We start from the raw sequence: 144,179 nt of genomic DNA, 5'->3' as shown, positions 1-144,179 counted from the left end.
TTATACATACATTATTTATTTAGGTATAAAAATTAACTCCCCCAGCCCCACCGGACCAAGGAAGAAGACTGTGGCAGAAACTGAGGCCCTGACAGCTGAATCTTCATTTGGCAAAGGAAAACAGCAATATTCATTCTGGATTTGAAGAATGACCTCTAATGAATGTTATGCTTGCTAATGATTGACACTTTGGAGGCCTTCAAGAATCAGGGATTACTTTGCTATCCAAAACAAATAATCATAAACCAGATTTTTTAAGATAATGCTAATAATAAAGAGAAGGGAGTAATTTATCAAGTGCTGCATACGTGGATGGTTTCTTCCTCCAGTTCAGAGGAAAGCTGAAATTCAGAACTTGAAGTTTACTTTCTTCTTGTTGCAAATCTGTCTACATTTGTGTCATAGCTCTCATTGGAAACCAAACCTTTACACAATTGGCTATCTGTGCATTGTACCATTGTTCATTGTATTTCATGTAATTTAGGCAATGGTTATTTTAGACTGATTTACACTATGATATTATCATCTATTCTCCTTCATAACTCAGGAGTCTAAAAGCCAAATTGCACAAAAGGAAAGAAATCTCAAAACAGTTCCATTCCTACAATCTTTGTGTGAAAGACAGGCATGCCCCCACACTGGTGTCACTTGTCCCACTGCCACCAGATAACCACAGGGAGCAGCCTGTGCTTGATATTGCTGTGTCAGGTAACATAAATAGGTATTTGACTGTGGGGTTTAGAGCAATGGATGAGATTTATCTTTTTTACAGTCTGTTGTATAGCAGGCCATGTCCCCACCCTGTGAATTCCCTTTGACCACTTGCTGTCTCCTTTAAAATTCCCATTGCTGTTCGTTGGACCTCAGCTTTTTTCACAAGATAGGAGAGCAACTCTGTGAAAACACAAGAGGAGTTGAATGGGATCTGCCTGGCTCCCTGGCAGTCCAGAGCTCAGCTGAGGGGCAGGCATGATACCTTCACAGCTGGATTTGATTTCTTCCAAATCTGTAAGGACACAGCTGGTCCTCACTGCTTATCTCCTTCATTTTGAAAAATAGCTCGGTCAGGTTTAGTCTCCTTATAAAATACGAAATACAAAAAAAAAGGTCCAGTCATATTCTAGCTTTTCATGTCTCAAATGGCACTTCTGTATTTAGGGACCTTTGGAAGAAGGTTCACGTCCATTAAACAGGAACAGGCTGCCTGAGACACTGAGGTGCTACTGTTGCATCCTACAATCACTGGAGCTTTTTGAGATTGTGGTTATTAGTTGCTTGAGACAGAATAAACTGCCAAACACAGTAGTGAAAATAATTATATTTCCTATTGATCTTGATGCATATTCACTTTTCATCACGAATCTAAAATAATTTTGTATTTCTGGACCAGTATGTCACACATCTCTATTAGTAGGGCTCAGTAGGAAAACTGCATTACTAAAGTCAGGAGTGCAGGCCTTGTTTCAGGCCGTGTAACACCACTGCCTCCAGCAAAAAACACTTCATGACTGGGATGCAGAGGTGAAAGGCAAAGATGCATTTCAAGCTTTATTCCTGTAGCTATTACTTACAGAACCATGCCTGTCTGGACCAATAATACACCAAATTTCTTTGGTAGACTTTGTCTTTATGCTTCATTAGGAAACTTAAAATAGCTGGAGAGAGACTAGAAATTCAAAGATTCAGGTCATGAAGAATCTAACTATATATAATATGCTAAAAGCACTTCCTATACACAGGGAAAGCTGAATCCAGCCCCAAACTACTTTTGTTTAAAATACAGTGCAGCTTATATCCTAATAAACAATTTACAGTGCAGTTACCACGATTTGAGTTTTGGATATATGAAACATCTTTTTTCAGATGGAGCTGGATCATGTTCTGCATTGCCTGTTAATACTTTAAAGTATCTCAGCCTTTTTTAAATACCTAATTGTCTGAATTCATATCAGCTTCTCTTAGAGATTTAGTTAATATGATTTGCACCACGTACTTATTATTATCAGTGTGTAAACTGAAAATGCAGAGCAAGACAATGATGATAATGAATCTCAGGCAAGTTTTTGTGTTTGCTGTTTCTCCTCCCCAGCTGGCTCACCCAGCTCAAAACCTTACAAATACATAATACCATTCCTTAGAGTAAATATACTGTAACTCGATTTTCTTCCCCCAAGCAAGCAACCAGATGAATGGCCTTGGTGGATTATTCTATAACAGAAACACTCATACGGGCTCTGTGATAAGCAAGTGAATGGAAATGGAGAAGTGCCCTGTTTAAAATCATCTAAACATTTTCTCTTAACATGAAACATTTGAAAATGTGTAGCTCAGTGTTTGATGAAACACAGGACCCTGTTGTCTGTAACTCAGTTCTAGTCCCTTCTTTAAATGTAATCTTTTATCCAAGTCACATGTGTTTTCAATAACTTCACATGTGGATGCAGTTACACCAGAAAACTGATTCACAAGTACTTTAGAGGCTCCTCTATCTTTCAGACCCACCTAAAGTTTCTTTCCATTTTAAAAAATGTTTTTTTAGAAAGCATATGAAGGGAAATAATCAGTTTTGCTTGCTTACAACACAACTGCCCTGGTCTGAATCATAAGTACAGCATTGTTCAAAGGAACAGCTGGTACCAACTCCAGAAGTTTAGGCACTCCCCTCTAAACAAAAAACTCTTGGGTCTGTTAGTCATCATCTCCCACAGGTATTGATTCAAGGCTACAGTTCTGCCTATTCCTGCCATGGCTAAAAAGATTTGTTACAAGGTTTTTGGAAAGGAACATTTTCATGCACAAGCAAACATACAACTATTTCTTTCTTGTCTGCTAATCTCCACGGTTATTGTACCTTCTTGAAACATTTTTAACCACATAAAGGGAAATCACACTTTATTGGTAACAATAGAGCACTAAAAAGTTGTTTCCACAGAAAAGCACATACAAAGATAGTTTTGCTCTCAGGCACTGCAACTATATAAACAGACAACTTTACTATAAATCTGAATCAATTCTGCCAGCATTTTCTATCAGGAAACAAAATTTTAGGGATAGGATCTGTTTGAAATATATTCTCAGGAACTGGACTCCTATTGCACCTTATTATCAAAGCAAGCTTAACACAGGTCACCTCCTGTTTTCCAGGAGTGCGTTTTGCTGCTCCTTCTGAGCTGTGCCAGAGGTGGGAGCTTCAAAAAGCAGTTTAACTACTTTGGGAACTGTACTTACATTGTGCTCTCAAGAAACTTCTGCTAACAAGCAAATGGTAAACTTTGAACTTCCTTGGCAGTTTTCTAGGATATCTCCTTGACAGTTTTCAAAGGGTTTTTATTCAGTTATGGCACTTATTGCCTTCATTCATATCAGGCCCATTTTGTCGTGGAATAAACAGATATTCAAAAACAGAAGTTTGCATATAAATCCCTTCATAGCCTGTGGACTGGTGGTTTTAGCCTAGATGCCAAAGTAATGTAACTCCTTCAGTTTAGCACAAGAACCTCTAACACCATAGAGGAATCAAGCAGGACATGAGGATTTAGATGTCATGCTTACATGGCCTGGGTTTGGTGCAACCAGAATATTCCATCTGCAACTGAGAATCAGAAGCTGTAAGGGAGGGGAAGCTTTAGGAACAGATTTTAAGTTCCAGCCACCTTACTACAATCAGGGATATTTCCTAGTGCAAGTGGAAGGAGTCACTGTTGGTAGGTACAGAAAAGTTGAGGTTGCCCAAATCTTTTCAGTTGTATTTGTAGATTATGTCTGGACTTGAAATAAATGTATTCTTAGATCTTTGGCCTTTCTACCATAAAAGAACAAGCAAATAAATACCAAGGTGTTTCAAATATGTGTTTATCTCATGTCAGTCTCAGGATCATCCAGACCTTTTCTCCTCAGTAAGAACACTCCATTCCCAAGAGATACAATGCCAAGTGAAGGGCTGTCTCTCACACTGTGGGTTGAGATTTCCTGCCTGGCTGTACCCTGGGAATGGCAGCAGGACACCACATCATTCGACACAACATCAGGGCACAGATGGGTGAATTTCAGCCCTGACCACTGCATTTTTCTGACTCTTCTGCAGCTGTGTAAAGCCCATGTGTGGTCTCAAAAATGATCAGCGTGGTGCAGGTGGAGGGGTGAAGTGGGTCTGTCCTTTCAGGGGACTGTTTCCAAAGTCCACATCATCCTTTCTGACCTCTCCTGAGTGACTCATGCCAGGGGCTGAGGTTCATCACAGCTAAAGTTGTATCAACAATATGCATGGTCATTCATTAATGATAGAACATGGGTTCAGATTTTCTAAGTCTGAGCACTGTGGGCAGAATCCAGGAAAATGGTTAAATGCATGCATACATTTTATTCATGTAGACTCTATAGGACAAAAAATGTTGTGCAGGTTAAATGTTGTGCATGCACCTTGTCAAGGGCAGGGTGTTTGTGCTTTGGAGGATCAGGCTTTACACAGCACAGCCTTGCTCCCGAAGCTACAGACATACCTCAGAGTAAAAAATACAAAGCATGATGGCAGGGTGAAGGTCAAAACCCAGGCACAAAGTCTCCAGAATAAGACCAAGGGACACAGAAACCATGCTCCTCACAGAGGGCTGGCATCAAAGAGGGCTGTCAGCCCATCATCTTTAGCAGAAATCATTTGTGGTGTCTTAGACTGTTAGTTAGAGTGTTTATCATGTTGTCCAAGGCTTTTTCACATTGTTGAGAAACTTATAAACTTTTAAAAGATAGGTGTTACCTTAAAATATGCCTGTCTGAATTAGTCTAACTTAACCTTTTGCTAAGTGCATTTATGTGAAGAATTAATGGGGCAAACTCTTATAAAATTACAAAGTTAATCAGAAGTGAACTGCAGTTTTCTCTAATACAGTTTTGTTGGGCATTCCATACAGATTCAAATATTTGGTCAGATAATTTTATCTTTTGAGGAATGACAGTGGTAGGAAATATCTGAATGCCCTTGTCTTTCATTGCATGCAACCTATGGTTTCTTTTAGTCAAAGGTCCCACTCTGTTAAAATGTAAAGTTTCTATACAATTGCATTTATGACATAAAATTCAGAAGAGACAAATTAAGTCTGCCTATTACGGTCAAGGAAAAATGAGCAAAATCTACATAATAGTAACCCTGAGGTCTATTAGAGAACAGCTCCCAGAATTTGTGCCTTAAAATATCAGCATCAGACTATAAATTCATTTAATCTTAGTTTTGAAAGATTTATAAGCACTGTGGTTATTTGGTGGAGTAAATCTACACAATAAATTTCTTTACAGTCATATTCAACTTCAAGTGAATCACAGATTTCATAGATGTGGATGGAGAGGTAAAATGTTAAGGTTTCAGTGCAAGTGCTGTGGTTTAAACTGCAATAACAAAACAGGATCTGGTCTGGAGAGCACAAGTCCCATGGAAATCTTTACAGCACATTCAGAAGGAGTATAGGTTACATGTCAAGTATAGGTTGATCAGAAATTGTATAAATGCTGAAGTAGTAAGTAGTAAGTAGGATCTTGAGTTAATTTATCCCCCAGTGACTGCAAAAAAAGCAGGTACTGTACATGTTGAGAAACACAAAGTAGAAACTAAAATGAGAAATTAAGATAAAGTAATCCAGTCTGCTCTCTTGGTTGAAATTCCTCTTACTCTTCAGAGATGAGGAGATATTGACTTCATCGCAGAGACTGAGCCTTTTCTCATCCCATGCTGTTCAGCTGCCATGGTGGGATGAAAAGGGAAACTGCTGCCTTACACAGCAAAAACAGCTTCACTGTCTCTGTGTCCTTTTACTCTCCACACACGAGAAGCAATCAGATGGTAGAACTTTCTGGCAAGGGACTCCAGCTGCAAGAACAACTCATCCTCTGGGGAGAAAAATAAAAGAATTTTATGTAAACCGTTATCAAGGGAAATACTTCCAAAAACAGGGGAGACTGTCAAAATGTGAGCATATCTATTTGTAAAGGGAGGTCAGAAGAACAGAAAATGAGAAAAATTTCATATGGTCTCACCAGTAATTTAGTTCTTATAGGGAAAGTTAGCTGTACTCTTCCTCTTCCCTTCTCAGCCTCAGCCATGTCTGGTTCTCTGGTTTAAAATTCAGTTCAGTACCTCCCAGACAGGGAATATGATTTCCTCCCTTCTTCATAGATTTCTCTGGTTTACATTACCATTAAATAAATGTATTACAAAATGTTATTTGCCTCTGTCTGCAGCTTTTGAGTAGTTGTAGTGATCTAAAAGATATCACAAATTAAATTACTGGATCCCACCCCAAACTCATCAGGGCACATTGGGGAAGAGAAAAATCAGGCAACCTCATTGCATCTGGAGCTCAGTGTTTGTGCATTTCAGCAACACACATTCCATTGTGCCAATACCCTCCTGGAAAAAAAGCTTGCATGGAGCAGTGCTGCTCCCCAGCCAGCCTGGCACTCAACACTGCGCTTGGGGGATTTTCATGTACACAGATGTGGTTTTGATTTGGTGGCCTCCATTTTTAGCAGGAACTTCTTCTGAAGTTGGTCCATGTAAATGACCAGAATCTGGAATGAAATCTAAGAACTGTATGCATTACTTGTGTCCAAGATTCATAGTGAATTCAAACAAGGGTAGCTGTAGGAAAGGGATAGTCTCATATAGGAATGTATTTTTAAGGCTAAACATATTCTGCAGAAACAAATGAAGAAAATCAATTCAGTATTTTCAACAAATACTTAAGAGCAGCATTAACTTCACAAAGACTGTGCAGCTGCTGAGCCAATTCTACTGAGACACTTTGGGCATCAAATCACCCCCTAAATGACACTCTCACCAAAAAAAAAAAAAAAAAAACCAAAAAAAAAACAAACAAACAAACAAAAAAAAAAAACAACAAAAAAAAAAAAACCACATGTTCACTGTAGCAGCATCCCTTGCTGCATTTGTGTTTCCATCACAGGGCAGATACTTTAGGGCCAGGACCATGTGAGCTGTTCCTGGAATGTTCCTGACTGGGATGATGGTGGGTCTGAAAGCAGCCTAAGCACTTCAGAGGTGAAACTTCCCAAGCAAGTGGTCAAAACTGCTAAAAATAAATGAATATTAAAGTAGGATCAGAAGCAAATCCACTGTTACAACCATCTGGGCCTCTTCAGGAGAGCTTAGGTGTCCATTTGGAGCCAGTTGTTTCACCCAGCTTTTCCATGATCTATCCCAAAGCTGGGATGGGAACTTGAAACATGAAAATAGTTATTGGAGAGTGGTCTGAAATATTTCAAAACTAAGATTTTTTTATTGAATGGGATTTCTTGTGAGATCGATGCTGGCCCACTCACTGACTTTACCAAAGAGTCACTCAGGATGAGCAGTAAAAATACAAACTGCAGAAGTTAAAAGGAGGCCAGTAGTATTCTGTTACATTTGTTTATTTCTGTGAGTCCATTTAAAACAATAGGCATTTGTCTTGTTCACCCTATTGTTCTAGTACAAATCTGTGTGTGTATTCCTTTTTCCCTCATCAAGCACAAGCTTTGTCTCCTTGCTTTGAAGGTCCTCCAGAGCGCTGTCCTGTCCTATGAGCCAAGTTCATTACCACAAAATCAGCTAAAATCCAGGCTTTGCCCATTGCAACAGCCCCATCCCATTTTCTCCAGGAAGCCCTTGAGTGCACAAGTACACTGAGATGCTCAGAACCACTACCCCTAATGGTGCTATTTCTGTGCAGGGCATTAAAATAACTCTGTGGCCACTTGGGCCATAAACTCCTTGTCTTGAATATTCTCCCACCCTGCCATTAACAAGCAGGGAAAGTTTGCAATAAAAACGTGCAATGTAACCCCCAAGCATCCCTCCAAGATGCACCCAGCAGCCTTTAGCCAGGCAAGCAGGTGAGCAGAGCTGTGGAACAGAACTCCTATTAAAGCAGAACTCCTATTAAAGCCTCCTCTCACACTTACCTAATGATTTGTGTCCCAAATCCCAGGCCAGATAATCTGCTTGATCCAGCTATTGCAAGTAATCTTTTATCTGGGAAAACCTCTGTGGAGAGCATTTTACAACACCAGCACAAATAAACTTGCTTAACTGAAACCTTAATGCACCATCAAAGTAGATAGAATCTCAGACTTCTAGGAGAATTCATGTTGGAAGGCACTTTAGCAGGTTTCTAGCCCAAATTTCTGCTCAAAGGAGACACTCATGAGACCAGACCAGGTTGCTCGGTGTTTTATCCAGTTTGGAGATGGCACAACCTCTCTGGGAAGCCTGCTCCCTCCCATGTCCAAAGGTCTTCATGCTGAAAATATTTTTGTCTTATTCCTGTCAGAACCTCAGTGTTTCAACGTCAGAGTTCATTTATTCAAAATATATATAATTGCTATTTTTACGTGTTAATATTACATAATGATGCAGGGCTTTTCACTCAGCTTTGCCCTCAAAATGTAAGGGGTGGATAAATCTGTTAGCTCATTTAAAAGTACACCAGCTGTTGCTTGTTAATGTCTTAGGGAGCCACTCATATACATTCAGAGCTATTCCATAACCAGATATGATATCTACTCTATAACCAGATATGATATCTTGCATTTAAATGTTCCTTACAGCAGAATAGATCCCCCATACACTTATATATCAAATAACCCTGCACTAACCAGTGGCTGTTTCTTTGGTGAAGCCTGGCAGCTGTTTAAGTACAAGCAGAAAATAAGGGAAAAGTAGTTCAGGATAAGACATGGGAAGCACTGCAGGAATGTGGCTTTTCTTCTGCACTGATATTTCACTAGGAAGAGTCGTCGTCTGCCAGAAAAGTTGCCTGGAAAGGAACTCCTAATTCATTCCAGTACACCTAAATAGCACAGCTCAGCAACTTCAAGTGGTGCTACTAGAAACTCTTGGTTTCTCAATGTGATTGGGAAGCAGAGAAAATGCTTTTAGTTGATGAAATCTGTATTTAGAGACCTCATAGAAAGTTCCTGTAATTAAAAAAATGTCTTTATTCTATTTAAAGTTCTGAGCTGACACATCACTAAACTAAACAGGGGCTACATGACAAATCAAAATACAGTGAAGCACAGCCTGCTTATTGAATTGGGGTCTGACACGATGTCCCTTGCAATATGCCTCAGGATATCTTCATTGGCCAGGAGTGGTGAAGAACACAGCCCTGCACCTCTTCAAAAGCAGTCACTCTCCTTGGACATGGTCAGAGCTAAAATGTTTTAACCTGCTAATGACCCATCAGCAGCAAGAGCTGTTCTCTACTCCAGAGGGTGTTCAAATTCTTGTCCTGCAAACATGACTTTCCAGTGCTTGCTAAGTCATCTCAGCCTCTCCTAAAGGAAAAGAACCTGTACAGCAAATGGTAAACAAACCTCAAGCTCTGTTTCACATTCACATTGTCTGGAGAAGTTACAACAACAAAGAAGATATTTTTTCCCCCCTAGGACTTTAATTCCACAGATTAGAGCTCATATTTTCTAGCAAGGTATTCAGCTGCTGTTAAGCACTTAGACAAGAAACAATGTTCTACAACTCATCAGTATCTTTCTCTACCATCCCTAGACAGTGTGCTGGAAAAGGAAATCAGTGTAACAGATTTGGATGGGTTTATTTGATTTTTATGGACAATTTATCACAATGAGGCAGAGCAAGAAATCGAAACAATGAACATACATAAATAGCACAGAGAAGATGGTGACAGGATGAGCAGAGAGGCTTCAGTGATTGCGCTTTGACATTTCAGGTTAATTTCTCCCCAAGGGTGGAAGAGACAATTTTGTCTTCAGAGCAATTTGCAGCACTCACTAAATAATGCAGTAATGTCAGCACAATTGCCAATATCTTTCAGGAGTTAGCCCATTTTCCCCACCAAACTCACACCACATTGACTGTGAGAGAGAATCTCCATGGTCCATGGCCAGAGGTATGCTCTGGCAAACCCTCAGAAGGCTGGGCCATTGATGAAAGCAACAGAGTGATGCAAAAGTGAGGTCCCACCAAAACTCTTGTGCCTGGGAGAGGAGACCTACCCATGCTTATTCAAGATGCTTTGGCCCTCCTGCCATGACTGAAGTGGTGTGAAATGTTCACAAAAATCTTTGCCAAAATTATCCACATTCCTAAAGATCAAAGATCCATGTGGTATCTGCCAGAAACTCCACCTCACTCTCATAAATAGCAGCCATTTGGGTTTTTCCCCCTCCTTGAAAAAAGCAAAACTGCAAATACAGACTTTTGTGCCCAGATGCAAATAGTAATTATAATAATAATATTAGTAAATGGATACACTATACTGAGCGCAGAAGGGAAAGTGTTTCTTGCTGATAAGACTAATGCACTGATCCAGCAGTGATCTCCACACAAGGATTTCAGGGAAGCTCCCTGCTGCACAGCATCCCAGACTTGTGATCCTGAAAACAACCTGCAAAGAGCTGAACCCAGTGGCAAGGAGACTATAAAAGGTCAGTAGCCTTTATAAAGACATTTAGGGGTGATTCCAAATACTCATTGCAGTGCATTTAAATAGCAGATTTGCATCTTCAGTTTAAAAGTTTACAGTTCTTCCCTATCTCCTATAAGTGATTTTTTTTTTCTTATCTGCTTGATACAGATTAGTGTTTCACAAATAAAAGAGTTCTTTATTACCAAAGTTAAATCATATAAAATCAGGAACACAGAAAAGATTTCAGTAGGAGAAAAGTTAATTCTGCTAATGCCCCATGAATGAAATGTTATCTGTCAATTAAGGAAGAAATACTTCCTCTTCTTTTTAATGCCAGAGAGCAGAATTAATGCCACAGCCCAATTTCTATCATACAATGTAATAACACAATTATGAAGCTGAGAAAATCCTAAAACTTATTGTGCTTGGCTTCCAGCCTGACAATTTTCAGACCTGTATGCAATGCATGGATTTGTTTCCCATTAAAAAATTATTTGTAAAGCTCCATTCATTCAAGATGCAGGAAGAGACAACTCAATGGCTTCTCAATTTAATCTGAACATCACTTGACTTTTCTGCTTGGCCTGCACTCACATTACAGTCTCCCTAAGTAGTTTCAAGAGCCCATATTGAAACAGAGTTTTGTACCAGATGACGATGAATTACAGGCTTGCCAAGTCACTCGTGCCAAGCATGGTACTCCCACACCCTCCCCTCCACAGCTGGGCTGTTCCCTTGGACATCCCTGTGCAGCATCACCCCAAGGTGATCCAGTCTGTGCCCTGCAAATCCACTTCATCAAGCACAAAGGAGGAGATTCAGCTCCAGAGTGGAGCACCTAAAGATAAATGTCCCCATGTGGCTACATGTACACTAGGCATCTCCAGTCAGGAGTGATCTAGGGCTGACTTTGGTGCCATCAGAAATACCCTAGGAGATCCCACACGACCTTCAGGCACCACTGCACAACAGCCTGAGTCTCTCCTAGGACTGTGTTTTGCAGATCCATATCCAAACACCTGAGTATTTGAGATCCATCCAAACACCAAGTATCTCAGGTGTTATGAAACCAAGCCTTGCCCTTCACCTTGACTTAATCCCATGCAGAAGCACATAGGATCAGAGCTTTTCAGCAAGAGAATGAGTCCAAACTGCACCTGGCAATGCCCATTTTCCTTGCAGCACAGTGCTGGATTCATTAAACCTCACAGGACTGTGCTCATATACATGCACACACTAGAGAGAGAGAAAGGGAGAGAGAAGGAAGGAGCTTATGCTGTAAACTGGTCACATTCAGAGCTGGCTCAACATTTGGAACTCTTCAAGACTGAAGTCTGTATGGCTCTGGAATGCTGCCTCACTCCATTGAAAGATGGGGTCTTTTGGAAAACCAGAACTTAGATGTAGATTCATAATACAGCTAAAATTGTGGGAATGTTGGGATACAAGGATTGGGCCAGGCCTGTTTCCCAGTATTATAAAAATATTAAAGACACAATTCATAAACAGAAAAATCTGTTCAATGAAGTGCATAGAAAATGAGTAATAATAAATCAGCTGCTGTCTCTGCTCAAATGTTTTTCCAGAGTTGCTCAGTTTATCTCCATTTTGGCTGCTGTGCTGCCCCATTGAGTGTGATTTGTGATTAAAGCTGTTTGTGGTACTTGTCTGCAGGCCAACACTTCTGGTGTGGCCATTTCCAGTACAGCTTATTTTCATTGACACAGGGACCCCAACACTGACTTAAACCAAACAGCAAAGACTGACTGGGGGAGAAGGGTGGGTCCAGGCCATGCTGGGATTTCAGGGCACAGTCTGGGATGAGGACAGAAGCCGGACCAGTGAGGCAAACCAGGGTTTCACAGGTGTCACCATCATATTTTCTGAAAAATCTCTTTGCCCAGTATTTTCTCCTGGGAAGCTGAGAAGCCTCAGAGAAAAAGGAAAACAATAATTATCTGATTTGCTTCTCCTATGTTTTACTGCTTTGGAATGTGTTTAGACATTGTTTACCAACAGGTGATTGTTTCATTGGTTTCATGTGAATTGTTTTTACTTAATGGCCAATCAGGGCCAAGCTTGTTGGGGCTCTGGAAAGAGTCACAAGTTTTCATTTGTATCTTCTAGCCTTCTATAAGTATCTTTTCTGTATTCTTTAGTCTAGTTTAGTATAGTATTCTTTTATATAATATAGTATCTTAAAAAAATAAATTAGCCTTCTGAGAACATGGAGTCGAGTTCATCATTCCTTCCTTTGTCTGGGAACCCCACAAATCCAACAGTGTGGGAATGGGGTCCATGGCTGGGCAGGGAAGGGCAGGGCTGTTGCAGAGGGGCAGATCAGCATCCTCCAGCACTGAGGAAGGACCAGCCCCTCTCTGGACCTCAGATCAGCTGCCTACACCCAGGGATCTTGGATAAGGGAGCTGCCATGGAACACATGAGACATCTGCAAACTGCTAGTGGATGTGATAGAGGACCAAGAGGGAAAAGGAAGGTGAAGACCAGGAGCGATTCCCTGTAGTACCAGGTGCCTCTCAGGAGCTGTGAATGGGCTCCTGAAGGGAGATCCTGACAGCCTACTCAGTTGAGTGACTCAGTTGAACAGAGTGCCTAATTTAAAGTTTACAGAATCATTGGTTCTTGGAGAAGGAATGATCCCTGGGAGACAGAATGTAGTGACACCTGAGCACAGCTGAACAAGCAGGGTCAGAGAAGAAAAGTGTTTAGCAAAAGAAAATGCATGGTCATTCTGTTTAGGGAGGCCTGATGTACAACAGACATGGGTGGACGTCAGAAGAGAGGCAGCATGAGAAAGAAGCAGGACATGGTAAAAGCAGTAGGTGCAACACCCATGATGCTGAGAGGAGGGGGAAGGAACATCAGGAGATATCCAAAGAATTTTACCAGTGGCAACCAAAAATCTCCTGGAGCTGATATTAAGGCATAAAAGTTCTGGCAGCAGAAACTTAAGTTGTTGTTTCTTTTTCCCTTTCTCCAAGGCTCCCATGGATTTTCCTCAGTAAATCAGAGTCAGGGCTTGCTGAGTGCTCAGTACACATCCAAAGTCATTAGTGGTGTCTTGGTATCTTTCCTTAACTCTTTTGCAACATAAATGCTCTCCAAATGTAGTATCAAACCACTGACTGGTAGATGATCCTTACTAGCACTTCTTTCTTGTTTCCCTTCTGGTTTGCCTTTATTTGGCCTAATTAGTATTCAATCTGAGGACTTCACTTTCCACTTACTCAGAAAAAATGAAGCAGAAATCAGAGAAAAGAGGGGTTTCCTTATTAATTCAGTGATGGATCTTCAAATGTGCAAGTCCTGCTATCTCAGGTGAGAGATTGCTCATCTATCAGTAGTTAATAGAGGGGGTAAAGTACCAACACTTCTGGGTCCATTGCAAGATGTTGTATGGACACAGACCAAAAAACATTTTTTTTTTTTAATTAAGGATTGACTGTCCAAGCATAAGCACAGAAGAATCTGGGAACCTGGCTTATCTTCCCAGCTCTGATGCACCATGGTGGGATTGAGCTGCTGTTCATAAATTTTCCTGCAAATCAACTCACCTCATCTTCACTTACACGTGTTCATAGGCAAAAATGCCTAGAAAAATTTGGCCAGATTTGGGCATCAGGAAACATTAGCACTATCTAAACACTGCTCTGGATGTTTTAGTCCTTGCCTGATGCAGGGCCACCAGCATGGATGCTCTCTGGACCCATGGCACTGATCCAAGCAGGCTTGGACACTGCCCTGACACTTTGGATAACAGCAGAAAGTAGCCCCAGTGCTCCCTTCTTCCCTCCTGCATCCCAGTCCTGGCTCAGGGAAGCAGAGTTTCAGTGTTCCCAAGCAGCAGGAAGGCCTGATCCCAGGATCCCAGCCCCTGGCAGACAGTGGGCTCCAGCAGCAGGGCCCATCCCTCCCCTGCAGAGGGCTCAGTGCTGGGCAAGGGCCCAAATCCTCAGGGTGGGATTTGAGTGCATTGAACACTTTCTCCTCTGAAATCCCCTTATTTTCTCCCTCCACACCTTCCAAATTTTGCAGCTAATGAGGCTGGGACCCTACACACAATAGTCTTAGTCCCTCACTATTTCAATTAATATTTTTCAACCTACACACTGCATAGACCAAGGACTCTGTGAAAGAAATTATTTACAACAGGGTATAATCTTTTCCTGCACACTATCCCTATCCCAAGATGGATTAGTTCTCCTTTATTATTGGTCCTTTGTCAGCCAGCCCAGCAAATGATTGATGTATTATTGTGAGTTTAAATAACTATGTATGTCTATCCTAATAAGGGAAAATATGATTTCTATTTTGTGACAGATGATCTTGTGGACTTCAAGCCTGCTATGTCACTGCAGTTGGCCATAATTCTCAAGCTGACTAGTCTTATTATAAATCTAAATTACTAAAATCTCACTAAGTTCTGAGCTTTCACTGTGCTACATGCATTTTACAGATCTTATTTGCCTGTTAGTCACATTTCTACGGGCTAATCATGACAATATCCTCCTGATCACAGCACATGCTGTTGTTCCAGGTAACAAAGCATTTCAATGCCAAATAAAATTCTATCAGTCCAAACATCCTTCCTAGGAGAATGCCTCCTGCATCATCCAAAGGCTGGCAATATTTGCACTGAGCTGCTACTTCCTACACACTTAAGAGGCTAAAAGAAGAGATTAGACTGTTCTTACTCTACTAAAATGTGGGAAATGCCTCTGGCAATGTCTGAGTTGGAAGATTAGTACTTTTAAAATTATTTAATGACCATGGTTTAATCTGTGGAAATCCCTCGACAAACATGCAATATACGTATAATACTTAATTGATCTAAGCACACAGACCTAAACATTTGGGCTGAGCCAACTTCTTTTAGCCTCACCATTTTCAGGGGAAAAGTAATAGATGAGTGAATATGAAAAGTTCTGGGATACTTTCAGAACTTTGGAGATACTTATGAGCTGAGTAAAGTCCTGAACTATTGTTGTTGAATCTCATTTCTTTTTGGTACCTTGTAATTGAGTGATTGCAAAGGTTTACAGTAACCAACATATTCTAGCACAATACAAGATTATAAAACTGCTTTATTTTCCTGACAATTATGTGGTGAGAAGTATATGGTTGACATGTCTTGCCACATAGAGGGAAAATAATTTCCCAATTATCTTTGTATATTTTTGGCTAAGAAGTTTTCTCATGAGTCACAAATCATTTTCTCATGGCACCAGTAGCCTTATTACATATGCAACTAATTTCATTCTGTAATCTAAAGCAGCAACAAAATGAACATTTTTGATATCTCTCCTGGCATTCAGTTATGAGAAGCTGCAATGATTTTTCCTTGTCTATGAATAGCAGTAGGTAAAAAGGATCTCAAAACCAGGAATACTATTGTGCTTTCAGTTGGCAATAAGGAATATAATGGACAGCATATACAATGGTTCTGGCCTCAGCACATCAGTCACCATTGACTATTTTCTGTCAGAGCTTCAAAACAATGCCAGCTCAAAATCCATTTTCAAAGAACGCTTCTTTTACTTATTTATCACATGGAATTAATATTGGCCTCACCCTATTCTCAGTAAGATCAAGAGAAAGCTCTAAATTGATTACAGCAAAGGAGAAATTAAAGATTCCTTTCTCATTTGCTGACCCTTGAAAAGGAGACAATCCTAGTAACCACATTAAATGAAAGCCAACATAACTACTTGGCAATCAATAACATGATAAATATGTTTCATTTTGATGAACATCAGAAAATCTAAACAGAATGATTCTTGCTTGCTTCCTTCCTTTGTGTTTGTCTCCCCCCAAGAAGTGATCTTGCTGTTCTCTGTGAGATATCATCCATTCTGAGAGTGATGTTTATCACTGGATATACAGTTTTAGAAATAAAACCACTTGACAACAGAGCTTGTGTTACTAACTGGCTGTTTTAATGTTGAAGTCTTTGTCATGAGAGTCTCTTGAGTTGCTGCTCTTTCCACGGTCTGATTGTTTTGAACCTTTCCTGACAAGATGTCCGATGCAGGCTAATATTTTTTCAAAAAAAAGCCAGCCAAACCCCTGGCCATGACAAAAGCACTTCATAGTGATAAACCAGTCACAGATATGTTGAAGTTTCTGTATAAAACCTTCAAAGATCTAGAGTTTTGAGACAAAGGCAAACTACCCTAAAATCTTGGAAAACCTCACACTGCAGCCCTGCAAATGAAAAAGCAGCATGACTATTCCACCATGCAAATTGCTCCAAAGATTTAACTCATGACATGAACCTAAGTAGGAATAACTCATCTCAAGCCTTCCAAGTCTTTAAACATCACAATACATTCTTTCAGCAGAAACCTTTGAATGGATCAGTGATGAATATTTTCAGCTCCGTTTCTGAGATGCAACAGAAGATTAGGAATTTAGTTCCTCAGACATTATGTCCAGGGTGGAGGATAGGCCCCAGGAAAGTGAGAGAGAGCCTTGCCTTGTCAAATTACACTGCATTGCTCAGAAGGCCACAAGCTCAGCTCAGCCACACACTTCCATGTGTAAGAGCTGACCCACAGGGCACACCAAGAGAGTTTTTCACATTGTCTTTCTTGCATGTCTGTCAGCTGTTTTAGCAAGGATCTGTGATGGATGATCAATTATTTAAGTGCAGACTCTTTCCACAACCCCCCTTGAGTTTCTGCTGACCCAGCAAGGGCAGAGATGCACAGAGATGTACATGAACACATGTTCATCTACCTGAAACCAAGGCTTCAGCATGTCCATGGCTCTTGAGAAGACCCTGATTTTAACAATCTTTGTTCTTTTAAAATGGATAATTTTTAACCCTTCCATTTTAGAGACTAAACCCCCTTATATTTTAGCATCTAAAAGGACTCCACAGACAGAGACAGTCACTAGCAGTTCACTCTCTCCTGCCCAGGTCACCAAAGTCAGCGCCAGGGACCTACAGAACTGAGACAGTCCAACTGCAAGGGAAGTGTTTTGCTGTAAAATCAGGCAAGACCAGCCCTAGCACAGGAACTAGGACTGTGTCAGTACCAACCTGTACCAATGCCAAGAGGATCTGCAGATCTGGGGGGTTGTTAAAATTACAAGCCCCATCCCAAAACCACTAATGACTTGCTTGTTTTTACTGGTGAAGAATCAGTCTGTCCGTACATCTGTGACTGCTAAGTCCAAATTCTTCTGCAAACCGGCACATTTCCAGGAAAGGAAAGGGAAAGGGAAAGGGAAAGGGAAAGGGAAAGGGAAAGGGAAAGGGAAAGGGAAAGGGAAAGGGGCCAAAAAATCCCCCAAAAAACAAAACTGAACAGACAGGAACCAGTTTTAAGGCAGGCATGCCTCCAAAGAAGAGTTCATTCTTGTTGCCTGAAAGTCTTCCAGCTCTGCCAGTTTTTTGCAAAGTACTGGCTGCTAAAGATTCTCCAAGCTCACCTGGCCTCCAGACACTGGTGAATTTCAAGCAAGAATGCTGCAAATCAGGGAGTTTTCTTATCAAGCATCCACCCAAATCCACCTCACAGCACTTACAGTTACTAATGGCTCAGTCCCAAGCAGTGACAGGGCTCAGGGCCTGTTTCATCTTAACCAACTCACACTGACTGGCTTTAACTACCTCGTAAGGATTGACCTCACAGCTCTCCAACTGCACTTCTTCTGCCAAGTTTGTTCGTTTCAGTGTTTTCCTTTCAAGGGTCTCAAGAGCACAGTTCATACAACTCCACATAAATCTCAAAATTTACAGCATGTCTAAGTTATACACAAGATGGTCAGGAAATTATGTCTAATAGAAAACTGTCAGCAGCAGATTATGAGAGAAGTGTGTGGGACAGGTAATGATAAGGCAGAAGAGAAATACAAAGACCTGCAGGAAAACAAAAGAAGAAGCAGTGAGTCTGGGTACTAGGGCCTGGCATTTTTGCCAGCTTAATCACATAACTGGATATCACACTTTTACAACACTTTTCTTTTGGCAAAAGCAATCTTACCGGCATCAAAATATATATTTATTTGCTCCAGAAACTTAGAAAAACTGGACAAACCTTAAATGCCTGTTTTGTTGATTGAATCTGTCTCTAAATCCAGAGTGTACTGAATCAGCCACCCCACCAGTCCTTCCCTGCTGCAGGGATGGGGTCTGAATGCCAGCAGGGAGAAGAGCAGGACCTGGGTGAAGACACTGCCCAAAGTCTTCCCTCAGAACCCTCCAGCATGCTCAGCCTGGGTCTGTCTGTGGCTGAGGGCATGGCAGGTGAGAAGGGCTGTGGTGAATCTGTGCCTGAGCACAGGGTGGATGTGCTGGAGCCTCCCTCCCTCTGTCCCTTCACAGCCCCTGTGCCACTGCCCAGAGCATCCTCCTCTTCTGCGGTTGTGGTTCCCAGCTGAGATAATTTCTCTGACTTGACAGGATGGACAGAAAGGAGGTTTGGTTTCAATAACATGGCAGACAGGAAGGACACTGCCCAGAGGATGTATTTCTGGCGAGCAGGAGGAGTAAGTGGCTGTGCAGAGAAGCCTTTGCTGGAGGAGTGCAGGAGGAAACTTCCAGTGACAGAAGAGTGAGAAAGGGACAGATTTGAGCCTGGCAATTCAGAAAAGCACATCAAGAGGGACACAACAAACACCAGCACAAAGAGCTGCTGCTTTAAAGCCCAGCTGCCTGCTCCCCTCCCACCCTGCTTGCTCAGGTGGCCGCTCATTAAACCCAGAGGGTTTTGTTCAGAGCCTCCTTCATGAAACTGTTTCCAAACACGATCATGTGCTAAGGGAAAGCCCTGAGCAGTCCTGCAGGACCAGGACAAATGGTCATAGCTTTCTGCAGCCCAACTGGTTGTGCAGCCCAGGCAGTGATAAAACTTTGTTCCTCTACTAAATACATGTGTAGTTAGAAGATGTTCAAGGCTGGGTATTTGTAAAGCCAGCGGTGCATAAAGTTAAACCACACTCATGTGCTTAGCTTTTTTAATTTTTTTCCCAAGTTAGGGAGGGAAAAAAAAGAGAAACTCAGCTTTTTAATATAGGTTTTGTCTCATCCTTCCTTAGTATGTAGTTCCTCAGGAAGAAAATTTATTCAGTTGACTTGAAGCTAATCAGCAGTGTTTTGAAGTTAAAGCAGCTTTTTGTTAGTCAGTCTTGTTTGGGGGGGAAGGAAGAGTTAATCCTATGCTTTTTTCATTATGAGACCAAAAAACACCAGATACTGTCTTTTCCCTTCAGCTTTTTTTCCCCTTTGCCTTTTTTTTCAAAGGTCTGGGATAGAATATCCACATCCCCATCCCTCGGAGCATTTTTCTAATAGGTTGCAAACACTCAGTGAAGAGCAGTGATTTTTTTATTCCCATTCCCTCAGTCAGCTGAATCAGAAACCATGTTCTCCTGTCATCTGGCAGAAAGGAGCAGTGTCAGGGAGCCATAGCAGAGAGGTCACTGATAATGCACCTGGAAAATGAAATATGCACTGCCCAGAAAAGGACACACTCTGAGCAATGGCCAAGGTTTTTCTTTGGCCTGCAGCTACTTTAGCTATTATTTTTGAGATATTCAAGCCTAAAAAACCAGTTCTGGAATGGGATCCCAGGTGTTAGCTGGAATTCTCTGTGAGAATGAATGAATGGTTACTCAATTCCTTAATACCATGAATGGTTACTCAAGTCCTTAATACAAACACTAGCAAGGAGAAAACACCGCTTTTCATTAAACGCTGGTATACTTGACCCCAGACGCTTTTCCCCAGCTGATAAATTGTAGCTTTTATTTGCATTTGGGTCCCTCTAGTGGAAAAAGGAAGAAGCCCGGGGACGGATGCAGATCTTGGACGGGACGTGCTGCATTACAGAACTTCACAGTGCTGCATTACAGAGCCTCCCCATCTGCAACCAGCAGGGATTCTGCACCTTTGCTTCCGCATTTAACACAAGACCACACCGAGCCTTCGTGCACATGAAGCTGTTGTGGTGGCAGAAGCCAAATATCAGCCCTCCATGCTCGGGGGGGCGTTTCTCCTCCCAGACTCCAGGAGATGCCAGGATATTTATTCCACTTCTCCTACAGCATTCAGGTGTGCTGGCTTGGGGCAGCCCCACACAGCTGTGCAGACCGGGGCACAGCTGGCTCGGGAGCAGCTCTGGAGGAAAGGACACAGGAGCAGGTGAACACCGAGTGACCCTCAGTCAGCAGGGCACCCTCCCAGCTTCGTCCAGAGCTGCTGCAAGGCTGGAGCCTACAGGCTGAGGGAGATCCTTCCCCTCTCTCCAGCACTGCTGTAGCCACAGTGGCCAGCTTTGGGCTTCCAAACACGATGCAGATGAAGTTGACAGACCAGGTGAAGTCCCACAGTGGTCACCAAGATGGTTGGGGACTGAGGCACGCTGCCCCTCCTCACAGGAGGAGCTGAGTGACACAGCCCTGCTCAGCCAGAGGCAGCAGCTCAGGGAAGGTGTTACTGCTGCCCACAGCTGTCTGAGGGACAGAAGGTGAAGTCCATCTCTCCACAGAGGTAGACAGTGAAAAGACACAAGGCAAGAGACACAAGGCTCGAGCCAGAACAAGAGAAATTCTAAAGAGACACAAGGGAAAAATATTTCACTCTGAGCACAGTTCAGCAGTGGAGAAAGTATCTGGAGAGGATAGGGAATCTCCAGCACTGGGGATATTGAAGACTTGGTTGGACAAGACCCTTAGCAAAATGCTCTGATTTCAAATTCAACTCTGCTTGGAAGAAGAGATTGGGCCAGATGAAGTCTACAGGTTTCTCCCAATCCAAATTATTCTGGTTTGCATTTCTCCCACTGAATAACTCATCTGGACCCAGGCTTTGGTGGAGATTATTTTGAAAAAGAGTGGTGACTATAAGAGAAAATAGTCAAAAAGAGTAACCCAACACATGAGACTGTGAAACAGAAAGGGTATCTGAAAAACAGGTGTCAGTCTGCATCCATCCTGCCTAGCTTCAGATACCTGCATTACGAGTATGGTCATCCTCTCTCAACCCATTCTGGATCAACCTTCTGTGTCTCCATCACTGAAGAAAGAAGCTGAAGCACAGAAGAGTTCAGTGACACATTTTCATCAGCAATTCAGCAGCTCTGCAAAACAATTCTTATGTGCTTCAAATCAAAGCATGTCACTCTTCAGACACATAGAATGGATTGGGTATGAAGAAACCTTAAAAATCATCTAATTTCTGTCTTAAGCTAATTTTGTACACTGAAAACTTGTCATGTGGCTCTGATTCTTTCAGCTTCATGGTAAGGGGTGGAAGGCAGCATATGGACCTTGCTGGTTTTTGGTTCCAATGTGGTTATTGGCTTCAAACATCGTTGTGAGCCTCAGTTAAAGAGAGAAGCACAATTAGATGATGTCCGTCCCTGATTTCTCAGCAGCTGTTTGCCCTTGTGATAGTTCCCCACAGCTGGGTCCTCTCGGGTTTGTTGTTGTTGGAATGGCTCCCGAGGTATTAAAAGTCTTTTTTCCCAGCCCCGCACTTGAAGAAGAAGTTGAGATTGGTTCTGCTTTTCAAGATTGTTTATTTTCTCTTATCTATAACATCCTTTCTCTGACCTGTTGAGATCTGTCTGGCAGGTCAGGTTGAGGCACACTGACCACCCTAAGGGCAGTGTTATCTTTTTATACTAAAAACTACGTGTACTTTATTTACAATAATTTTCCAATACCTATCACCTATGTTAGACAGTCTGTCTCTACTCTAAACCAATCCAAAAGTGCCACCATCACAGCAGAAGATGTGATGGTGAAAAAGAAGGAGAAGAAGGAGAAAGATAGGACATGCCCAGATTCCTCCATCTTGCCTCTTGAACCCCCATGCTAAAAACCCCAAAATTCTACTTTTTCACCCTGTGATAAATTCACTGTCATTCTACTCAAACCCTTGTGGCTTGTACATCTTCACGCAAAGTTGGTAATTGTTTCCATGGGTTAAATTTGAAGGCACAGGTGTCTTTGACTCTGTGCCAAGGTCTCTGAGTCCCCTGCCTGGGTCTCAGAATATCCTGGGTTCCCATGGGGTCCCAGCACACCCACTCCACAGTGCTGTCTCCTTGCTCACCTCCTGCCCACAGCTGAACCATGAATCAGGCTCACAGTGGTTGGGACTGTGAACTTTGCAATCTCATCCTGGGTACCTTCCTTGGCAGGATTGCCCAGCCCAAGGCTTTGCTGTCTGGCAGAAACCAGTCCATCCCTCACCTCTGCCACTGCCCATCCCTGTGGGATCTCCATGGTGGCTCTGCTTTTTCCTGTGGTGGTGAGTGATCCAGAAAGGCTCAGCAGCCTCTGCTCCTTTGAGGGAATTACTTACCCACTCTTCCCAGGGTACAAGAGCCTGGCTGGGAGTGTCCCTGGCAGAAAACTCCTGGGCAAAGGAGACAGCTGGCATGCTGGAGCTGTGCAGCGAGTCCTTGTGGCCCAGGGATGGTGTCTGATATGACAAAGTATAAAGGATATTCACGTTTATCAGTGCCAAATTCTGATAAACATGAAGGAAGGAAGTCTTAGGCCAGGGTGCTGATGCTGTGCCAAGCACCTTGACCTGCTCTCAGCCACCCCTTACTGACCAAAACACCCCCTCCCAGCCAGCAAAAACCAAAATGCCACACTGGGGAGCTGTAGAAAATGCCTTAGCTTGGCTGGGACTTCAACCACATTAGCAGGAAACTGTTCCATGCAGAGCTGTCTGCTACAGTGAGTTTTGGAAATAATTACCAACAGTAAGGGTTTCAGGACTGTCTTACACCAGGTTCTACAAGGGGTGCCCACAAAGTTATAAAATATATATCCCTCATTACTACAGGTCTGTTTTTAGTAAAACCTGAAAGGCTGGGCTACATAACAACCTCAGAGGGCTGGGAAAGCAATAAATAATTAAATTAAGAAAAAAATTACCATTTCACCCAATTTGGCTATAATTTCTGAGAACAAATTAGGTAAATCATTATCCTAAAATCACTTTGTTGTGCTTTTGGGTGTTTGTTCCCAATGTTAGAAGTAGCCCAGTTTCAGAAAACAATTTTATAAAAACTTTGATGAGAATAAAGCAATATTTAACCCCCAAATTTAGACTGAAACTGAATGAAATTTCCTTCCAAAAATCACAGTCCATAGAAACAGGAGAATTGATGAATTTCAGCCAAAGGGTTTTAAGTTTCAAGGAGTTTCAGTAAGAAAAGCAGGCCCTAGGGTGGAAAACTCTTTGGCAATACAGGCATACAACTGCTACCAGCTTCACCTATAACACGTTCAAATTAGTGTGTACTGCAGAGTCCCTAGTAAAAAGCAGATTAGAGACTTTCCACTATTATTTGCATTGATACTTACCATGAGAATAGCAATGTTTCATCTGGGAATAAAAACATCAAGTCTAAGCCTTTCTGGCACCACATACAACACTTGCATTTTCTCCCACATGTTAACATGGAGATCCACAGGCAACATGCCAAGAAGACTGAAGAAGCTAAATTCACTGTATAAATAATTCAGGATCAAAACCACTGGTGGTAAATCTGGAAAGTCACCATCTGACCTACCATATGTGGTTACTATGGAAATCACTTTCTCCTTTAACTTAATATACTCAGTAGTGGGAACCATTTCCTCACGATTCACATGAATCTCGGGCATGTGCTCCACTCTAAGCACCAGTGAGAAGATGCTTCTTGCAGTGATGTTTTAATACCTTGACAGCACCACAGGACTGGAAACTGCCACAAACTGGGCCTGAGCTAACCAGAGGGAAGCTGAATATGTGCTGTAAAAGCAAATCAGAATGGCACTCAGTATTGCCATGTGGTCATGTCAAATGCCAGTAATATCAGTCCCAAGTCAGTAATAAAACTGTGGCTCACAATGAATAGGCACAGTGAATAGGCACAGCTTCTTTCCAACACAGAGATGAGGTCCATGGCCACCTGTTTATAAAATTTGTTCTTGTTTGGATTGAAAGAATGGATTTGTCATATGAAGGATTAAGCACAGTGTAAAAATTCAAGAACTCAGGATATCTTACTTGCCCCTGTTAATTCTACATTGTCTACAGAAGTAATTTTACTTGTCTATGTCTGAAAATTTGAAATACTTAACTAAGTCCCCTTGAATCCATCAAGATGTTTTAGCAGATGGGATATCCTGGTCATGGCAGCATCAGCCAGGAAGAAAAGCAGTTTCCAGGCTTCAGAAGAGAGGCCTTACCTCGCCCAGATGTGCAGTGCACATTTCTGCTCCTTCCAGCAGCTGGCTGTAGAAATCTGTGTTTTGCACATTGCAAAGGGCTAGGAGGATTCACCCTAATATGAGCTGTGAATCTCCAGATGAGGTGGTGTGGGGGGACTGTAACTTTCAAGAACCATACTGCTCTTGAATGGCAGCAGCTGTGATTCTTATTATCTTTTAATATAGTTTAATAGTTATTATCTTTTAATAACTGCTGTTCATTATTATTTTATTTATTCAGATACCTCCGTTATAGCCAACATGGGGAGCAGTAGTGCCTTTTACAGTTACTGGGAGGTTTCAGCACTGTTCAATGGTCAAGATCATCCATGTCTAGGTATTATGAAGTGTAACACACTTTTTTCTATAATTCAAAATCTTTTTCCCCCAACAGCCAGCCAGTTGTGTGTTGATAGACATTAAGAAGCTATAAAATGGGTCACTAGCTCTTTCCAGAGCCTGACCAGCTCTGCATACAGGGACCATCACCATCCAAGATTTATTTTACCCCCCACAACCTGCAGTGCCAGTGTGCACTTTTCAAATCCAGCCAGATGGGGGTGGATCACACCTGTTAAACCACTGTCAGCAACATGCATCAAGAAATAGCAAAAACCTCTTCACTGTGGATAACAATGACAAAAAAGGTTCTGATTTGGTTTCATCTTAGCATTGCCCTTTCCCAAAGTGTAACACTCAGCACACTTTGTTTTGGACTCAGCGTGCAGATTCCCTGTATCTATTCTCAAAACATTTACTAAGTGATAGAAAGGACACTGATTGCCACCAAAATTTAAAGGATACAAGCCTGATTGTAAGGGGCAATGCAGAGCTCACACTGTCAAGCAGGAGAGCTCAAAACAGAGGACCCTGGAAAGGCACTTTGACCAAAACCTCAACTCCTGGAGTAGGCTGGCTGCTCTGCATGCCCAGAGCACACAGGTGAAGTCTGGTCCCAAAGTTCTGGAAGTCTCCTAAGAGGAAATGTGGCCCTTGCACCTTCAAACATGGGACAGCCGTACTGGGGACACAGCTAAGAGCTTCACCTCAGCAAGTCTGGCCAGATGTGTCAAATGGCTCCATTGCTTCATCAGTCATTACAAGGCTGTATAATTAATCAGGAGAAGAACAAACATCTGAAACAGAAGCTTCAACCTCTCAGCTATACATGTGTTGAGGTATAATAGTCATAGAAATAAAATTTTTATTCTTCCAGGGAGGCTGAGTCACAGGCTCTGCCCCAAGGGTGTGGAGTGAGCTCAGCCTTGCACTGACCCCTCAGTGTGAGCAGAGGGGTACCCAAAGAGTGAGGTGCACCTCTGCAAGCTGAGGTAGCCTGGCTGTCCCTGCCCCTCAGCCCCACAGTGGTGCTGTGAGCCTGCCTCTGCTGCTGCCTCCTGCTCTGGATGCACTGGAATGCACGCAGGGAGAGCCACAGCACGCTCCCAGGGCTCAGGAGCTCCATCTCCTCCAGGGGCATGCACAGCTAAACCCCTGCCCAGACTGGCTCAAACCTGCCAAGCCCAGCCCCAGGCACACACAGCCCTGCTCCTTGCATCAGTGAGCTCCATCAGTCCAGCATTCCCATGGCAATGGCACTGCACTCCCAGCACGCTGCTGGCCATCCATCTCAGCACTCTGCATGCAGACATTCCTTCCCAGGCAGGCAGATAAACCTCTGGTAATGAAGTGAGCCCCAGCACCTTTCATTATCTTGCAATCACCTTTCATTATCTTGCAATCACTATTAAGCTGAGTCTCCTTCCCTTGCTTAACTTCCATGTGAGAACTGCTGGGATGCTTCATTCTGAAAATGATGGATGATCTCTAAATGGGCAAAAAATCTCAATTTCCTCCCATACAATTAATATTGCCTGGCTTAGGCAGACCAGAGATACCCAAGAGCTCTGCACATAAAATTCTCCTTTACTTCAGCCCACTGACATTCAAAAGCCATCTTAACATGTCCGAAATGAAAAAGAAACAGCTGAGAGGTTTTGCACCACATTTTATGGTCTTCATGGCATCCAAGTCACATCTTGCAGTAAAGTAAAGGAATTTGTCTGATTAGCAATAAATGATGTCAGGCAAACACTGAACTCAAAACTGTTGCTAGGTTGTTTGCATGACCATGTCCACCCATTTCTGTAGAGAATGCATAAGAATTTGCATTATCAGGAAATCCAAATATTTGTACTCTCAAAAATAGTCCAGAGAAAGATTTTTTTGTTGTTGTTGTTTTACACAATAAGATCCAGGTTTCATCCACTGAAGCAAGAAATCTTTGGCTCTCAACCCAATTCACAGACAAAAGCATCCAGGCCTACAGTTATCATAAACCAAAGAAAAATAATTATTTGGCCTTTACATGGTTTTGTTTGTTTATTTGTTTGACTAAAACCAGAAATTTTTCTCCTCATTTTTTATTTTGAAAATGAAGTGATTTCTTTTCAAGCAGTATTTCCAAAGGAATATTCCAGCTGGCTTCAGCAACTCACATATTTGTCCAATAAAGAAAAGGAGAAATGTCACTGCAAGACACAAAAGCTCCAGAGTCAGACAAAGAGGACTGCTCATGAAGAGTGCATTTTGCTTCACTTTTTCCAAAACTCTTTTCCTCAGTAAATAATTCTGAGTTCTTGTTCATCTACAGATCTCAAATACCATTTCTGAGAGAAGCCTTTACACTTAAAATAAAAATTCACTCTTTTCACATGCTTTTCAGAAAAGGGTTGTACATACACTTCACATGCAAAATTATTTCTAGCCACCCACACTAGCTTCAGTAACCACATATTCCAATTTCCATAACCCATTTTCTTCCCCTCTCTTCTCCCTGAACTGTCAAATCCTTCATTGCACTGTAATCTCCTTTTCTATACAATTTCTTTTCAAGAACTTAATTTATTTTCAGGTGCTACAAAATAAATAATCATTTTCAGAATTGATTACCAAAGCTAAAATCTGGGCTTGCTGCTGCTGACATTCTACTTGTAGTCCACAAACATACACATGCACAAACATTAAGAAAAGTAGGAAAAGTTTGACACTAAGAAACAAAACCCATGGGATTTCAGAATTAAATACTGTTGAATTTTACATACTCCTAAGGCTATGTTCATACTTGCAGCAGAGATCCAGTCTGTTCACAAAAAGAAGCAGTCAAGTAGCAGTTTCCATCCCACAACTTCAGCCTACCCAAAGGAGCAGATAGGACAGAGTCCTGACCATGTTTATCCAGCTGATTTAAACCCCATTTTCCTGTCTCAGACTCAAAATGGCTTCTCTCAGGCAGGCTGAGGTACCTGTACTAAAATCCCTGTAAGAAGTTACAGAGTTTATCATGTATCACATGCAACACCACAATAACACACAGCATGCTGCACTAGAAATGGAATTACTCATTCTCTTGCTTAAATTTTCCATCTCTGTTCTTCAATAAAAATGAAATTGTTATAGAATCCCTGCTCTACTGCAGCCATTTAAGTTGGTTCAGGAAGTTACAAGAGGGAAATGGAGAATGACAGTCCCAAAAAAATTTGAAAAGGAGGATCCAGCCTTCATAGCTTTAAACTCTCCTTTAAAACAGTAAACAGGGTTTTTTCCCAAAGTGTCCCACTCTGATATAACTCTGCTGCTGTTTTCTTGCTTTGACTTCAGGATTAGGCTCTACAGGTGCATTTGGCCACCACATTCCAGAAGGTCTGTCAGGATATTCAGCCCCAGGTACACTGACAGTACTAGCTGGTTAATAAGATCTCAACGAAGAATTTTTGGGGCCAAAAATCAGGGTTTGTCATAATTTATGCATTTTCCAAAATCTGTTTATTCTGATAGCATTTGCCCTAGAAAGAAATTGAACACATTGTGAAGTTCATGTATTCTATTTGGTCCTTTTGGAATGGCAGTTTTCATTTTCTTTCCCCTGAAATGGACTTTTGAACAAAAATCAGTTACAAAAGTTAAAAAATACTTAAATTCAGACCAATCACTTTTTCTCATTTATCTGCTTTCCTGGAATTTCACTTGGGAAGGGTAGTTTTTCCTTTCCAGTTCAGAAAGGAAAATCAGAGTTTCTTTGCAACACAAGACCTAATCTCCACCCATACTATTTGCCATCAAATATGCTTATAAATGCTGGGAAAGGACTTTCAAATTATAAAAACCAACTTTAAATGCTCAGAAGTTCACTTGCATTACGCAGAGGAAACAATGTTGTAGTCACTGTGATGGGCAGAGTCCCACAGAGGAGCACATGGATCCCAGTGCCAGCTCTCTCCTGGTGCCTTGCCCCATTGGAAGACCCCAAAATTAACCAACATGTCAGAAAATAACACCCAACTTGCACAGAGTTAGGCATGGAAAGGTTGATCACACTCAGCAGTGGCAGAACAGGGTAGCAGCTTCTGTTATGTGATGAAACAAACCTGTCTCAGAAGGACACACTTCTGAAAGTCACTTTTACCATAGTCCTGGAAGTATATTTACTAGGGATATCACTTCTAAAGCTAAATAGGATAGAAGGTTGAATTGTTGCACACATAAGCCAATGAACTCACTGACACTGATAGCCTTCACATCACACAGTGCTAAAACCCCGTGGTCTCAGCCTTCCCTAATAGTTGCCCTACTAAATGACAGAACTGGAATTTTTTTTTCCATCTCCAAATAATTACAAAGAAGATGGAAATTCTCCACTGTGAGAAAATTAATTAGTGTGTAGTATACTGAGAGGAATGCTACCACATCCAAAACAAATGAATCACAGAACAACACTTTGAAGAATGTCACATTTTATGACATGAGATTCCACATCCTTCTGGAGTTTTTTTAGGACAACAAAAAGGTACCTGTGATGTCAGCAAACTTGTTGGGTATTTCCAATCTGGGCTTGGGCTGCCAAGTATTCCTGGAGTGGTGATTTAATTTTGGCAGTGTCACTCCTGCTATGTCAGCTGTACTGCTGTGAATGCAGCTCTCATGTGTTCCCCGCTGAGCTGTTGCTGTCCTTCAAAATCCTTGTCATGTGTGACACTACAAATGGACAAGTCAGCAAGGTAGTAGTTGCAATAATAAATTCTAACTGCATGCATGGGGAAGATCAATAATGCATTACTGCAAACAGCCAAGGCTGGGCCTAACAAAGGTGAACAGCAGCCTGGATAAAAGGATCTTTTTGCAGACTTTTGCTAACGAGGTGTGTAAATGTCTGCCTGCTCCCAACCCTGTTAGAGTGGCTCAGTGAGGAAAGGCCTTTGGTGGATTCTTTGCCTGGGAGAGTGGGGCTTCTATCCAGCTGGGGATCCTCCTAAACCAGAGGGAAGCTTATTTCTACTCAATCGATTAAAAATACAGACCAAGCAGAACCACTTGTGACTTGATGTACATAGAAATACTGAAGTGTGCCAGCTTTTCACTGAAGCAGGAGCACAGTAATTCTCCCTTGGTAGCTCCAGTGACATGGAGCAGTTTCTATTCCCACAAGGACTTGAGGGGTCTCTGCAGCAACCATTCCCTTGTCTTGGGACTGTTTCTCCTCCAGAGCTTTACAAGCACACTGTCCTTCAGGCCTCCAACTGCATTTTGAAAGAAAAATGAGGAAGAAAAAGACAGTGTTCATTCTGAAAGAACAATATATATTGAGTCAAGCATAAAAAGAATGGAGGAGTAGAACTAGCACTGAAGAATAAGCAGTTTGCCAACAAAACCAGAGAGAAGCAATGTGGATGGATACACAGACATCCCATGAAAGAGTCTCCTTTCATCTACTTAATAGCTCTTTCCCTGCAGGGACCTGTGAAAACTTAACCACTGGCCATGCAGTAAGCTGACAGTCATTTTTCAGCTCACACAAATCATCTGACATCCTTCAGCTCCCTGGTGGGTGAAATGGAGCTGGGTTGGGAATCCCTCAGAGACAAGACCTCAAGACCCCATCCCACAGCTCCTGTTGCAGCCTGTCATTGGCAGAGGGGTTTGGGCCACCCAGACCATGCAGGCTGGCACTAAGCCAGGACCTGCTGTGCCACTGCCGTGCCATGATGCAGACACAGCCTCCTGAGGTCCTCTGGGGACAGATCTTCCCCTTCCCCAGACTCCAGAGTCTGTCCCATCTGATGGCAGGCTGCGTGCTGCCATGCCCAGCTGAGCTGTTCTGTTTCCATGCACAGCCCAGGTAATGCTGCACACTGTTCAAATCTGCTTTGCCCTCATTAATCTTTTCCAGCAGCAGACAAACTACCAAGCAGCAGAAAACTGCCACATCAAAGTTCTCTTCCAGTTTCTCTGGACACCATCACTCAAAATGGGTCCAGAAAGAAGGAAGCAGAAGCAGCAGCCTCCAGCTCTCTCTTTTCCTGCAGTTCATGGGGACAGGAGGCAACACAAGACAGAAACCACCACATGGTAAGTCCAGAGCAAGAAAATCAGTCATGCTATGCTGATGAGGAAAAGGTGGAAGATCTCTCTAGGATCTATCTATGCTATCACTGACTGCTGGATCCTCCCTCTGCAGTTGGTGATTTGTCTTATCAGACTGGAGGGACAGTGACTTTCTCTCTGGATAATTTCAAGAATAATTTTCCTATTCCAGAATTTTAATGGATTAAAATTAATGTGCCTGGGAAGACCTGCAAAAGGTCTCTGGAACTACATGATGCCAAATCCCCTCACTACTGCAGTCTGCTTTTGAGCTAATCCTGGATAGTGGGACCTTCCTCTTGCTCATTGCAAGGGCTCAAGGAAGCTCTTTCACAAGCACAAATCAGGACAACACAATAATTTCAGTTCCTGAGGAGAATTAGCTAGATCACCATTTTTAATCTGTCAAAGATTTCAGGGCAAAGAAAATTGTTTCAAATGAGTCAGAGCAAAATCCATCATCCCTTCAGCACTGTGAATATTTCTCTCTACTCTGTAATTTGGACTTTGGAAATTCCAGCAATATCAATCAGAGCAAAATGAGAGACCCAAGCAATAATAAAATAAAACAAAATATTCAGTTTTACATCCAGCACAAATTAGGAATTATGTAAAAAATTAATTGGAACCTCAACCCTGAGAAACTTTTGCATTTTGTAGTATCAGCAAAGCAGGAATAACCATCCTTCCATCCACAGAAATTCACGAAGAGCTATAAACACCTACAATAAATCTAAGAATTGTGACCACCTCTTAAACTGAATGTGTTGAAGGGGTTTTGTTGCAAATTCCAAGATATTATCAGTATTATTATATTTTATTATACTACTTATACAAGCTTTAGAATTTATAAGCTGTAATAGGCCTGTTAGGTATATTAACTTCCATAAGAGTTGTAATCCAGTAAAGAATTTACAAAAGGAAAAATTTAATAAATTTTTATATTGTTCTATATTTCAATAAAACAGCCAATACTGATTATTTTAACTTTGGTATTATGTGTTAGATGAAAAGTCTGTGGAAACAATTTAGTGATCTTCTAGGAGTTGTAAGAAAAAAAGCTAGACTCTTCTATATGACAGGATAGCTGAAATGATAGCCACTGCCAGCCCAATAAAAGCACATGCCATCACCCAAAAGAGAAGCACATACAAAAGGCAAAAGAGTTTTACTTGCCATTCTTCTGTAAACTTGCATATTTAAGCAACAAAAAGAGAGATCAAAGGAAACAGAAATGCAATGGATGCAACTTGAAAAAACATCATCAGCATGACAAGGTAAAAGAGAAAGCAGAAGTGCCAGGGAAAGAGTACACAGCTTGTAGAAAAAGTGACAATCTCTTGTCATTGAATCACAGAATCATAAAATGAATCAGAATGAACCATAGAATGGCTTGGAAGGAACCTTAAAGGTCATCTAGCTGCAACCCCCTTGCCATAAGCACAGCAAGCTCAGACAAAATGGGATTTTGCATGTTACTTAGAAGTAGCCCAGTCTGAGAAGAGAATTACACTCCTTCCTCAGTTCCTCCTCTCCATGAGAGCCCACTGCCACTGCCCAACACTTGCCTGGAGATCTCAGTGTCCAGGCAGGTCCCCTGAATCCAGTGTGACCCAAGGCTGTAGAATCCTTAGAAGAAGCTCAGACCATGGGGTCAAAGTGTTTTCAGGCTCAGCATTAGACTCCTGACAACTTCCAAGGTATTTAATGTGAAGGAGCCCTGCTGAAATCCATTGCACTGCTTACATTTGTACTTTGCTCACAGCTCCCCTGCATGTTGCATGCTCATATCCTAATCTGACTAATCAAAACCAATATCATCAGTGTGGTATTATGATTACAGAAGTATAATATGGAGAAAGTGGTGTAAGAAAGGAGAACTGAAGTATACTGAAAGTATACAAGCATAAGAACTAAAGTACACTGGAGTATACAAGCAATTACTGGAAAAAATGATGAAAACAGCATGCTACAGTAAATCTTCAAGTCTAATGGCAGTAAAATGAAAGAAAATTTAATGTTTATCTCAATTATTATTCCTTACATATCAAGACTGTGATGGACTTTAAAACCAACTGTGTTGGCCTTCACTGGGTTATCGGTCTGGTGGCTCCAGCACCACTGAATACCTCAATTCAAAGAAATACCACAGCTCAAAAACTCTTGCAGACTGCAGAGAGTGACTTTCCCAGAGAGGCCTCAGGAACCCAGGAGACTCAACACTGAAGCAGAAGCAATCCTGCATAAGAAGCCTTCCAGCTCATCTTTCTCTGACCTATTTGTGAAATTCCCCAAAGAAGGAAGCTCCCCAGGCAGACAGTTTCACTGTTCATGCAGGGGTGTTTCATCCAAACCAACTGATACTGCAGCTTTGCAGCACCCCACACCAGTTGCAGTGTGTCATGACTTGGTTAAACATGAAAAACTTACCAGGTGAAACTGTGTCATTATTCCAATTGCATTAGCTTTGTTTTCCACATCCTTTTATTTAAGAAGTCATTGCTTATTTGTCTATTAATACTGGTACCTGTTAATTTGGAAGTTTTGTCTGGAGACAAACATTTATCAATTTATCAGAATTATTTATCAATTTATCAGAATTAATTTATTAGCTTGCTTTCTTATTTCTATGTCTGCAGTGTTTGTTTCATTGGAGTCTCTCTACTAAACCACACCTTTCTTCCAGGGTTCCAAACCACTGTTAGAGCCAGGCAATCTGCTGTGGATCAAATGCAGATTATATTGGTCTTTTCTGTCAGCTGTGTGCAAGCCAAAATGACAAACAGACTACAGGGCCACACACAAATCACATTTTTATATTAAGCTATAATTGTATATACAAAGGATCTCAGTGAGCTGGTCAGAAATTGTCCTAGGGCTGCTATCCTGGCTCAGAGCAGTGGTCCTTTAGCTCACTGTGACATCCCACTTTTAAGCATGCAAGATTCATAGATGCTCATATGTGGTCAAAAGGAGCAACAAAACTCAGAGGATCCACATAAGTTTGCAAAGTTCCATTATTGGATTTACACACTTGGCATGGATATGTTAGTCTGTGATCTATCTAAGCAGACAGCAGTAGGTTTTGGAAAATGGGGTAGGGTGAAAGGGAAGAGAGAGAGAGAGAGAAAGGGATTAAAAAGGGGGAGAGATAAAGAAAAGAAAGAGGGAAAAGAGACCACCAGTTGTGGCTCCAGCTCGATCCAGCTGGGGTGTCCAGTGTCCTGGGGCACACACATGGAGCAAGTGCACTGGGGTTTCTGGGAGTACCCTTGTAGACACAAGTTTTCCCCACCCTGGAAACAAGATTTTCAATTTCTATGCAAAATAGTTCCCATGTGCAGTCTGTTTTTCCAGACCTTTCTGGAAGTGGGTTGGCAGGCTTTGGGTGTTCTCCATCCCCTGCTACAGTCCATGCCTTCTTCTCAACATCATTCTGCACTTGTGCTGTACTGTGTTATGCTTATCTCCAGGAGCCAGATCAAGGACTTTGGTCCCAGAAAAGTGCTGCCCTATCTCCGGCCACATCCTGCTCTTTCTCACAGTGTGGTGTTACCTACACCCCCTGTTTGTTAATTCCAGCAGCCCTTGGCTGGGCCCACAGCCATTCAGCTATCAGTGTGTGAGACATGCACATTAGCTCCCTTATCTTTAGGCTTCTACACTCACTGTCCTGGCTTTTTTAGCACAGCAAGTCCCATGCACTTCAGAAGAAACCTTTTTAAATATCACACAATAGTCAGACATGGATTGCACTAAGCTCTGTGCTAAATCTCAGTTTTAAACCTAATTTTAATGACTGGATTATCCCAAAAGAGCAAGATTTAGTAATAAACTGCTAAAATCTGAGAGAGAAAAAAATGTAAAAACAGCTTTAATGTAGAAACTAATTTAGTAGTGATGGATAAAAACAGTATTAGCAAGAGATAGGTAGGCTCCAGCCGTCATCTTTTCTGATTTCAGATCCAGATCCAAAGAAGCATTTGCATTACTAACTGCTCTGTAGAGATGGAAGACTCAGTGAAATCAGCAGGATCTCAGCACCCAAGTGGAAGCCAGCACAGTCTTGCTCCTGCTGTACCAGTTCATGGAAGCCTTATGTTCTTCCACTTGGGCTTTTATGAATCCTGATTCAGAGACTATTCATGTGGGTACCCAGTTTTAAACCTCAGCTGTACTGGCCCCACTGCAGGCTGGCAGAGTCCAGTTCTGTTTAACAACTGCATCCCAGAGTCACAGGACAGCTGAGGTTGGAAGGGTCATCAGTCCAACACTCCTGCTCAACCAGGGCTACAAATAGTCCTTCTGTCTTCACTGGGAGCCCTTCCCAGGTATGAAGCTGACTAGTCAGACATACCTTTCCATGTAAGAGCCTCCAGCAGATCCTAAGGGAGGATTTCTGCTCTTACTGTAAGATGTTTAATTTAGAACGGACAAATAGTCTCGACTGTGGGAGTTTTTCAGTGAGTCACCACCCAAGAATGACTGCAGGCATCTCTCCAGTGGAATGGATATGTCAGCACTGCTGCATTGCACTGAGCTCTACCAGCAGACAGACACCTTCTGAAGCAAGACCAGTGTGAGGAGGTCAATCCTACCTGACTCTAAATAATAACCATTGGTGACAAAGATTGGAAATTAGAGGTACCTGACTTTTGGAGTGGAATTCACCTCCAGATTCATTGGCAGAAATTTAGCTCTCCACGTGTGCACTAGTACTGCACTCACCTAGCAGTCTGCTCCAGGAGTTGATTTTATTGAGCAAATGTAACTGTGCCATGTTTGATGTGCTCCAGGACACCCAGGAGATCTGCACAGGGCTGGATGACATGGCACTGCACCCATGAGATGTCCCTCCAGGAGCAGTGTCAGAGGTCAAGCATGATCTCCAAGGCTGATATCCCAGAGCACCATGGACTGCACTGATGGATGCAGGCTGTGCTGACCCAGTCCCCTCACACAGGTGCCACCTAAAGTGCCCGTGTCCAGCTGCAGTTCCAGAAGTCTGCAGCTTTCCTTTGGATCCTACACCATATCTGCCACCCCCTGCAGGTGTTGTCAAATGCAGCACAATGTCTCAGATGGCACTTGGTGCAGGTCTGGGGACAAATGACATGCCTTTATGTCACTGGAGAGAAGATAACAGCTCACACCAGCTACTTTAGACAGGTTCTTTGTGATGACAAGAATTGCATCACAGACATGTCTGTTGCTATCTGTTGGGTATGATGGGTCTGATGAGCTCAGATACAGATATTACTGCAATGCACATCTTCACCTGATCAGATGAGAAACACTGCAAGTGTTCTGCAACAGTTCCTCATATTGCAGGGGTTTCCTGGGAGATTTTGTTCTTACTCTATAAAACAAAAAATGGTTATTTTTGCGTGGCTGGTTCAAACTTTAATATTCTCAATCATAAAAAAGTTGTGAATACCTTTCAATCTGCAGAATGTTTTCTTACCAGTAAAAATAGAGCAGCTCATTTCAGGAGTGAAGGTCTTCAATTTTTTCACAAAATGCAGCATAAAAATTTACTAAATTAAGCTAGAACCATGGGTGAAAGAGAACTGAAATTATTAGATCCCTTAAAAGGCAAAAATAGTTTAAGGGATGAACATAAATAGAATTATGGGCCTCCTCTTAGCGTCTGCCAATGAGCATTCTATCCAATCAAAGTGAATCCAAGCTTGATAGGATCAAGCAAAAATGTTATGGCAGGGAGGGATAATTATTGAATGGAAGGTTGGCAGTGGATCAACTAATGACATCTCATTACTAAGTCATTAAAATGGGCATCTCAATGTTGAACTGAAATCTGTAAAGAAAAAATTTAAGACACTTTAACAAATCCTACATTCCAGGAAGTGAATTCAACATAAATACTTAACACCTAATGGAAAACCCACTTTTAATGTTTTTGCAAGTGGGAGGCATTTTAAGAGGAAAAGTCTTGTGGTCATTAAGGGGATCACAAAAGCAGTTCATACTATGTTTCTCTTACTTGCCTTGTAAATTTGGCAAGGGCCTTTATACACTGCAAATATGTATTTGAATGTACTACTAGGGGTCATGACATAATTACCAACAAGAATGACAAGTTACCAGTGTTTAAATGTCATTAATAACATTGACATTAATGAGCAGAATAGCAACAAAACATAGAGAGAGGGATTCTTTATAAACTTCTAAACCAGAAAGATGAAGACTTATCATGGTAAAGAAAACTCCAGGAAGAGATGAGCTTGTTCAGTTTGATCAAAAGGAGTCTAAGGGATGATATAACAGAGGTCAGCAGCTACATGACTGGGGAGTTACCAGGGGACAGCTATGGGAGGCTCAGGCTGGACTGTGGGGGCAGAGTGGAGAATACTGCCCAGAAAGGTTTTCTACTTGGATGTTTCAATACTCAGACAGGCAAAATCACAGCAGACCTGGACTAAATTGTCCTGCTTTGAGCAGGAGCTTGGGCTTCAGACTTCCAGAACTTCATGTCTTAACATTTGCTGGGATGCCCTGCTTCAATGGCTGCACAGCCAGACCATTTTTCCAGTCTGATCTGCCCAGCTCACAGGCTGACTGGGGCCCACCGGGATGGGAGCAGGGCTAGTAGAGTATCTGAAAGAAAAATCTCCATTGATAGATCCAGGTTTCCCTCATTACTGGAAAAGATGGTAGCAACTTTTATATCAACAGCCTCCCTAAACTAGCATACACAGAGGTAAAAGCAATACCACTCCTCTTAAGGCATTTGTCTGAACAGTTGCAAGTAATATGAGCTTGTAATGTTTGTGTTTCTCTGGAAGAAAAGGCAGGGGGATGACTGGCAATCAGAGGAACAGCTGCTCTGGAATTGGTGGGAAGGCACCACATAGCTTCAGTCTTTCCACCAAATTGACCTTTCTAGGAAAGAGTACCTAGTGGCAGCTTGAAATCATGTCTTTGAAAGGGAAAAGTAACTGCAAGTATGTGGCATGAGAGCAATTAAACACTGCTCTTGCCTCATTCACACCTGCAAAGTGCTCAGTGAAATACACTTCACTTTGTCCTTCCCTATGTGAAATGTCTCCAGATGCACATTAAAGCACAACATTCTCATGTGTCTGCTGCAAGATGTGAAGCAGAGAGCAAAGGGAGTTTCCAGCCTTCAGAAAATCTTACATTTTGGTATTTGGTCCTTTTGAGTCAGTGCTCCCTTTGTCGATGCTCACAAGTCATTAGGAAGGGAGACACACTGTATATGCAGAGTACCATTCAAAACTGTTCACAGTCTGCCCTGGTTATTTTGGAGATGCACAGATTTAAGATGATGATAAAAATCATCTGATCTGACTTGCAGCACTGCAGAAAACCAGGAATCTCCCTGCCATTCTTACAGCCTCCAGGCTAATCCACAGTGGAGCTCTGAGGTAGCCCCTGCTTCTTTTGTAGTGTAGAAAGGGAAGGCATCAGCCATGCACAAATGCTGGAGAGTAGTAAGTGCTCTGTTCTTAATCTCCCTCACATGTATGAGAAAGTAAATGAAAGCCAAGTAAAGAAAATGGGACACAGAGGACCATATTTTCATAGTGCAGCTCTTAAGCTGTCACCTATTACAAGCCCCATGCTCATTAGACCCATTTATGTCACATTTGCACTTGCAGATTGAAGGCCTCTGGTGCAATAACCATTCATTCTATACCAGCAGAGCCTTGACGCCTGAGGCCAGCACAGCCAGGCAAGGAGCAGAGACAGCTCTGTGAAAGCCAGGTTTGCTCTCACAAGAATTAAACCAGAGCCCCCCGTTTATCAGACAGGATCCCTCTGTTCTATATGAGATGTTTGCCCACTCATCAGGAAAGTGATCCCTGCAGCTCTGGTGGGCCAGGGCTCTCTGTGCCAGTCAGCTTTCTCCCTCCTGCAGCTATGGCATGTGCAGGCAGCTGCACTGGGGAGGTGGGGAAGAAGCAGGACCACCTCTCCTGCTGGCAAACCACAGCCCAAACGTCAGACTCCAGCAGCTGCTTCACAAGCTGTTGAGCATGAATTACCATCGTTTGCAACACAGGGTACTGGGGTAAAATGGCTTCAGTTTCAGGAATCTTTAGTATATCTGGCTATAATTCATGGCAGTTCAGCTGCTGCTGCACGGATGGCCGAGCCATCTCTGCAAAAAGTGTTGGGAGTCTTTCCAACTGTTTGAAAATAAGCTGGACACCAGAAAAGTTAATATTGCCCTATTCCAAAAAGCCAAGATAGTACATCTCCCTGCACAAGGTGACACAGAAGGTGATTGGGGGAGGAAAAATCAGAGATTTATATTGGGAAACAAAGGAAAATATGCAACAACCATGATCAGAGTTACCAGGTCTGTACATGTCCCAGATGGCAGAAGCCAAAGCCTATCTGTGTTAAAGGAAAATGAGCTTGGATTACAGATATTTTTAGTTGAAAACTTAGACTATGGAAAGAATAATCTTGGCCACATTTTGCCCATTAAGCTCAGTGAAGTGCTCTGGGATAAGGAAATGAGTGAGAGAATCCCTGGCCAGATTCCACCTTGGCTTCTATTTACTGCAACCAACTTTGCAGCTAATTCTTGTGCACCTCTTGCTCCATCAGAGCATTTACTAAATAACTTTAAGTACATCCCACTCCCATTTAGGCATTAAACTAACACTCACGTTATGCTGGCTCAGAGCCCATAGTAAGTAAGAATACTGATGGATACAGCAGTAGTTGAAAGAACAGCACCTAATTCTTTGCAGCAGGGCCTCCAGCATGAAGGGCTCTTCAGAGTGAGATGAGGGGCAGAGTTTGCTCAGATCCCACCAAGCTCCCAGGCACAGTGCTGGGATTCAGTTCACCCAGTGGCAGATAGTTCCAACACAGGTGTTGACATCACCTCATCACCTCCAACTCCTTTTATAGGAAGTGGAGAGAAATAATGTGTTCTTGTTCTTCATCTGATCACTGTAGGATCTCTCCAGGGGATTCATCATGCACCTGTTGAGTAGCATTTATGAAAGGGCCAGCTTCAGACAGATAAGTTCTCTTTAGAGAGTGAATCCTTCCACCTATCTGCAAAAAGGCAGGGACTGTCCATCCCCCAGGTCCTTCAGAGGAGCTGAGGCCCAGCCCAGTTGTGAAGTTCAATGAGGAAACCTGGCCGGGCCCAGTAAAACTGGAGCTGCCACACCATTGTCTGGGGAGCAACCTAAGTGAAAATCTCTATCTCTCAAAAAAAGCCACTCTGAAACTCGTAAGAAGCCAGTGAGCCCTGTTCCAAACAGGAGCTAATGCTGACCCTGGATGAGCGAGGCAGCTGCTCCACAAGAGGGCCCCAGGCACCAGCAGAGCCAGGGAAACACCTCTGCCCCTGCACTGCCCACCCAGAGCCAAGCTGGGAGCCCCCTCCTGCTCCCTTCCCCTGCCCTGGGCCCCGCGGCAGTCCCAGACACTGTCCCCGCTTGTCCCATCTGACAGACACTGATTAAATGATGTCACCATGTGGCACAGAGCTGCATTTTGAGGTTCACGTACTGAGAAGGGGCTTGGCTGGCTTTGTATAACCAACTTCACATTCAGGAGACAGAGAATGGACATCACAAGAGCATTGAGCACAATTTTAATGATGAAATTAGTGATTTACTCCCAAGGAGTCCCACACCTAAAACCAACCCCTGAGAGAGGTCAATGAACCCACTCCTTTCCTGCCAGCCCCATTCATTAGAGGTGAATGCAATGAATGCCCTGAGAGAGGATGCAAAAAACAGCCAGGAAATGAAGAGTTAAGCCATGGTCTTCCTACATCACAAGGATTGCTTCTGTGATTGCCAGGGCTCCAGGCTGGAGACAAGTGAGCCAGATGTGCCTATTCACTGCTTGGGTGGCAGCTTGACCAATGGAGACACCCCAATAGGAATTGTTTGACACACATATCTGTAATGCTGGCAATGCTGTGGGTTTAGTCCTTCCAACCTCTTCCTGAGTTCCTGCTTTCAGGTGAATTTATTCTATTCTAACTCTTGTGTTTTACCCTTCTGTATTGAAGTTGGTTTTTTCTAAGATGATTTAACTTGCTTGTAGCTTCTGTTCCCAGAGTAAGTCTTGAATCTCCTCAAGTACAGTAACATGCCCATTGCAAAAGTCAAAGTGCAAACAGCTAAGGCAGAGGGCACTATGCCTCTCTCCTCTTACAGCTGGAGACCCAGGGCCTGAAGAGAACACTTAGCCAGTGCCACACGTGAAGTCTGTACCAGCAGGCACAACATATTCCCCCTGACCTGTGTCCTCTTAACCAGAGCAAGTATTGCCACTCACTTGGCTTCTGCTTGGCTTGCAAGGTTTTGTGCTTCCTGGGGGAAAGAATGGGATCTCCTGGTTGGAGCTGTGTTGCCTGCTTGGACTACATTGGAGTCTTGATGGTGTTTTAACCAGATGTGCATGTGCCTGTGCTGTGCCCACCAGAACTTGGTTTCTAGAGGGTCCATGCCTGGTTATGGGGTCCTTTGTCAAGTCATGCTGAACACCCTCAGTGTAAATTATTTAACAGCTGCTGGGGTTAGATGTAATCTAGCTCAGAGGCTATGGAGATGTGAGAGAAGTTCATGAAGCTTGTGAAGAGAAGCAGATATGTGTTTTACTCAGGTCAGCACAGAATTCACTCCTCATCCAAAGCAGCTGCAAACAGAGTTGGTGAAAGGCTTCTGGAGAGCAAGGGCTCCAGTGACAATTTCCAGCTATCTCCCCAGTGAGCAGGGAGGCCAGTATCAAGCATCAGTGGCACATGTGAATAGCTGTAATGGGAGGAAAATGCTCAAGTTATGACGTTTGTTTTCAATTCCTTCCTCAAACTCAGCTCCATATGTTGTTACATTTTTCCAGCCTCTGCACAGTGATTCATGTGGCATGTTGCCTAACACTGCACTGTATGCCCAACGAGGTCTCACAAGTGCTCAGGGAGAGCTCTGCACAAGGCAGGTCCCACCTCACCAAGGACAGACCCACAGCACTGCCTGTAGTGTTTCTCCCCTTCTTCAGCTAAATACTGGATAGGAGCTCCTGCATCTCCCAGCCCACAGTGCCTCAGAGAAAACTGTGTTTGAAGTTCCTGTCCCTCCCACAGCTACAGTCCTGCTGTTCCATCCAGTTGAGAGAAGATGATGTAACTGGCAGCAAACTCTGTCCTCTTGGCCACAGGAGTCCTGCAAATAACCCTCTGGTGTCTCTGACCCAGCACCATGCCTGATGCTCCCACATAGATCTCTCTGTCCAATATTTACACAGCAACATGTAAACAGCATCTTCTCTCTGCAAACGCAATTGGAAACTCTCAATTGATTTTGTGCCAAAAAGATATACCATAAAACTCAAAAGGGCTAATAATGAGAAGGATATTAGCAATAAAAACCCATATAAGTCTGCACATAAACATGAGTGAGCATTATGAGAGCAGGAGACCGACATGCAAACCCTGCATCCTGTTTTCCTGAGGTGATTTTGCTAACATTTGGAGCTCTGCTGTGATAACCTTTCACATAAATATTGCAAGACTCCACTACGTAATTATTCCATCTTGAATGTCATCATCTGTATTTCTCCAGAATACAAGTGGTATGGATAATTGTAGGGAATGTCTCAGAGTCAGTTGCTCAGTACCAGGTTCAACTACTTTTACAGCAGCATGAGGAGATGTTGGAGGGATGTCAGCTCCAGGGGAGGCAAGGAGATGGAACCACATCCTGGAGGGTGGAGGCAGTGTGCAAAGCTGATTGAATTCAGGTACAAGCCAAACCATGCCTAAGCTAGTAGAGATCTGCTTTCTGTGATGAGGCAATCAGCAGGAGAAAAAGGAGAAGGAGAAGGAGAAGGAGAAGGAGAAGGAGAAGGAGAAGGAGAAGGAGAAGGAGAAGGAGAAGGAGAAGGAGAAGGAGGAGAAGGCAGTGTTGTTGCACTCCTGAACTTTTGACAGTCTCCCATTGTGTCTTCACCATCAGAGTGTGGAATGTGGGTTGGATAAGAGAACAATGAGGTGGGTGGAAAATGGGCTGTGCCACCAGGCTGAGGGGGGTGTAAGCAGCACTGCAAAGTCCAGCTGGCAGCCAGGAGCTGGACACATCCCTCAGACCAGTGGTGGGACCAGTATTGCTTCCCGTCTCCCCTGATGAGTTGAGTGGTGGGACTGGGGGCATTCTCTGCAAGGATGCAGTCACCAAACCAGCATAGTGATACACTGGAGGGCAGGCTGCTGTTCAGAAGGGCCTGGAGAGGCTGGAAATTGGGCTGAAATTTGGGATTTACAGGTCAGGGGCCTTTCCCCAATTTGCAAGTTTGCATTTGATCCCAAAGATCCTGCCCAAGTGTTTAAACACCTCTCACCCGAAGTTCTAACTGTTTTGTGTGCCAAAGCCCTTCCCTCCTAAGCACTGATAGGAAGGTGGCACTGATAGGAAGGTGGCACTGATAAGAAGCCATCCTTCACCTTGGGCACTGGGAACCCAAACAACTTTGAGGGTCTCGAGCTGAGATGCTTGGCCTGAGGCCCTTTGTTTCTAACTGAACCACAGGAGGCATGAGTGTTAGACCTGGGATAGCCTCTCTGGGGAAGCTGGAAGGATTTGGATCTAATTCAATAGTGACAGAAAGAAAGGAGAGGAAAAAACCACCGTGAAGAAGGAAATCAAGAGGTCGTTCTGCACCTACAAGAAACTGAGCCTGACTGGTTTTTCCTCACCTTGGAAAGTCATTTTAGATATAGATTTGCAGGAAATGAGAGCTTCTAACCTACTTTTTCTAACAGCAGCATCTAACATCCAGGTATTCCTGGCACTTATATTTTGCCTCAACTGTAACACTCAGCCCTTTAATAGTCCCAAAATGGGGATGTAGCTCCATAGGGGATTTTCAGACCAGAAGTTGTCCACACTTTTTGTATTTTCAAGGTGTGTTTCAGCAAGAGACAAAACACCCATGTGCAAGAAGATGGAGGGCTTGGGAACATCCAGCTTCAGCAAGAAAACCAAGGCTGCTCTGAAGACCCAAGGATTGGTGCCTGCCTTGGAGATGTGCTTGGGCAGACAAGAATAAACAGGGACCACAGCCTTTGTGCCTTCAAAGAGCACTTTATGCATGTCAGAAAAAAGAGCTGAGCCTTTCCCCACTCACAGCTAGGAACCACTAGAAGAAAGAGGCTTCACACAAGAACATGACACCTGGGCATTTCCCTCTGCGTGGGGAATCATCTGCTGATTAAAATGTCAGCAAATTATTGTGCTGGTTAAAATGTCCACAAATCCCAGCCTTAGGCTTCCACTCCCACTGTGAATTCCCAAGAGAGGTCTGAGTTCACAGGACAGCAGGTCACCTAAACACAAGGCTCACAGGTACACAGTGATGCAGCACTTGAGCCATGGCATTGAAGTTTAAGGTTTCTGTCTTGATGCATCCATCTGCAAAGTGAGGCTAAGGTATTCACACCCCACCATAAAGCTCCTGAGAGAGCATGGGGCTTGAGACCAGGGAAAGCTGCCCACATCATCCCCACATTTGAGGCAGCAGGTACTGCTAGGGGGTGTTTTGGAGTTTTAGGGGCTGAATCAAGATTAGGATGAAGAAAAGCACAGTCTTCCTCTTTGCCCTTTCCATATCACACCATTTGGGTTTTTAAATTGTTTTTTCAGTGATGAATTCTCATAGAAACTACTTGTTTAAGGCAAGAAGCTGAGGCATTTAATTACAGTGATGCCATTCACAATATGACAGTTAAGCATCTGTTGGATTTTTTATAGTATAATCTTTATGCTAGACCCAAAAAAAAAAAAAACCTGTCTGGGCTAATCTGGATGAAGAGCCCTGGCCCCAGGCCCTAGAAACAGCTAATCCCTTTCTCCAGTAACTCAGATTTGTCTTCTCTGCTACACATACAGTTTCCTTTGAAATTCTGTGGGGTAAGTCAAACACTGAGGAAGCAATCACAACATATCACTTGAAATTCCTCACAGCCAGTGATTTAGGCCATATCCTTGTGATGGCCTAATCAAAGTTGCTCAGACTTTCTGTACTACTGGACATCCAAGTGGGCTTCACTCAATCATATCCACTGCTTGCATCACCATGTGCTTTCCAATCTCAGCTTGTCTCAGCCTTTCAATGAGAAATGGCTAAAAGTGATGTGGTTCTGCTGGATCCCTTATTCTGGGATTCACATTCTCTGAACCTGAGAGAAGCAATGAAAAGAATTATCAAAACCATTCTTATCCCATTTGCTGCTCCTCTGTTGTGCCAAAGTAGAATGCAATATGGAGATTGTTTACCCAAAGTGGTGGTGTTTTGTCTCCTTGGCCTATAAGGGCCAAGCACGTGTCCAAAATCGTGGTCAGCAGACAGTCACGAGATTCTGGGCAGCTGAGTTGAGTTGGGTGCTTGTGCAGATTCAGTTTAGATGGAATGTAATATAGTGTAATATAATAGAGTGTAATATAATAAAGTCATTAATTAGCCTTCTGATATCCATGGAGGCAGATGCATCATTCCTCCTGGACGTTGGGCACAAACATCACCAACACCTTACCATGGTCATGCAGAGATCCAGACACAGTTTAGGGACATTAAATGGGTGTCAAGACCAAATCCTACAGACAACCACAGCTCTCAAATGTCACTGCTTTTCCACCATGCTCTTCTGCCCTTGTTGAATGCTTTCAGAGAGAAGTTCTGAGAGAATAATCATTGCAAGAGTCATCCAACACATTGCATTGTGACACTGCACTGTTAATGTTTTAATGAAGCATCAAAACCTGCTGAAATCAGCTGCTTCACTGTGCAGGTAAGATAAGTTGCAAAACAAGAGAGTTAGCAGAGACCTTGTCAGATACAGGACATAGCCCTGCCCACCAGATAAGGAGCTCAGCCTTAGGAACTGCCTGAGGGATGTTCAGAACCTCTCCCTCCTCCTGACAGGGAGCACCCAGGGCAGGGTGGCACAGCAGTTCCAGTGGCAGCAGGATGGCACAGACCTCTCCAACTCCTGCCTGCAGTCCTCACTGCACACACAAGGTTCTCATGTAGCAAGAGATTATGAGTGACTTACCAAAACCAGTATGGAGTAGGGTTATTATTTTCAGAGTCCAATTCTCCAAGGTTCAACACTTTACCTGAAGTGTTAGACTGCAAAACAAGCAAAAAAGCCACTAACCCTTCACCACATCCATGCCTGCCCCCACCACTGTGATACATCTGTAAAAGGAGTATTATCCTTTCATAAGCAGTTTTTCCTTGACTAGCTAAAAATACCTATTTGTAAAATGCATCTTCATTTATTTGAAATATTTTTACATGTTTTTTGAAGAGATGTGCTCAAGGTATAGTGTGATCTGGAAGTTTATAGAGGTGTAAACAAACAAAAAAAAAATCTGCTCCTCAAGATCTAGCAGCAAAAGCCAGCTTGGGCTGGCCACTGTTTCCTGGGACTGTGCAAGGCTCACAGGGGCCAGATTTTCACTCTCAGCAGCAGAACAGCTTAGTGAACACAAACTATGGGAAACATGGACTGAAAAGTGCAAGTCAAAGTTCAGTTATTTTGGAATTGTTAATGTGAAAAATAATACTTTATTATAGGAAAAATCCTCAGAGACTTCCTCACACACATTCATCCCTCAGAGCAGCTACAAGGAGGTTACTCAAACTTTCCATGCTCACATTAATCGCAGCAGCACCTTGCAGTGAGCTCCTGCAAGAAGGAAAGCCAGACTGCAATGGGCACTTTGCATGGACACAATTAAGGAGACAGTCTGTTCTCTGGGACTTTACAATAAAGTAGATAACAGAAATAAATAGATAAGCATTGAAAGAGCAAGCAGCATAGAAAGCATCGGGTTAAAATGATAACACTTTGAGTAAGCTGTGTATACATGGAAATTGCTTTCTAAGTGACATTTTTCTGAGCCATACTACTTGCCTTCAAGTGGACAGAGCAGTGTTGCAAAAACCTTCAGTACATTCAGCTCAAGCTTGACAGCTACCAATTAATCCATCATTAACTGAACAGCTGAGGAAAGAATAAAGGGGCCAGAGCATCATGATCTTCAGTGTTTTTGTGCTGATTAAAATGTCAGCAAATTACAGCTATGTCACCTGTAGCAGTCTTCTTGCCTAGTGTTTGAACTTTCTTTGTTGTTTTTAGGTTCTAGGAGAATAATCTTCTAATGATATAAGAGTTCTAAGAAAAAAAATCTTCCTCCTGTAGGCACAGGAGGCTTTTCAGCTCACACATAACAGCAAAACAAAACCACTTTTTGGGGAAGAGATAACTTCTTTTATGTCAATTTCTCTACTGTGACGAGGCTGAAGTTTACATTTGACATCTGAGGCCAGTGAGACTTCTCAGGAGGGTCTCACTGCACACAGCTTTATAAAGAAATGGTGTCTTCAGTCTTGAAAAATCAGTGTGTGCTGACCCTGGATTCATTTGGACATGCTGACTTCTAGATCCACATGCACTGGATCCATGCAAAGCTTGGAGTGCAAGTTCTCCAGCTCATGAAGAGCAGTTCTAAGGACTGTGTTTGACTTTCAGTGGGAGGACATATCATAAGAAAGAAGGTAGAAAAGATGAAGGAAGAATTTACATTCCTCTATTTTATTCTGTAGAACTACTGACAACAAAGGAAGAGAAGAAACTTGAAAGGACAAAGATCAGTTTCAGAAGGAAAGGATATTTCTCAGAGAAAGAGTAGAGGTACTCAGAATGGCAGAAGGGAGTGGGAAGCAAACATGCAGCACAGAGGACCAGGGTACATCTCCTTGGAGAAATAACCATCTCACAATAGGTCTGCAAGGTGGCCCAAAATGCACTGTAGATCATGTCCTGGGTGTTCCCCATGGGAACTGACAGCTCTAAGGGCTTTCCAAAAAACACAGTATAGGATTTTAATTTGCTTTTCCTGATTCAGAGCATGTGAAAATCTCATCATTTCATGCATGGGGAAGAGAGTGCAACTTTTTCAATGTTTTGGCAGAAAAACAGAAAATTAGGTTAAAATATATGAATTAAGATTTTATTAGAAAGTCTTCAGTACAAAAACCCCCAGAACTGTATCATTTTAGAGATGTTGGTCACAAAGAAAGGGCATTGTTTTCTTTCTTTTTTTAAGCACATTTAAAATGGATGAAAATAAGCACAGAGCCCTCCAGCAGCTCCCAGCCTGCCCATCCTCTGGGGTTCAGCTGGAAAACTGTGCTTGGAAAACATCTACAAAAATGTTGGCAAATGTATATCAGCTTTTTCCCAAAAGACCTAACAGGCTTTTATTATCCAAACATATCAGATGGCTTGGAAAATCCACATCTGTACTGAGCTGCCGAATGGGAAATGAGATCAAAATGTGAAACGAAGAACTTCCGATACCTTCTTCGTAAATGACATTAAAACCAGAGGAGAAGGAGGTTTAGCTTCTCCATTCCCCCTCATTCCATCAGCTCCTGAAGCCCCAGCAGAAGGAGGGTGTCAGTGAGGAGCTCCCTGTGCAGCCAAGGAGTCCCTTTCCAGCTAAAGACAGAGGAGAGAAATGAAGAGCTGTTATTGCAAGGGACCAGCCCTGGTGATGGTCTCAGTACCAGCATTTTACTGGAACAGATAAATCAATCCTTGCAACCCAGAGAAAAAAGAAAAATATTAACAAAGAACCTTCTGCTGGTGTTTCTTAAGCCAGAGAAAATAATTTCAATATTATTTTAATACTTTTAATATCAGGTCTGTTTTTAACAATTAACTTTTTAAATACAACATCAGTCCTTACTAGAAGGAATGTTAAGATTAAACTCAGCACACAAGTTTTGTGCTCATGGTTTTTCCCTCTCTGGACATTACAAAAAAAAAGTTGCACACTTCCTGGCAGTGACTGCTGTAGTTATTATTTTCCTCCCTCTCTGCTGCTGATGCCAGTTGACCATGGAAAGACACACAAATGGAGAAAAGTCACAGGAGAAAATTGACAGGAGAAAAGGCTTTTGGACTGAAAGTTGCCTTACATCATTTAAAGTTGTTAGGATTAGCTCATTTGAACTCCTATGGAGTTGGGAGATGTGGTGTTTGGAGATAAATCCAGCTTTTCTTCAGTGATATATTTCATCCACTATAATAAGCAACCACCAGGATGAATTTGAGTTTAGCTTTAGGCTTCCTAGCTCCTGTTGTTGTATGCCAGCACAGAGTGCTGCTCTGTGTTTCCTGAGCACTCAAGAAGGCAGGGCAGCACTCAAGCTGAATCCTCCCAAAATGCTGGAGAGAGCATTTCTGGGATACAGGAAAAATTAGACACACGCAGCCTAGGGCAATAAAAAATAATATGAAGTGGGAGTTTTTCTGTGCAAACAACTGACTATTGAGATGGAAAAGCCTCATTAAAGGAATGTGAAACTTACAACCAATTGGATCCACATAATTATTCAAATCTGAAAAAGTCAAGACAGTCCTGAGATAAGTTTTCTCTATAGTTTCCTTCTGATGTGGAGCTGTGATAAAGCACTTGGAGTGAATCATCACCTTATTCCCAGAGCCAGATAATGGGATATACACAAGTATCTATCTTCACCCAGCTGTCAGCTGCCAAGCCAATAAATGCTTGATGCATTCCTCATCCCCTCTCCTGGAGTCTGGGTCTTTCAGGGATTGAGCAGGCTTGCAGGCTATAGAAACAGCACAAATGTCACACTTGAACCTCACCTCAGTGCTGGCAGATCAGGGGTGGCAAAGAGGAAACATCTTGTAGGTGTAAAACTTGTCTACTAAAACCCATGCAAACACATCTGATCTGTGCTGTAGAGACAGAGGACAGCAGTTAATCAGGCTGGACTTGAACTTGTCTCTGGGTTGAGGCTCCCAAGCCTTACTCTTCCTATCAGCGATCTAAAGATTAGCTGAGTCAGCCTATAGATTGTTCTTTATACCAAAAATGAGGATTTCCTGTGACCTCAGTGTGTCTTGATATGACTTGTGAATGTGTAGGTTGAGTTTAGCCAGTGAAAAGGGCAAGTGTGTCACTGTGGCTGAGAAATAGCACCTGTCCCACTGGAGCCAATGGGATATTTGCCATTCTGCCTCACTGGGACCAAGATTTTAGGCAAAGTGCTTAAGAAAGCAGCCAGTAAGCTGGAAGAGAAGGAAAGGTGTGATCTGGACAGCCCAGGCCTTACCTGTCTATTGGCAAAAAAGGAAAGCTGTAGCTCCTGTGTTACAGCTGCAGCTAAAACTGTTAAGCTCTGTGGGCTGTGCTGTCCTTTATCTCATGAAACCCCAGGGTCTTTCCCTTTCTCCCAACATCTGTGCAGGTCCTGCAGATTCATATGGTGAAAGAAGTCCATGCTACACTTTGATGCTGTGGTCACCAGATGTGCCACATTTGCAGTGGTCCTCAGATGAAAATATCACTACAGATTCTGATAAGACTCAGGTCAGCTGTCACTGAAGTGGTGACACTCCACACCCATCCATGTGTGCTTCCAGCACCCAGCACACTCAGATCCACTTCCCCCAAACCCCCAGGGTGAACACCTGTAAGCAAGTCAGAACCAGGCAGGAGTACTGCCAGGGGCCTCCTCAAACACCTCACACACATCCACATCCAGAAAAAATTTCTTCTAACCATGGCACACATCACCAGCTAAGCCAACAGGAAATTCCCTCCTGACCATCCTGTTGTTTCTTACTTTCAGCATCTACTCCATTATCTTCTCCCATTAACTTCCTTCCAGCAATTAATTCAGAAAAATACATTTTGGCACCAGCTTTGATGTTTTAATTGTCCAAAGTTCAGATGAAATTCAGGAGCACCTTCTCAGCCCGCAAGATCCCCTGCGGTGCTCCTGGCATTTTCCCTGTCCATATTGTGTCAGATGAAACAAAACAAGGGTCTCAGCACTTGCCTGCATTTCTCATCAGTTTGTTCAATTTTTTTCCTATAGACTGAGCTTTTCATCATGGTTTGCCACCTCAAGTGCAGCCTTACACTCACATGCTCACAGAGTTTTCCAGTTGAACCCAGGCCTGGCCAGCTTGGTGCCCAGGCAGTGAAATCCTGTATCCATCCACAGCCTGCTGAGTGAGCACTGCTGCATCCCAAAGAAGCCCCTCACCAAACTCAACTCTGATGTCAACTGAGGCCTCTGGGCCTTCTCATTAGACAAATATTTTCCCATGTAAGATCTGCTGAACCACAGATGAAGGTGGACTGCATTAGGCATCTGTTTTCCATTGAAACCAAGCTGTTTTGAAATCACTAACATTTTTTGCAGAAGCATTAGCGTGTTACCATCAGCTTCAATGGGACTTTCTATGCCAGAGTAGCAGATGAGGCAGTCCACCACTCTGCCCCTCCCTTTTTTATTTTTTTTTTAATTTTACAGTACACACAAATATTAACATATCATCCTGATAAAGCTTTGTTTACTGGCATGGGGCCAGCCCCTCTGCAGTGCCTCCTGCTTGGCAGCCTAATCTCCTGAAGTTGGAGGGATGCAGTCCAAATCTCTTAGCAACACTAAATCTCATTCAATTAACTTTGTTGGGGGACAAAATCATTTTGTTACCACTGTTTGCCAGTCTGCCATGTGCAATATGCCATCCAGCAGTTAGCCCATGCAGCCTTTAGACACAGCAAGGAGGCACAGCACACTCCAGCACAGCAGCTCTGGCTGCACTGGCCATCCTGAGCTGCAAAGCAACCCATCAGCCAAAAACTCCAGGTCCTCAGAAAGGCCCACAGGGGCAACAGATCCAAGCCACAGCTTGGGTTTTAATGGCTCCTTTTGATGCCACTTGTGGTCTGCCTCCAGCAGAGAGTCCTCTCCAAGCATCACTGCTCCTCTTGGGATTCACATGCCACCCCTGGCTTGGGAGGTGCTGGGGCAGCAGCCACCAAAGAGGAGTCCCAGCCCAGCCTGGCCCTGCACTGGCTCCAGCAAGGGCCACACACCGAGTGTATGGATGTACATCTCCTCCTGGCACTGCTCTGTGAGTAACAGCCCAAGACTTGGCCGCCAAGGGATGTTCTCTTGTACCTGCAAAAAATCAGGGAAATGCATGGGGATGTCTTGCAAGTCCACAGAGAAGAAGAAAATGAAGTTACTACTAATTTCAGCTAGAAGATGCTGGGTGCTGTATCCTCTGGGGAATGGGGGTTAACATCATAGGCCTCTCCTATGTGTGATTTTACACACTATTTATGCTTCACTGCTACATGTGAATCTTTAATTACAAATCCAAGACATTAAAGGGAAATTAGCTTAGTTCAAATTAATTTTCTTTCCAGAACTAGTCAAAAACAACCAAAAAAAAAAGTAATTTGATTCCACCACACAGCAGGTGGCATTATATCCTTCATTAAATCATACAGATATGACTAATATTAATCTTCATTTGTACCACTATGCATCAAATTTGGTATCCATCACACCCTCCTTAGCATACTAATTATTTTTAAATGTATTTCATTAATGTGTTAAGACAAAAGTAAAAGCAGTGAATAGGACCTGGACAGGAATTAATCCCTCTCCCACCTCCCCTCCAGACAATAGATCCCAGCATTTCTCTGAAAACAATATTAGAGCATTAAGGAAAACATATAGAAAATCTACATTTATTTTTCCTTCTATTACTGAATTCCAAAAACTCTTGCAAATAAATTCACTGTATTGGGACAAAGAGTTCCCTTATCTTCCCTTATCTTCGTCCCCTAATATTGGAAATATTCTTTCTGAAATCAGACCATAATTTACAGTTCATAGGCAGCAAAATGCATGAACATGCCTTCATAAAGGTATACACCTTTATCCCTTACTCTATTAGTGTGTCCCCCCCACCTTTTCCAAGCTTCCCCCTAAAATGCCACCCATTCATTGATAAGCTAAATCCTGTCCTGTCTGCTCAGTCCTGGATAAAACACAGTTGTTGGCAGCATCATGTTAATTTAATTTGTGTCTTTTAATGTAAATGCACCCAGAGACTGAAGCAATAGGCACATTGTTTTTATAAATCAGGTTTTACATACAGTATCTTTTTTCCTCCAGACACTCTCAAAGAGCAGGAAAACCAGTATTTTACAGGGAGCACATGAGTTAACCATCTCTGTTGAAAAATGTCACCATAAATTTGTCACTGGTCTAGGGTGACATTTAAGGTGGATACATTGACAAAATATTTTTCCCTGATAAAGCTGCCTTTTTGGGATTTTCAAGATCAGAAAAAAACATTTCCCTTTAGTTGCAGTAAATGCACATAGCCCAACCTGCAATTTACCATGTTATCCAGGAGCTAGCTTTGCAAATCCAGCTTTCCTAAACTTTGAGAAGCTTTTACTAGCATGGCCTTGCAGCAAAACAAAATCCTGGAGCTAACCCAGCATGCAGGGAAAATCGGTGTGCTGAGGACCTAAGGGCAGGTGTCTCACTAAGAAAATGATACAAACTCTTGGCTGAGCCCCAGCAGGATAAAGACTCCAAATTGTTTCTGTAGCACTGTGATACTGCTTTTATATTTCTGAGAGTGGTATAGACGCACTTTTTTGTGGAAGCAGGAAAATTCCTGCTGCCACTGCTGAGATCCAGGTCAATCTCATAAATATTTACCTCAGCCTGCAGCAGTCCAGCCAAGCCTTCCTCCTGGTGTCAGCCACGGGGTGAACAATGTGCAGCACAGCCAAGCCATTGGCTTTCGCCTCCAGGGATCTGGCTGTGCCATGAGTCCCTTGCATGGGCTTGCCAAAAGTCCCAGGAGCCCCAGTGCTGGCTCCTGGTTTTTATAAATGCTTGGCCATAGCCAAAGCTGCTGGAGACCTTGTCTCCAGTTTTCTCAAGCTCTGCTTTCCCACCAATAAATTGAGATAACCATAGGGGTTGATACTATGAGTGTGCTGTGAAGCTTATGAAGTTAATATTATAAGTACCTTAAGGTTCTGGTTTACACAGAGTTACAGAAGGATTGTTATTTTTGAGCCTGCACAGCCAAAGACCTGATGGCATTCACCTTCAGAAAATAGATTTTTATCTTTTCACATTAAACCTGACCAGGGTAAAACTTGCCCCTGTCCTCCTGCTGTTGAAATATGTTGCCATAAGTGTTTAGTGTAACATCTGACCTGTTTCTCCTGAATCTTCCTAGATTACGGTCAAGTCATTTGCACTTCAATAGTTCAGGGGTTGTGCCACAATTTCTGGGGCTGGAAAGTAGCTCAGCTGTAAAAACTTGCTGGAGGCTGTAAAATGGCATAAAGAGGCTAAACCAGGGAATATTTTTAAAGACAGTTTTGGAGGGAGACAACTATTGGAAGGACACTTGAGTCCTTCCCCCTCTGTTCCCCTTTTGGTTATGAGCCTAAAAATTATGGAGATCTTCAAGGCTGTGTTTCCAAAATGGCTTTAAGACAAAACTACAGCAACCATTTGTCAGCTCTCTGACTCAACAGGTGAAGCAGAGTCACCAGTGCAAAGTTAAATGGCCTGATCAATAATGCACTGAGGCTACATTGATTGCATATGTTCAGAAAGGGACAGGGGAGGAACAGATGTGTGAGGACTGCAAGCTTTATGTACCAGCTCTGCCCTAAGGGACAGGAGTCCTACAGCAACTAAGGGCTGTGTGCTCTTCCATCACCCCACAGACCTTGGCATGCAGACCCACTGGGGTCCCCTAACTAATACCATCAGATAAATTGACCACAAAATCTTAGCACTTGAAAGTCTAATACTGTGAAATACTTCTGTGCAGAGTGTGCCACTTGGAACTACATCCTTTTCCCCAGAGTCCCTCCCTCCCTTCCCTCAGCTAATACATGTAATTTAATAGCCATGTATTGTTTAAATCCTCATAAACAGCATGAAATAAAATAGAGAAACTAGGCTGCCTGCAAAGCATCCAGGTCTCCAGAGAGGTGGCAAATTGTATCACCAGTCCCTCTAGAATTACCAAAGAGCCCCATCAATTCTGTTTGCACCATCGGTCTAAAGATGCTGTAGTCTATATAATGGACAGATAAAGACACATTGTGAAACACATTCTACAGTAGAGATAAATATACAAGCTGTCTTGGTGAATTAGTTACATGTGTAAATAGCTTCCTGAAGAGCAGGCTCAGTTTGACAGTTAAAATCTGATCCAAAATCAGCAGGAGTCACACAAGAAAAAAAAATTTAAATAATCCCCTACTTTGAACCAGGGGCTCTGAACCAGGTCTTTGGTTAATTGGAAATGGATAACACTGGATATGACACCTGCTGGGCAGTCTTTGGTCACTAATCCACTCCAGTTGTCCACAAAGGCTTGCAGCCTTGTCACCCTTCATGCCAGGCTCAGCAGGGAGGTGAGAGATGAATGCCTCAGAAAGTCAAACTACTCACCCCATCCCTGTTATCTTCTGGATGGGGTCGGGACAAAGCCACGGGGGAGCACAGGTGAAGTATGCATTGCCACTGGCCATGGCAGCACCTGCCTCCAAATAGGAAAAAGAGAGTTCAGTCTCCAACACTATGGATAAACAGCGAGGAAAAAAAATACAAAAAAGTCTTAAGAATTCAAAGAATTTCTACTGAAATAGTGCCATAAACTGGTGGGAAAGACTTCTCAAAGAAAGTAACTTTCTCTATGGAAACAAATAGATGATTTCTCAAGTGGATGCCCCTGCCAAGCCCTAGCACTGAAGTCCTGTAAAAAGCTCCAGAAAGGGATTTAGCCTGGCTTTTAGTCCAGGACAAATCTCACCAGCTCTAGCTGAGATACCACTTTTGTTAATACAGAAGTTGGTTTTTATTCCTTCTGCCAAAGCAACCTGGCCTGCCTGGTCCCGCAGTGAGGTCATAGCTCAGGGCTGATCACATCACAGCACGTTGCCATGGCAATGCTTGAACTGTCACAAAGGATGTGCGCTGTGATTTCACAGCAGATGGGCTGTGAGGGAGGAAGCCCTCATTTAAATTTTAAAAATTGCTTTAGTAATTAGCAAGAGCAATAGAAAAAAATTAAAAAACATTGAAAAGAGAAGAAAAATCCCCAAACTGTCACTCTCAGCTAAGGTTATAGCACTCATGTGAGATCTGCAGGCCATCCACAAGAAAGGCCAAGCTGCTGCTCCAAGTTCACTGAGCTTGTCAGGTCACTGATAAATCCAAAAAAGTCTGGAGCCTGCTTGGCTACAGGAGGCCCAGAGCAGCCTTGGCTGAGCAAAGCCCCCCTGGTGCATCCGTGCATTTCAAAGCCAGCCACCCCTCACAGGGACCTGACAGGAATGGCAGAGGGCAGGCAGAGGCTGCCAAAGGCTCCATTAAAACACTGACTGCCCAACCTAAGTCAGTGCAGTGACAGCCTGGCTTCAGAAGTTTTTAGCAAGGAGTTGGCTCTGTTATTTCTATGGACCTTCTTAATGAAGCACAAAGAGCACACAGATGTGCTTGCATCCTTTCAGGGACAAGGTGGAGTTTTACTCCTCAAAGTAAGAGTGAAACACCTTGGCTCCCTAGGTTTCACAGCCCAGCAGCACTGACCCTCAGCAGCCTATGCTGGCCTGGTCCTGCATCCTCACAACTGCCCCAGAACGATAACCCGTCCCCACTCTTGTCCTGGCACTTGGGAACTGAGATCAACAGTGAGCATGGGAGGCAGAGCAGACGGTGTCAAGCTTTCCAGACAGCCATGGTGCAGCCCTGCTCCCTCCTCGGGTTTCTCCATCCCTGGCAGAGGTGACCTTGAGGCAGCAAGGCCTCGGGTCCCATCCTCGTGGCCACCACAGCTCACTGCAGAGACGCTGACGTTCCCAGCTCCCCACAGAAGCTCTCTAACACATGACAGCAGCCCAGCAACCTCAAGGCAGAATTAAATCTCTCTCCCTTCTGCCTGCAGCAGGCAAAGCACGTGGTGCTTCAGAGACCTTGGGCTGAGTCCTCATATTTAATGGGGAGAGCAGACTTCAATGCAGCTTGTTCCTTGTTCATTCAGTGACTAACTGTTGATCTCTGTAAGAATAAGCCAGATGGTTCCCGTGATAAGTGATCAGCTCTCCTGGAGTTTTTGAAACAGAAAAAGACAGATGCCTGCGTGCCTCTTGCCAGGACCCATCTTAAGCTCAGGCGATGAGTGCAAATGCTTGGGGAGGTTGTGTTCAGGGGATTCTCTCCATCCAGGCTTAGCAACTAATCCTCCCCATCGGCCCTTCTTCCAGGAGAGGAGGCATCTTGCCTTGTGACAGCTTCCCCCAGCTTAAGGACACTACAAATCATAAGATCAGCCCTTATAATTGGATCAGACCTTGATATTGTTTTCCTTTTCCGTGCATTCATATTAACATCTCATTTTGCAGACAGCACATCTGATCGGTGCTTACTACTTCAGCTTGTACTTGCACACGCCGGTGATTGAGAACACTGATGGGAGCAACAAACCATTTTAGCAAAGGAGAAAGCTTGCTTTGGGAAGCTGTTTTGCTGGGGTGGTGAAAAAACCCCACCAGGCTAAAGGGCTTGGTTTCTCAGCCATTGATGTGCACACCACCAGTCAAGCACCACTTCCTGCTCTCAGCAGGATCAAGGTCTCGGCAAGAGAGGGAAAAATGGTAGCAGTGTTCGTCTGCTGACTTCTTTTTTATTTGTTTTTACCTTAATTTCTCCTTCTGATTGTATAATAAGCCTGATTCCATTACTGAGCTGGCATTAAAAACAGAGAGCCAGTAAATCTCTATGCCCATGCAGGGCTAGAAGAACAGAGTGGAAGAGGAGATGGGAGCAAGGTGTAAAATTAACAACAGAAGCTGAGTTTGGTTCTTCCCAAAACCAGCTCCAAGGCAGTAGCTTGGTCCAGCAGCCAAGGGCTGGTTCACTGCCCTGGGAGAAGCAAACACATCCATTCCAAAGCTCACAGCCTACCTGTTTGCTGCGACATCTTGTAGGCAAAACTCCACTTATCTCACAGAGTTAGGCCAGCATAAAAATGAGAAACATGTAGCCATGAACACAACAGAAAACTACTTTTATTTGCATGCCCCTGTTGTGGCTCTCAGAGGATGTACATTTCCTTTTAGTATATTTATGCAGTACCTTCAGAGCAAAAAGTCAGAGCTGTACCTCCAAGACAAGGAATTAGATCTGTAATGCTGACTCAGCCTGCAATTTCACAGGATTAAACAGTCAGAAAAAAAACCATTAAACTGAAAAAGACTGAAATGTATGTGACAATACATATGTCAGACACTCATATCCACACTGTAAGAAAACTACCCATCAGTACACAGTTCATTATGTCTGACCAAGGCATTATTTCACAGACAAGACTGCAACTTCATCTGAGGACTTTGTGGAGCAGATGTCACCTTAAACCCAGAGACGGTGCACAAAGGAACAGAGAGGGCACTAGATTTAAAGCAAGCAAGTACTCTGCCCTCACTTTGCTGGGAAATTGTGCATGCATGTTCACTGTGCTTTGTAATCAGTGTGGCTTTCATTGTGCTATTAATTAAAAAGAGAAGCCTTATGCAAAAGAAATTTAAAATTGCAAATTTCCTTTTGCATATTCTGCAAAAGCAATTTCCATTTTGCTATGTTACCCCGCGTCATGTTAATGTTAGGTTTTTATAAATGAATACTGAGACTTTGTAAGAGTATTCCAATTGCATCCATCACTGATACTTTTTTAATTGCATGACTTCGCAAGGAATCGAGGCTTTTGTAATTATAAACTCTAATCTTAAACACCGTTCTGCCATCTCTCAGTAAATCTTCAATCATTTCACTTAACTCCAAATAAATTTGACAGAATCAGAGCTAACTACAAGTCTTCTGAACAACAGCATCCAGGTAGAGATGTCACACTGCCTGCTTGTCCCACTGCCCAAGATTCAGAGGAGGAATGTGATGACCAAGTCAAAAACCATTCACAAAACCAATCTCTGTGCACTGTATTTTGTGCCTCCGTGTGGGAAATGCCAAGTCAGACACAAGCAGGTATTCTTGGAGTCAGATGACACAGTGTGAGCAGCTTCTCTAGCAGGAACATTGGACACACACCTGCTCAAATAGTTGTCAGTAGTTTATTCATGTAGGATTGTAATAACAATTGCTCCAATTTTAAACCCACATCCTCTTCATCTTAAATACAGTGAATTATGCCTCATTTTTAATGCCTTCCAGATACCAATTTGTGTGGCACCATTCATAATTTTGGGGAAGGTGGCTAAGCCTCACTGCGGGCCTTACTTGGTGCAGAGATCTCTTTGGCCACAGGTTAAAATTGCCTTTGTTAAACCCGGGCTTAAGGTCTGAAATCCCACACCTGGCTCCCACCGACAGCCCTTTTTTGCACTTGAAAAGCAACATTAGCTGCCATATCACCGAATCCATCGAAGAACCTTCTGCATTTGGAAATGCAAGAAAAGCTAAACAGGCCTTAAAGTACGTGTGAATTAGGACAACAGCAAGCAGATGATTTTTCACCTGCTTTTCCATTGATCTACCCTTTCAAGAACATTTTATACTCAGAAGAATTGTAGTCTTACTGAAACACTTAAGCTTGTTTCTCTTCTAGATCCTAGAAAAGGAATTTAAGACAGTTAAAAAAAATGTGTATCCTGCAGGAAAATCTTTGTGCTCTAAAATAACTTTTTTTTTTTGCACCCGAGTATTCAAAATTCATAAACATTTTCAGGGGTGGACAGCTACTGAAGAATTAAACACAATATATCCAGAAATATTTAAAAGACAAAGAAATTTCCATTAAAAAATATCAAAACCACCAACAGCTTTCAGGACGAACACCAGAGTTTGATGAGCATCAGCAAGATTTAAGGGGCATCTTCCGTGCCCCAAGTGCAGAGATTACACCCAAGCTTGTTCCTGACTAACAACCTTCATCTGGAAAGCGAAGTTAGCAGGAATCTCGGCGCTGGTGGCAGCAAGGAAGGAATCCATCCTGTTATCAAGTACTTACAGAGAGAGACTATACTCAGTCAGGCAGTCAGAAACACGCCTACTCAGATAAGGGTATCCCTGCAAAGAAATCTCTTGACACCGCTTTGACATATTTACGTTCTTCTCCGATTATTCAGTTGCAATAACTTAGAGCTCCTCGTCTGACACTCGAACACGAGCCAGTCCCCAGCCCGACACGGGGAAGGCAAACAAAACCATGCCCAGCGAAGTCCCTCAGCTGGGCTAAGGGCTGCAGCCTGGCCGACCTGCTGGGTCATGGGGCAGGGTGAGAGCCGAAGCAAGCCGAGAATTAAAGCCTGTAGAGCACAAAGAATAGAATTAAAAGATTAATCTAATGAGATCTAATCAAAGATACCACGTCTAGATAGCACATCCCTGAAGTTACAGTGAGATTATGCTACTCTTAAGTCTTATTAGCCAGGACTTGTTGGAAGATCTGCTATCTAGTAGCAAGATACAATCGGTAAATTATTTCTTTTAATTAATTCATTGAAGTAAACAGAAAATAGCCTGGATCCTATCTGTCTGCATCTCTTTGGAAGAAAGGCAAAGAGTTCAACGGCAATTTTAAATTGGGGAAAGGATTCCTGCGTTGCAGCAGAGGAGCAGAGATTGCGGTAGCATCCCTTGGAAATACACACCACCTTCTTCAAAGCAACACAAAAAAAAAATCACCGCCTGAAGCCCACCCAAAAGACTGTGGCTTGGAAAGCCTGTATCGCAAGCCGAAGATGAAGAAGTGCCTCCCACCTCCCCAGGTAACCTGTCCCGCTTCCGAGGGGCAGTCCCACGGCAATGGCACAGCCTCATCAGACCCTGGGGCTGCCGTCGCCGTGCCCACCGCGGGGTCAGCCCCCGCCGCCTCTACAGCAGGGAAGCGATGCAGAGATGCTGGTCCCGTCCCCACGTCCTGGAACGAGGGTCCAGCCGCTGCCCTCCCCACACGGGGAGCTCCAGCCCACGGGACGCTGGTCCGAGGCTCCTCACTCCCAGCCCCTCTACCACGGGTCCATATCCCCCTCGGCGCCGCCACCGCTCGAACCGCCCGGGGCCGGGGTCCCCCGCTGCGCCCCCGGCTCCACCTGGACGATCGGGAGGGTCCGCGCAGTTCCGCCCGCGGAGCGGGCAGGGGAGCGCGGCGGGGACCGGCGATGCCACGGGCCGGGCCGGGCACGGGCCGGCGGTGTCACCGCAGGGAGCGGAGCGCCCGGCGGAGCCCCCGCTCGGGGCAGGGGGTGCGTGCCGGGAGGGCTGGAGGGGCTGAGCCGCGGGAGGCGCGCCCGGGCCGGGCGGGCCACGGAGGGGGCGCGGCCCCGCGCGCAACTTTCCGCCGCGCCGAGGGACCCCGGCGGCCGCGCCGGCGGTGGTATCGTATGCAAATACGCAGGCTGACGTCAGAGATCATGTGGGGTTTGGCGTAGATCCCCGCCGATCGAGGGCTCTTTTTTTTTTTTTCTCCTTTTTTTTTTCCTTTTTTTTTTTTCTCCCCCTTTTTTTTTTTTTTTTTTTCCGCGGCGGGGCAGGGCCGGTGCGTGCGCGCGTGGCGGGGCGCGCGTGTTCCCCGCGGGCCGGCGCGGCGGGGGCGGGGGGCGCGGCGGGGGCGGGGGGCGCGGGGTCCCGCGGCCGCGGGCGGCGCACGGAGCGGAGCGGAGCGGCGCGGAGCGGAGCCCCGGTGCCGCTCCGCCCGGGACAGTCGGTGCCGCCGCCCTGGGCGCAGGTAGGAAACTTCCCAGGCGGGGCCCCCTCCCCCGGTGCGCGGCGCTCCCCAGCCGCCCCCTCCCTGCGCACGGACGCTCGCCGGCGCTCCCGCCCCGACCGCTCGCACCCAACTTTTCCTCCTGCAGAAACTGTCCGGTTCCCTGGACTTCGGCGGGGGCCGGGAGGTGGGGGGGAGGGCGGGGGAGACCGCCGGGGGTGGGAGCCGGGAGGGCTGTTCGGGGTGGGCTGGTAATTATTTTGGCTACGTTTTTCATTTTTGGCCGTGCAGCCTCGCTCCCCTCGCCCTTTTTCCGCTCCCCGCCGCCTCCCGATCGCAAGTTTGGGCGAAGGGGGAAAAGCAGGAGTGGGGGGGAAACATGTCTACGTTTGTCTATGTCGACATCAGCAACACAAAATATGGCGTCCGCTTTCGACAGGGCGTTACGTAGAGGCGAGCAGGGGATTTTGTCAGCGCGGTCCCTGACGAGGAGCCGCGGGCTCCCGGGCCGGGGGGGCAGAGCCGCCCTGGGGCGCGGGAGGGGCCCGGCGCCGCCGCCGCGCGTGGCTCCGCGCCCGCGGCCGCACTTGGCAGCGGTTTCTTCTGGTTTAATTTTTGATGTTTTTTCCTTCCTCCTGGCCTCCCTCCCCTCTTTGGCAGCCCCCCTCCCACCCGTGACGCCGTGGTCGTGGCGCGGGTCTCGCTGCCGGTAACTGCGGGGAGCGGCGGCACCGAGCCGGGACCGCGGCGGGGCAGAGCCGGGCGCCCCGCTCCATCCCTCCTCCACCCAGCGAAAGGCTCTGCCTTCCCGTGGCATTTTATTTACTCCGGAATGGGGAGGTTTGGGGAAATGCAGGCTTTGGCACGTTATAGCCACTTTTCTTTTTTTTTTTTTTTTTTTTTTTTAATGAGAGGTGACTTTCCCGTTTGTTTTAGCCGGTTTCCAAAGACATCATAGACCTGTCTTCTTTTTTTTTTTTTTTCCCTTCTCTCCCTCTGCGATGAAGGCGACAGGGAAGGATACTGATTTCCCCCCCTCTTTGCTAGGACTATAACTTGGAAATGACGCAGGGAAGTACCTGTCTGACTTTGGGGGATCCCTGTACCCTGCTCTTGCCTGAGCACTCCGGTTAGTTCGGAGCCTGGGAATCCCTCCGGAGGGAGACGGCCGGGAGGCGGGGCATGGCTCTGATTTCCTCCCCCTTGGCTGCCCGAGCGCCTCTCTCCGCTGGCGGCTCCCCATCCTTTCTTGGGGCAGGTGCTCCTTGGAAACCTTGCGAACGTCCTGCTGCGCAGGGGAACGCAGCAAAAGTTTTGGATTGGAAGGTGGAGAGCACAAGGGGAGAAAACATCCGCAGAAGTAGGAATGGGAGGGAAGAGTAGGACTCCTGGCTGGGTGGGAAGGGTGATGGGGATCGCTGGGCATCAGCCGCTCCTGCCTGCCGGGTCCCGCAGCGCAGCGCGGGGAGCAGCGGGCAGAGTGCCACAGTGTGCATTGCCTTGGGAAGCTGCACGTCTGACAGCTCAGGGTCACGGCACAAGGCTGTCAGCGAGGTGCCTTTTGTTTTTAAACTACTGATGAAACTTTGTGAGCGGTGTTTCCCTCCTGGCCGCGGCTGGGTCGTGGAGGTACAGATGTAACTAGAGGAGGTCTGATGTCTCTAGCAGAAAGCTCATTCATGCAGCCTTACTGGGAAATGGCATGTGTGCTAGGAGTGGTGTGTGCTGCCGTGGTTTTATTAGAGCAGTAGATGAGCAATATTATTGTTTAAGAGGTATCTGTGTCCAGAGTGCTTTGCCAGGGTAATACATTTCTGTAGCGGTGAAGCCTTTCTAATGTAGATGTGGCTTCAGTATGTTGTATGAACTCAGCTGCTCTTTGAAACAGAATTGCAGATTGATTTCTGGATCAGGGAAAGCAAGGTACTGGCCAGCAAATGGGAAGAATATAAATGCTGAGAATTGGCTGGTCGTTATTTTACTTTGCCCCCATATGCGTGTTTATCCCCTCAGGCTTCTACAGAAAGCAATGGCCAAGAGCTGTCCCATGTTTGTCCTCTCTTCTTGTATCCGTGATAAACTCAGTGCCAAAAAGTGGATAGGTGTTTATAGCTCAGTCATCAGCCCTAAGACCTTGTGATTGCTCACCTTTGTAAAATGACGTTTTTCCTGCCTGTCCACCCCAGAGTTCAGCTGTGAGAGTTTTGTCACACAGGACATTTCCTGCTGTCAGTGTCTGAAAGTAGCCCGCTCCTTCCAGTCCCTTTCTCTCACAATTCCACTTGCTTTTTTCCTTTTTACTCTAGTTACAATCAGCAATTTCTAGTCAATATCTGTAAAATGAATAATCCATTATATGAATCAGCCCAAGTTTGTAGTGTTTTTTCTTGTGGGGAGGGGAAAGTTTTATTGTGTTTTTATTAAAAGTCAAAAAAAGCCAACATTAAATACAGTAAAGTTACTGGCTTCTTTTTGCATTTTCAAACCAGTTTCAAACTGCTCCAGTCTGGAATGAGAGCGCATCAGGTTTTGCTGATCCTCATAAAAGACAAAGATTTTAATGCCAGACGTGACATCACTGTATTTGCATGTGTGACATCTTCAGGTTTTGTTTCTTTTTGTTTTACCCTAACTTAGATGGTTCTCAGAAATGCTATTTGGAGTGTCTTCTGGTTGCGATGTTTTGATCTATGTCTAAATTATTTTTCTTTGTGTCCCCTTAAGGAATGGAAACATCCTCTGAAAATAATAGAAAAAGTATTTTAATTAGAATTTGTTCAGAAACGTGCAGTGTCACAACTGAATTCCCTGAGATTTCAGCATGGCTGTCAGGTAAAGCTGCATTTACATTTCACATGGAGTGTAATTGTAGTTTGACTTTCTTTCAGGTGTGAGGGTTATTCAGCAAGTATGTTCTTTCCCTAAAGGTTACTGCACATCTACATGATGCTATTTGTTCATACTGAAAGTAAGTAATAAACAAAAGTTGGTATTAAAATAATCTATAAAGCTTCAAGTTAAAGCCATTATGATTATTGCTGGTCTTCTGTCAGGGTGTGTTTACATGTGTCACATATGCTACAACTAATATTTGTGGTTAATTTATTTTATCAACCCTTCAAAAATGGATCAGAAGTTTACGGGATGTAATGATACAGTTCAGTCCCAGGGTAGCAGTAAGTTGGTTTTTTTTTCTGAAAAGCTGAAAGAGCTGTTGATTTTCAGAATGATTCAAATACTTTTCATATGGAGTAATATTTGAGAGTTTGGTTTGTGAAGGTGTAGAAAAATGGAAATAAAATTAGTTGGGTGCTTGGAAGATGAAGGGAGCAGTGTTCAATTCCAGCCTTGCCTTCCAGAAACAGTTCAGAAATCACCAAGCCAGTCCTCTCCCCAAAACCACCATGCCTTGAGCAAGGCAGAAGGGTTGTTTGGTTGGTTGTTTTGGTTTTAAAAAGTAGCACTGGGGGTTGTCATAGAAATGTTGTGAGTTGGAAAATAAGACAGTGCATTTGGCAAGCTCTTTTCGGAATCGTGGGACCCCAAACCAGTTCCTACAGTGAAAACTGAATGTCCATAAGCTCAGTTTATGTAGAATGACCAGTATTGTGAGTGTGCTGGTGAAACTGAGGGAGAGGTGTGAAATGATTTTGTGTATTTAGCACTGCAGAAGGCTCAGATGGCTTGCTTTTGTTAGTGAGCAGAGAGAGAACACACAGACAAGGAGAGAAGGTTTAGGTGTTGGCAGCGAGGAGGGGAATTCAAAAAAGTCATCTCGGGAGATTCTGCTAGCTGAGGAGGTGGATTATGGTGCAACACCTGCTAGAATTCTTGGATGAGACTGCAGGTGGCCTGCAGTGAGCAGTGCCCCAGTGGGGCTCTGGTGGGAAGGCTCTGTCAGTGCTGGACAGAGGGGAGCATTTGCCATCTGCAGGGGAAACAGGGGAGGAAGGGTTGGGAAGCAAATGGGGAGGAAGGGGATCTAGAACATCTGCATGGTTAGAAGTCACACATCAGGAGTGGAGGGGGTGAGCTTGCAGTGAGTTTTGATTACCTTTGGCGAACTGGGTGGGGGCAAGGGCACATGCTGGGTGCTGAAAGCAGGGCAGGGAATTCAGCTTTGCTCTGAGAACAAGCCTCCCCAGCACCAGCTGCAGTTTGTGTCTTCTCCACACTGTTGTCCAGTGGGGACCTGATGTAGCAAACTGGAGCCTGCTCACCACTTGCCTGCCTCTCAAACTAACTATTACAGGTTTATTGGAAGGAATTTACAGATCTCCATAACTCCCACCCACACAGACTGCAGGGTGAACAGTACCATGGTCCAGGCTCGGCCATGGATGCAGTTTCCATCTGCATGGTTCAAAAGCTCTGAAGGCCTGTAGGCCTCTGCCTCATGCTGTCTTTGTCTGGGATTGCCCAGCCTGAGGGTTGAGAGGGATCTTTAAATTGTTTCCTGATGTCCAATCTAAACCTACACTCTTACAGTTTAAAACCATTGCTCCTTGTCCCATCTCTACAGGCTTTGGTACAAAGTGAGACTGTGTATGTTTAATACCTCATTAGGCTGGGTACCAGCTGCTTTGGTCTGGTCAGCATCCCACAAGCACATCAAGGACTTTCTCCTTGGGTGAGTGTGCTGATAGTGGGTTTATCATCCCAGCCCTGTCTCAGTAGGTGACATTGGCAGTAATGTCCCTTTGCTGGTGCAGCAGCCCTTTCACTCCTGGGTTTGCCAGCACAGCTGCTTCAGTGGCATGTCCCGCCCTGGGCTGGTGCCGTGCATGGCAAGTGTTGGTGGTACAGACCTGGTGTGAGATGTGCCCATGCAGACATGCCTGCTCTCATGGGCTTGTTCGGCTCTTGTGTCTGCACATCCACCCTGTGCTCTGGGAAACCTCCAGCCTCACTGCTGGAGTGCAGCCCCAGTTCAGTGCAGCCCCTCCTGCAGCTGCAGGCAGGGGAGGCTCTGGATCACAGGGATGGGCACATCCTGGCAAATGCAAATTGCTCTGTGCAGGTCACAGAGTTTCCTCAATAGCAGTGTTACCTGTCCACCGTGGCTTTCAATTCACTTGGTAAATTCTTCCACAGCTTGAAATTCATCTTCTTTCCTGGAAAAATGTTGCAAGATGAAAAGCAAAGCTACTTGCCTTGCCACTTAGAAAACTCATAGCTTTGGCTTTGCAGAGAAACAGCCTTCTACTTCTCTCCCTCCTTTATGAAGTGACATGTAGAGATATAAATCTTCAGTGTTATCTTTTAATCTGTAGCATTTTGATGCTGTGATTTGCAGTGTGGTCTCAGTTGGCACTGGTGGAGGGGACGATTAATTTCATGTGAGCAGTGGGTTGGGTAGGATGGGAATGTCTTGCACTGCTTTTCATTTATTTATTGAGCCTATGAGAAGTCTGAAATCTTGGATTTTCCTTCTCTTTCCCCCCTCCCTATTCTTCCTGTCCTGACCTTATTTCCCCTCTTAAATACTGAATACTTTTTTTAACTTGCAACCTCAAATTACCTGTTTATTTTGGCTTCTCTTTTGTAGTTGATTGTGTGTTGTTCCCACAATTTTTAATAAGTGTTAAAACTGCATATTTCATTCATTGGAACGTAAAACAAACAAAAAAACCCTCCACCAACAAACAAATAGAGAGAGATTTTCTTGCTCCTTTTGAGTCAGTGACCATAACTAAGGAAGGCTCAGATTCAGTGTTACTTAACCTCTTGTCCAGTTTGATGGAGGAGGAAGAAGCCTTTTGAGTAAAACTGTATAGGGAAGAATGTGATTCCTTTCATTTTAAGCAGAATCTTGTTATTTGTGGTTTGTTTGGGTTGGTTTTTTTTTTTTTTGAATACCACCCAAAAAAAGCAGGTTCTGAGCTGCTGCTGAAGGCACTCTCAGAGAAATTTAATAAAATATCAGTATGTCTCAAGATCTCTGTATCCCTCCTGCTGCCTTTCTTGTGTGTGTTCACTTTTCTCACTCTAAGTTTTGGACATTTATTTTTTACATTTCTCAACCTAATTTCATGCTTATTAGTTTCAGTTACTTTATGTTGCACTTCACTTAGATAGCAGAAGTGGGAAAATACTTGTTCTTCTTCTTAAATCCTACTAGCAAGACAAAAATCCAAGAGGATACACCAGTTGGAAGCAGTTAAGTTTTGTAGGGTTTCAGAGTGTGCTGGGTGGTGGCCTGGGGATTGGTGCAGGGAGGTTTTTGCCTCCTCTCATGCCAGTGAGAGCCAGTATGAAGCAGACAGCAGCAGCATCTCCAGGCTTTGCTGCCGGGCTGGCAGAGCACTGCTGATTCACTTCCACACAAAATGAAGGAAAGTCCTGATGGTTCTGGCCTCGAGTGTTTCTGGGGATATTCCTTCCCCTCCCCTCCTCCTACCACCCACCTCAAAAGCAAATATGTCTTGTTGTGGGTTTTTTTTTCAGCATCCTTTTGAGCACAAACTGTCAGGCACCACAGGGAGTTTTTCCTTGTCTTTTGTCTCTCCAGAAACTGATTTATTTAAATGATATGCTGGGAGCACACTGCTGTTAAAGGCTTTGGTGCTTGTTGTCTTCCAGGCTTTGGTACAGCTTTCTTGAAAATTGTGGAAGAGAGGGTTATCCCAAAGAATCCTAGTTTCCCCTGAAACTGTTTTTTTTCTGCATTTTTCCAAGGATGTTCCCCTTCCTGGCCTTCTGTGAGGAGTGTTGTTCATTTCCATGTGATTGAAAGGCGAGGAAGTTGTTTGAGTGTTCAGCTCCCTCCCAGGGAGAGCACTTGGCTGCCTGGCTGGGAGTCCACATGACTGTCATTGCTCCCACCCCTGGGACCAGTACACCAGTGCCCTCCTTTTGCTTAGCCAAAGGTGGTTACAGAGTCCTTTATCACTCATGTATTTACTATCTGGCATCCCTACATCATCTCTTGCAGCCTGTCACCATTATGATGCTGCTTTTCATTACCATCAAGTGATATTCAGTACCAGCAGTCATGACCTTGCAGTTGCAGATTTTTGGGATCTGTTTTTCATGTCTCAGGGCTTTACATCCTTTTTTTTTTTCTTTTTTTTTTTTTTTCTTTTTGAGAGACAGTAGCCCTTTTACCTGGGCTTTAACCTAAGGCACAGGTCCTTCCAGCCTGTGCTCAGGTAAAGTATCTTGCCAGGAAGCTACCAGTTCCACTGTGGGACCTTTCTGAGGGCTAGGTTTAGTTTTCTTTGAGAAACCATCTGAAAAAAAGCTGGCTAATGATGCTGAAAATCTTCATGTGGGGTTTTCAAACCAGAGAAAGTACCAGGGGTTGCTGCATGGAAGAGTTGGCAAATGCATCATGCCCATGCCAGGGTGCCAAGGACAGGGGCTGGTGGCCACTGAGGACCTGCAGGATTTTGTCCAACTACAGCAGGTAGGAAGCCTCCAGGTGTAAATGATGATGAGTAAATTCAGAGGAAAGTGCTGCCTGAAGAAGCCTCTACTTCTCTCTGCCTGTCCAGGGTTCTTCAGCATAAGAGAGGAGTTGGCTCTACATGTGTTTTAAAACAATTGGAGTGACAAGAAAGAATGATGTGTTTGGAGTGAACTGTTTTCTTTACTACTTTTAAATTGGCATCTCTTGAGAGCATTCTTACAATTTCACTATTGCTAAAATAGTTTTCTCAGGATATCCCTCCTCTGTGTATCTGTTGGCATCTTGTCTGTGTGCCTTGGTGATGTCGAGGGGGTGATGTGGTTTGGGAAATACTGCTCAAGGCAAACACAAGTTTCAAGATCCACACTTAATCAGATAAAGGAAAAAAAAATCTTAGCTCTCTGAAGGATTTTGCTTTCAACCATAAATGTACTTGAGTGCCTTAGATTCTGTTTGTTTATCCTGTTATCCTGGATCTTAGCCTTATCAACCTTATTTTTATGTGTTTACCTCTGTGGTGATCCTGGAGAGCGTGCGAACACTCGGTAATGTCCAAGTCAGGAGAGGAGTGTCACAATATATTATTCATGCTGAAAAGAGCTTGTACATAGGAATGATCTTAGCTCCAGCCCCATCTCTTCTCCAGCAGCAAATCAGAGCACTGAGTTGGTGCATTTAAAGTTAATCTCCTGAAACCTGAACTGCTTTTTCCTTGCTCTGTTCTTGCCTCTTGGTGAGTAGTGAATGGTCTTGTTCTCAACACAAAGTGCTCAAGGGTGAGTGCTTTCAACTTCAGAGTTTACTGCCCTAGGGTGCAAGGGGTGAGCAGGCAGCAGACAGCCTTTGCCAGCTGGCTCCAGTTCTGTGCTGAGCCCTCTGCCGCTTACTCTCCCACAAAAATTCTGGGGGACTTAAATATAAGGTTCTTCTAAATTAAAGAAAATGTACACAAAAAAAAAGTACAAATCCCTGTCTGAGCCCCGTGCTCAGTTCAGGAGGGAGATCATTGTTGAGCACATGGCTTGCATTTTTAATTTCTTTGTGGTACCCTCTTCCTTCACCTCTCCCCCTACCAGTCTGTTCCCACCGTGACATTTTTTTGGAGAGCTCAATTTGCATCCCAACAAGGAGCTTGCTGTGGCAGGTGCTTACAGGACAAGGAGAGCACCTTTCCATCTGTGGGCAAAGCCTGTTGTGGTGCTTGATGAAGACAGGGATCTGCTTTGAACTGTGCTGTTGAATGGGAAAAGTGTGTGAGGAGATTCTGGGTATTTAACACAAGCTGCATCCCAAAATTGGTGGTGGTGTAAATGGTATGCAGTACTGTGTGGCAAAGGATTTGTGGCTGCTTTACTTACAGATGGTAGCAGACAGCAAGAGGGATGGGAATTATCACCTGGGCTCTGCCACGCTTTTAGCTTTGAGGTATGTTGTGTGGAGTGGTGTGAGTTGTAGCTTGATGCATTTTGAATGGTGCATTTGCACAGGAAACCTGAATTCATACCTGAGTTTCCTCTCTGTATTGATTTCTGCAGCCAAGGTGGGAATTTGATTGTATTTTTCAGTTACCTGCCTTGCACTCAACGCATCCTTTCCTATTTGCCTCTCACTGGCACAGGCAGTAGGACCACTTAGACTGGTTCATGTTTTCATCTAACATGCTTTAGTTATTTTAATTTTTTTAATCTGCCTGTGTTTTGTCCATTCCTGTGTAGATAGGGGTTTTATTTGTTGCTTCTCTCTTGTCCTGATCCTTTTGCTGAGTCTCAGGGTGGAGGCTGCTCTGTGTGTTGCAAGGTCACTGCTTGGCTTGTGCATCTGGGCCCTGCTGCAGCATCTCCCAGATGTGTTCCATGCTGAGCTTCTGGCACAGGTTGGCTGAGACACCCTTCTCCTGCTCAAATTCCTGATTGCTGCTCTGCACAGCAGTGGAAAAGGACTGTGATTTGCAACCCTTTAGTATTGGTCTTTGCAGCTGACAGATACTCATTTTGGAACATTCAGCTTCTGCTGTGGCCCCTTGGCTTGTTTGGGGTTGCAGCTTGATAATTTTTGGCTAGTGCATGAATGTCCCATGTCCCTTTGCTGTCTTGTAAAATCAGTAAAAAATAAGTTCTCAAAGGGTTGGAAACAAAAATGTAACACACACTTAGCATCACAGTTTTGCTGGAGGAGAAGGTAAAATGTCAACTATTTTTTCCTTCTTTTTTAAATGAAACAGGCAGATAATAGGAAGTTGATTAAGAAATGTGTGAGGTTGGGTAGGTTGTTCTGGTCATTAAAGATTTTTTTTCACTTGTCTGCTGTTTTAAAATATTTGTTCTTAAATTATGCAAAATAGAGTGTGTGAGTGAGGGACAGCCCAACACACATCTGAATCTGGCAGGGTTCTTCCTTTGTAACATTTCATCCTTAGTGTGATTTAAATTAGTTTAAGGTATTAAAGTCTTTAAACCAATGTTTATGATCACTTTAAGACACTCTGCACTCAAAGCATGAAGGAACATTACATACTATGGATTTTTAAAAGAGGCAGTATACATTCATTGCTAATTATGTACTTTATTATTAAGTCTGAGTAGTAATTATTTTCCAGAGCATGTTTGGCAAATGATAGCTTTTAATAAAATTACAGAATAACATAATTACTTGAAATTTAACTTAATAAATTTATGTCTTAGCACAGTAAGGATCGACTAAGGTCACCTTTGATCTGCATTGAGAGCAGCAGGCAGAATCATGTTTGAAGGTGAGAAAAGTCAAGGAGCAGTTTTGTTAAAAACTAGAGGATTATCGAGGAGGTGCTGTAGGAAGCTCATTGCTTGGGTGAGAGTGGGGTGTTGATGGGGATGTTTTTTGTCTCTTCAGTGAGAACCTAGGATGGATGGATTAGGCAAATCGTAGTTAATTATTTAACAAAGGGCCCAGTGCTGCCGTTGCCTTTGACTCCTGCACTACTAAAACATCTCTGGTTTGCAGGGTGGAATTAAGACTGCAACTCTGAGATTAAGCTTTTCTTTTCCTTTTTCTCTTCCCTTTGAATGCAAAGCTCTTGACTGCCAGTCCTGAACGGCTGGAACAGATGAACTTTTGCACTCTGTGCTAAGGACACTTACATAAAAGGGAGATACTCAGATTGCATCCAAGCCCAGCTCAGCTTGCTGTTGAAGGAGGTGGGTCTGGCTGTCCCTATCTATCTGGGGGTCTTCAGGGAGCCTCTCTGCTATCAATCCTTGCTTTCTCTGCAGACCCCTATTAGAAAACCACAGAAAAGGCTTAAACTGACAAACCATATGTGATGTGAGTTGAAATCCAGGAGGCTGATTATTCCCGGGGCCAAGGACTGACGCAAACTGCTTTTAGTGTGTTTGATTTGTGGTGCTGAATTCCTGTATGCACTGGGTCACACTGGCCACTCTCCAGAGCACAGGTGGTGGGGGGTCTCTCCACAACTTCCCTGTTTTCATTAGACCATAGCAAGTTACTATGCTGGGATTGATGAACCCACATACACATGAATGTGGAGGAAGATGGAAACAAACCTCAGGAATCCTTTAAAAATCAGTGATACTGGCAGTGATAAAATGAAGGAAATTTGAGTTTGGCATTGTCCAAACTTTTACCCAATTCTCAACACTAAGGGGCTGCAGGACTGCAGTTGCACCAACAGCCTGGCCAGTGATGCCCTTCCTTGGTAAAGCTCCTGGCAAGCAGAGTTGCCAAAAGGTGACTTCTTGTCTGCAAGGTGCTTTCCTGTCTGCAGAGATACAGCCAGGGGATGTCAGTTCAGATACACAAAAAGAGTAAGTACAGCAAGAATACCTTTTCACCAAAGTCCTCGCTGCATCTGAGGCTGAAATCGCAGAAATTGTTCTTTGAAATTGGCTGCCCAGTTGTATTGTGAGTTTGGTTTTCAAAGTGCAGCTTTGAACAAACAGTTGAGACTTTTAAAAGACGTCAACACCCACTCTTTTTATTGGCATTTTTATATATGTGTGGCTATGGGGTGCACACACACACCTGCACATAGGCATTGCATGGTCCTGCCTGATTGTTTGGAGCATTAGTCTTGTGTTTAAGACACAGCACTGAAGCCTTTGCAGTCCCTCAGATGTGCACAGAGCATCAGGACACTTGGTTCAGACCACTTCCAGCAGCCTCCATCGTGCTGGGTGACAGCAGTGGGGCAAGGGGTTGTGTGTGTTTCTGCTGGAAGTCCTGTGATCAGCTTCTGGGTCTTGCTGTGATGGGGAGAATTTGATAGAAGGATCAAGCCATTCCTTCACATTATCACATTGTAGTGAATGAGCAAACGCTACTGTTCTCATCTTGCCTTTACCTCTGAGATCACCAGCAGCTACTTCATTAACTATTAATGGTCTGCTCATTAATGCTGTAAAAGGCTAGGACCAGTCTTGCAAATTTTCTGGACTCTTCCCCTGAAATATTTATGACTTGCTCGCTGTGCAAAAGGGCAAGAGCAACAGCAGAGAACATGCCTCCAAGTTTTGTGGAGCTTTACTAAAAAGCTCATGAATATGAAGAACATGGCAACTTCTTCCTGTGTTTTGGCTTTCTGAGCTAGTGCTGCACATCTGGCTGTACTGCTCACATCTGGCCCACTCCTAGGGGTTGAGTGGGCTGGTGGTTTGCTGAAGCATCAGTGGCAGTGTTGGATGCTTTATTGATGATCTCTGGTTCTTGTAGTGCTTTCCTTTGCATCCTCCTCCTATACAAGCACCAAGGTGGAATTGATACCTCCACAGGAGGTTTTATTACTCTTGTTTAAGTGGTGGGGAAACTGAGGCACAAAAGTTGAACATTTTGCCAGGAGCCAAGCAATAGAAAACCAGCAGAGGATGGAAGTGTTTTGCCCAAAACTATAATGATACTTTAATTGAAGTCTGGTTAGTGTGAAAGAGGGGGACACTCACTGAGCCTCACCTGAAGCTTTTGCTGCAAGTCATTCCTGTCCCTTCCAAACAGAGCTCCTGCATCATCACAGAGATGAGCAGTGAATTCCCTGGGAAGGAGCCAGTTGTTTTAGTTCTCTCTGGTACCAAGAAACAGAAGGGAAGCTATTTTACCCCTCCATCCAGATTTTGGAGATAAAACTGTGTTCATCTCATTGCTTAAGTCTACCAGCAATAAGGAGTCTGTCCGCTGAATCCCAACTGCAGCTCAGCTGGTGGTGCACCAGGCAGGTTAAAATCTCTGTTTCTTTCCCACAGCCATCTGCAGAGTGAGCACTGGTGTAAATACATGTGGGAGGCATTTTTTGGTAAAGCAGGCAGATATGCTTTAAAGAGAACAGGTATGACTCCAGGAATGAGGACCAGTTTGTACAATGTTTAAGATCTTTCCCACATCCAGCTGGCCTTCAGAGTGAAAAAGGTCCTCTGTGTCTGGAAGATGCAGGGTGTGTCAGGAATGGCCAGCCTTTAATACTCTGAGCTTGTGGGGTTGCAGGTAGTGCTGAAGTGGAGCCAGGTGGCAAAATAAATCCATATCAGAAACATTCTCTGTACAACTTTCTTGTTATTTTTTACACTGAATATTTAATCCCACATCATGTTAAGTTGCAACAGATGCTTGGTATGTCTCCTGGAGCCATTCCTTTCAATTGCTGGAGCAAAGTTAGGGCAGACCCAGGGTAGAGATTCAAAGCTCTTCACTGAAACAATGTTTAAGTTAATGTTTATTTCACACTGCTATGGCAAGGTGAATGTGGTGGACACAACTTGGTGGTCCTGCTGCATCCTGTATGATTTCAGTAGGCGCTGGTGGGACTCCCTTGTCATGCTGATCTCCAGGAATATTCCAGCAGCATACTGAATGCCATCTGCTTTTGCCCCCAAAAGTAGCATAAGTGTCTTTGGGGAAGACTTCTGGGATTCTCCTGCTACAAGAATAACACCCAGATCTTAAGCTTCTTTTGTGACTCTTTACTGAGGTAATTCCTCCAAAATCTGGAAAATGGGTAGATGCAAGAATTGAGTCCCTGGCTGTTGGCTGGTGCAGCTTTTCTAGAAAAAGCTGCAGTGGAGGCTGCAGAGCAGATCATTGTTGGTTTTTAGTTACCAGTGAGTGCCATTACCTCTCCTTTGTAGAGCTGCTCCCTTCCTCCATAAAGGTATGCCTCTCAGCATGGCCACAAAGGTTAAAGGTTTTATTAAAACCTGAGTTTTGGCAGCTTTTTCCTCACCTTTTCCTTGGTAATTAGGAGGAGTCTGCCATCCAAAACAGACATGATTCCTTCAGCTCTGAGGCTGAAGCACGGGTGAGAGATGTAAAATCTCTTTTCTTGAGGAGAAAAAAGATCAGTGTAATTCAGAATGTTAGGGGCCATGTCTTACCACTGCCAAAGGCATGGGTTATCAGGTATCAATTATGTGGGAAAACACAGTGATAATTAACACTTCCATTAACATAGGAACTCACTCTATCCTATGAAACAATTGGAAGAAGGAGGGGTTCTCAGCAGAAACAACTTTCAGTTCTTGGTATCATAACATGAACTAAACCAATGGCTGGCAGCAGAGGAATTCCAGATGTATCCTCTGCCTGTGAGCTGCGTTTCCAAGGAGAAAGCATGTATTTGTAGAGTTGGGCAAATTCCTCATTTCAGCACTTTTGGACTGAGAACTGGACTGTGCTTTAGAAAATGCTACAAATCATAATTCCTTTTCTGCTTCTGGCAATGTAGCCATGTCAAGATAAAAATGATTGTACCGATCTATGAAAAGTGGTTTCTAAAGTCTAGCCTTTGAAGTGATATCTTGGCATCTAAGTGGTCCATGGGGTACTGGGAGTTCATTGGGACTTGCAGGTCTCTAGCATTTTTAGCAGAAACCAGCTGTTGATTAGCTATAACTGTGTTTGCCTGTGTCCTCAGGGGTTTGATACACAGGGTTGGAAGTGTTACTTCAAGTTTTCATGTGTGTTTAGATTGGTGCCTACTCCAGCCACTAGCTGCTTTGGGTCACAGTAAATTCTGACACAAGAAAATGTTATCCAGGCCTAAAATAAAGAGACAAAAGGGCAGAACCAGAACCTGGGCAGAAACAGGGGAACAGGTCAACCAGCCAAATAAAATGGCTCTGGTTGAGTCTGCTATCAGGCTATCCTGGGACACCTGCTGCGCCTGGCCTTTTCGGAAGAGTTTAATCTCCTTGGAGATGTGTTAGTTCCACGTTTTTTCCAGTGATGCTGTTTATGCATTGTGCTTGCCTGGGCTTAAGAACTCTAAATTGGCCTTTTGAGTGCCCTGCTTGTACAGGTGTGTTCTTCTGCACTGACCTGATGTGATGGAGCTTACAACAGCGCTCATCTACAGTTTGTGTATCAATGAAAACTGTCCTGTTGGGGGGTTTATAAAACCATTTACTTCATGGCATCAGCATCTTGGCTCTTACTTGACAGCATCTGATGGTCCCCACCTGCAGTGCACGGAGCAGCTCTGTGTGGCAAGGCACAGAGGCTGGATTTTGTATTGTGACACAGGCTGTGCTGTATAGTGGGAAGTTAGCTCACTTCCCATCCTGCCTCCTGCTGAAAATAGCTCAGGATTAAGCCGTGCCTACACTATAGACTCCTGCCAGCAGAGCTGTCCTGGCCAAGCATGGAGAGGTGTGATTCCTGAGCAAGGCAGGCGTGCCTGTGCTGGGGAAGCTGCCCTCCTGCACAGCCAGGCTCTGCACCACTGCCCTGCCCATGGCACAGCCTCTGGGTCACACAGGGGCTCCTCTGCTGCTGCAGCACTTCTGGGAAATCAGTTCCTGTAAGTTCCTAAAGGTGTGTTTTCAAATCCTCCTAAGTAAAACAGAGGTGAGAGATGCATTTGAATGTTCCATGTTCTCTCTTATCTTCCTTCTTTGCAGGGTGGTCCCAGTGTGCTCTGGAGCAGGGCACAGTGGCTGTTATTCCAGCTATGTGCCATCTAGTGCTGGATAGTGTTGCAAGATCCAAAAATAAAAGGTGGAGAAATATGCAGACAGAGGAAACAAGGCCCAGCTTTACCTCTTGGGCAGAGCAACTCCCTTCCCGCTTCCTGGCACCCTCTTTCAAGACCCCTTGAGTTTTGAAAGATGGATACTGTTGTGTTTTTACTATCGACTGTGTCTTTCCACACCAGCTTTTAATCCTTGGCTCCCTTCAAGAGATTATGTTGCTAGACTGCTACTGTTAGTACAGGTCCTTTGATGAAATACTGCTCTTCCTCCCCAGCATTTTAGTTACACATTTCTTTGCTCAAGAAGAACAGGGTTATTCAGGCCTTCAGGGTTATTCCAAGCCTCACTGGAGAAGCAGATGAGTGAATAGTTTATTGGTGCTTATTTGATCTCAAATTTTTAAAATACAAGCACCTTGTATCCTCTTGGGTATTTACCATACCAGTATTTGTGATACAGAAAAGTTTTGTTACAAGAATTAAGTGAAGAAGCTCTGGAGAGTAAAAATGGTTTATACAAGGTCAGGCAGGGAATTAAAATCTCTCCCACAGCCTGGCTGGAGTTATACCCTCCTGCCCTCTCCTTTTCCTCTGGTGCACCCATGTCCCTGGTAATGAGTTGCTGCCTGAGTGGCTCAGCTTCTCAGTACAGTATGGGACCACTGATTTCCAAACAATTCCCTAAGGATGTGCCAGCTGGGGCCACAGCAGACCTGCAAGTCTCTTATTTATCTGTTTGCTTGTATGTTGCAAGTCACTTACTGCTTTTGGCAGAACTAGTGCAATCATTCAATCTGTTGAAATTGCCTGATTAAGTCATCGGATAAGGAAAAAGTCTACTGAGATGTGATTATCAACAAGAAATCGTCAAGATGGCAGACTTGGCCTCTTTTAGGTATTTGGGCTCTGACTTGGAACCAGTATGTGGTAAGGCTGTGGTTTTGGCTGGATTTTCTCCCAAAATAAGTGTGGGGGGTGTCTCATCCTTTGTAAAAGTCTTGACCCCTCCTCCCTCTTCAGTGAAACTTGCCACTTTTTCTTCTTGAAAAGGAGACCCAGAAAATTATTTTGCTGAAGCAGGTACTCCATTAAAGATGGAGATGTGCTGTGGAGAAGCAGAACTTGCAGTGTTAACTGCTCTCCAGCAAGTTTCATACACACACACATACACACATACACACACACACACAAACACACACATGTGTACATATATGTGTGCACCAGTTCTCTTAATAGCCATGGAAAGCAGGGATGTCCAATTTCCAGGAGCATAAAGCTCTCATATTTAGCCTGTTCCAACAGATGACAGGAGGTGCAACCTTAGTATCATTTCCTTAATTACATCAGCATTTCTTGTTCCCCTCTTCCACACACTCCCTGCAGCCATGAAATCACAGTTACTGTAGGACTTCACACTGGTGTCCCAATGTTCAAAACCAACACTTGCTATTTCTATGTTTCTTGGAGGTTTTTTGGGGTTTTTGGAAGCAAGATGCTAAAGACAAATAAGCACATGTATAGGCAAAGCATTTGAATGACTGTGCAGTCATTATAACTGATATTAGGTCAAAGGAATGCAAACTGGCCAGTCTGTGGCTTCATGCCTTTAGCTCCTGTCCTTCTGTTTTGCTTTTCATTTTGAGCACAGGAAGGGGCCAGTATGTGACCATATGCTTACAAAATGCTGGTTACATGTCTTCCAAACACTGTTGTCATAGTAATGCTATGACATGAATATGTCACATTTTGTCACGCTGTGAATGTACCTGTGTAACTCCAAACTTTACTGTGCTTCCTTCTCCTTCTTCATCACCAGTAATAACAATTGTTTCCAAGGAACTTGATGCATCTGTTCCAAATAAATTGGAAATGTGATTTCATTTCTGTCAGTGCCAATGGGAATTTCATACCCTGGGAAATGTGTGAGGCTATTGCAGGCAAAATGTTAAGCATGTACTTAAACATCATTGATGCTAATCAAGTTAGGTCTGCTTTAAAACCTTAGGAGCTATTGCCTCTTTCCAAGCATTGTATTGCTGGGTGGTTCTGAATGAAGCAGAATTGCTCTTCCCTTGCAAGGCCCTAAAAATGGAATTGAACCTGGAGGGAAGAAGTAGCAGAAGTTGCTGCTGATACTGCTGTGAAGATTACCTTGGTCATACCTTTACATTTTCCAAATATAAGATTCTTTCAGTATGATCTAAAGATTCCTTCAATTTTCAAATGTTGGGAGTGGGTGTTTTTTCTCTTGTGATTTGTTTTCCTTTATTTTTCTTGTCTTGTAATCAGCTTTGCAAGTTAAACAAGGGTTTGAAGTTAACACTACTTTGAGGCAGTGGTATCTAGGCCAGAGAGGTTCACACCTCTCTGGTGTGAGTGAGTTCTTGTGATTTTTGTGAAGGGGAAGTCTTGTGATGAGAATGTGGAGGAGCACAGCCAAGGTCCAGATTTGATCTCTGTGGCTTTTCCCCTGGGAGCCTTTGGCAAATGAGAGATGAATGCAGGCTCCATATAACCATCTTTAAAATAGCTATCCCTTGAGGAGAGTATGGATTAATTAACATTTCAGAGATGCTTTGAGTTTCTTTGGTAGGTGTTGCAGAAAGAGTTTTTTCTGGCTAGACACAGGCTGTCTAAAGGACAAATTATAAGGATGTTGGTTTACCTCCTCAGTGCTCTTTTTTCAAATTGAAGACTATTTAACTTCTTTCATATGCATCAGTATGGTGTTTTACTGCCAATGTAAGCCAAATAAAATATACAGTGTCTGGACCAAGATTGGATTTCATACCTTCACATCATCAGAGCTCATGCTGATAATTTGCCAGTAGCCTCAGGTCTTTGATAGTAATTTGTCAGATGCTATGCTGAACCTGATTTGCATCTGTATTTACATAAATGCTTTAATTAAAATTATGTGCACCAACCTGAGATATATGAACAGCACTGCCTGTTACTTGTTTACATTCCCTGACAATAAAACCCTGCCCTGGCTGCTTCTTGCTGACTGTGTGACTTGACAAGGCTATTTGAGGTGGGGACTAGAAACTTGACAGGTCTCTAGTTAAACTGTGCTACAAAGTGAGGAGCACCAGGAATCTTTCAGGACAAAATTCTGCCTTTATTTTAGCAGCAGAGAAGATCTGAGCAATTTGATTCAAGGGGTCAAATTCAGTCTGTATCCAATGGTGAAGTTCTAGCTTTAGGGTAGTTTTGTGCAGTCAGAATTTATATTTCTTTGCACACTATGTCTGCTTTGTCACACATCCAAAATGTGTAACTCCAATGAGGACAGTAGAAAATCTTTTTAAATACAGCCTCCATGAAGTATAAAATTTTTGAGCACTGTTCATCTTTCAACAGAGCGCTACAGAGCTGAAGGGCAGAGTGCTCTAAGGGATTTTGGGGTACCAGGTGGGGCCCTGGTTGTTTCAGTGGGACATGTGAGAGCACATGGCTGAGTTTGGATGAAGGCAGTGAAGACTCTGGATGTGTTTTTTGCTTAGACCACACATTTCATCTGGAAAACACAGCCATATAAATAGAAATTAAATCCAAACAGTGCAGTTTGCCTTGGGACAGTGGAGGATGTTCCAGTTGAGGAAGCTGTGCTGCTTCACAGTTATTCAGAAGTTGTCATAATGTTGCAAAGGACAAATGGGAAAGTTATGACTGATTCCACAGACTGCTGTGAAGATCCATGAAGTACAGGCTAAAGAGAGCTGTAACTACCTTGCCTGGATTTGGAGGGTTGCTGAGCTTTGTTTAAAGGTGTTTATTTACTTAATTTGCTTTATAGGAGATCCTTTAGATCCAATGTTTCCTTCACTGAGAGGTGTATATGCAGAGGACTGGAGTAAAATCTATTGTAATTGTAATGAATACATAATTAAAGGTCCTTTTCAACCCAAACTATTCTATGATTCTGTATAAATTTGAATTTGCATTACCAGTAGGTTTCTCTGGTGACCTCTGACCATATTTTCTGTAGTTATTTCTGAATCTCATTTGAGAGAGTCCATTTAGGTTCAGCATATTTGTACATTAACATTCATCCATTAACCTGTGTGCCTGATAGCTCTGTTCAAGATGCTGAACTGTCCCCTGTGACACAGGTGGCCAAAAGCTGTTTAGTGAAGTCCATGTGAAAGAGCAGAGGAACAAAAGCACCTGCATTTGTGGCAAAGTGCCCTAAATATTTAAATTAGGAGGTGTTAGTAAGCTGAGCTGGCTGGATTGCAGGGTTGAGGTTGTGGGGTGAGTGTCAGTGCAGGGTAATGGTGCTGAGGGAAGCTGGAGCCCATCCCTCCCATGGCATTGCAGTGCCACAGCCTGAGCCTGGCACAGAAAGGGCAGCCAGCAGTGATGGCCAGGGTGACACCTGCCAGGGCACCTTCTGCCACTGCTGGGGTCTGCACTTGGCTCTGCTGGGGTGTGCTGGGCTCAGTCAAAGCCAGACTTGCAACCTTGCCTGAATTCAAACTGACATAAGTAAATCCAAACTATTAGTATTGCTTTACTTCATCCATAGAGACAGGATGACAGCACCATATTAAATTCCTTTTGGCCTGGGGGTGCTCTGATACGTGAGAGGAAGGTGGGGCAGGCAGTGGAAGGGCAGCAGCCCTTGTTCCCCTGTTGTCAGAGAGGGGGATGTTGCTGTTGCTCAGTCTGGATTTCTCCATCCCTGAGGGGAGCACAGGGCAGGGCCTGGCAGCGCTCGGCCCCTCTCCGCTCATGAAGCCTTTGCAGTGTGAGGCCCTCACATGAATGAGAGGGCCTGGGGTGTGACACACAGGGGAAAACCTTTCCCCCAGGGAAAGGGGCCTGCTGGGAAGGGATATTTGTTTTAAAGTCTGCTCTGCAACTGTCTCCTGTGACATTCTGGAGATCCATTGGCCCGCTGTCCCAGCTCAGCCCTCCGCTTTCCCCTCAGACATCTGCACTGCATCTTCCAGCAAGGGATGGAGCAGGATGGAGGCTGGTTGTCAGGAGCCCTGGAAAAGTGTGGATTACAACCCAACCTTAACACTGAAGCAGCTGCTGGTTTGAATGTGGACTGACATCTGAGGTGTGTGTACCTCTGCTCATGCCCACTTCAGTACCTCACGCTTTCCCAAGGGGAGCTTTAGGTGTGTTGTGAGGTGGGAGAGCAAGTAAGGAGGTCCAGGAAACAGTCCTGCATTTGGAGAAGGTTTATTTCATAAATTGTCCTGTCTATTTGATTTTAAAAGTCTGCACTAATGCTGCAGGTCTGGTGAGTGCTGCAAGCCAGCCTTTAATCAGCCTGTGCGTATTTTAAGAATTGTGCCGACTGTTGCTGCCTCAGAGATACCTGGAGATTTGGTGGAGAGAAGCCTGTCCTAGTTTCTCAGGGTAGCCAGCAAAGCGTGCTCATTTCCCAATTTAATGTGAGCCTCCTCAGTCTTATTTTTCAAAGCATCTTCTTTGAAAGATTGCAAAGCTCCAAGCAACCAGTTAATGCATGGGGGAAGAGAGAAGACATAGTGTAACAGAGCAATAATTCCTGCAATTAGAAGTATATTAATAACTGCACTTGGGCCATGGATGGAGTACAGCAGGGTGGGGTTCTGGAAGCAGGGCCATCCTTGGGCAAAGGCACCTCCAGCCCTGCTGCAGAGAGGGCAGCTCACTGGTCTGCAGCTCTTTGGTTATTGGTGTGCAATGCTGGAGGCAGCATCCAGCAGCCTCGTGCAGGACTGGCAAGGTTCCTAATGAGGACAAGGCTTAATGGGGTAAAATCATGGCTAGAAAGTGTTGGGGTTTTCGTAATTTGTGTGTCAGAAATCAGTTAGGCTGGGGGTTTTGTATGGGTCACACAGTGGGTGTGATGGAAATGATTACTCATCTTTCCATCTGAACTCTCCAGACTGGGAAAAGTGAGTATAAATGGTTGATGGATCTGTGCAGACAATCCTCTGGATCTTGAGCATGCCAGCCAAGTGTCCCAGAGCCAGGGAATAAACACTTATCTTAGTCAGACCCCTCTTGAGCTCTGACTTGGAAGTGTACAGGCTCTTTTCCCATGTGCCCAGATCCCTGTGAAACAAGGCTTTGTCAAAGCAGGCACCCAAATTCCAGCAGAAGCACATCTGATAATCAGGCTCTTGGAGAATGTGGTGGAGTTCCCAGCATCACACCACCATGAAAATATGCCAGAAGTATCTCTCAGAAGTAAAAGCATTCAATTTTGGAAAAGCACTTGAGAGACAGTTCATTAGTTCTTTATTTTCACCAACCTAATTGAAATTCCCCACTACTTTATTTATTATATTCTGCTGTCATCTGAAATTGCAAGCAAATTTTCTGAGTTGTCCATACTAGGAACTGTCACCTATTGGTAGGAGTCCTCTGGGAGGGGTCGTTCCTCCATCTGCCATGTGTGTGTACAGATGAAGTTTATTCAGATCTTCAGGATATCTGCAATAAGTCATCTCCTCCTAATACAGAATATCACCTGGGGCCAGTTCTCACTTATTATTTCTATTTCAGAGCACCTCAAGATACACATTGGTTGATGAAACAACACAAAGCAAAGCTGGAGGCTGTGCCAAATAGTTCATAACCATGGAGGAAAACTTGGCAGAGGAGCAGAGAAAGGAAGGGAGGAATTAATGCTAAAACATGTGTCTGAGTGGTTTTGATGTGTTTGTTTCATGTTAGCTTTCTTAGATGTTGTCAGCTGTTGCTAAGTTTTGTACACCTAACAGCAAAGATGGTATTAGTGGTATTAATGAAAATAGACCCAGTATGGGAAGAGGGCATTTACTGAATTTAGAAGTCAATCCAGATCCCTTTCACCATTAGATGGATTTTATTATAAAAAAATCTACCTTTTTGATTTGGAGTCACCCAACAAAACCAGTCCTTGACTGAGATGGATGTTTGACTTGAGTTCTGACGTTCTCTTTTTCTTCTTTTTAAACTAAAAAAACCCTTAACTTAAAAAATGATACAGTATTTGCAGAATCAATAGAAAAGCTGACCCAGATAAAAGTGTGCAAAAATTTGTTTCATGCCCTAGAACTTTTCCTGCGTGCTTTTTGATGCAATATATCTGATCCTTCAAAAAGGAGGTAACGTACAGTGATCTCAGTACCTTTGAAGAATTGTTCTGGAAAAATAACAAGGAGTACTGGAGAAAGGGGAGTGCACTTGTCTGGTTTTCTCCCCCTCATTAAATATATCATGAGACAGAAGAAATTTAATGTCATGTTGCTGGTTATGTGGAAGGATAAGATACATTTTGTATTAAATTTTGTCTGATTTTTAAAAGATGAGAGTGCATTTTTCCTGAACAGCAGGATGTGAATTGCACTTTACCTCCTTGATTCATACCTGCTTCTGCTGGAGTGAGTGGGAAAATTGTATACAAGTAGTAGCAGGGTTCTCTCTCAGAAATGTGAATATATCCTCAATCCTGAGTGGGGTAGAAAGCTGTAAGAAATATCTGATGCTCCAGATGTATTTCAGTAGAATCACAGAAGGGTTTGGGTTGGAAAGGACCTTAAAGATTGTCTCATTCCAGCTCCTCTGCCATGGACAGGGTCAGCTCCCAGTAGACCAGGGTGCTCACAGCCCTGTGCGGCCTGACCTTGAATGCTTCCCCAGGACAGGGCAACCACAGCTTCTCTGAGCAACCTGTGGCAGTATCTCACCACCCTCACAGTAAAGAATTTCTTCATAATATACCTATTCTCCTTCAATTTGAACCCATTATCCATTGTCATGGCATTGCATGCCCTTGTAAATATTCTTGACCCATTTTTCCTGTAAGTTCTCTTCAGGTACTGGAAGGCTGCAGTTAGGTCACCCTGAAGCCTTCTCTTCTCCAGGCTGAACAATCCCAATTCGCTCATCCTTTCCTCATAGAGGAGGTGTTCCATCCTTCTAATCATCCTTGTGACATCCTCTGGACTTGCTCCAACTGTGTTGAGGGCCCCAGAGCTGGGCACAACCCTGCAGGTGAGGTCTCACCAGAGCAGAGCAGAGAGGCAGAATCCCTCCCCTCAACCTGCTGCCCACGAGGTTTTGATGCAACCCAGGGTGTTTGTCTTTCTGGGCTGCATTGCTGGGTCATGCCCAGCTCTCATCCACAGCACCTCCAGGTCTCAGCACAGCTGCTCTGGGTCTGGTCCTCCCAGCCCGGATTGGTACCAGGGGTTTCCCTGACCCAGGTGCAGCATCTTGCACTTGGTCTGGTTAAACCTCATGAGATTCCCATGGGCCCACTTCTCAAACTAAGGCAGATCCAAACCTTCATTTTATTCCAATGCAGCACAGATCTGGAGGAATCACACATTCAGTGAACCTCTGTTGCTTTGGTTTCCAAAGACATCCCAGGCTGTTCAGGGCTGTGTACCCAGACACATAACAAATTAATGTTCAATACAGTCATCAGAGCAGTGAAGGTGATAAATTGATAGGATAAATTTGTGGGGCATCGAGACTGACAGGCTGTAGGAGACTTTCATTCCATCCCTTTGTATTCTTGGCCTTAAAAGTTAAAGTCTAGCTGGAGGGGAAGGATGGGCCCAGAGTTACTGATTCTTAACAGAATAAGCAGACACATTGCCCAGGCTGTGTTGCCTATCCCCAGGATAGGGAGAAAAGGCCACAAAAGCAGCTGCTTTGTGGGGATTTCCACAAGATCAGTCCCTTTTTTTAATGTGTCAGTGTCTGCAGACTTTCCCCTTGTGGCTCCGTTTACTGGAGCATGGGGATACTGAAGAGACAGGGCTGGGGCTGAGCAGCTGGGAGAAGTGCAGTGGGCAGGAACATGCCCTGGGAGATGCTCCCATCAAACAGGACTTCCAGGAGTTTGCAGTGAGGAGAGCAGCTGAAGCTCAGGACCTAGCAGGAACCTATATTCCTAGGAGTATAAGGGACCCTGGGCAACCTTTCCTGTGGTCTGTTTGTGGCTCTGTGATTACTTGTACCTGACCCAGGTACCTCTCGCTGAACTTCCCAGGTAGAGGGACATGGATGCTGTTACTGAAAACAAGAGACTCAATAACACCTAACAGTGCTGGTCTTCATGAGCAAATGAAGCCCAAACACAATTATTTGAGAGGAGCAAACTGATCTTTTGCTTTATGCTTATATCCTGTGCTCATTTCATTTCTTGCACCACTTTTGCACCAATGGCTGCTGGTTTTTTTTGCAGGAATTTACAAATACATTGGTGCTTTACAGCCAAAAGTAGGATGGTCTAAACAGCTGGAAAAGGGAAACCCCTTCCTCTTGTATTTATTTTTATGGCAACAAAATCTAGTCACTGTCTGGTCTTGATCAGTCTTGGTTTTTTCCCTTTTTTTTTCTTTTCAGCTGGAGGGTTCAGGGAAACAAAAGAGGGAATGAATAATAAAGAGCAAGGGAAAAGAGTGATTGCTGCTGGGCTCTGTCATGTGGTGAGGAAATCAGGCTGAAACTGGAGAGACCAGGCCAGACCTGACAGTCATACTGGGAGGCCTTGAATTGTGTCACTGTGACAGTGGATCTGAGCAGGGACAATAGCTGGTGAAGTTTCTGGCTGCAGTCTGGCATTATCCACATGGGAAGTTGTGCTGATGGGTTGCTGCTCACAACACTTTCCCCACCTGCCTGCTCTTCCAGGCAGCCTTAAATGATGACCCCTGTCCTTCCCAAGTTGGCACATGCATTTAGACCATGGGGACTGATGTGGGGTAGCATGTTTTTCTGTTGTGTTTGCTTCAGTTCTCTCTTTCAGAGAGGGCTTCAGGGCAGGTTTTTCCTGCTCTGAACACTGCTGTTGTTATGAGCTTGGGTATTTGGTGGGTAGTGGAAGGAGTCTGATTTTTGGCTTTGTCCCCAGTGTAGAACTTATACCATGTATCTCCATCAAATGGAAATATCTCCATGTGTGGCACCTGGGTGGATCTGAACACAGGGACTGCAACACTGCAAGAAGAGTGGCTGGAAGATTGCCCAGAGGCAAAAGGACCTGGAGGGGCAGATTGACAGTGGCTGAACATGAGCCATTGTGTGCCCAGGTGGCCAATGGCATCCTGGCCTGGATCAGAAAGTGTGGTCAGCAGGACCAGGGCAGGGATTGTCCCCATGTACTCGGGAATGGTGAGGCCACTCCTTGAGTGCTGTGTCCAGTTCTGGGCCCCTCAGTTTGACAGACAGTGAGGTGCTGGAGATTGTCCAGAGAAGGGCAGTGGAGGTGGGGAAGGGGCTGGAGCACAAGTCTGATGAGGAGCAGCTGAGGGAGCTGGGGGTGTTTAGCCTGGAGAAAAGGAGGCTCAGGGGAGACCTTGTCACTCCCTACAGCTCTGTGAAAGGAAGCTGCAGCCAGGTGGGGTTGGTCTCTTCTCCCAGGGAACAGTGACAGGATGAGAGGAAGTGGCCTCAAGTTGCACCAGGGGAGATTTGGATTGGATATTAGCAAACAGTTTTTCACAGAAAGGGTGGTCAGGCACTGGAACAGGCTGTCCAGGGAAGTCACCATGCCTGGAGGTATTTAAAAGACATTGTAAATGTTGTACTTAGGGACGTGGTTTAGTGGTTGACTTGGCATAAAGGTTCTTTCCAACATAAATGATTCTGTGACTATATAAGGGGAAATCCCATAGTGTTGAAATTGATTAGCAGGTTAACAGTCCACATAATGGTTGTTTAAAAGTAAAAAGTTATTGCTCCACATATGTTGGGTAGAAAAAGTGTCCAACAGCAGTGCAGCAACCACTGTGCTCGAAAACAGTTCTCAGTCATGGCCCTGGCAGAGGAGGGGTCTGACAATGTTTTCCAACACCTTCATTACTATGGGCCTGCAGGTAACTAACCAGAGGGAGACAGTCTGAAATGCAAGGTTAAGAGGAATAATGTGAAATAGTTTAGTTTAGCCTTACTAAAAGCCAAATAAACTAATAATGAACTTTTTTGTAGCCAGAACCCTACAGGACATCACTTTCTCTCTCTGGCTGAATTTTCTTATGCAATCAAACATTCTTCTCCTTGCTCTAAACCCCTTGCTGCCAATTTAAAATAGTATGACACTGAGATTTCTCACCCTTCAAGAAAACACTTTGATTTGTTGAAGGAAGTTAGGAACAGTTAAGGAGAGAGGAAAGAAAGCCTTTCTTTCTACCTTTCTCTGTGCTGACATCTGCAACTGGGGGATGTGTTGAAAAGCAAATATAATCTGCTTTGAGCAGTGCTTTCCCATTCTCTTTCATTCTGGTTCAGGGCTCTGGTTCTCCATGAACCAGACTTAGCGTTGGACAGGGAGGGGCAGAAAGGGAGGAAGTGGGTGGTCACCTCCCTGTGCTGGGGCTGTGGGGTTAATGTTGTTATTCATGTGCAAATTTTTCAAGAGGGTGCTGAGATGAGAAGTGGCAGGATGACTGTCCGTCTGTCTGTCCATTCAGTGCCAGGGAAGCCAGGCCAGGACCCTCGCCAGCCCCTGTCTCACCTTGTAGCCAAGGCCAGCTGCAGCTGGTGCCAGCAGCCGCAGCACTTCTCACCAGCCTCAGCAGAACTGGGGATGGGCACAGCCTGGCCCTGAGCAGCCTCTGCCCAAGGAATTGGAGCAGTCCTTGGGGTGGCAGCCAGGCAAAGGTGGCCTCCAGGGCTGCCCAGGCTGCCTGGCTCGGCCATCTGCTTCTCCCTAGAGGAATGTGAGATCAGTTTCAAGCTGGCAGAGAAGAACATGTTTTCTGAAATCTACTAAATCTCTCAGAGGGGAGGAATAGTTTCTGGGACAGTGCTGCACAGTGAAAATGTGCCTAAAACGATGAAATTTTTCCTTCTTTTTTTTTTTTTTAAGACAGCTAATTTGGGTTTTGATCTTATTTACTCTTTATTTTGCTGTTGTTTTCTCTTTCCTTATTTTTATGCTTTGTAATATTTTCAAAAGCAGCTGGTAATATCAGAAGGCATTGCAAAGAGGGGTTTGGTCTATTCCTGTAGTTCATAGAAATTATCCTGGAGGAAGCTAAGGCTGGAGAGCTGCAGCGTGGTGCAGCCTTGGATTGACTGGCTGGGACAGCTTCTGCTCACAGATCCCTGAAAATTGTGCAGTGTGGATAAGGACTTAGTGTGAGCAGTCATCACACTGATGAGGTGGAGAAGATGACTCTTGGGAGGGGCCTCCTGCTCTGTGTTTGGTTTTCCAGGGGAGCTCAGGGGCTGCCAGCAGCAGCTAGTGTGGGGTGGAAATACTCCCCTCTTCTTAAACTTTGTTCAAAAGGCTGGAGAAGGATAGTTGAGTGCCAAGGGGACAGGAACAAGACCTCTGGGGATGGAGTGCTGCTGTGGGAGATACTCTGTGGTTTGTCCAAGCATCACTGTCTGTGCTGTGTGTGCGCTTACTCAGAGACCTCAGAGCACTTTGGGGTTTTTTAGTGGCTTTTTCACTGCATAGTTAGGGTTTTGATGTAGACTTTCAGTTGTATTTTGTCTGTTGTAGGGATGGGGGCAGGGATGGGTTAATTTTAATAGCTTTAGGAGAAGGTGTTGAAGGCAAGGAGGCTCATGAGCATGATAGTCCATGGTGCTGTGCTCTGCCAGGTTTAGTGAATGCTTAACAAGGACTGAACCAGCAGCCAGGAGCTGTTGGGGCTCTTGGGATCTGCTGGATAACTGTGATTTTCAGTGTGTGGAGAGAGATGACTTTCAGGAACATTTGTATCTGCTAATCATGCTGTAATAACAGTCTGCAGTCGAGAGGCTGCAAACCCCCCATTTCCAGCACAGCTGTGCATGTTTAATTCCATAGCAGCATTGCTAGGCTGCTGTTAGGAGTAATTCACATTGCTAAGGTGGTAATTTTGATCATGGTGTTTTTTTGGGAAATGGAGGTGTAAGCTACACTGAAAAGTTAATAAATGCCTAGTGTGGTACAAACACCAGGGATGAGGAGCAGGGACATGGTGGGTGGCTGCCAGTGCCCCACCCTGCATCCTGGGAATGCCTCCTTGCTGTATTCCTGCCTGGCTGAGCCAGCAGCAAAGGAAAGCAGCATCCTGGGCACATTAGCTTAGTGAAGGAGGTTTTTCCTGACCTATATTGCCTGTACCCCCAGTTTGGGGCTTTGAGGCAGTCAGGCCATTTGATGGATCAGCAGTGCTGTGGGGAGAACACCAGAGCTGGTGGAGCTGTGGAGAGCTGGCACGCCTGCTCCATGGGCATGTTTTGGGCTGACCCCAGGATTCAAACTACATCTTCAGAAAGAGAAACTGAGAGGAGTGTGAGGTTTATTTCCCTTCATCTCAAGCTTTGGAAAGCAAGTGCTTTCAGGGCTTCCAATTCAGTTTCTCTCTGTAAAATATGCTTTTGCAAAATTGATAATTTCTGTAGGTTGAGAGAGTCTCAAAGGAACTTTTCTGTCAAGCATCTAAAAAGTACCATTATTTCACTTCCCTGTCTAACAGCAGCTCTTTTAGCTCTCTGAAGATATCTCGACAATCTCCTTTTTTTGTAAAAAACTCCATGGTGAAAAAAGCTAAATAATCCCATTTTCAGGTGGTTTGTGCTGTAGTGTTTGGGTTGCAGAAACCATGTGGAGTGCTGCTGTTTATAAAGTATGTAAAAGCTGTTTTGTTTATTTTCTTTTGTTTTGCCATGAGGTGTTTTTTTGGAAAGAATCTAGAATGATGAAGCAGCTGGTGGCTGAGTCTCCTGCTCAGTGTGCAGAGAATGAAGATTGGCTGGGATAGCTGGAGTTACTCACTGCATGCTGTGGGCCACGTAAACACACAAACAGGCAATTCCTGTCAACCAGGAGTGTGTGGTAACTCAGAAAGCACCATTTACTGTTCTGTACATGTACTCACCATGACAACACAGGGAGCCAGCAGATACAGATCTCCCCAGCTCTTGTCCATTGCTCTGTGGGTGTTGGTGTGGCACAGCTCATGTGGGTGAAATGGTGATGGCTGTATGAATGCCTCCTGTGCAGAGGGGAGGTCTGGTCTGAATCTGCCTGATCCCAGCATTGTGATGCATTCCAGGGAAGTGGTGTTTTCATGGCAAGGAAAGCTGCTTCTCCTGCCTTGTGCTGCACTGGAGTAAGCACATCCCCAAGGGAGGCTGCTCAAGAGCTGCCCACAGCAGGGATGCTCAAGACAAGCAAACTCGGGCAAGAGTTTTCAATAGTAATTACCTACCTCTTGAAAAAGTTGGTGTTTCTATATCAAACGTGTTTGTGACTCCTTCATTTCACTGTTGCCTAACTCCAAGCATTCAAAAGCAGTAGCAGATTTCCCAGAAGTGTGAAATACTTTGAAAGATCTGAAACATGTATGTGTGTATATATATACACACATATATTACCAACTTGTTTCTGGGCTGTTACATTAAACCCAAATCATATTCTCATAGCCACGAGGGGCAGAAACTTTTTGTATACTTTCTGAAGAGGAATGTGCAGGATGATTACAACAGCAAGGGATTGGATGGAATAACCCTGAAGATTTCTTTCTGCTTTATTTTTCCAAAAGTGAAGAAGATCCTTGGAGAAGCTTCACCAGCTGGGTCTTTAGGAGCGGTACCAAAAATTGTGAGGGTCAATATACAGTCCCAACAAGCAACAGCACCATACACATACATATTTATTTTATTTAACATTCTAAGCAGAGGTTTGAGATCAAGGAAAGACAGGACTGTGTTGGACTGTAGGTGTTTTCCTTGTTATTTAGAAGTGTTTTATTCATAGGTTTGGATTTAGTTCTGTTGGCAAGCTGTAGGGTCACTTTTGTGTGTTGGACACAGCACTGAAAAAGCAGAATTTCAGATAGCAGTTTTAGTAAAATATGACTGAACTCAATCCATTAAATACAGAAACAGCTTCATCCTAAGCCTACCATGTGAGAATGGAGAATTTGACCCAAAAGAGGGAGGAAGAGCAGCAGAAGGTGGCCTGCTGGGTCCCAAAGTGTTGGAGGTATAAATAGCACAAAATCTGCAGCTATCCCATGTGTTTTATTTCTCTTTTACAATTCAGTGAAACTGGCAGGTTTTGCCTTACTCTTAGATGGAGCAGAGCGGGAAGCAGTTTCCCTTTTATCTGTGAATAAACATGCAGCTTTTTCTAGCCTAAGCTCCTAAAATATGGTGATGGTTGTGTAATAGCTTCTGGCTCCCCAGCTCCTCCAGTAGCCAGTGTGCTCTTTCAGGAAATCAAAAGATCCAAAAAATACCAACCTAACCTGCTGGGAAGCAGCAAAAGACTCCAAGTGGTTTCTTTTGGGTTTGTCAGCCAAGCTTCCTCAGGCCAGATAACAGGAGGCTGGAGTTTCAAACCCAAATATTTCAGCTTGAGCTGAAAGTGCAGCTTGTGCTCACAGTCCTACTGAGGCAATCAATAAGCTGCTGCCTCTTTTCCTGGGGGGCTTGTGAGGTGGTTTTCTGTTTCTATTTCTTTTACTCAGAGCAGTCCCTTGGCTGTTTATTATCTCTTTAGCCATTCTTGCAGACCTGCAGGCACTGTGTTTCTTAGGTGCGTATACAAGGCACTGCCAAAGGGGAATATTTTTCTGTTCAGTTCTGCTCTTGCAGCTGCTGAAGCAAAACCTTCCTCTCCTGTTTTCTTAGGGGGAAAAAAAATAAAGCAAAAATGAGGAAAGCCTACTTTAGCTTTGGGATTCAGCAGGTGAGTCCCTTTAATGAGGAGAAGGACAATTTTGATGGCATTTTGTAGAAGTTCCCAATAGCCAAAGAGTTTGTTCTGGAGCATGGCAGCTGCAGCAGATGTTTTGTGGGTATTTCCAGTGCAAACCACAGTGGTGGCATCTCAGGATATCAGTGTGAGCACTCTGCACTGTCTGCTTGGCCTAAGAAATATGGATTTTTTTTCTCCTGACAGGGTCCCAAGGTTCATTATGTTACTGTAGAAGGGCTGGAGAACCAAATCTTTCAAATTGCTTGTCAGTGGTGGTCAGTGGAAAAGGGAATTGCTGGAATTCCTGGTGCTGGTGAAAAACTAAATCACCAGTTGTAAAGGAGAGGGGATGGCTGCTATGCTCTTTTATTTTTCTTCATGACTTACATGATTTTTTCCACTTTTGTAGGTATCAGAAGTACTGTTCATCTTCAGAGAGAGTCCCAGGATGTAAGAAATCAAGTGCTGTGAGTGAGTAGCTTTTTCTTTCCATTTTCCTTTACATGAGAAATCCAAACTTGCCCAAACAGAAGGAGAATCTTCTACTTTTTTTTCTTTTAAGGACATTTCAAGAAATGTTTACAGCAAGCAAATCCAGTCTGTTGGAACTAGTTGAGTGCCTTTGGCACCTCTTTGCAGCCCACAAAATAAAGTCAGCATTGTATTACCACATAGGCTGAATAATTATCTCACTACAGATACAAACCACATGAATGCATTTAACTCAGAATATGGTTAGCAGAATGAACCATTAGCACCATCTGAAGCTTGTTTGTTCTTTTCAAGCTTTAGCAGCTATGGAAAGACAGAATCTTGCTGAAGAGTTGAGGCATTCCTTGGGAAGTGAGCTTGCATCTTTTGCAATGGAAAAAGAGCCCAGATTGGCTGTGATGTTGTTTTTGTGTGTATGGACAGCACCACAGCCTTGTCATCACAATAGGAAACTTACTTGTGTCTCCCCTGATGTGATAAAATAGCTTTGAAGGAAATTCTATATCACAAGAGACACCTGCACACTTGCTTCAAAGCACCTTAGCCAGGAGCTTCTGTATATATTTAAAAAAAAAAACAAAAAAAACCTGAAAATGTATATTTGAAGAGCAGCTGCCCTACAGCCTTTCCCCGTGCATTGCTGGAGGGTGTGGGTTGGGATTTCCCAGCAGCTGTGGCTGCTCTGCAGCTCTCCAGGTGGGCCAGCCAGTGCTGGTCTAAAGGAACCTCAGGAAATCCTGGTTGGAGTGTTTGGCTGTGTGCCTGGCACAGTGTGGGCTCCTGGGGCAGCTGCTCTGAGCTTTGATAACAGGGCTGAAATTTGGATGCTGTTGTTCTGGGCTTCATTGCTTTCTGTAAGTAAATTTTATTAGCAGAGGGGTAGAATAAGGGGGTTTTTGAGGCTTTTATAATCAGCTCAACTCCTGTTTTTAGCCTGTTCTATGATGATGGCAATCTGTGGTTACTTGGACATCAGCAGACTTTTGATTTTATTTTCATTTCAGTGGCTTAAGCCTGTTTTCTGTTACAACAACAAAAATCTATTTGGGCTAGAGCAGAATAAAACCCCAAATTCAGATCAGTTTGAAAAAGAAAGGGCTGGTTTTGTTAAAGGAGAAACACTGAGTCCATCCATGTTTGGTAAACATGTGGTGAAAATTCCCTAATAAACACCTATCAGGCATTCAGAAACTGGTAAGCAAAAAAAATTGAATCCTTCTTTCAGCCCTTTATGAAGGTTACTGGCAATGAGTGCAGTAACTGGAGAAAAAAGGGATGTGAAATGATGACAGTATTTTGTATTGATCTCCCTCAGGAAGGTTCATGGTTCATATTCTTCCTTTGAATCACAAATGTTTTCTTCTAACTCCTTGGTGTTTAGACTGCCACACAAAACCTGCTAATTGAGCTGTGGGGTTATTTTTTGTGAGTCACTTACAAAGCATTGCACAGGGTGGGCTCTGGCCTCTGTTTTTTACAGCTGTGTTGGCTTCAGAGTGATGAACAGATACCAATTTAAGTGAAAAAAAATCAGAAGTGTGCATTGTATATATCCAAAGTATATCCACATCTTAGAAAAGCCCTTTGCTCATCTCAGAACCAAAACTCGATTGTTTTTCTGTTAGGTAGGCAGTGTTGAAATCTGGGAATCATTTTCTCAGTTCCTAATGAATCTACATCCCAATGCACCCCTGTGGTGGTTGGTTCCACAAAGGGGTTGAGCATGGGGACCTGCTCCTGCTCCTGAGAAAAAGACTTGCTGGTCCCACATAGATGTTGTCTGTGTCATTAAATCAAAGCAAAACAGCAGTGCTGATACAGGCATGTAATCCACTGGTGCCTCTGATACATTATAGCTGTGTTAAGAGGATGAGAGAGAAAGCCAAGAGTGGCCTCCTTGGAAGCTCTCCAGGCAGCTGGTGTAGGGTCTCAGATGCCTCTGCAGCAAGGCACAGTCACAGCTCAGCAGTGAAAGGAGACTGGAAGTTCCCACTTGCCTGTCTTCTGTTCTGGCTGCATGACAGGACCTGGGGAGCCTGAGGTGGCTGCAGTGGGACAGTGCTGACTGAGAAACTTCCCTCCTGCTTAGAAGCTCAGGAAACCCAGAGCTAGAAGAACTTGGCTCCTCTGTGTCTGCTCTCTCTGTCCTCTTGCAGTATTGCCCTGCAAAATGTTTCAGTTGTTCTATGAGGGAACTGATGGAGAGAAGGAAAAAGAGGCCTTCTTGTCATTTCCCTTTCTCTGTTTGGCTGAAAGTAGCTGGAGCTGAATCTTGCCAGTGGCTGCTCCCAGAGGTGCCTATCCCCAATGAGGGGTGGCACTGTGGGTGTCAACAGAGGTTTGGGGTGGCTCTGATTGACATCCTTGCCTTGGGGCCTTGACCAAGAGCTGTTAGGGAGGGTTTGGGAAGTCCTTCCACTTCCAGTGGGCCTGGGGACAGTTATGAACAAGCTGTGAGTGGTGGTTGCTTCACCCATGAGGTTTTAATTCACCATCCCTTTGTGAGGCAGCATCTCTGTCCTGCTGTTTAAAAGCAATACCCACTTTATTATGGGCAGAATTCAGCTGATGGAGTTTGGTTCTCTGCAGAGATGGCAGAGTCATCCCTTGGTGGAGAGCCAAGCCCTGGGAGGATGTAGGGGAGGGTTCCTCCAGGCTGTGGGTGCTTGGGGGAAGCATCCTCAGGTGGTTGTGTGGCTGCTCTCCCACCCATGGATGCCCTGTGTCAGGAGAGGTTGGTGAGGTGGCTGCAGATCACAGAATGCCCAGGGCAGGCTGCAGTGTTGGACTACAAAGGCACAGCAGGTCTGGTGGGGGAGCAGGAGGACAGAGAAAGTGTCCTTTGGGCAGTAGTAGCTTGGAGAAATTAACTCACTTATGTTGAGACTTCTGGATGTATAACTTCGAAAAAATACATACTTGTTGCAGTAAAGTGTTCTCTTATCAGATGAGATTTAGATGAATTTGGAGTTATTTTTGTTTCTTGGAGCTTGAGCAGTGAATTTGGAAGAATTTTCTGCAGATAAAATGACAACAGTGTCTTAGAGGTTCCAGAATTGTGTACAGGAACTGCTTTGCCAAATGCAACAGTGGTGTTACCTCTTTGCTCTTACATGGGGCAAGAGATGGGGCTCTAGCTGTGGCAGCCCTGAAATTGTCACTTGTACTTGTCACCAGCAAAGCCGCCTCTCCAAGCAGTGCCCTCCTCACAAAACCAACGCTCATTCTCCAGTGCTTGATCAGGCAACTGTCTGGAAATTTTTGACAGACTGTTTTATTTTTTAAAAGGAAGGGAATACTGTTGTAACTGAAGGATAAAGATGTGGAGGAGAAGTTGGTTGGAGAGCAGGAGAAATTTAGTCAGGGGAGATGAGGCTTAGCCAAAAGCCTCCATTACAGCTCCAAGATGAGAAGGGGTGAGAGGATTTCATTCAAGTAACTGCAAATCTGCAGTTCCTATCACAGCCCAGGGCAGGTTTTCCCCAGAGCTGAGTGCTGCCTGGGCTTTGGTAAGGTTGGCATTGCTTCTCCCTGGCTCTCCAGCAGCCCCAGTGGGGTGGTCCTTTGGGATCTTGCTCCATTCTTCTTATTTTTGATACTGTCTCTTCTTCCTTTTCTTTTCCATTAAGTATGATGTCACAAATGACATCAGTCCAGTAACTGCTTGTGGTTGTCATAGTCACAGTCTGTGACACCCAAACAAAGCAGCAGGAAACCAAAGCTGGCATACAGATGCTGTAATATTCATTACATTCCCTTTGGTTAATAACTGCATGGTTAGGTATTTCTTTTCCATTGGAAAGAAAGGAGGAAGGGGGCTTAAAAGCAAAAACTTGAGTCACTGAGGAGGAGGAAGGTGGTTTCCAACTCCATCTGACCAGTATAGCTGCACTTCTCCATCCCAGTACCTCTTATATTACCTCTTACATTACCTCTTCCCCTGAGGTAATATTGCTCTGGCCTCAACTGCTCAACTCCCTTTGCAGTTGTTGCCATCCCTTCAGACCGTGAGGTGATGCTCCTGTGGACAAGGCAATGGGAGACTCTGCACTGCTCTAAGACAAGCTGTGTCCTGGGGCAAAGCCTCCCAAAGGCTGGCAGGGAGGGCCAGGTCAGGCAGCTTTACCTGCTGGATGGCTGAGGCTGCCATTGTTGTGCTGCATGCATAGAGTACAGAAGGGTTTTTTTCATCTTTTGGGGGCATCAGATGTGAGGGGGGAGTGGTGATTTGCTATTCTTTGTTTTGTTTTGTTCCTTGAATCTGTGAAATAAGCTTTTCTGGTTGAGCAGCAGAGCTTGTTTGTCCCTGCAAGATTTAATCACTTACTCAGCTTTGCACAGTTGGCCTAATAGTAGGAAGGTGCTTGCTACAAAAAATAATGCAAATAATGTAAAAAACATTTAAATAAATGACAGAAATAGATGTGGCATGAGCACTGCATTTGCAAGACAAGCACTGGAGGTGGGTGGTTTGGGCTTGCTGGGAAGGAGCCCCCTCAGCCCCTCACTGCTGCAGGCCTGTGGGGAGCCACTGTCTGTGTGACCATCACCAGAGCTTCCCCTTGCGCAGTGCCACCCCCTGTGTGCCCCACAGGGACATACTGACCCTGGGGACTCCAGCATGGCTTCCTCAGAATGTCTGGGCATGTGATTGCTGGGCTGAGCCTAGGTAAGCCCCCAGGTCTGTGCTGGGAGCAGGCAGCAAACACAGAGCAGAGTCCAGCTCTGCATTCAGGCACTCGCTGCCGTGGCTCCTGCTGGTGCTTGCAGGGAGGTGCTCATTATATAATAGCTGCTGGTTGATTAATATGCTGTGAGTCAGAAGCACCAGGGTATTTTAGCTTTCTCTAGTTGCTATGGAAACGTTATTTTAACAAATAGCTTTTTAATATTTAATTAAAACAGCTTTTGGCAAGCTGGAGTAAGAACTATTACAATTACTACTACAAAGGGTTAGCAGTGAAGTATATTCCAGAGCCATGGGGTTTTTTTTGGTTGAGCCTGTGTCATGTGTCCCCCAGCCTGATCTGTCAGCTTCAAAAAATTAAAAAAATAATAACACCCAAGTAAAAAATCACTAATTTATTGGTTGTGAGAGATGCATTCTTGTTCCTAAGACACAAAGCAAATGTAATGCAAATCTGCAGTTACTCTTCACAATTGAAGGTTGTCACTTCTTTCAATGTGCAGTGCCAAGGCAGCCCTGTAAGGACGAAGCAGTGTGATAGCATTTATTAATCACTGCTGTATCACTGGTGTTCCTTCTTCTACCTCTGCCTCCCCAATGAGCTCATTCCTGTTTTGTTTGCTTCGTGTTCCCTCTGTGTCAGGTTGGATGCTTTTCCTTGCCAGCTTGTGGAGGAGGCTGGTGCTGTGTCCAGATCAGGCTCTGGACAGATTCCTAGTCTTTTTTTAGGTGAGCTCCTCTGCTCCCTGATACCAAATGATTCTGCAGCAGAGACAAATGAACAGAGAACTCAGTCTCCAGAGAAAAATAAATATTTAACAGCTCTTTGTAAATAACCTTTATTTATAGAACAGTTGCAGGTTCTATCATACTTGGTAAATGGGGATGCTTTTTATGCAAGAATTCTGCCTTGAGGGACTCAGTGGATGCTTAATGTCGTCTGTGATATAATAATGAAATAAATGTGTCGCTCTCATGGGATTCCCTTCCAGCCCCTATTTCCTGTGATTAACTTCAGTATTGCATTGCACACTTTGTCTCTCTTCACATCACATTCCTTAATATTGTACTGAAACCTTATTTGGAAGATAACACCTTTATTTCCTGAGGGCAGGGGAAGGGTGTTGAAGGTTGTGACTTGTGCAGGTGGGTGTGAGGCTGTGTGTACCTCCATCATGTACCATTTGTGGTGGCTGGCCCAGGCCTGGGCATCCATGAGCTCAGCCTCTCACTCTGAGAGTCTGGGATGCTGCTGTTACCCCATTTTATAAATGAGTAAAAGTAAACCTGGAGAGATGGATTAGGATGTGTTTGACCCCAGCTGCCTACAAGTAAAGCAGTTATTCTATAGTAGCTGAGTAACCACTTCCAGCATCAGTTGGAAGACTGCACCATTTGCAGAGATGTTTCACCCTGCTTGAGGACAGACGTTTGAGGCAGGTCACAGGCATAGCCCTCACACTTGTCTATCTCTCCCCATTCAACTCTGAGCCATAAACTAGATGGGGAAAAAGTGGACAAGAGGAATGCCACCCTGACCAAAGATGACCTATCCAGTTTCTGTAGTGGTCCATAACAGTGTTCCAGGCTGCAGGATGTCCTTGCTCTTCACACTGCTCTGGTCACACAGTGTCAGGTGGCCCTTCCAAGGCAGCGCAGCTAATCTCTGCTACTCATTGCTCACAGCTGGGCATCTGGGATTTAACAGCTCAGAAGGATATGCAAAACCAGTCCCCAGGCATGTAAACTAAGGTGCTAAAGATTTGTCTAAACTGTTCCAGCAAGCCAGGAAGAGAATTAAGGCTTTCCTTCCTGTTTACACTGGAGGTGTGTTGTCATGACCAAAACAAGAGTGAGAATATTACTGCTGCAGTAATACAGCAAGTACTATGGGTGTGTTAGGCAGTTCTTTAAAAAAAACCTTCTGAGTTGCATCCCATACTTCTTACTAAGTTCTTTGATGTCTTTTTAAATCCCTCTGCTAGCTGATGGCAACCTCATCTAATCCAAAGGTGATCCCAGGATATGGCAGGAGCTGTGATGGAGGCAGGGTCTCTGGATGGTGACAGCCACAGAGCAGCACATGCTTGCAGGCACCTGTCTCAGCTGCTGCTTCCTGAGAGGTCTGGGAAGGAATCCTTTTCATTTTCTACCACCAAGCACCTGACACACTGCAAAACCCAAATTTTCATGCTTTCATAGCAAATGTGGGTCTTCATTGGGCTTGCAAGGCAGCAGCCAGGACAGGCTTTGCAGTGGGAAGGTGGGAGCTCCTGCCATGCTGGAGGGGCAGCATGGGGTGGGGGCAGGCAGGGGCTGTGGTGGGGGAAGCTGACAAGCAGATGGATGAAGCTGGCATTGCCAGGGGAGTGGAGGAGGTGAGTACTGCTCTGTTAGCAGATGTGATCAGGCTATCTCAGAGGGACAGGGGGGCTGAGAGCTCTGAACCAAATGCCCTGACCAAAGGGAACTTGTGGAACTGTTCCTTGGGAGGAGGTGGGAAGGGTTTGGTTGAGGGTGACTGGCAAGGGTAGAGGTCTGAGCAGTGATGCTTTTGAGTATTAAAAGGCAGTGGGTTAAGTACCTGAAATAGGACTTGTTGCAAGAAGGTACAGAAATAACATTTCTACCTGAAATTTTCATCAAATGGCCCAATTTTGCAAAGGATACAGAGACAAGTGCTCCAGAATAGCAGTCCTGCTTGAGCTACATGCTAAGAGAAATGGTTATGGGTGGCTGATAGTGAAAATACTGACAGGGCAGCAGATGGGGGAGCCAGGAGGGTCAGGCCTGCTCTGCTGTCCCTGTCCCTGAGCAGAGGGGACCAGTGGGCTGTTGGGGAGGGATGGCTTGCCAGGAGTCTGTGTGGTGGAGCAGGCCTGGTGCTGAGAGATTTGGGGGAGTCTTTGATGGTCAGTGCTCCTGGGTGCTGGGATAGGTGGCAGGTCTGGAAAGCTGTTCCCCAGGAGGGAAATCAGAATTGATCATCAGGAGGGGGAAAAAGTAGAAGGTGGGAGCCTGAATTTCTGTTTGGGTAGATGTGCAAAGGAATTGTATGGAAAAGCTGAAATGTGATTTATGAGGGGAAATAAATGCTCTGCAGTGAACACAGACTGCTGTGAGAGAGTTTTCCTGTCAGGTCCTCAGCTCAGCATCAACTACTCAGCCTCCCTGTATGGGTGCAATGTGCTACACAGATTTTCAATTTACAGTAATTTGGGACTTGCATGTAGTCTGGAGAGGTGTGACAGGCACTCAGGCAGGTCTGACTTTCCCTCCCCTGAGGATAAGGGTGGATCCAAGGTGGCAGAAAGCCCTGTGTGGGAGCAGAGGGCACGTCTTGCCCAAGTGAGTGCTCATAGATATTGCAGTAAAAAGGACTCCACCAAAATAAAGCCCAAGGCTTGTGGGGTTTTATTTTGGGGTTTTTTTCATGTGATTTGGGATCCATGTACACACCTTGCACTGCAAGTCTGTGGTCTGTCACAAATCCCTGTGTAACCAAGCCTGGGATCTTCTCCCCTCACTTAAATACTCATCCCCTCCCCTTAAAGCTAAACCAGGCTTTGCCAGCTTTCCTCTTCACTGCTCCCAGTGGATTTCAAAGGTGCGCTGCTGCTTCCATGTCTGCCTGATGAGCAAGAACATCAAGGGATAGAATAGAGTTCAGTGAATTGAAGGAGAGAGATTGGAAGTGACAAAAATGGCAATGAACTTTCCTGAAGCTTTCCATCTCCCCCTGTTTGAGACGTTTCCTTCTTTTTGCTACCATCAGTAGTTTTTGGTAGTTTTTTTTTCTCAGTGGCTGCTCACTCATGGAGATGTCTCTTGGAAATCAGGAGCCCAAGGTCTTGATAGCAGGAGCACCTGGACCTGTGAATCTGCTGTGTGAATGTGCTTCTGTCTCCTAAGGCAGCAAATACAGTGGGGGTATCACATCACCAACAGTTTCACAGAAACAACTGTGATGGTTTTGTATGGGTCATTTGTGCCAATTTCCCTGTTAGTGGCATTAGGCTGGAGCATCCCATAGGCACTGAGCACAGTGGTGGTCTCTGAGTTGACTCAGTTTTCATTGTCAGCATTAGTTATGACTCAGGTATAAACAATCTGGCGCATTTCCTGTCTGCATTCTCCAAGTCCCCTCTTCCCTGTGTGCCTCAAACCAGATATCTCTGTGTTAGCCATGCTCTGAAACCCAGGCAGGCTTGCAGCAGTGAATCAAACCCTGCTGTGCTTGTGGCAGCTGCATTTCAGATGCTGCTGTGAGTGTGTGTAGGGAAGGGCAAGGGGGATGAAATGCTTGGAAAGAGCACCTACTGCAGGAGGAGACTGGAGCTCTAGCAGGACAAGGAATGGCCTTGCATTTATTGTCTTTGGTATTAATATTGAGTTAAAATGTGGTTTATGTTACTTACAGTATATATGTAATTTTACCTAGTGAGTGTGTATTAACTATTATATATATGAATGCAAAGAGAAACTGTTTCAGGTTTTTTTTAGCTCTTCCATAAAGCATTCAGTAGATTCCCAATTTGATGTGACTTTGCTGTCCTGTTGAGGAAGTTTTCCTGTCTGACCATGCAGGATTTGCTTTGGCCGCTGCACCCACAGCACCAAAGCCCTTTCACCACAGGTAGTTCCAGTGGCAGAGGGATGCTCCCCTTGCTTCCCCACACTCAGACAGTCACACCAGGCTTCCTTAGCAGCTCAGCCCAGGCTTCCCCACAGCAGAGTCTCAGATGTCTGGATTCTTAAAATAATCATGGTGCAATAACAGAATAACAGCTTGAACTGGTGCCTTCGGAGGTGGGACATCAAACAAAGGAATCCTTGGGCTTTTACATCCCCACAATCTTATGTGCATGAAAGTCTGGGCTCTTCCTGCTGAGTTCTTGGCTCCTGCACAGGGGTCCTCTGTGCCTTTTGTTGTGCAAAGGGTCACTGCCAGCTCTTGCCTCGGGCTCCCTCCACTGAATGTATTCCTCAATATCTCCAATGGTTTTACCTTCAGTAAAAGAACCCTCTGAGTGGCCATGGACAGGCCATCCCTCTGATACTGGAGGAGTGCAGAGGAGAAGCAGCTTTCTTCTTTGATCTTGCTACTGCTGGAGTCAGTAGCAAAATTTCAGAGGACTTCAATGAGCCAGGATCAGCCCTCTAAAAATACTGCCAAGGCACTGGGGAAAGCACTTGTGAGTAGGTGAGAAGCAGCCCTTAGGTGTCTATAGGGTGGAAGGGAGCACACCCTTATTAATAAAAGTGTTGCTCCTTTATGAATATGTTTCATAAAGAAAGAAATCTCTGCAGTGGTAGTGTAACATGTAGGGCGGGCTGTGGCAGCAGTAAGTTTTGATCTGTTACTGTAGAAATTCTGCCACTTTTTTGTAAGAGAAGGTCCAAAAGCACCTTCCTTTGCTGGGTGTGAAAAGTGTGTGCTGTGTGTCTGAAGGGTGCATTTTGTGCATTCATGAGGATCTCTGAGCATCTCTTTCCAGCTGAGTCTGGATGAGTAATTGTGTCATTTGGACAAACTCCTGATGCATACATCAGCCTTGTGCTAGCCCTGACTGCCAGAGGTGGCAGTGAAATCAGAGTACACCCTGTGTGTTAAAAGCAGTGTAAAGCTTCCAGAGCCTGCCATAACCTTTGGGGATTCCTAAGAGTGGTTTCAAGCATAGGAAGGAGATAGGGTAGGCTGGGGGTCAGGTGTGCATCCCCTGGCATGTGCTATGATGTTTCACCCTGGTGGTGGCATTGGCAAGCATGAGGGGATGGTGATGCTCATCTCCTTTCCCAGCAGAGCACAGCTCCAGTGTGTTCTTTAAGCCTGAAGCTAACCAGGAAAAAGAAAACAACCCTGTGCTCAGCCCCTGAGATGGCCCCAGCAGCACTGTGCAGTTGTGATAGATCTGGTACACACCAAGCTGTGCACTCAGGGACAGGATAAATGGAGAGAAGAGAGATGATGACCTCCAAAAAGCTGCAGTGGTGGTGGCAGAGGGGAAGGAAGCAGTGATTTAGCTCTTCTTGGTAGAGAGGTGAGTGACTTCAGAGAACATTTAAATAGCAAAACAAGTAGAAGGTATTTTGAGGGTTTCATAAGCTGGTGGCAAAAGTAATAAACTTGAAAAAATCTCATTTATAAGGGCAGAGAGTTTCAAGGCTGCATCTCGCAGCAGCATCCCAGGGTTAGGAGAGCCATGTGGTCATTCCAGTATCTTAGTTTCCTTCAGGCCCATGCAGGCTTGGTTTCATACCTGTCTCACCTCCCTCTTCTTGTGCATCCTTGCTCTCCTTGCTCAAAAGTGCTGGGTCTGTGAGAGGAGCCTTATTGTGCCACTGCCAGTGACTGGGGCTTCCCACTTGGCAGATATGAAATAAAAAAATTGAAAAAACATGCAACAAAGCAACTGGAAGGTATAGCTGTGAATTACCCCTGCAAATCACAGTCCCTGCTTCTGCCACACACCACTTGTCTGCCAGCAAACGCAGAGCTGTGCCCATCAGGTGTCTGAGGCTGCTCATGGGTAGATCCCTGTTAACTGTAGCTTCTCCTCCTCAGTCTGTGCTGTGCTCTGGGATGTGTCAGGGGAATGGAGCACTGGGCTCAGGTGTTGTGTGCTCTGCCCTGGCTGCTGAAACACACCAGTAAATTTAGTGGTGGCAACATCATCATAATGAGCACCAACAGCACAACTCTGCAATTTTCCACAAGTTTTTCCTTACAGGACCCCTTCTCAACACCCTGAGCACTGAGGTGACTTTACACAACCTGGCTGCTGACTGAACCTCTCCTTTAACATCTTTAACATGTGCTGTTTTGTATTGCTTTCAAATGCTATGAATTCTGCAAGAAATGAAATTTCAAATGCATCAGCTCTTTCCCCATGCAGTGCAGGTTTGTGGCCTCAGCTGGTCCTGGTGTAATGTCTGCTCAGGTGGAGGCTCCTGGGCTGTTCATTGACTTGCTCACATTTTGTGTCATCACAACTGTGGGGCATGAGGTCTTTTTCCAGAAGGAGCCACCCTCTTCTGTGCAGCCTCCCAGGTTGCTGTTGGTTTGCTTTCCAGAGAACTCTAGCAGAATTAACCTTGGCAGCACTCTGTGCCTCTGCTCTTCCTCAAACACTCAGCCTTGAGAGCTCTGAAAGGCAGGACAGCCCTGGGTCACCTCACAGGAAACCAAGATATTCAAAGAGTTCATGTAATTAGCTGCACTTTCCTTCTTAGACTCCCAAATCTGCTTGAGCCAAGGAGCCAGCTGTCCTGTTTGCTGGCCAGAGCATTCTGTAAAGATCTCATTGTGTGTCCTGGGGCTTTCCCTGTCTTCCTGCTGGTGGGAGCCTCAGCTGGGATGGCAGCACAGACCCAGAACATTGGAGATTTGAGTACAGAAGACAAAGGAAAATTAGGTTGTGTCTGCTTTACAAAGGCTGGATTTTTTTCCAGACAGTTGGAAGCTGGGGGTGGGAGGGCTTTGTATTCCTGTGGGTGAATTTGGTGAGTTGGTTTTTTGTTGGCTTGTTGGTTTTTTTACTTGATTAAAATGGTGGCTGACAGCATGGCTAGATCCATGCATGCTGCCAGTCTGTGCATCCTTCCCTGGGTGGGTTACTGCAGGTGCCTGGTGCTCCTCTGCTGCTCCTTATCCCCTTCTCCAAGACCCTCCTCATCAGAGGGTGGTGCCACATTGCTCTGTGCTCCTTCAGCACAGCAACCATTGACCCCAGGTGAGCCTTGTTTCACTGGAGGTCCAGGAGGGTGCTCCTCCCTTTGCAAGGCTGGTGTCATTGTGGTGGATCCCACTTGCTCCTTGCCCTCTGCAGGGTGCAAGCACACCCAGCTCATTGCCTGAAGGGTTTGAGCAAAATCTGTCTGGCTGCATGAGCTGAAATTTGTTCAGTTTATTCCCTAAAACAAATTTGCCTGTGTGGGGCTGTTGTCAGAGACAGTAATGCTTGGTTTTGCTTGTTACTCCTGAGCCACCAATTGTAGAACATGTAGCTTGTTGCTCAAAATTGCTATTTTTACCATAGTGTTAGCAGAGAGTTTTGAAGCATATTGACTGGTGAAGACAGCAATATTTAACATCCTTTTTTTTTTAACCTTCAAAGCAATTTACATCTAATAGTCCTCCTGACTCCCATGTTAGCAGGGACATAGTGTGGAAACTCTTTGGGACAAGGAGTGGGGCTTGTTTGGGTTTGTAGCAGTGACTTTGTGATTGGAGAAAAACTTGATCTGGGTAAACCTTCTTGCCAGAGAAATCCTGCCTATGAATCATAAAGAGAAATGACTTTACATGAATAACTCAAAAATGCTGGAGAAGGTATTAGGATTGAGATGATTTAGTGCAGTCAAACTGTATCTTGTTTTTCTCTAATTTATGTAAAGCAGTTTTATCTGTCTTGGGGGGTGTGTGTTCTTTTCTTGTTTAAACGTCCAGAAATCTACATGGGAGATCTTAAAATTGGATGAGTATTGTGTGAAGGCATTTCTGAGTTAAGCTGTAACCTGAAGCATAAGAAAAAGGTTTTCTTAACTTGCTGTAGTAAATTATATTTTTAGTAAATTATATGTGAACCAGTGTTGCATGCCATTAAATATATGTGCCAAAAAGGAGTCTGAGATAATGTGACCAAAATGTCATGCAGTAACCATAGTCACATAAGAGAGTAATTTCCTGGAATATAATCCTCAAGGATTGTAAAATTAAATTTGAAAATGTAACCCTATTTCTATCTTGCCCCTTGTAAAGTAAAACCACTGGAAACTGTTAACTCCTTGGTGGTTCTTACAGCAGCTTGTGAAGATTAAACTTCTTGTTGGGTCTCTTTTTCCTACTCCAGTTTCACATGCCAAGGAGAAAGTGAATCCCTGCACCATCCATGGTAGCAACACTTGTAGTGCACGTGAAGGAGGTTCCATATAGAGATGTGGATGTTTTCTGCCTTGTTCTTCAGGTCTAACAGATGTTTTTCAAGTCTTCAGGTTTCCTGAAACAGTGACCATTCTGGGTAGTACCACTGCTGCCTATCAATGGGCAGAAAAAGAGTCTGGGCTTGTTTTGGGTTTATTTAGGATATGTGCAACTAGAAGGCACTGCATGTAGTTAAGTGTGTAAGGAACTGGTGCTGGCACTAATGGTGATGTTCTCCAGGGATCTTTTACACCTTTGGAGATGTATGATCTAATTATGGCAACCTATCCTAAAACTGTGGTAATTAAACTGAAGAGATTACTGAGGTTATAGGGTATTGTTTTCTGAGTTAACTTCCAAACCTGTCTCTAATCTGTGTTTTAAACATTGACTTCAGCTGCTAACTAATCTTCCTTAACTTGCACTGTGTTAGTCAAGCAGCTATCTGGGAACTCTTGCAGGCTCCAGTTAGTTTGCATAGTCCTTATTGAATTAGATTGGAAATGCACTGTGGAATTTGAAAGAAAAGCAGAATATGGAATTGTTTTCTTTCCTTTTAATGTTGACTTTTTGAAGGAGGGAGACGGTGATCTCTTTATTTATGTGAATCATCAGATGACTAACAAAAATACAGGAAAAATGTATTTTATCATTGCTGCCTTGTCCAGGATTCTGAGCTGAGATGGGCAGGCCTGGAGGTTGGGCTAAGAACTGGGCAGGAGTGAGGGTCAGGGCAGCTCCTGTGCATGTGGCAGGGGAGCAGAGCCTGGAGTCCTGAGCAGGGCCCTGCTGGTAAAGGGGAGCTGCCCCTGCCCAGGGGGATCCCAGAGCAGCAGGGCTGCCCTGTGGACATTTGAGCTAAACCCAGAAGGACTGCAGGAGGCTGAGGGCAAAGTTGTCTCTTCTTCATTCTCCTCTTTCCTTCCTCTCCAAGTCCTTACAGCCCTTTGTTGCTGATGATTTCTTTCTCTCTCCCTTCCAAGCAACCCCAGAATCAGTAGAAGTGCAACCCAAAATCTGCTGTTTTCATCATCTGCTTACAAATTGCCCTTCCCCTCAGGAGAGCCCATCAAAATACCCATGTGCACACACACACAGGACAAACTTACAGTCCCACCAGGATAAATGTTGTATTAAAATCACACATGTAACATCATCAAGCTCTGGTTTAAGCAGGGCAGATGGAAAATGCCCTGCTGACCTAATGCCCATTAAAAAAAAAATCTGTACCTAGTGTCAATGGGCTGCTTTCTTCTTTGCTTTCCTTTCCTTTTCTTATCATTACTGTGCTTTCTCTTCAGAAGAAGTTCAGTGCTGCATTAAAGGGATTACAGGTTCTTTTCATCTTACCTCTTTTTCCCCCCAATTTTACTTCTTCCCAGCAAGCCTCAGGGGTTTTTTGGTTTAGGATTTTTTTTGTCGGTTTTTTTTTTTTTTTTCCTTTAAAGCAATTGATTTATTGCTCTTCTACCTGCTGGGAAAGATTGACCTGCTACTGAGCATCTTCAGACAGCCCTTCTTACGAGTCACTTGGGACTGAAAGCAAGCAGAGGGACAGGTTGAAAGGTGTTTTTTTCCTGATGCTATTTACACTCTAAGGAAACAGAGATGGCACGTGCTGGTTTTATATAGCTGGATACACATTGTGTGAATGTGTACCTGCATCTTGAAATGGGGCTGTCCAAGGAAAAAAGACTTTTTATTTTTTCTCCACCAACACCCTCTTGATTTCTCCAAATCTGAATTAAATCTGAGTGCACTTTTTGTCTTCACTCTTCCTCTCTTACTGTGCTTTTGGTGAATTTTTGCTGTGCAGTTTTGTTTTCACAAGTTTCAGGCTATGCTTTGTTTCCTGTGAAATCCTGAGGTGTGGATTCCGTCTGGAAACATTTCAGTGGGTCATATAATTTGTGATGCTCTTCCTTTGCTGCCCTGTCTCTGTGTGCATGTCTGTGGCAGGGGACATGAGGAGGGCAGCAGTGCTCAGCCACCATGCAAGAAGTGAACGAGGAAAGATGCCCTTCACCTCACTTGTGTTCAGTGCAAACTTGATGGACCATGGAGGCTCTTTTATTGTTCAGCATCTAAAGGCTGAAAAGATATTTCAGGGCAGTCTGGACAGGGTTGCCTTTTTTTTCCCCTCCAGTTCCTGCCATCTTGATACCAACACTGAATTGTTTTGGCTTCAAAGGAACAAACGTGACGTGCCAGGATAGTTGTTCTTCATCCTTTCTAAAGTATGAATCAGCCAGCACTGAATTTCCTCAGACACATCTTCTGCTTTCATGTGTTGGTCTGAAAACACTGACCTCAGCAGCTGGGCTGATTTATTCCACAAAAGGAGGAAAATCTGTCTATTCTTGTTTGAATTCAGTTTTAAAAAAATAAAATCTAGAATTAAAAGCAAATTATGAGAAAAAAACAAGAGGCCCTTTTTAAATTTGCTTTCTTATACCTAATATTAAGGCTGTTTTCTCACTTGCTCATGCAAGAGCTAAGGCCACGTTCCATGGACATTGCCCTTGAAGTCTGTCAGTGTCACCTTTCATCATTAGGGGACAGCCAGAGATGCCACATCTGAACCTTGGCGAGTGACAAAAGAGACCAACAAAGATTTACACGCTGGCCCTGCTCTGAAGATGAATCAAATGTGCGGTTGACCCATCCTGTCTCATTTCTCCTGTCCCTCCTTGGCTGGGGGTGCTTTGGATGGAATTAGCTGATGTGAACTGGCAGGGTTGGGAGAGGAGGGGTTCCAGAGCTGATTTCAGCAGCCGGATCCAATTTCTCAGCAGTCTTGTGTACAACTGGGCTGTGTTTCATCATATTCACTTTATTAAAATAAGTGTTACAGGAGAACTGCTCAGTGACAGAGTGAGGATTTTCCATTGCAGGCTCTGCAGTCTTTTCCTGCTTCCTGGCTCTCTTTCCTCCTCTTGCAGTACCACACATGGGATAACTTTGCTGTAGAAATTATATTTTTTTCAAAAAGGCAGCAGAGGCCCATGGTCTGCATGAGCAGGGTGGGATTTTAAGGATTTCTTGTTTGTTCCCTTTCTCTCCCCTCTGATTTTATCCTTTAATTTAGTGTTGTGAGTCCACAGGATATACCAGGGAAACAGAATGAACTGGATCACATACAGCCCAATTCCCCTCCAAGCCCAAAGCAGCCCTGCTCTGCAGGGACTGCCTCTCTGGAGCATTGCTAGAGACCACACAAGCCAGGAGCTGTGGGAACAGTTTGTCTGCTTTCTTCTGCCTAAGCTTCCTTCACTCTGTGAATTATTTGATGGGGGTAGAGAAGACAAAAGGTGTTGGAGGAGAAGTTGATCTCTTCCACAAGGCAATCATGAAGAGAAGAGGAACTTTGGGGAGAAAAGACAAAAGTAATTCAGTAATTTTTTTTTTTCCTCAGGCTCCTCTTTCAGGTGAGAAGCCTGCAGTAAGTCTTGACCTAGTTCCCTGAATATCACAGAAGTGTTGAGGTAGGAATTGCTTCAGGAAATGTTCATGGGTGAGTGTTTCCCTGGCAGAAGGCAGCTGATCTGCTGGAAGTGAGCTCTCCACATAAGTGTCTGTTTTGTCAATGCTTTTGTTGGAAAGATATCTAAAATCCACAGTAGATATGAGAGGTTATGGCTGATGAATGCTCCTCTGAGATCTGGTTTCAAGTCTCTGCCATCTCCAGCCTTACTGATGGCTCTATTGTTTGTCCCCATCCCTGCTTTTTATTTGGATTTTGGGGTCAGGTCACTTCAAATAATAGCATCAGCTCTTGCTGTGGAACATGGCTTTTCCTAAACTTCAGAAACTGCTGTGTAATTAAATCTTCCCATAAAGCTTCAGGATAAATAACCCAGGACCACTCCAGTGTGGGCTGTCCCCGTGCTTGAGGCATCCTTGCAGGTGATGACACAGGGAGGGAAGGAGTGCTTGTGAGAGGAGGAGGAGAGGAGGAAGTCTGGGGAGCTTGTGGCTCAGTTTTGGGTTGCCTGTAGTGACACAAGAGGTTTGGCTGCATGGCTGCTTTCAGGACTAGCCAAAGCCAAGATCTTTGCAAAATTGATAATTTCTGGGGGAGTGTTTCCAGCCCAGGCAGGGAAGGCCAGCTCTGTGTGACAAGGGGGAAGGATTGCATTGTGCACTCAACTTCTGGCATGGACAAAGGTCCTTTGTGGCCCTGCCAAATCCTCCCGGCAGCAGAGCTGTTACTGTGCACAGAGGGCACTGGCTCTGCCCTGGGACAAACTGCAGCAGCCAGGGTGTGCAGGGAGGAAGAGGAAGCTCATTTGGTCCCGTGATCTGCGGGGAAAATGGCGTTTGTGTGCCTGCCTGCCTGTAGGGACACTGAAATGTTCATAGCCACCCGAAACCTCAGCGTCCTGTGGGGCCAGACAGGCCTTTTCCCCATAAGTAAGCACAGGTTTGAAAGGCTTTCTAACTTTGTGGGTTTTGTTTGGCTTTTGGGGTGGGATTAATTAAAAGTTTTATTTATAATCAGCAATTTTCCTAAGGAAATTAAATATTTGATTGGGAGAGTGTTTGGACGACTGGAGAAATTAGAAAGTGTCACTTGGTGAATAACTTCAAACAGCTTTTGATTTCACATTTCATAGGGTATAGACATCTGGAACATCAGTGATGCTTCAGCTGGCTTCTGCTTTCTGATGGCAGACAGAAATTGGTGTCCTGGTCTTGTCTTAGATGCCTCAAATGCCCAGTAAGGAAAGTGTTATGTAATCTGCAGTGAAGGGAAAGCATGTAAATATTTCAAAGGATCTTGCTGAACCTCCTTATTTATTGTCTCTCAGCCTCTTCTGTGGAACATGTGGTAGGTTCTCTGTCACACAGTTACCCTAGGGTTACACTAAAACAAAGTGCTTTGTATGTGTATCAGGACTGGGTGCTTACTAAGAGAAGGAGAAATAATGAAATACACTTTGAAAACAAAGTGCTGAGATAAAACTTGAAGGTAATGAGGGGGACATTATATGTAGGGGTGGTCTGAGTGGGAGTTGCAAGAGATGAAGTACAGCAGATGTAGTAAAACAATTTCAACAAACACAAGCACAGCATGTGATTCAAATGACAGAAAGCAATGTAACTAAGCATCTTTTAGATGGTCACTTTTTCAGCATTTGACCTCAGAGCTGACTGAGGAACTGACCAAGGAATAATGTGATTCATGCTAGGAATGGTCAGCTTGTATCACCAACAAGCAGAAACAAATGTGTGCTCTTGACTGTAAATGGTGTGGGTCAACTCATCAGGCCCTCCAGAGAGAAGGGAACAAGTGTATTGATTGTGCCCACAGACTCTGTGTGAGATGGGATTGTCACAAGAAGATCTCTTTCACATGGGAACCCTCCCTAAAATACTTGTTTTTTCCAGAATTTTGGGAAGAAGTATAAAGGGGAAGAGTTCTTGAACTCAAGATTCAAGCAGAGGAAGAGCAGGAGGAGTTGGTGTGGTTTGCTAATGATCTGCTTTGCAGCAGCTGCAGAGGAAGGGAGCTTTTCTTTTGTTTAAGGACAGGGGGAGGTTTAGCTGCCTTGGTTGAGAAGCTTCTCTCTTGTGTATGTGCACCTGGCCCAATGAGTGACTTCTGAGAGAAAACAGAAGAGTTCAGACCTTTTATCTTTAGACTTTTGCTTCCTCCCATGAGCCTCCTGATGAAAGTTGTGGTGGTTTTGTGACTTAGGTCCCAGCAAAAAAGCACCAAATCTAAGAGTACCAGCTGCTTTTGCAGGAGCTGTTAAATGTTTTCCACTTGTGAGCTGGGAGAGTAACCTGAATTTACTGGAGATTGGAGCAGTAACCAAAAACCTCGATGCAGTTTCCAGCCCTGCTGAAGACCTTGGGTAAGACATGATTTTTGCACTCTGATACCCAATTTGGTATGGCAGCAAGCTGTAAATTGACTTGGCCATTTAGCAAAGCCTCTGCCATGTTCTCTTCATGCCTTAATTGCCCATTTGAGCAATGGGAATAACAGCAGTGTCTTAACTCACAATCCTGCTGTGAGGATGGGTATCTTAACAGCTGTAAAACTTCCAAATATTGGACCAGTGGGATCCTCTGATCACCATGGGTCATTAACTATCTAAGGCAGGCTCCTACATGAGGGGAAAGGACCTAAAAAACCACTTGTTTTACAAGGTGGATGGAAGTCATGTCACTGTTTTAGAGAAGAAAAGCCTCTAAATGTGGAACTTAGGCTTTTCACCAGGCCACTTTTAAAACAGCCTTTTCTTTAAGCAAGCAGAGCACAACAAAAGGTGATGTAAAATGCAACAAGATGAGAGTGAGGGACAATTATTTACAGCAAGATATTTGCAGTGCCCTTCAGCTGAACCAAATCTGCTCATCACCAGGAGGCTGAGGAGATCAGACGGATACAAAGCACTGCCTATGGAATTCTCCCAAGCTTCTCACTCCTCTTAACCAGCAGCAGCAGCCAACTTTCCCATGTGCTGATTTTTGTCTCTGTCTTGGCTAGGAGCTTGGGGTCTGATTATAGTAGTGACAAAATTGAGTCAGGTTTGAGAAAGGAAATGTCTTAGAAATATTTGGGTTCATCCTTATCGCAGGAGTCTCCTAATAGAGCAGGTCACTGAACTGTGTGAGTTAGGCCAGCAGCTGACTCTCTGTGCTTAAAATTGGAGCTGCCCTGAAGTGCCTTGGACATCAGATTTGTTTGGTACCCCCTGGCTGAGTTTGGAGGTCACTGGGTGCTCAGGTCCTGTGAAAAATCGTGTGGCAGTTTCCAGGGATGGTCTTGTTTTGAAAGAGGTGTGTCTGAACTCCTACTTATGGAAGTGTTGAGGTGAAACATTTCCCTTTCATTGCCATGCAAGTGCTCAGTGTGGTGGGCTTCAAGACACATCTTTTTACCCCAAACCCAGCTTTTGTGCTTCTTCCTTCAATAGCATCTGGTACTGTAGCTCAAGAGTTTCCATTCAGGAAATTGGTATTTTTGGCTGTTACAGTTTATCAGCCAGACTTGATGTTTTAAAAGGCAAAATTACCATGTACCAAAGCTTTTCCCAGTAGTGCAGAGGTTCAGACTGTGTAAGCAGTGTCAGTGAAGACAATTTGAAGCAATGGCTGTTGAGTTCACCAGTGTGTAGGTGAGTGGGTAGGGAAATGGGACAGGAGAGAGCAGCAGTGCTTGTGGGCCACAGGTAAAACCTTCCTGTGGCAGGAGACATTATGCTGCTCTGTTGTAGTGTGTTATCCTCCAGTCTGTAGGTCTCACTGGGGAGTGTGAAGATACAGAGAGAAGCCATTGGGGAGGGAGGAAAGAGGTGCAGTGATTCATCAGCTGCACAAATCACAAACCATCTGCCTTTTCTAATACATGGTGAGTGAGTCAAACAAGGAGCTGTGCAGCTATAGACACACAGGTTACTAATGTTTTCTGTTAATTACTGAGCTCCTTCCTGTCTCCTGGGAGTTCCATAGACTCTTTCAGTGCTGCAGTTGTGGTGCATGAGGCTGATGGAAAGGCTGCTTCCCATATTGGACAAAAAGAGTTGGCCCAAACCTCCCAGAGGTGCGTGTGCTGCTTGTCTTGCTGAGACATGACATGCTGGGGACACAAGTTTCTTCTCTTCTCTTTTACCTTCAAATCTAAACACTTCTTAGGAGTGGTCACCAAAACAGCCTTGTGGCCTCAGCCTTCTCTCCTTCCGCTCCATCAGATCCTCTGGGGGCTTTTTCCCATTTTCTGCTGTGGTGTGTGCCATGTACGTGTCAGAGCCAAGGCATGCGGGGCTCTAGAGGCTGCTTCTTGAGAAGTGAGAGCTCTTGGGGTGTTTTTGGAGAAATTTAGAGCTCATTTCTACCTTGCAGCCTTGCAAGAAGGACACCTAGAATGTGCATGTGATTTTTATTTTGTTTTCCCCATTGCAATTTACCTGTTGGAGTGCCTTGATAATTTTATTTTGGAAGTAGTTGACACTCATCTGACTAAAGGCAGGGTGCTGTGGTTCCCAGAGCAGAAGAATTTGAGAAGAGAGCCAAGTAGTGTAAGAACTACTAAAGCAGGAAAACTTTGCACTGTTGCTTAAGTTTTGTAAGCAAAGTAAAAAAACTGAATGTCTTGATTCTGTCACAGCTCGTGTTCTTTCTGCTTTGGAAGAATTTAACTTTGTATCTCTATAGTAACAATAAAATCTGAGGAACAAAATATGTGATAATATGTAAAATATATAGTTAAATTGGAAATGTGTACAGCTGTTCCTTGTCTAGGTGGCAGTGTTATGGAAGGACAGATGACATGAAGGAGAAAGTGGACCAGATGTTGCTGTTAAGATATTTGATCTAAACAAATAAGAAATTATTGCTAAAAACTGTTTTAAGCAAAGAATACTTATTTTAACATATCCACCATTTCCTAGAAAAAATACTGCTCTTTAAAGTGTATCTGAAAAGAAGTTAAGCTGAACATTCTAAGAGGATAAACTGGTTTTTCTGCATGAAGTAAAAGACAGATACATTAACCCACTAAGCAGAACAGATAATTTTTACTTTGTGTCTGTGAGTCTCTTGTCCTCCTACCACATCATGCTAGATGAAAACTCAATATGAAAAATTATTTATATCCAGTGACTTTAATTTAGTCTAATGATGAGAACTCAATGAGTTGCACAGACAAGTAATTAAACTTATTAGAATGAATGTTTTTATAGCTTTTCTGTTTCTCTTATAAGAAGTCTGTTACTCTTTATTTCTCTCTTCTGAGCATGCAAGTACCCACCCTAGGAGTAAACACTGAACACACCACTGATTAAAGGAGATGATTTTGACAGGGTACATGATTGCTGTTTTGGTGCTTGCTGCCCCTGGAAGCCACCAGTGGAGGGTGTTGGACAGAGGATCAGCCCAGCCCCTCTGTGGGTGTTGAGAACATTTGCTGATGTGTCTGAATGTACCTTGCATGGGTTGTTTGTGTCATCATCTTGCCTGGAAGAGCTCAGTTTGTTTTCCTCTTTCCCAAAGGAGAGAGCAAGACCTCAGCAGGGCTTCCACCATCACCCTCTGGGTTTGGAGGGCACAGCCAGGTGCCACTGGGATTTGGGCTCCTTTTGTGTCCCTGAGCATCTGTGACTCCAGAGCAGGGCAGCAGCCAAGCCAGGGGTCCAGCAGGTCTGGGTGCCTCTGGCAGGAGCTCACAGTGCAAGGAATAAAAGCTTTTCCCAGACTGCACCGACCTCACAAAGCAGTGGGACCTGCAGTGACCACAGTTACCCACATGTCCCTTTTTGTGTGCAAGCTGTGGGTTGCCAGCCCTTTTTCTGGAGGAGAAAGCAGTGGCTGGGAAGGAGGAAAATGTGGATTTTGTCCCCACTCCAGTGCTCTCCCTCTTGCTCTGGTGTGTGCTCTCCTGGAGAAGGACCACCTCCTGCCCTTCACTAGGATTATGACCATGTCTTAGGTGGAATAAGTGACTGTGGCTACAATATAAGTATTTTTTCAGGGCATGAACCAGTTTGTAAAGTGCAGTTTCTAATCATGAGTAGATTTTTTTCAGAAAGCAAAAAAGCTGGTCAGACCTAATCTAGTTTTTAGCAACTGAATTAAGTCTGCATTTAAAAAAGGCAAAAAAAAAGTACAAGCCAGTGATTGCAGATTGGTACTTATAATAGAAAATTCAAAGCCTGCAGTCTTCAACTTCCCCTTTTCTGGGAAGGGGTTGGCCTCTTATGTTCATACCACCATTTTCCCCACATCTTTGGCTTAACAGCAGCTTGAATGAGAACATTTTAGTTCAAAAGAACAGCCTGTTAGCAGTGTACACTGACATAAGCCTATTTCATGGTGCTGCCACACATCCTATTCTGGTGAAGCCTACAAAGACTTTTTTCCCCCCAAAATACCTGTGTTTTTCAGAGTAAGTTTTTCTATCTCTACATAGTGGTCATGTCACAGCTGAGCTGTTAATGTTAAGAGGCAGCTTTTATGTGAGTAATTTCATCATGCAGTTCTCTGGGATTTTCTATAGCTGTTGGTACCTTTTAAAAACCCTTTCATTCTATCCTCAGCCCACCAAAACTTTTTATTCTTGTTTTATCTTTGTGTTTTTGCAGAGTCTCTCAGTGACTGTGCTGTAGGGGGGTGCAGGGCAGAGGTGGGATATGTGCTGGGTTTGTTCCTGCTCCCATTCATGTGTTGACATCCAGTTTCACAGGACTTGTTGCTGGGGAAGTCAGGAGTCCCAGAGGCACTTTGGTTTGCTGATCATCTTTGGAAGGTGTGAGTCTCTGATCCTTTAAAGAAACAAAAATTATCCATTGCTGCTTTCCTGTAGAAAAACATTCGTGGTCACAGCATCCCACAGATATCTATGTGGGATTTTTTTTATAATTAGAGATGTCTACACCAACATATGCAAACTTTCAATTTTATTTATTCATGTCTGCAAAAATTATTACTATAACAGTCTGCATACCTCCCATTTAATGGGGATTTATTCAGCTTACAAAAACCTGTAGAGGTGTTGGAGCTCTATCTGGCCTGACTTAAATGCTGTTTTAAAAGCTCTGCCCTAATTCACAAACCCCGCCTTTCTTTCTGTGTGGGTTTGTTGGGTTTTTTTGTGAATCATTACAGTCACAATCATGCAGGAATTATTTGCCCTGGTTTGCTTCCACTTATTCTTCTGTATGTAATTAAGCAATGTTCTTAAGTGTTTTATCACAGAGGAGAGCAACAGCATGTTTTTTGCTGTGCTTGCTGATGTGCTTTTTGATATTACTGTAGCAGCTGCATGCTGAAAGCAGTTGTAAGGAAGGAGGAACATCACCCTAGGCATGTTTCTTTTTTTGCACTGTGAAATGTGAATCTCCCCTCTCATTCTTGTGCTTGTAGGAGAAAAACGTTACCACAGCTTTAATGAACGTGAGTTCAGCATCTCTGGGGGGGAGCAGGATGACAGCTCTGCCCTGTGCTGCCTCTGTTTGCATTGCTGCAGCCTTCCTGGCTAGGAGCAGGTGGTCAAGGGGGGTTCATGATGCTGTCAGGTAATATCAGGTAGTTTCTGCTCTGCTCTGAACTTGAGCATGACTTGTGGGCAGCCACACTGTGTTAAAATCTGACACACAGAGGGACATTTGCATCCAGGGACCCCCAGGTTTGGAAAGTTGGGAGAGGAGATGGCTGAAGGTATCCAGGAATGAGCAGAGTCACTGGGGTCCCTCATGGTGTGGTTGGTCACACATCCTGGAAGGGGTGGCAAATCCTTCAGCTCAGGAAAAAGGATGGTGCAGGTGGTGTGTGTGCCTTCAAAGCAGCCTGCAGTGTTTGCAAGGTGGGGATCAGCAGGTGGACACTGCCTGCTGTCCCAGGGCACAGCCTGGCATCTCTGTTGAGCTTTGCTGAGATCCACTTGCTGTGAAGTGAAGTGGGGTGGTATTCCAGAAGAAGCCAGGGACTGAACAGTGTGTGCCCAACAAGTCCTTGCTGGTGAGCTCTGTGCTCCTCCTCTCCTACTGCTGCTGTGTCCTCAAGCTGGGGAAGGGGTGTGGGAAAGCTCCAAGGAGGAGTTTTTACCTTTGTGATATAAAATGTCATCTTCAGACAAGGGGGGTGTGGGTGTTAAATTACAAGGGTGCAATTTGCTATTGCTTGTCCTGTGCAGCAGAGAGGATGCTGATTGTGGAGACTGAGCAGTAAAATAAAATGTTTCCCCCCTCTTCAAACATCAGCCAGCCCTTGCAAATGAGCTCTGCTATATATTTGTGTGCTTATTTGCAGTTATCCTCATGCTGGTGGTTTTCCCACTGTTCATTTTCAAATGAGGCCAGGTGCTGGGAACTCTCTGCCAGCACAGGGCAGAGCAAACAACGCACCAAGATGAAAAAACAAAGAAAGATCTTATTGGCAAATTACACAAGTGTCCCTAAAGTGTTTGGGTTTTTTCTGTTTGTTTGTTCTTAAAAGTGAGGTTTATCTGTGAGAAGTAAAGATCCATTTGCACTGCCTGGGAGGTTCAACCTCTTTCTTTACTCCAGCCCTTGGCTGAAAGCAAGGTGCAGCACAAAGCAGTGATAATTCTGATGTGCTTTTTCCTTTCTGCTAAAATTAAAGTTTTTCATGCTTTTGAATTAGACATACTTTCAAATCTGGTTCTCTTTAGACAGCCTTTTCCAGACTCATTCATGTTTTGTGGTATAAGGGAAAACAAGCAGCACCTCTGCCTATCTCCCCCCTGCCCTACCACTTCCCCAGCTCACAGGGTTTTAAATTATGCTTTCTACAACTGAGCTGTGTCCAGGTGCCATGGAAAATTCCTGCTCTGCCACCACCTTGGAGGAGCCTGTGGGAACAGCAGTGCAGAAAAGGAGTTCAGTTTCTACCCAAATATTTGCCTTTTGTTGTGGTGGAAGTCGGGTGTAAAATTTAGCTATGTGCACAAGGTAAAGATGTGAGAAAGTGAAAAGATTTCAATATTCAGCAAGAGAAACCTTTTGGATTTGTTTTTATCATCCCTTAGCTTGCACTGTACAGTTCCCTTATGCTGATGGAAGGTGGCATTGCTACACAGGCAGGCATTTTCCAGTGCCAGCCAGGCCTAAAAACCCTGTTTGTTTTTCCTGTGTGATTCTCTGCAGTTTCCCCAGTCTGGGGCCAGGATAGGAAATCTGACATTTCCTCAGTCAAGCACAGAGTTGCCATTAAGATCCCACTTCATTCTCCTGTCAGATGCTCTCTAGCCATTTTAACAGGAGTTCCATTGATCAGAGGACTCTGGCTGGATTATTTCATTATTTAAACAAATTTCAGAAATTAAAGAAAGACAGGTTAGGCCCTCAGTCATAAGTGCTGTGACACACTTTGTGGAGAGATAAGTTTAAAAGAAGGCATTGCTTCTAACTTGTGTGCTCCTGTCCTGGATGGCTTTGCGGAAGCAGAGCAGATTGAAAGTTTTTGTTCCTCCACACAGGTTCTCTGTGGTTTGGTTTAAACCTCATTCACAAAGACAGGTTCTGCTTGGAGCCAAGCACTTTTGTTTTTTCACCTGGTTGCCTTTTGCTGTTTTGTGCATGTGTTAATTTAAAAAGAAAATTCAAAAAATGAGATTTTTTTTTTTCTTCCAACCCCCTGCAGTATGGGAAGACAAGAGATGTGGCAGGTGAGCTGGAGGGATGAGGACTCTTCCCTCCCCATGCCCACTGAGGACACAGTGAGCTCCCAAGGCAGCTGCTGACATCACCCTGCACCTCACTGCTGTGGGCTCTCCACAGTGGCAGCAGCCCAAAAATACAGGTTACTTGTCCACAGTCCTGTCCATAACAAAATATAAGGAGAACAGGGCCAGCTTTAGGCATGGAGGTTGACCTGGCCATGGTGCAGCCCTGCACTGAATGTCAGATGTGGGTTTGGCCCTGGGAGGATGCATTCCTGAGGACAGGGCTCAGGGGGTGAGCTGCAGCTCAGGTTGGCACCAGGCTGTGCCAGTGGCTGAGCCTTGCATTGGAGGAGCTGATGTGGCATCCTTTATCAGTTTTGTCAGGAGCAACACTGCATATTTAAAGCTGTCTGCTGGGCCTTTGATTTTCTGGCAAGTGGCTCATGTTTGAAAGCTGTGAGATGCTCTTGATGCTTTCTCTAATGTTCTGGGATGTGCTGTGGCAGTCCCTGCAAATGTACATGATGCACCTCCTAAGGATGTGGTTTTGGGTGTGGGGTTCCAGTCCTCTTTTGGAGCTTTCTCTTGCTTTATCCCAAATGACATCCTTACTGAGGTCCTGCAGGAGCTACTGCTTGGAGATCCCAGTGAACTCTCCTTGCTCAGGAAAGTGTTGGGCTTCTCCTTCTCCCCATCATTCAGGGTGTGGGCCAAAGGGACAAAGACTGTAGCTACTTATGAGTGCCCAAGACTACCCATTGTAGACTAAAAGTCATTTGTTTCTTTTATTGACCTCTAAAAAGAAGCATTTGATTTGTGCTTGATTTCTGTGGTGCAGCATGATTCTCATGTGGCAGAAAAACCTACCCAAAGCGTAGGGTTAGAAAGCCAGCAATTAGACATGCAGAAAACCACTCTGTGGAAAGGAAGAAGGAAGAGAAGAAACGATCTGTGAAATTTTCTGGAAAAACTGTAGCAGACAGAATTTATCATCTTTCCACACACTTAGATGTGTTTTGAAGGGATCTTGGCCCTTCCTCTGTATCAGAGCATCCTTGTTTGAGGCCAGCGCTCCTGTCCTCATGAGAGTTGGGAGCTTGGTGCAGCAGAGAGCTCGCTGAGCTTCCAGAGACTGGGGAATTCAAAACATTTAGTCTGACTTTTAAGAAACCTTTGATTGATTCAAAACTGTAACCTAGATGTTTCTCCTTCTCCACTCTTTGTCTTCCATCACATTCCTTTATGTTCCTAGCTTTTTCTTCCTGTGGAGGTGGGGGGAAGTTCAGTGAAATATAAATAAGCCTTGCTCTGTCTTTGATGTCCTTTGAATTTTCTTCCCTTTGCTGATGTTGCCACATGAATTTTGCACGAGGTCATGCATTAAATCAGGAGCAGACCATTAGGTGCAGCTGTGGCCTGGGAGGCAGAGCAAGACTCAGAGGAGCATCTCAGGAGCCGTGGCTCCATCTTCATTACCCTGGCCAGGACACTGCCTTGCACCTCCCTTCCCTCCTCTAAGCAAGTCAGTATCACAAATGTAGGGGAGAGTGAGATGACCTGATCACCTTGACCCTGTTCACAGCTGGGCTTGCAGAGCCCATTCTGGCCCTGTCTCTTTCATCTTTTGGTCTGTTTCAGCCAAATTTGGTGTAAGGGAAGAAGCCTCAAAGCAAATTAATTTTCTGCAAGCACAGTTGAAAATAAGTGATCAGGAAGATGGGCACTGGACAGGTGTGTGTTTGTCTCTAGCTTGGGATCCCACCTGCAGTGGGACACAGCAAGTCACAGATCGCAGCCAAAATATCTGTGTAAGGACAGTTGTGAGGTGAAGTAGAAGGGGAATTTTGAAAGGAGTATGTGGAAATGATAGAGAATGTTCAGTGTGATCCAGTTCAATGGTAAATAGCCACAAATGTACAGAAAACCAGGCATCATTGCTTTCACTGTTCTTCTGTTTGTTTATCATTCAAAGGCAGAAGGGAAAAAAAAAAAGGAAGCAGAAAAGGAAATGTTGGCTCAGAGGCAAATGCTTTGGAGAATGGTGGTGACAATGTTGGTGGTCCTAGGTTAGGGGGAATAGCACTGGGTCACCCTGACCAAGGCAGAGCCATAAGCAAGCCTGTGGGCAGCCCCATGCCTGTTTCACAGAGCTCAGCAGATGTGCCCTGTTTCCCAGGGAAGCTCCTGGAGCTCAGATGCACCCTTGCAGGTCAGCCAGGTGCTCTGGTGCTTCCCCAGGTGTGCGGGAGCGTGCCTGGGTGTGGCAGGGCTGGGAGCTGCAGGGGGGGCAGTGGCTGTGAGCACAAGGCAGTGGGCAGCTGTGCAGAGGCTCCTGCACCATAGTAAACATGCATGGGATCTTCTCCAGGGTGTGTGTGGTGTCTCACAGCCTGAGTGTCACCAGAGCCTTACCCAAAGGCGCTGCGTGGTGAATCCGCACACGGAGTGTTCCGTGGATGGGGAATTGCTTCCTGCTGGATTTTGTGTTTGTAGAGCTGGGAGCTGCCATCCTTGCTCTTATCCCCTGGCAGTGCATGGTTTGAGTTTCCATGTGTACAGGAATGGGATGCTGTGTGGCAGGCAGAGCAGCAGCACTGTGCTCTGGAGAGCTGCAGAGTTCCTGAGCTGCAAACACAAGCAAGGAGCTGTGGCTGCTTTCACAGGTTCTGTCATAAAGCCAAGGCTCCAGTGAGAGGAGCAGATACAGGGACAGCGCTCAGGTGGTTACAAAGTCTCTGCTGATGTTGGATGTGTCCAGATGTGACTGCAGTGATACTTTATTTTGTTAGATCTCCATGTCTTTGTTTCAGGATTCAGCTTATAATTTACAATATTCACAATAAGCAAATGTGTATTTGGTTAGACATGCGGTCATGGTTTGGTTTGGAAATTATCTTTAAAGATCATCCAGTCTGTCCCCCCTGCAAGGAGTAGGGATAGGGATACATTGGATCTCTAGTTCAAATTCTCCATTTAGAGCACTTCTGCAGAACTCAGTGCAGGCCTGACCCACTCTGCAAATCTCCCCTTTCCATCCTCCTCCAGTTTGTGAACACCAATGTGTCTCCCACTCATTTCCAAGAGCTTCTTGATTGTTAAAACTGAGTTTTCTGTCAAGACTGTAGAATTATTATGAAAACAGAGACCATCTGACCAGGAAGAATAACAAATTTGAATTGGTGATAAATTTTAAAAAGCATCTTGTCAAATAGGGAAATGACCTTTTTTATCTTTTTTTTTTAATTTATTAAGTTCTTTTGACAAGTAAATTGTTCTTTTTCCCTCCATCCAGTCCTGATGAGTGTGTGTAGATCCTAAAAAAGCTAGTGTAATTTTTTTTTTGCTTGTTCTGACTGATGACTCTCCTATCCTTCAGAAAATACATGTTACAGAATTGTGCGTTTGGGAACTTTCAGAAGTGCTTCAGCATTAAAAATAAAGCTTTAAAATGTTTTGGTTTGGTTTTTTTTTAATTCTGTAGGGAGTGACATGCACAAGTTGGAACATTATCTGGGGGTCACAGAAAGGGACCCTGATTACAAGGAATCTGAGGGCTTCTGTGGCCTTTGATAGCTGTTTCTGTCAATGTTGAGTGAGAAGTGGTGTTTTAAGGGAACTTCTCATCTGGAAAAGACTTGATAGGCCTCCACAAATCTGCTGTAGTTTCCTGCTGCAGTTTCTTTGAGCCCACCTTTTCTCAAAACACAGACCTTTGCAAGTGTTAATTTACATTAACTCTTCTTTCTGCCACTACTTTTACAACCAAGGCAGATCCTATAGCTTTATTTAGAAATCACCCATCATTAGTAACCATAATCATTTAGTAGTCATATTTACAAGGTAAGTGACAGTGGGAAGTAATTAAGTTTAATATAAATCACACTCAGTTTCAAATCTGGAGGCTTCAAAATAGTAATTAATAGAATTGCAGCTTCTATAAAAAGATACAGTATTTATAGTACTATCTTCTTCTTTTCCTAACTAAACACATTGAGTCTAGTGGAAATTAAAATTCTCTGTCTGTTCATCTTATTTGTTCCAGTCATTTTCCTCCTGTGGTGCACTTCATTGCAAATTACCCATGACTTTTCTCATTTTTGGGGAGATTGTTGACTCTTAAAATGATAACGTGGAGGAAGAAGAGTTTGGCAATATACGAAATACAGACATGCCTTGCAAATGCACCCACCTTGAGCTGTGGCTTTCTGCTAAATCTGTGTTTTATTGATCAGTGGCTAACAACATGTGCTTTGTTTCACAGGTGTCATGCAGCTGACGGGTCTGCTGGCGAAGCTGAGGGTCACAGCCAGGGCGGAAAGTCTTTAAACAAAACAGAGTCAAATAATCAGGGAAGTTTGAAGCTGCTTGCAAGATCTGCTGAGTTGGTTGCTCTCCCTGTCAAAACAAGCCACCATCTGGGACAGCAGCCCCCTGCCAGCAGCTGCCATGGCCAGCAAGAGAAAGTCCACAACTCCCTGTATGGTGCGAACCTCTGAGGTCGTGGAGCAGGAAGGTGCTGAGGGCGCAGAGGCTCCCAAAGACAAGGGGACTGGGGCAGCACAGCAGGACTCCAAAAAAACCTGGCCTTCAGAAAACTCAGTCAAAGACTGCGAGGTGGTGGAGGCGAAACCTGCAGGTGAAAATCAGTCTAAGAAACCCCAGGGTGGTTATGAGTGTAAGTACTGCCCTTACTCGACACAAAACCTAAATGAATTCACAGAGCACGTTGACACCCAGCATCCAAATGTCATTCTCAACCCCCTGTATGTCTGTGCTGAATGCAACTTCACAACCAAAAAATACGATTCTTTATCTGACCACAACACAAAGTACCACCCGGGAGAGACCAACTTTAAACTGAAGTTAATTAAACGCAATAATCAGACTGTCCTAGAGCAGTCTATCGAGGCTGCCACTAGCGATGTCACTGTCACCAGCAGTGGGCTGGAGAACCCAGAGTGTGACGATTCACTTCATGGGGGAGTCAGTGCAAATAAAGCGCCTGTGATGAAGCTGGGAAAGCCTAAAGGGGAAGCCAAGAAGGGATCTAAAAAGCCAGAGGAGGGAGTTACAGAAAACCACGTGGATGGCGCTCTGCCCCGCATCATCACTGAGGCCACTGAGGCGATTGCCTGTATAAATGGAGACCTGCTCCATGATGTGTTAGCCCATGTTATGCCCTCTGTACAGCTGCCACCAAATATCAACCTTGTCCCCAAGGTCCCAGTCCCTCTGAACAGTACCAAATACAACTCTGCACTGGACACTAATGCAACCATGATCAACTCCTTTAATAAGTTTCCTTACCCAACACAAGCAGAGCTGTCGTGGTTGACGGCAGCGTCGAAACATCCCGAAGAACAAATCCGAATCTGGTTTGCTACGCAGCGCTTGAAGCACGGTATAAGTTGGTCTCCTGAAGAAGTGGAGGAGGCAAGGAAGAAGATGTTCAATGGTACTATCCAGGCAGTTCCCCAGACCATCACCGTCCTGCCAGCTCCTTTGGCAACTGCAAAAATGCCACAGCCCATCATCCAAACAGCTTTGCCTTGTCAGATACTGGGCCAGACTGGCCTGGTTTTGACTCCCGTGTCAAATGGTTCAACTGTTTCCTGTTCACCAATTACCCTTGCTGTTGCCCCAAACCAAGGCCAAAAGAGGACCATACAGACCTTATCAAGTGCCCCAGAGGCCAAGCGTCCTCACGTAGTCCAGGTGCCTGAGCTTCCTGCCAAGGTGACTGCTGTTCCAGTGACCCCAGCCAGTGAGAGGAAAAAGACCAAGGAGCAGATAGCAGAGCTGAAGGCCAGTTTCATGGCAAGCCAGTTTCCTGATGATGCAGAAGTCTACCGGCTTATAGAGGCAACAGGGCTTTCCAGGAGTGAGATCAAAAAGTGGTTCAGTGACCACAGGTACAGAAGTCAGAGGGGCATTGTGCAAATTCCTGGTGATGCTTTAGGGAAAGATCAAATAGCACCTTCAGCTGGTCGACATGGCCGGTCATTTCACCCTTACACAGACCTTCCTCCCCAGAGATTCAAAGAGAAAACTCAAGAACAGCTCAGGGCCCTTGAGGAGAGTTTCCTAAAATGCTCTTTTCCTACCCAGGGAGAATTGGACAGGCTTCGAGTGGAGACCAAGCTGAGTAGGAGGGAGATAGATTCATGGTTCTCTGAGCGGAGAAAGATAAGGGACAGCATGGAGCAAGCTGTCCTGGACTCTATGGGATCGTACAGAAAAATTAAGGATCAAGGAACTCCTAATGGTGCAATAAACCAGGCAGAACTTCTGACCAGCTCTCAGCTCCCTGGTGCTTTATCTGGGTCCTCCAGCACATTGAAGAAAACACAAGAGCAAATTCATCTGTTGAAAAGCACATTTGCAAGGACCCAGTGGCCATCACCCCAGGAGTATGACCAGCTGGCATCTCAGACTGGGCTCACCAGAACTGAAATCGTTCGCTGGTTCAAGGAAAACCGGTCCTCACTGAGAACAGGGTCACTTAAATGGATTGACCAGTACCAGCAGCAGTGTGCTGGTGATGGTCACAACAAGCAAAGCCAGAAAAAGAGCTCAAAACACATTGAGAGTCCAAAGAATGGTAATGAGGTGTCTCGGCAGCATTACCAGGAGCATAAAAAGCTGAACGAAGAGAATGGGGGGAAACCAGTGGTGAGAGCAAAAAGAGACTGTGAGCCACTGAAGGACTCATTGCTGGGGAATCAGGCAGAGGGGGTGGACAGGCTGGAGTGCAGCAACAGCCACGAGGGCCCCGGCAGCGAGGAGAACGAGGAGCCAGCAGAAGTGAGCTGGGTGGAGGTGACGGTGGGCGAGGACGACGCTGCCTCGGACTGTACGGACAGCTGGAGCCAAACAGCCCCCACAGAGGGCCACACAGAGCTGCCAGACTTGGACTCTGAAAGTATATCTGGAGACAATTCCCACGTATAGACAGGTAATGCTGAGGGTGCCTTTCCCTGAGCCTGCCTTTGGCAGGGTGTGCTTCCAGCATTCTGTAGCCCCCATTCAGTGTAAATCCCTGGAGCCCATCCCTGCCGGATGCTTTGTGCCTGCTGGATGCCTGAACAAAAGGGAGACCCATTCTGCTTGTAAATTAAAGCCAACTGCATGATAGAGGAGGGGTTAGTGCCATTTGCCTTGTTATTTGTCTCCTTATGGGTCAAGTCCTGGATAAGGGAGGTTTTCAAATTATTTTTTTTTTTGCAATAAGTGATTAAAGCTTAAAACTTTCTGTCTTTAAACAACCTATATGTACTTTACATAAAACATGCTGGCTGAGCCACACGAAGAAATAGTAGGTAACACTAGCTGCTAATATCCCCTTGCTGAGAGATTACTGACTAGAGGCTGTGCCTGTTTTTGCATCTCAGGTCCTTCCTTTGCAGCATCCTGCCATGCTGAAAACAAAAGGTCACTGGGGGAAGGGCCTAGGACACAGATGCCTCTTTATGCAAAAGGAGCAAAAAAAAAAAAAAGTGGGACTGAAGTGGCTCATGCAAATGTGTTTTCTTCCTCTTGCAAGTGAGAACTCTCTTCAGTCTAGCTTTGTTCTGCTTGCTCTCACTAGAGGCTTAGGAAATGCCCCAGACTAAGCTGTGTGGGTGTTTAGCAGCTCTTCTTCACAGGATCTTGAATTTAAAAGCAAGCTGCAGGGCCTGGCTTTAAGGGGGGATGGGGGGGTTATATGATCTTTCCCAATGCAAAAGGACTTGTCATTTGGAGAGCTGAAACCTGTTTCTGATCACAGCTGCACAGGTGTAAATCTGGAACAAGCACTGTCAGTAATTCTTGCATATTGAATTGAGTTCACTGGAACCTATAACATTTTGTGCTCAGTATACCTGAATCTGGAGTTCCCTTAAACCACAACTTTAGAGCTTATCCTACAGAAAACTCAGCATCCTGCATTAAAAACCGTAGTGAGAGAAACCTGTTTGAGAAAATTGGTAATTTTCTGGCATCTAATGAGTAAAATATACTTTAGCATTTCTTTAAAAAATAAGAATTTAAATAAATAAGTAAATACAAAAGCCAGGACTGATAGAAGTGCCTGCACACTTGTCTTTAAGACTTCTGCTATTGTAGCTACCAGTACTTGGATTGAAGCACCTGTTGCAGAGGTGCAGTTTTTGGCAGTGAGCCCTGCTGGCTAGCACACCACTTTCTCCCTGTGCAGTATTGTCCCAAAGTCTCCTGGACATTCTCTGAGTTCAGGAAAAAAAACCAACCCTGCTGTGGTATTATTTTACCTGTGAATTCTGTTAGCTAATCTTGAGAAATGTTATGACAGCACCTTTATAACAAAATCTTACAGATCAGACTGCATTGCAAGGCACTGTCCTGCATTATCCTTGGAAAAGTTGGTAATTAGGGATGTGAGGAGCAGGTGTTACCTGGGTGTCAAAGGCAGGGATTAAAGGAAGAAGGATGTGGGAACATCAGCCAGAGGCACACTGGGGTGCCACTGTTGTGCAGCCACATAAGAGGGGAGAGCCAGGATCTGATCTGCCTTTTAAAGTCAAATGTGTGAGGAATAAATGCATTGTGGGATTCTTTTTTTCTGGGTTGTTATTCCAGAACATTTCCCTCTTCCAGCTACAAATTTTGATTCTGAGGAGAGGGAGCAGATCAGGGGCTTAGAGGGGCAGTGGAAAAGAAGGCAGGAGCAGGGGGAGTTGCCTGAAACCCCTGTTCCTTACAAACCTCTTGTACTATGAAACCAAGATCTGCACCAGCTCCGTGCAGCAGCCTGGGTTTGGTGCCTGGGTTTTGTGCTTGTGAGCAGTGCCAGGTATGGAGTGACCCTCCTGCCTCTGTGCCCTGGTGCAGGTGTTGACCCTAAAGCTTCAGGGCTCTGGAGGTGCTCAAGTGTTATCAGAGAGGAATTTTTATAAGAACTTTGATCTCAGTTAAATTGTTGCTGAGTGATCATTTTCATGAGGAGCTTTCTGGTTGTTGTGTGTTCAATACACCTGCTGAGAAAAGGTGCACTGGAGCAGGAGTTCTGCTGCAGAGTGTGCAGTAATGGTCAGAGGGCCCTTTTGTCCTCTGCTCCATGCCACTTTCTCAGTGAAGAGAAAGTGCTTTCTCACTTTCCCCAGTGGTCTGGGGACTTAAAAAAGTCTTTAATTTTCCTGTATTCTGCCTGTAAGTCTCAGCTGAGGAATGCAAGTGCTGCTCATGGAGGCATTGCCGCAGCCATTGTGACACAAAATTTGGAATCTTTATACCCCACACTGATGGGACTCGGGGAATAATCTCAGCTGCTTTTTCTAAGTTTTCATTGGGCAGCCAATCTAAGAAATTTTCAGCTAAAATTTTGGTGTTAAATTAACAAGGTGTTATCCCAAGTGACATCCAGGGTATGACTCAAAAGCAGAGACTTTTGTCTGACCTGACGGAGAGCTTGTTTCTGTCAGTTGTCATAAAAGCTTGATTTTTCCTAACAGGCTCCTCAGGTACCGCGTGTAAGAGGTGGACTGAAGAGCTGACGGGGGGTTGCTCTTGTCTCTCACTCAGCCACACTTGCTGGCTGAGTCTCTCACTGCTGAGCCATGCACCAGGCAGGAGCTGCTCCTTGCATACTCCTGGGGTTGCTGCTTTGCCAGCTTGATCTACATAGTCTAAAATGAATGGGTTTTGATGATTGACCTCCATACCCTTCCTGACTGAATTTTGTGTGGGGCTTTTGTAAAACCTCAGCTCTTCCAGACCATCTCAGTCACTCTCTTCTCCAGCGTGGAGCTTTAGGAGATTTTGGAACTGTTAGAGAGCATTTGTGTCATAGCCTACACAGACCTTATGCCTTAAAAAACTGAGTTTTTCCCAAACTGATCCATGTTTGGCAGATTCTGCTGCTGCTGCAGCTAGAGGGAATTTCACAAGGGACTGGGCCTTTGTGAGAGCAGGATGCATGCCAGGCTCTGCAGTGCCATCCCAGGACTAAGGAGAGGCTCTGTTACTAAGTCTGTATGTGAAGCTTTTGGCAAAATTGATTTATTCAATGGAGCAGGTCAGCTTTCTTGAACAGTGAGGCTGGGAGACCCATGCCCATAGGGTACCAGGCCTCTCAGATGCTGAGGGGCTGCTGTAGGGTGCACTAAAGCCATCTCTGGAGGTGTCCTGAGACTGTCATGAAGCTTTGTGTCCCTCCTGTAGTGAGGCCCAGCTGCTCTGTCAAGAGAGAGCTGTAGCTCCCTTTCCATCAGCAGAGAGGTTCCTGCCTTCCCTTCCCACAGCACAGGTCAGAACTGGGTCCCTTGTCCTCCTGCTGTGCACAAACTGACAAACAGAAACTGTTCTGAATTAAACACAGCAAACTACAGCTCAGACAGCAGAGCAGGACCAGAGAGGGCCAGTTCTGCTGGCTTTCTTTAGTGTTGTCTCCCTGTGGGGTTTTCCCAAGATCAGAGCTTTTGTTTTTTCTCAGAATGATCTGGTTTTTTCCCCATCACCACCTTTCCACAGTAAACTTTTTTTGGAGTTATTTCATGACCTCCTTTTTTTAAGCATGAGCCCTGCAAGATGTGGGCACCAGAGCTTGTGGCTCATGGTGGGAATGAGGTGGCTGAACACCCCAGATCTTGGTGGCTGTGACCACTGCTCTGTGGAGATTTGCCAAAGTCAAACCATGTGTGAAGGTTGCACAGTAGGGAAAAAAAAAAGTCTGAAGGCAGTGATCCATTGCATCTGCTGAATGCATGAGACTGAGCATCAGAGCTAGTCTGGGTCCTCCTGGCATCTCCAGCCCCCTCTGCCCTGCTGCAGGAGCTCAGGTGACCTGCTGGCCAGGGACCCAGTGCGTTCCTCAGTGTCCAAAGCTACCAATAGTGAACATCACTGGGGTTTCTCACTTCCTGCCCAAGTTCTCACTTTTCTTGGGGTTTAGGGTTTCATTTAGAAAGTTCACAGTAGTGTCTGCCACTGGTGCTGGGCTCCGAGTCAGCATCCTGAAGTAACTCAGCAAGGGATTGACCTTGACCAGTGTTTTTTGCAGAATTCTGGTCACCCTAAAACTTGGAGGGAATGAGGCTGAAGTAGGGAGGACATGGTTTTTCCCCTGAAATGAGTGAGGTGCATTAGAGACTCAAGCTCTAATATAATGAAGGATTTCAGAGGGAGAAGCAAAACCCAGTGCAGCAATTAAAATTTTCCAGTGAGTCAGGATGAACAGGGGCCTGTGTGGGAAGGTCTCAAGGGTGGGGAAAGGACTTTTCCCCTTGATGTTGGTGCAAGCCTGTGGCTGTCCCTGGGCTTGACTGCATTGCAGATGCCAGATAGAGAGAGCCCACCGCTTTTGTGGGAAATAACAGAGCAGGCAGCACCATCCCTGAGAGGTGTGAGGTAACCAGTCAGCTCAGGTTTCAGTGAGCACTGCTGCAGGGTGGCTGAAGAGGATGTTTGCACTTCTTGCACGTTCACACCTCAGTGTGGAAAAACTGAGCATAATCCCTGTCAGAGAGCCCTTGCTTTTTGCTAGGAACTGGGGATAGGTGTGAATTGGTGCCTGTTTGAAGGTTGGGTTTTGAGGGGTCATCTTTTAATCTCTGGTCCAATTGTGCAGCCTTTATGTAGGTACAGGAATGACAGCAGAACCAGGAAGCTGCTCTGCAGAGCACAGGCACATCCAACTTTTTCCATTGTCTTTTAGTTTGTATAATTTTCTAAAATCATGTAAAACATGAGGTATTATGAGGGGATTTACTGGGGGAGAAAGACCTGAAGTCTTCTTGGTTCACTGTCTGTCCTGTGGTTGCAAAGTGGTTGCTCCAAACACGTGCAGGCATCATTTGAGTCAGTATGAGAATCTGCCTGAGCCAAGGCTGGACCATATATCCCTGTTGGAAGTCTGTAGGGGGTTGTTAGCTGGATGTTACATGCAGCAAAAATGCAGCACCCTACCAGGTGAGGCTGTGATAAGGATAGGCCTTATCACAGGGTGCAGTTAACGCAGAACAGGGTTACCACATGTGCCGGGATGTAAACCAGGTCTCATCATAGTTAACAGCTCAAACAGTGCCTTAAAAAATAATCTGCTGCTGTTGTGATTTTTGCAGGGGTACTCCTCAGCTGCACTGTCCTGATGTTGAAGGGGAAATGCTCTCTGAAAATAGAAGACAACTCTATTTTCCTGCCTGGTGAGAGAGTGTGTTGTGACTCCGAGTATCAAACCGCGCTTGTGGAGGCACAGTGGGAAGAAATATTCTCATGGAGCATCACCATGGAATTGTTGATAGTGCCAAAGTCCTACTACTGCATTACAAAAGAGAAGAAAGAAAGAGGAAAGGGTCCTTGTACATAGTTTTCTCTTAGTTTCTCTCCCACCCACTTTCCTGCCCAGCCTCTTCCTCTACTGGAACAGATTTGTACAACATAAAATTTTTGTTAATTTTTTTAATAGGTGCAAGTTATTCTTGCATATAATGCAATTGAGAAATTTTGGGTTGGTTGCGGGGAGGGAAGTGTCTTTTGTGGAGGAGGGAGATTTTTTTTTTTTCCTGAAATGTTTTAAGAAAGAGTTGCAATCTTTTGGAGTTGTCTTGGTGCAGATCAACACCTGAGCCCAGATCCCCACTCCAGTGTACATTTCAGACCAGTTAAACATGTTCTAGAGCAGTGGGGTTTGTTTTTTTGTTTTTTCTCTTGTTGTTTTGACTTTTTTGTTTTGTTCTATGGCCACCTGCTACTGATTGAAATATTTAAATCTCTGCTTTTCCATGCTCCTACGAGGCAAGTCTTCTCCAGCTCCTGTACTTCACTTTTCACCAGCCAGCCCCAGCTGTGGGTCTCTGAAGATTTGGCTAGAATGCCTTTTTTTGATCGTTGGTTTGGTTTTGGGGTTTTTTTAGCACTTTTTCTTTAAACATGCATTCCAACTCCCAGAGGGGTTGGAATGAGGAAATGAAGATTCTTCATAATCCAAATTTATTTGTGTTTCTTTGGCTGGTGCAGTGATGGACACCATAACCAGCAGCTGCCCTCCAGCTTTAGACATTGTAGCGCACAACAGAACTTTCTTATTAACCCTTGCCACTAAATTTTTAGATCACTCTTAGGTTCCTGAGTGCACTTTTTTTCAAATACTGCTAATTTGGATTTGTGTGGGGATGTCTGTGCATGTGTGAGGAGGGAGCGGAGGGGAGCAGGAGCCTGGGCGCAAGAGCTGCCCAGTGAGTTCCTCTGAGGAGCTGGGGTTGGAGAACTTGCCCACCTTTCAGTGTGCTGCACAAACAGGATGTAGGGAGTTTGAATAAATCCACCTTTTCTAACTTGTTGCTCATTTGTTGTAACTCAATAAAACAAAGGCTAAAAATTTTGGTAACTTTTTTCTCAGCTCTTTTGTTTTACTCTAAAATAAATAAATAAAACCCAAGAAAACCAAACCCCACCCAACCTCAGCCCAAACTTTGTGCACAGGAGTTTGATGTCTTTAGAGCTGCAATGAGGGTTTTACTGGTTTTGCAGAATTTGGCAAATACTAACTGTATTAAAGTGAACTCCATGAATACTAATGTGTATTCCCCCCTGTCAGTGAGCTGTTTCCTGCAGGAGGGATGCAGACAGTGCCTGGGAATGAGCCTTTGGGGAACACCTTTTATTTTGATTGCAGATTCACAAACTGAACGAATGAATGAAACCAGCCCTGTGATTCACCCATATGGAGTTATTTTTATTAATCGTCAGCACAACATATAAGTGTAGAGGGAGGTTTGCAGTGGGTGGCAACAAGTGAATTAAAGTTGTCTGGTTCATTGCTGAAGAGGAGGGACTGGATGGGGCAGCACTTTGTTTGCTGCATTTGTGTGCAAAAGGTGGGGAAGTGACAGCAGCAGCTCCCTGGGCACAGGCTACAGACAGGGAGCATGCACATGTCCCATCACACAGAGCTCAGGTGCTCATCTGCAGGGTGGGGGCAGATGCCTGTGCAGTCATGGATGCACAGAGCAGGTGACCAAAAAGAAAATGCATCTGAAGATGCTTGTCCAGAACTCCAAAGCTGTAACTGAAACTAATTGCCACTTTTCTTTCCCCTGCTTGTATGAAAGGATGGTAATAGTTTAATTGCCCTTATAAAGTTTTTAACAGCCACTTGATGGCTTAGTGTTGCAGTTTGCATCTCTCCTGTCTGATTTGTGTTGTACATCTGTGTGTTTGGAGCACTGACCTACTTAACTAGCAGGGCTCCTGGGGAGCTTAGGAAGAACAAGACCCACGTGGGGTTTCTGTATTTGTACATCCCAGATACCCTGGATTAGGGCAGAGGACTGGGGCTCTTTGAGATCTCTGCAATTCAAATAAAACAATGGCAGTGGCCCTGCAGTCTCTCATCACACAGATAATATATCTGAGGCTGTCCCCCAGCGAGCAGGCTGGCACATCTTGGCCAGGGTGGCAGCCTGGTGGCACTGAGGGGCTCTGTGCAGCAGGTCATGGTGTGGTACCAAACCTTCAGAGCCCCACAGAGCCAAGCCCAGGACCCCTTTAGGCTGAGCTTGAAGCAGCCCAGGTGCCCCAGAGGCTGCTGAGTGTGGCTGGCAGAGCTGGGCAGTGGGAGCAGGCTTTGTGTTTAATTAACACTGCACAGTGGCTGCGTTTCTAGGAGAGTGCCAGAGCAAGGGACAATGGGGACATTGTTTGTGCACGGCAGCCGTTGGGGACAGGGCCCTGGGGTTTCACTGCACACCATGAAAACGCTGCTGACACCGAGTTTCCACCTTAATTCCTTCCTCCCACAGCCCTGCAGCCCAGAGCTGCTGCAGGAACACGGCCAGAGGGCCTGTCCTGGCAGAGCCTGTCCTGGCAGAGCCTGTCCTGGCAGAGCCTGTCCTGGCAGAGCCCTGCAGCGAGGGGACAGCAAGGGGACAGCCTTCCCTGGGCAGGGTCCCCCAGCAGCAGCAGCAATCTCTGGTGCTCAAGTGTTGATTGATGCCTTCCACAAGGCATTTTAACCTAAGTATTAAAGTTTCTAATCAGAAGAAATCTAGCTAAATACAAAATTAAAATAAATCGGATTTTTAAACTTGTACAAGATTAAAATGTGGCTTGTAGAAAAATCTGTCACTGGGAAGTCAGTAACACCTTGAATTAGGTGGCTTCTGCTTTTTTAATTTTGTCTGATTTTTGCTGACAAGGATTTTCATTATTCTTGTGCTTGGTCCATAAGATGCTGGGAAGCTCTGTACTGGTGTTAGGGATCTGGGGACTCCAAGTACATCACAACACACAATTTAGACTTGTCAGAAGCCTTCTTAAATGTGAATAGTGAGAGGCCACTCAGACAACACAGAAGGGCATCACAGAATGCTTTGGATCACAAGGAACATTTAAAGACCATCTCATTCATCACCACTGCACTGGGCAGGGACATCTTTCAATAGATCAGGTGGCTCAAAGCCCCATTTAACCAAGCCTTGGGAACTTTGGGGCAGCAACTTAAGCAACTACAAACTCCCTGCAGTCTAAATGTCTCAGTTTTCTCACATACTATTTTTTTAAGGAAGAAGAAAAAAAAAAAAAGCTCTTTTCAATCACGATTGTGCAGTAGCATAATTTCTTACCTCAAATCTCCAATTCTGACCTTTGGGAATTTCATTTAAAATGTCACTCTGAAATTCAGCCAGTGATTGGGGCAAGAAACCTGCACCTGCAGGATGAAACTCAGCAGTTGCAGGCATCACTCTAGGAAGGAGGAGTGTCCCAGCACCATGTGGATTAGTAAAAACTGGAAGGAAAGTGCTGGGTTATGCAAGAAATCTGAGTGATTATGAGCATAATGATAATTATGTGATGATAACTTAACCTAGAGAAATACACACACAGGTAAAATGGCAACCAATATAAGTAATATTTATGCATTATATTTGCCAGCAGCAGAAATGTAACCACTTAGATATTCTTCATCTTGTAGCCCTCAGATATTCTTAGGCAGCAAAAAGATGCATACTGAAATCTTAGTGGTTTACAGAAGGAGGAAAAGAAAAAATTTCAGAAGCACATAAGACAACATTGTAGGAAGTCCATTTGGCATCTTGTTAGCAAGGAGAGAGCAATGGAAAGGAACCTTTTTACTGTCTGCTGGGTAAAAAGAGAAACCTGAGCAGGAAATCTTCTGCTAGACTAATGGAAAGCAGCTATGAATGGGGCCTGTGGCTCTTGAGCATAACTCCAAAAATATTTGTAATGCAGCAGGAAAAGTGAATGCATTCAGTGAAAGCAAAAGAATGTGAGATACACAGTGAAGGAATGGAAAAGCAGCATAAGAAGCACCAGGCAGAGTTTCTGGGGTGTTATGCAGTGGAATTATCCCAATCAGATTATTGCAAGCTCTGGCTAGGACAGAGGTGAGAGCTGAGTGACCGGGTGATTGTCAGAGCAAATCACACAGCACGCCCTGAGCACAGCAAGCAAAAGCAGGGAGGGGGGGGGTCTCTGGTTTTCTTATTTCCCTCCAACTGATGCACCAAAATGGTAGTTACAATTCTAATAAAATTCTCATAATTTACATGTACCTAACACATCCAGCAAGCTGGCTCAGGCACAGTAAATGGGACCTCCTTGTAGTTTCCTCAGTACACAAACTCACCCTTACCTTCCTCTTCTTTTAAAATCTTTCTTAAAAGTCTGGATCATCCCAGTGCAATATATTGTGTAAAATCCAGTGTGCAGCAATTTTAATCTAAAAAATAATTAGTTTTACAAACATCTATAAGACAGCTAAAGGAATAATAGCATTAACCCAAGTTTATGGACAGAGAAACTGAGATGTATGCAGGTATTCATAAGACTGCTGAATAAATGTGTTAAAGGTAAGAGCTGAGTTCAGCTTGGCCTTGTCTTGACTTCCAACAAGGAAGCTTCATTTTATATTGGTATCAAGTCACTGCTCTTGCATTGGCATTTCTAAGCCTTTCACTCTACAAGGGGCAAAGGCACAAGGGCAGAAATGAGCAGCCTGGGACTGGGGATTCTCAGAGACCCTCATCCCACACAATCCTGCCAGGACATGTGTCTTCTCCTGCCCAGGTCTCCAGGTGAAGCTTTCACCTTCCTGCCTTAATTCCTTCCACCCTAAATCTCTTCCTAAACATCCTCCATCCATCTGCCTTTCCCAGGGACCTGTTTTGGGCAGTGTTGTGGTTTAATCCCAGCTGCTCAGTGACTCCCCCTCAGCTGGATGGGGAGGAGAATTGGGAGGGTAAAAGTGGGAAAACTCATGGGTTGAGATAAAGCCAGTTTAATAGGTAAAGATAAAGCCATGAACACAAGCAATGCAAACAAGGAATTCATTCACATCCCATGGCAGGCAGGTGTTCAGCCATCTCCAGAACAGGGCCCCACCACACGTAACAGTGACTTAGGAAACAAACACCATTGCTCTGAACATCCCACTCCGCCTTCCTTCTTCCCCAGCTGTTACTGCTGAGGATGACCAGTGGTTTGGGATATTACAGAATCACAGAGTAGCTGGAGCTGGAAGGGACCTTGCCATATTCAAGTCAATAGAGCACAAATCCAAAACACACCCCCAAACCAGCTACTGTAAAGAAAATTAACTCTACCACAACCAAAACCAGCACAGGGACCCCAGGGGGAGGTGCCAGGTGCTTCCCCAGCCTGGGTGGCATTTCTGGCCATTGCTGCAGCTGCTGTTTTATTCCCACACAGAGGGAATTTCCTTTTCAATTACAGCAGGAGGTCACAGTGTGCCAGGGGGTGCTTTATAAACACATCAGCACCTGCAATTGAACCCCTCATGGTTTAAGGAGTGTTGTTATCTCCTCAGACCAAGAAGCATGGAATCATTCAGCCTCTTTGGTCTCCCTGAACCCCTCACACCAAATCTTTAATACCAAAAAGCATTTTGTCACACAGTGGCATGTAACATGTATCTGTACCTAAATGTTCCAATTTGACATACTTTGCTTTTTAAGTCCTCCCATAACCGCAGTGGTCCCTGTCATCTCTGTGCTGGGGCAGGAATTTAAATCAGCACTAATTTTGATTGATTGGTATATTTATTCATTATTGTTTGTGACACATTTGGAGACAGCCACTGCACATGCTAAGAGAAGGGGGACACAACTGGAGCATCTGCCACAGAAACAGAAAGGCAGAGGCTTTGGCACTGTCAGCCCCATTATAGAGAGGGTGAGTAGAAACTCCCCAGGTTGAGAAGCACAGCTACAAATCCCTGCTCCAGCCCAGACTCAGCTATCACCATACTTTAACCACAACTGAGCCAACAGCAGGCAAACAGCACTTGTGTTGGGGTGAGGGTCCAGAGGTTTGACCCAGCATGGCCCAGGTGAAGAGCCCAGAGCCAGGAGTACAAGCCAAGACCAATCCCTGCATCTGATGGCTGGCATGCTCTAAGGCTCCCTTATTAGGGATTTAAACAAAAGGAATTTTAATCTTTTTTTTTTTCTTTTTAATGCCAGCATTTGAATAGGGAGGGGGAATGGAAATTTTAGCACAAAACACAACCACTGAAGGCCATGGAAAGGCAAGGAAGACATTGTCTCCATTAATATTGAAAGGCAAACCAACCCTGCTGTATCAGAGTAAAAAAATTAATACTTCTTTTGATTGGGAAGAAAGTTTCTCCATGCCTGGTTGCAGTGCAGCATTGCACATTGGAGACTGCTGGGGCTGAGAGCAAGGAGAATTAATTACTTTGCTTTTTGAAGCATGGACTGCTCTGCTCTGCTGTGCCAGCTTCAGGAATGATAAGCACTTATCCAAAGAGTGCAGTTTTGTCCTCCAGTGTGGGAGCTTTGCCCATCTAAATCACAGGAGGCTGCTGAGGCTTTGTTTTGTTTCTTTCATACTTGGCCTGCACTTGAACCTGGACATCACCACCCTCTTTTTCAGGCTCACATTGAGCAATTTTGTGCCATCCAAGGGAGGGACACTGGACCGAGCACTGGGCTGGCCCCAAAGTGCCCTGGTGTCACCGTGCTCAGCACTGTCACTGTGCTGCCACCCTGGCACAGCTCAGCCCCACGGCCCAGACAAGGCTTTGCCAAACGTGAACTTAGCTCCAAATCACCTCCTGTCAGAGGATTTTTGCTTTCGCATATGCTGAGTTGGAAGAGACCCATCAGCATCACTGAGTCCAATTCCTGGCCCTGCATGGGACACCAAGAATCACACCCTGTGCCTGAGTTTCAAGGGCATTTCAACATCTAAACAAAAGCAAAGTACACCTCTGTCTGAGGGAGCAAGGGTGGCACTGAACAATGTCTTCAGCACTTTGTCCCCAACTAGGCAGCAGCAGAATAGGCTTATTGATAATGTGCTTGGCCTTTTGGCCTATTTTGTTGAGCCTCTTATACCTCCCACTTCTACTTATCCATTTAGAAGGTGATTTTTTTCTTTATACAAGTGACTTGGGAACTGAAGTCATACAGGTTGATGAAACTTTCCCGCTTTACTTACAAATAACTTCCAGGTGGCCCTTAACAGGAGAAAAATGGTTTTGCTCAGTTAAAAGCACAACCTACTAATTCAGGGCATGGCATCTGCAGATGGTGCTGTACTGACCTTCATCAGGCAAAATTACAGTGTTTAAATTTTCACTGCAGTGTTGACACCCCTTCTGAAAAAGAGCAGTTCCCATCTCTCCCAAAGCCACTGCTCGTGGCCATCTGCAACTTCAGAGTCATAACTCCTAGTGCTCCTCCTCATCCCAGCTTTTTGGCAAAAGCTGTTGATTTACCTAAGCAGTTGCAAAAGAACCTCAGGACAAAAACATGGGGCAGTTTTTAAATGAAGAGCTCCTGCTGGTCTGCTTTAAACAGATACTCAGCAATACTCAGTAAACCTCATCCCAGTTCTCTGTACCAAAACTGGTATCTTCTCTGCATCCTGCACACTGAAGTTTTTAACTCATCTTCACAGCCACAGCATTAATAATTTTAAAAAAGAATCCAACATGTCAAACATAAGACTACATAAAAAAGCTGCTTGGAGCTTATCAGGTTTTATCATCCATTTCTTGATGCCAGCTAGAACTGCCTGATTTCCATGCCTAGCATAACTTGTATTAATTTGATACTACTGAAACACAGTCACCAGCACCTGAGCAAGTCAAGGATCAAGCTGAGAGACAAAAATCAGTCCTTCTTTTCAATCATGTTCTCCCTGAATTATCTTATGCAGGTAGCCATTTCTTAATTGATACCCATGCTTGTTCAACACCAGATCAGTCCTTCAAATATGACCCCAGGCTAAGAGCTTCTTAAACCCATCACCATTCAGGTTGCAAGACAGATGTAAAAGGGTAGGGGAAAAAACAGTTGTGCCCAAATGGTCTCTGTTGTAACTGCTATTCAAAAAGAGGGACTGCAGGACTAAAGTACCAATATAATTTTTATTTGAAGTCCCTTCCCACCCTTATTCCCCAGCTCTTTACCAGGGCTGCAGTGCCAGTCAGTGGCTGTTTTTCTGGCAAACACAGCAAAGCTGAAGCCTGACACACAGTGGCACAGTCAGAAAAAGAATGCAAGTCTACAAAACTGCCCTTGTTTCTTGGCTTTACAATTGCTCCCTGCCCAGAAGCACCTAAGAGCAAGCTCACCTGTTGGCATATACTTAATAAAGCTTGCAATTTTAAGATACTACTCTGAAAGGGAAAAAGATTAAATTTTTATAGTTCAGAGAGTGAGTGATTTGGCCCATAGATTAATTTACACCTCAGGTCAAAAAGAAAGCAAAGCAGTGACACAGCAAGGTACATATCCAGTGTAAATGATCTTGGCAGTGACAACAGTGCTGAGTCACAGAACACCAAACGCGAGGGAGATGCCATGTGCTCCCCTGGGGACACACAGCCCTGCCCCGGTGTCCCACACCCTGCTGCCCAGCTGGCACTGCCAGGGCAGGGTGTGCCACCGAATGCCCTGAGAGCGAGCAGGAATGAGCCCTTCCCCGTGCATTAAAAACCAGCTCACCCCATGGAGTGGGACTGAATTCCCTCTGCCTTTGCAGCCACGAGGGCATTAGGACTAAACTACTCTGAGCCAGCCCTCCCCAGGGTCAGAGTGCTGCCTTCATGGTCACAGAGGAACAATCAATCACTTTCCTGCTTCCTACTCTTTTCCCTTCTGCTTTCCCTCCCCTTCAGCACCATGCCCATGCACCCTCTTCAGCAGGGCTTTTCCTCTAAACAATGCAGCCAGGGGTCAGGATTAATCAGTTTTCCATACTCCATTCCCCTGCTCATTGTCCCACCATTTGTTAGGAACCTTATCTTTATTAGCTGGTCTTATCATGACTCGATTGCACATTAACAGAAACTCCTTCCTCAGCGGGGCTTCCCTGTGGCTTCAGAGGGCAGCTCTGGAATGAGCCACCCCACTAGGGCAAGCCTTGGAAGTCTCTGATCTCATCCAAGATGCACAAAGGGACACAGAAAGGTCCAGCAGAACTTGGAGGAACTGGCAGGAGCAGATTTAGAAGACAAACACTTTCTATAGGGGGCAGACACATTAGCTTATGTTGTTTGTATTAAATTACACAGTAAATATTTGGGCCTGATAAGCTGTGCTCTAACAGCTCAGCAGCTACAGAGCTGTCTGAGATCCTTCAGCACAGAAACTGCATCCAGCTAAAACATCCCCCTGCCCACTCAGCTACTTAACCAGATAATACTGCCCTAGGGCCTGTTGTTTTCTGCCTTTCAAGAAATTAGGCTGAGACAGTTCCTAGAGATTTACCAGACCTCCAAGGGGCAGTATCACCACACCTACACCTCCAATACAGGATTTTCTCCTCTAATTCTACTACCACCTTGCCCAGGAAGGTTAAATGACACCAACTTATACCAATGGCTCTTACTATTTCTTCTTTTCTTGAAAGATACATTACATAGAGGAATTTGCTATTTGAAAATGACAGAATAATGGGTGCAAGGTGGGGAAAATGCTTTGCTAGAGATGAGAAAAGTAATTTCTTAATGGGTGGATCTGTGAACCCCACAAATCCATCTCTTGTGAAGGCAATGGTTCATCCAAAGACTCACAGCCTGGTGAGACCTCCCAGGGCCAGACAGTCCAGGAGAGAAGCAAGCAGAGCTCACCATTTGGTAATCACAGCCTGCCTTCTGTTTGGGAACAGCGACATGTCTGCAGTGACACTGCAATGACTGCACACTCCCCTCTGCTCCCAAAACAGACCATGCACATCCCCATGGGGTGGCTCTGAACCACAGAAACAAAAAGCAGGTTTGGAGAAAGCATTAGATGCTGTTACAACAGCTAGAAAAAGATTGGGTAAGACAGCACAAAAACTCCTCTTCTGAAGTAGCAACTCCAAAAGCTCGAGTGGCATTTAAGGACAAGAATTCTTGAGTTAAACTAGTTACACTCATCAGATCATCTGAGAGAACAAGCAGCTGATATCTGGAAAACAGAGATGGATGTAAGCAAGGGAAGAGGTATTAGACTGGCTATCACCTAAAGGAGTGAAAAAAAATAGAGATTGGTAATTTCCTGCCTGCATGACAGGCTGCAGAAGAGGCAAGAAAGATTATAAATTGCTATAAACCCAATATTGCTACTGGGCACATGATTTTAAGTAGCAAGGCTCAACTTCTGAAAATGGTTTGGAGTTCTTCATGTATGATGGCAGCCCCAGCAGGCAGTGGGTGAAGATCCCTGTTACAGCCTGCCCAGGCTCTCTAAACTAATGAGGATTTACATTCTGCAGGTGCATCTGGTGCCCCTCTAAGTCTTGTCTGCCTCTGCAAAATGCAGGCAGTGGGTGTGGGTCCAGTGCAGCAGAGCTGAGAATATCCCTCCTCCTCCTGTGCAATTGTGAAACATTAAAACTGACCCTAATGCTTTGAGTGCAGTTTCAGATGAAAAAGAAGGAATGTAGACTTAAATGAAATAATACTGCTCTAACTAAAACATACAGGAAAACAAAAAAATCAGGTTGTAGCTATGCCAGTGAGAGCAACAGACATGCTAGGAAGCTTTCACCATAAATGCAGAAACTGCCCAGAAGCTCCAGCTTCTTAAACTCCTTCAGGTACTCCCTGCTCAGGGAGCAAAAGAGATAGAAACCCACTGTCCCAATGGCTCAAGTGAGGCCTTTTTTTCCAATACACAAGTCTCATCTCAGACAAGAGCCTTTTTTTTTTAAATTTTATTGCAGTGAAAAGCCACCACCACCATAACAGTTCTGGAAACAAAGGCTGCAGAAATGTTTTGCCCCAATCAAAAACATAGGCTCTGATTTCAGCTTTTAAGGGTTGACTTGAACCTCAAAAGCAAAACAGAAAACCCATTATACCTCCTAAGATAACTGAAATGTCATTTTAGAAATAAAAACCTGAAGCATTTCATTCTCATCAGTATCACCCAAATAAAATACACTCATGTTGCAACCCCACCTCCTCCCATACAATTTCTTTGCACTCCTGTTCCAGTGAGGCCTGTACATGTTGCAGGCACACACAGGTCTGATCTCCAGCTAAGAACCTCCCTTCTGCACACACCAAGGCTTTGCCCCTTTATTTTCACATTAGGAGCCTTCCCTTCCACAGCCTTCAGGAACAGCAGTTTTCATCTCAAGAGGCTTCCCTGGCATGCCCTGTACCCAAGAGGTGCCAAACCAGGACTCCTCAAAATTATATGGCCATTCCCTCATCCTTGTCTGTCCTATTCTCTCAAGGGTTGTACAGCCCCACCAGTTAAGGAAAATCAGATAAATCAAGCTTACTGCCAGCTCCCACCTCCCACTCTTCCTCTTAGCCCCTGTGGATGTTTTTGGCACGCTGAGGAATGCTGCCCTCCCTGGGGAGCTCCTGCCCTGGCTGTGCTCATCCTGTACTACCAAAGCCAAAACAGATGTTGGTACAGCTAGAGAGGAATTGTCCCTGGGAATGAGCAAGGGCTGCACTTCAGTTTGAATATTGCTAAGACAGAGCTGTAGAGCAGAAAAAACCCCAAATATTGCTGTGCTGGATGAATCAAAGCACTTCTAATTACAGCAGAAGTTTGAACTTTTATAAAACTTTTGCACTTCTGCTTGTAGATCCCGACCAGGTTCTTCTAAGAACATCAGTCCCTAAAGATGTAGTCTGGTTTCTGAATTTACACAACACAAAGGCCAAAAGAAAAATAAAAGCTCTTTATGCCATAAGTTGCGTAAAGCTTTGGGGTCTTCAAGCTTCT

At 44.6% G+C, this 144,179-nt stretch overlaps 1 protein-coding gene across 3 annotated transcripts; it reads left to right on the top strand.

Moving 5' to 3' along the window:
• Positions 1-61,683: 61,683 nt before the first annotated feature.
• On the top strand, positions 61,684-133,325 carry ZHX2 (zinc fingers and homeoboxes 2). Of its 3 annotated transcripts, XM_054294957.1 has the most exons (5): positions 64,414-64,569; positions 64,665-64,705; positions 93,155-93,212; positions 124,241-126,934; positions 132,057-133,325. In XM_054294957.1, the coding sequence occupies exon 4, from the start codon at positions 124,426-124,428 to the stop codon at positions 126,928-126,930; it is 2,505 nt and encodes an 834-aa protein (XP_054150932.1). In that variant the 5' UTR covers positions 64,414-64,569; positions 64,665-64,705; positions 93,155-93,212; positions 124,241-124,425; the 3' UTR covers positions 126,931-126,934; positions 132,057-133,325. The 3 variants fall into 3 exon arrangements, with proteins under 3 accessions (XP_054151073.1, XP_054151002.1, XP_054150932.1); XM_054295098.1 differs by lacking the exons at positions 64,414-64,569; positions 64,665-64,705 and adding an exon at positions 61,684-61,758; XM_054295027.1 differs by lacking the exons at positions 64,414-64,569; positions 64,665-64,705 and adding an exon at positions 61,734-61,758 and having other exon boundaries at positions 93,155-93,216.
• The last annotated feature ends 10,854 nt before the right edge of the window (positions 133,326-144,179 follow it).

Source organism: Melozone crissalis, unplaced genomic scaffold (genome assembly GCF_028551555.1).
Source record: "Melozone crissalis strain CALT ecotype California unplaced genomic scaffold, PUWL_Pcris_2 ptg000002l_1, whole genome shotgun sequence".
Taxonomy (NCBI): Eukaryota; Metazoa; Chordata; class Aves; order Passeriformes; family Passerellidae; genus Melozone; species Melozone crissalis.
Note: the sequence above shows the minus strand (reverse complement) of the source record. Positions and strands in the feature narration are given on the sequence as shown.

Coding starts and splice junctions, on each gene's coding strand:
- ZHX2 (XM_054295098.1), top strand. CDS start 124,426: ATGGCCAGCAAGAGAAAGTCCACAACTCCCTGTATGGTGCGAACCTCT.